The sequence below is a fragment of the Corvus moneduloides genome, chromosome Z, assembly GCF_009650955.1.
Source record: "Corvus moneduloides isolate bCorMon1 chromosome Z, bCorMon1.pri, whole genome shotgun sequence".
Taxonomy (NCBI): Eukaryota; Metazoa; Chordata; class Aves; order Passeriformes; family Corvidae; genus Corvus; species Corvus moneduloides.
Window position 1 is genome coordinate 24,535,368 of NC_045511.1, and position 140,087 is coordinate 24,675,454.

Below are 140,087 nucleotides of genomic sequence, written 5' to 3' on the forward strand. Positions count from 1 at the left end.
CCACATCATTTTTATCTGTTCAGAACACCATCATTTTTAAAGGCTGTGTCAGAGGAAGGAGAGGAGCAATGGGCCTGGTGTTTCCCCATTCCCTCACATGAGGCAGCAGCTGTGGCTAGCCCCAGGGCAGGAACATATCTTTTTTGTCCCCTAATTTTTTCAGACAGGCTGAGGCTGCCTGTATGGTGGCTCCTTGTAAAAAGCAGCTCTTGCCTGCAAAAAGCAATAACTGGGCTTTTTGTCTCTTCAGCTGCATGCTGAATGACAAAATGCTAAAACCATCTGTCCTCAAAGTCTACATTTCAGTCATATCAGAAGTTTCAGTTTTTACTTACGGAGGTTCCCTCAAGTACAATCCTCTCACAAAATTACACATGGTCTCTGATAGACACCATCCTCTGATTCTTTATTTAATCAAAAATGAGTAGTGAGACAAGGTGAGACTATGCTACAGAGTTTGCAGTCTCACAAGTCTATGGACCAAAGAGGAGGTATGAATGGGTTTGCAACCTCCCAGCATTAGTATAATAAAGAGGTCAGGAAGGAGAGCCCAGATGCTGAGGTGGAGAGCAAAATTATATCTTGGAAAGAAGGAAAAAGAACAGTTCAGAAGTACAGAAAAGTACATAGGAATACTTTGTTTCTCACTTTGCTGACTTGTCTGGGAATGAACAGATTAGCTATTGAAATCTGGTAGAAGAATACATACCATGATCCTTGTCACTGGATGTCACAGTCAGAAAAAAATTCAAGATGTTTTTAAACATTTTTAAACAGTGAGGTGAATCAAGCCCTGAAGTAGCTGGAAAACGTGCATGCTGGACTCGGTCACATGAAATCCCTACATGGAGAACATCTGCCTTTATGAGGATTCACTGCAGCTTGTGTGGAAGCTGGCTATAGAAATGGTTGGGTGAAGTGTTCTGGTTTGTGTTACATGGAAGATATGAGTTACCAAACACAGTAAGTAGCTCTTTCTGGCTTATAATTTATTTCTGAGGTGATAGGCTTGTTTGGAAGAATGCCTGGGAGAAAAGAAGTGGAAATGTTTAGAGAGGTCTGAAAGCTTATTGAAATGCTCCTCCAGCCAGGACACTGTGGAGACAATGCACTACTCAAGAAAGCAGTTTTGAAAAAGAAGAGATAACCTTGACCAATGTTGGTATCAACATAGCCTGTCCTATTATAAGAGGAAGAGGAGACAGGAGTTGGAGTGTAATTTTGAGGATCCCTGTTTAGCCAGGGAATCTGATTCTCCTGAAATACACGTTGCTTTTACACCAGGTTGTTCTGTCGACCAAGGTTCCCACTATCATTGGTCATTCATTTTAACAATTTTTGTGAGCCTTTTTTACCCTTTTTGTCATGAAACGTATAAGGGAACAGGTTATTTTGAATCATTTACACACTTAATGGAAGATTGTAGGTCTCACCCAAATTGTCTTGTAGTCCAGATGCAGCATTTGCTTGTACTTGCTCTGGAAAACAACCACAGCAAGTTTCAACTGGAAGGAGGCAAGGAAAGCCATACAGCAACAGAACAAATGACACAGCTGGTTAGGTAACAGTCAGACACTGAGTGCTGTATCATCCAGACTCTTCTGCCCCAAAATTGGCCTTGAGAACAACATTTCTAAGCTTCCAACTGTACATTCTCTAAGGATTTAAGAGATCAAGGCCAAAGAAAATGGGGACCTCTCCTGACTTAACCTTACAAATTACTTCAAGGCGGAATTTGTATGAAAAGGCAGCAAAGGATAAGGCCTAATACCACTGGTCTTCTTGTGGCATTTCAGTAGTTTCACACAGAGAAGGGAGTCAGAATTAGAAAATCATTGTACTTATTGACACAGTATGAATTAACATAGTAATATTTTTTAACCATGGTATGCATAGAAAGGAACTTTTCCCTAGCTAATCTTATAAATCATTATTGCTCATCAATTATAATTTTTGTTTGAACTTATTATGTAAAGTTGAATGACATTTTATTTCAAACTCTGCAGACTGAAATGTGAAAGAAAAAACCTCAATATCTGGTGCTCATGTAACCTGTACTTTGGTGTATTTCTTAACTGGAGGCTGGACTTCACAGTCACACCATATCTTGTATTTTATGACTGAGCCTTTACTCCTTCAGATATTTAGAATTAGTTGACTAATTCCAAGTAAGTTACTTGGAATAAATTAATAAATAATATGCTCAAGGATTTGGCTTTATTCTTTTAACCTGAGCAGGAAGATTTCTCTTGAATAACAGAAAGGGCATGAAACCCAGTGTAGTGGTTTGGTCCAAAATACTCATTACTGTTTATCTTCTGTGAGATAAGAATTAGGAGAAATGCAAAACAGGCACCAAACTTGAAAGAATATAAAGAAGTTTATTAACAGACCTAAGAGAGGAAAAAAAAAAATTATACCACCTTCAGAACTCTCCTCCTCCTCCCACCTTCCTCCCTTCTCCCACTGACAATGTGAAAAGACAACCCTTTAGATGTTCAGTCTGTTTACCACTTCCATAATAACCTTGTTCAGTCCATTTAGAAAGAGAAGTCTCTTCTTGCTCATGCTATGAAAACATTATCACAACGAGACAGCCGCCCACTTCCAAATATTGTTCAGTCCATTTAGGAAGAGGAGTCTCTCTGCCTGCGTGTGAGTCCTTTCCCCCGACTTGCAGCTTTTCCCGTAACTGCTTTCGAGGGTCCACTCTTGAAGTGTTTTGGGGTACAATTTTAAGGTTGAGCCGTTCAGAAACAAAAACAGAGGCCTTTCTCCTTCCCTGGGAGCAAAGGGTCTTCATCATCTTCATCTTTAGGACCATCTCTGGGAGCATCTCTAGGAACTGAGGTTTTCTCCTTTCCCATTTGGAGCAAAAGTCCTCATCTGGTTCATCTCTAGGGACTGAGGTTTTCTCCTTTCCTGTTTGGAGCAAAAGTCCTCATCTGGTTCATCTCTCCCTGTCCAAACTTCTCATGAAATTACAGCTGCGTCAGCATCTGCCTATCTCAGCGCAGGTGCTTTTGCTCACGAGTTGAACACTCCACCCCCCATATCTTCATGAAATTACAACAGGATACTCTGATATATCATAGCTTCACAAGAGAATTTCAGCTTTAAGCATCTCCTCTCTCTCTTCCCTCAGGTTTTCAGCTCTTCACAGCAATAAAAGGGTTACTCTCACCTCGGCCTTGCAGCTTTGCAGCTGGAATGTTGAATTTTTCTTATCGCAGTGGAGAGGGGGGAGAGCCGAGCCGCTCTGGCTGCCCACGGCAAGGCAGTGGGGGGGGTTCCACGGCTGGAACAGGTCCATGGCTTCAGGATGGCCGTGGCCCGGCCCGGCCTGGTCCAAGCAGGGCCTGGCCGGGCCCGCTGGCCCCCACTCGGGGCCCGCAGCCACCTGTGCCAGCGCCGGAAACGAGAGAGAGCTTGGAGGGGGAGTTTGACTGTTCTTAAATGTGGATCACAGAGGTGATCACAACTTTAAGTGGCTTAGAGAATTGTCCATATTCAAACTGGCCAGCTGATAGGTTCTATCAGTTCCCAGAGGAAACTGTAAGCACCCCTTAGCAAGGACGTCCCTTCCGGGACTATGCTTGCTAACCCATGACACCCAGTTATCAGCATGTGGCCCACATAGTGTTCAGGCAGCATTCTTACACACAGAATGCCTTTTAATATTTTGGTGACACAATTCAGGCACTGCACATAGCACATGTGATGGAAATACTTTGCTATATTGGATCTTATAAAACAAATGCTGAAATTTCCCCATCACCACCTTGCTCAGTTCAGAGATAAGAGATAGGTATACGCATCTTTCATATCTATCTAATTGTATGTCCCTGCTCATTACTTAGTGGCCTTCTGCCAGACTGGTGCACGATGACAGGAGCATCAAAGGGATTTTCCAGGATAACCACCACCTCTGTGTGCCATTATGCAGCCCCTTAAGAGCTTCTGTGACCAAAACCTTGCTTTTGATAAAAAACCTTCCCAATTACCAGCCTCCTTCTAGTGTCTCCATGATACACAAGGCAGCGCTGTTGTCCCCTTTTCACCTGTGTTTGGTTGAGCTGAATTTCTGGTGTCACATGATATGATGAGCCTTGGGGTTAAGGTGACTGCTCCACACTCATGCATGGGTGTGACTTAGTGGAGAGCCAGACTTGCAGATGACATGGTGCATCAGGTCTTGCCTAGCATCCTGTATGCTGGTCTCTATAAATATCTGTACTAGAAGTACCTCACCATTGTAGCTGCAGAGATTAGCTGCACATTTGCATCACACTGCCAGTGCACTCATATGGGCAAGAACTGAGTGTCACCCCAAGGGAATTAAAAAATTAACATTCGAGGACATTCAATAACTTCTTCTTTGGCAAGGTAAGAAGTGACCTGTCCTTTCATTGTGATTACTTAATGTGCTGTAGGTATTGAAGGTATTTTGCTGTAGGTGCCAGAGTATTCACTACAGCTGGGACAGTGAGGCTTTTTCCATTTTGGACCTCTTTGCTACATGTATGAAACCTTACTGTGATCAGCTGTCAGGCTATATTTTACCTGTCAAGATGAATTTTCTTTTTTGTAAGGGCAAGGGATTCTCTCAAGCTTTTCTGAATTAGGGAAGAAGAGAATACCTTGTGATAATTTCTGGACTTTCTATGAAGGGGACAGGGTGTTAAAATTTTAAGTCTATCCATAGATTTAAACATATCCTTAACTAAATATCGCTAGAAAACTTAGGATGAAAAAATGTGTTTGACAAATACAAAAACAACTGAACAGAAATGTGTAATGTGCAAGACAGCCCAAAGGGTAACTCATAAACCTTTGTGAACAAATATACATGGCTTTGTTTCAAAATCCATTTAAATTCAAGAAGTTTTTCATTTGTCCAGCCCATCACCGGCAAGAGTCTTGTATAAACCAAGGCTTGGTCCTTATACTGAAAAATATACTGGAACGACTTTTCAGAAAGACCATTGAGAGCTTTAGGGCTGAAACACAACAAAGACAGATGAAGCTTGAATTTCAAACATTCCCTCTGTGCCTTCTGGCTACTCACAGTCTTACAGTGTGGCAGCAATTTGGGTTTTGTTGCTTTAGGAACTGTAATTGATAATACTCTGATTTAGTGACTCCTCCTAAAGTACACTCTTAAAGATATCCAGGGCAGCGTGTAGGTCGATTTTTATTTATGACCTATTACATACTGATATATTTTAGCAGTAATTTAAATTAGCTCCATTTGCTTTATTAAATATGATTACTGTGTGTTTGTGCTCTGTATCCCACTGGAATCCTAAAGAGGGACAAAGATTCCATTTGTCTGAGTGTTGCACAAATACAACTAAAATGGTCTGCCTTTCAAAGAGGTTAAAATCCAAATAAAAGCAGAGGTTGCAAAGAGTTGCAGGTGGGGCAGCCCCTGGTGCGCATGATTAGGTGACAATTTTGGTCAGAGCTGTAAGGACAACTTGCAGCACATCAGCCCAATGGTTTCTAAGGGAGTTGTGGGTTTTGTTGCAGAGAAAACTTGGAAGAAAGGATTTGAGGGGCGAACATGGAGTTTTTTTGTGGGCACTCTTCTCACCAGACAGTACCAGACAGTGTGGAAGAAAGCACTTAGGTATTCACTAGCAAAGTAACATCTGGGTATGAGAGAGCTGAAAGGGAATAAACACTGCAAAAGTGACACTAGACCCCAGCTTTGAACCGTGAAGCTGATGGCGAAAGAAATGCTTCAGCAGGGAGCAACTCAGCTGAGGAGCTACGTGGGGTAGTCTGAGTAAATCTCTGTGGGAGCCATCCCTCCTCTGGTGAATGAGGGACCTGAAGATGAGCCATAAGCACCCTCCGTACATAAACAGAGTGACTATGTTAGGAGGTACAAGTCGTGCTCTTTGCAAAAGCCTACCTGGTACTCCTGGAAGCAAACAGAAATCCAACCAGAATCACACTGGTTTCATGTAGTCATAATATTGAATTCTGCCTGGATTTCATTGTAACCCAGCATCAGTTAATATCCGTATGTTGTAAGGTATTAGCCACAACTGGATTTACGCTTTTCTCATAAATTAGTTGCAAAGTACTTTACTGCAACTGTGATCTTCCAAATTAAAATGGTATCTTTTATTGAATAGCTGTTGCAGGACATCATCCGGTTATGGACTTTAATATCTGGAATATAGTGTAATTTACATCATTCCATCAAACATCTATCAGATTTCAAGCTGGGTTTTAGGCTACTGCATTTGAATCACCAAAACATGTACAAATTGGAAAACTCAAGAAAGAAAAAGGATCAGCTTATGGCTTTAATTTCTTTGTTTAAATCTACCATGAGGGTGAAGAAAATTTCTTTTTAAACAAAAGAATCAGATCCATTCCTTATGAAAACAAGCGATTTAGAAAAACAAGGTTAGAATGCCACCTGGGGGCTTATATTGCCATCACACTCCACTTTAGATCAGAGCAGCATGCAATTTGTACTGTCAGATAAAAAAATTGTTCCCTCCATTTTCTTCACAAAGTACAGTCAGACTTTGAGGAATTCATGCAGGTGTTATTCCATTTTATGGCACTTGTTTCCTTAAACTTTCAGCAAGAACATAATACAAGAAATAGGCAGTGAAGAAGCAAACCAATTTGCTTTGTGAAGAGAAACACAGCATTACACACTGCGTGAGGTACTCTGTTTTTCACAGACAAATATAAACCAAACACAAGAAACACAAAAATAAGCTTATTTATTGACAACACATAGAAAAGACTAGATTACATCAGACAGAGAAGGCCACAGTTTGCAGAAGCAGAAAAGTGATTGTTAAGGCACAGATAAACTGCAACATCAAAGCATTAAAAATGGAAATATACAGCAAATAACTCTAATCCATTAAACTAGTGTTAAAAGTAAGAGTTTCCTCAACTTTATTTTCAGGGCTTGTGAACCCAGTATGACAAAAGTGAGAACTCATATGAGTCTTTCCCAGAAATTACAACTTAATAGAAATGAAGGCTGTTAGTATGTGAGTAGCATCTCCACACTACTAGTATTCATCTGCACTTCTGGTGAACTTTTCTGAATCTGAACAGGCAGGAGAAATTAATATATGTTTTGCACACTTAGATGTTAAATCTAAGGCCAAGGGGAGAGAGGAGATTTTCTTGAGAATTTAATCAAGGCACCATTTAGTTTTCCCTTAGCCAGGAGCAGTGTGATACCCTTCTCCACTTCTCTCCAGTCTGCTGAAATTCTCTGTGAAGGGGTGGATAGGAGCACTGCACTGCTTGGCTCCATCTCAGCTTGTATGATGAGCTGCATCATGGTCCTAAGAGCTGAAGGACTCAAGTACCTACTCATGGGTCCTTCCATCGAGTGAGCTGCTCTGGGGCCAAGGATCTGGGAACTTGGGTGTCCTTGTGGACCATGAAGGATGTCTGTCTCTAGGGGCAGAGCTATTTTGTGTTTTCTCACATCACTGGTCATTTGACTGACACAGAAAAAAGACAGAATGCAAAGGTGACCTCATATAATTGGGCAATGTGAATTTCTACTGTGGCTTCAAGGGTAGCTGAAGCCATTGACTGGTAGGGGTGACAAAGCCTTTTCTTGCAGCCACAAAAATCTAGAAAAAAATACAAATTTATTTATTTTCATACGAATCTGAACCCATACATTTCTTTGGCCTGTGAGCAACTCCAGAATTTCATGATGAAAGCAGCTGAACCTTCCATGAAGGTAGGTGTTATAAGCATATATTATAATATTGGCTTCTCACAAGTATAAAGGTAGATATTATATAATGTTAGAAATGCTTTTTTGCTGTGTGGATGTAGTTTTCTCTCTTTTTAGCAGGAATGTTAGCAAGTGTGAGCAAGTAAGATAACCTCCAAGCGAACAGAGGATGAGGCCCGAGAAGCTGCTAATCAACACTTTGTCCAGAGAACAAAAGGGCCCAAAGGCTGCTCCGGCCGGAGAATGGGGGGGCCAGGGGGGCCCAGAGCCGCTATCACCGCTCTGCCCGGGGGGCAAAGAGGCCCAAAGCTGCAATCAGCCCTGACTGTCTGGAGAATTGAGAGGTCCACTCTACCATCGACTCTTACCTAGTGAGCCCAAGCCCAAGAATCAAAAAATACAATCGCAAGGCAGAAGACTACGCATGCTCTAAAAAGGCGGAACCAAGGAGTGGCCATGCAGAACAGCTCCTGGAAAAGTTTGAATATGCATAAAGAACAGACAGTAAAAATGGTATAAAAAGGACTCACCTCTAGCATCAGGTGTGCTCTTGGCAGAGCGCCAAGGCACCCGGCCGTTATCCCTTTGCTTTATTTTATGTGTCTCTTATTATCTTTATATTAAACTCTTTAAATTCTCACAGGAGAGTGAACCTCGTTTTTCACATAGGGAAACATTTCTCTCAGATACAATGCCACGGCTGGAGCTGCAGAGATCACCTTAGGATATGTAGGGTTGAGTTAATTACCACCCATGGTTGAACTTCCATTCCCTCACAAGTTCCTAGACTTTAGATTCAGGCGCACCTAAATCCAGCCAATATCCCAGGTCTAGTGCAACCAGGATTCAGGCCAAGAAGGGAAACTCAGCGTGCTCAAGTGGTATTGCTGGATGATCTACTCTTTTCCTAAACCTCTAGATGCTGGTGGTTAGTTGGGAGATAGGTGGTCATGTGACAAAATAAATTGAATCCTCTAAGGAATGCCACGAGGGTGCCCTGGTGGCACACTGCAGGTCTACAAGAGCACCCTTGAACTGGCAGGAGACACTGGGTCCATTTTTTCTCAGCACTTATCACCTTCAGTCACAAAGTGAACTGGTTAGACAGCATGGCCTCAAGCACCAGAAAGATGCAAGTGACACTCAGCTATGTTAGCCCCCATCACCCAGACCACCTTGTGTGGGAGCTCAGAGTGTCGCCAAGGAGAATGGCTCTGTCTGGCATAGGGCCTTGGGAGAGACGGGCGGGCCGCATTTGGCAGAGGCGAGACAAGGAGCAGGCGAAAAAAAGAGTAGGATAGTTAATGGGAGATTGGACAAGGAGATTGTAATCTGTGGTCGTTGGAGATGTAAAACATGTGACCTTAGAAACTGAAGTTTTATAGCTGCTGAACTGTTAGTTTGTAACACTATGTAAAGATGTGCCTTGTACAATAAAATTCGGCTTTGCACGCACCCATCGAAGTACGTGTTCAATCACTGACACGTTGCACTTCTAAGAGGGCGTACGGATTGAAAGGGATAATTTCTCTGTAGGAATAATAGATATCTGAGCTTCTGTATCACTCACCTGAACTGGGAATGCAAAGTTAGCCATTTCCTGAGGGGGCGAATTTAACCACCATTGAACACAAGGAAGAGCAGCATGGATTTTTAAGACTTATATGATGGTTGTGGAGGACTGTAGCATATGCTGTCCATTGATATATCATCTGTTGTCTGGACTACTCTGTTTCTAACTCTGTTTCTTTAATATGTAAAGTGTATTTGATCTTGGCAGAGTGTGAAATCCTTGCAGGCACTTTTCAGCTGCTATAAAGGAAAATACTATCTGGGTTAGGCATTTTGAAACTGAATCACAATTATATCTCAAAGGTATATGGTCTGATTTAGAGAAGTCACTTTAAAAAGAATGCTTTCTAGTAGTTCCTTGGTAAAAATCTCTCCAAGTAATTCTTACAATAAGACTGATTGTAAATTGTTCACTTGTTCCTAGGGACTCCATTCAATGAATAAAATCTATAGAAAAATTTGAACTGTGTAACTTGAGGAAACTGTTAATAGGCTTCAGCAACTTATAAGCAACTTATAAGTTATAACTTAACTATATAAGTTATATAAACTTATATATATATATAAGTTTATATAACTTATAAACTTATAACTTATATAACTTATAACTTATATATCTCTTACAACTTATAAGAGATATACAATTAATGTGACATACTGGAAATGTTAGTTAAGAGAGCATGAGGTGACCTAGTGACAGTTTCTATGCCTAGTCCCTACAGAAGAGGCCAGGATCTCACTGGGGCAAGTTGAAGGGGAAGCCATTGTGCTAGAAAGCAGGAAGAAAAAGTATTCCTCCATTCAGATACAAAAGCCTGGGGACAAGAAATGTCACATTTGTGGAAAAGTGTGCATGTGTAATCACAGCATGTGCTGCAAATTTACTGCAGTGAGTGTTATCCTCTAACACTCCATCACTTTCACATAGTTTAAGAGCCTGAACACAATCCTCTGCCAAAGGTTGACAGCAACAAGCCATAAATTGCAGAAGACACTGCATCTTGGCCTATCAAATGCAATGGTGTGATCGACTGCACTCTTTACCCAGGAATCCCGACAAATGCAGCACCTGTACCAACCACACTGGGAAACAGAGAAGTTGCTTCTGCTTCCTGGAAGTGTACAGTACACTAGATGTTTGAAATAGTAACAACAGAACTGTTTTTTTAAGAATGCAAGAAGCATTCAAAGAAGAAATGTACAGAAATTCATACAACCTACAAAGGCAGAGAAATGGAAAATGGAGTAAAAATTCTGGAAGCAGACAGCATTTTTAAAGGAATTAAAAGATGCTCAGAAGCAGAATTCTGAAGTCAGTTCTAATTAAGGAGACAAAAAGCACTCTCCTGAAGTCCATCTGTGGTCTGTTGACCCTGGTTGGATGCCAGGTACCCACTGAGCTGCTTTATCACTCCCCTTCTCAGCTGGACAGGGGAGAGAAAGTACAACAAAAATCTCATGGGTCAAGATAAGGACAGGGAGACACCAGTCACCAATTACCATCAAGGGGAAACACACTACACGTGGGAAAAATTTAATTTAATTTATTGCCAATTAAATCAGAGTAAGTAAGATAATGAGAGATAAAGGAAAAATCATCTTACATCTTCCCTCCACTTCTTCCTTCTTTCTGGGCTCAACTTTACTCACAAATTCTCTTCCTCCTTCAGATGTGCAGGGGGATGGTGGAAGGAGGTTGTGGTTGGTTCAACTCACGTGCTCATACCGGTCATACAGCTGTAAGTAGCATTATGCTGTGCAGTCCTTCCTTCCAATAAATAAAATGTAACAAAATGACTCAACACTTGCCAGTTTGGAGAATATACCAAATTATTTAGGGACACTGCAGAGGACCAGACTGGTGATGACAAAACATTACCATGGAAACCTTTGTGGGTGTATCTGCATGCACCAAGTAATTCACTGGCTGTGCCTTTAGTCTGCAGGAATTGCACCTCTAAGATGGAAATCAGTGTGATTGCACTGAAATGAAAAAGCAGAAGTTTGCTAAAATAGGTAAACAGCTGCTTTAAAACTGGTTTATGACTGTTATCAACCTCAGTTTGTTACAAAGCTGCAAGGAATTCACAGCAGTTAACAAATGGCAAAACTCAGGTGACACATCACAAATATTTGTTGAACGTAGGTTACTACAGTGTCATTTCATCCTAGATCTGAGATGCATCCCATGCTTTATACACAGAGGCTGCTCATTAACCGATGTTCAGGAGGGGTGGAACACCTCTCCTGTGAAGAAAGGCTGAGAATATTGAGATTGTTGAGCCTGGAGAACAGAAGGCTCTTAGTCAACCCTTTTGTGGCCTTGCAGCTCCTGAAGGGACCTAAGAAAGATGGAGAGGGTCCTTTGACAAGGGCATGAAGTGACAGGACAAGAGGGAATGGCTTTGAACTGAAAGAGGGTAGATTTAGATTCGGTATTAGGAAGGAATTCTTTACTGTGAGGGTGGTGAGGCACAGGAACAGGTTGCCCAGAGAAGTTCTGGATGCCCCATCCCTGGCAGTGTTCAAGGCCAGGCTGGATGGGGATTTGAACAATCTGGTCTAGTGGAAGGTGGCCGGGCCCATGGTAGAGGAGTTGGAACTAGATGATCTGTAAGGTCCCTTCCAACCCAAATTCAGTGGTTCTGTGATTTAGAGAAGCACCATAATCTCCTGCCCTGTGAGAAATCTCAGGCACTGTGCAGTGTTATCTGAAAAATGTGGGCAAAAAACCATCAGGGCAAGTGATCTGTGTATATTCAGATGCTCAGAGCAGTGCCTGCTGGATGTGTCTCAACACCTCCTCTGCCAGTTGTGTCTGCTCAAGAACGGGGTTTGTGTGGTCTTTCGGGATAGGTTTTGCGATCTTGCCCCACATTCACCTAAAACTCAAAAGGCTTCCAAGATTAATGCACCGCATCATCAATGTCTATAGTTGTCTAAAGAGTGTGAAGGAGATCCAGGCTCTTCTCTGTGGTGCCAAGCAATGGGACAAGAGGCAATGGGCAGAAACTGATGCACAGGAAATTCCACCTGAACATGAGGAAGAACTTCTTTACTGTGTGGGTGACCGTGCACTGAAACAGACTGACCACAGAGGTTCTGGAGTCTCACTCACTGGAGATATTCAAGAACTTCCCGGGCACAGTGTTGTACCAGGTGCTCTAGGATGATCTTGCTTGAGCAGGGAGGTTGGACCAGATGACCCACTGTGGTCCCACCTAACCTGACCCATCCTGGGGTTCTGTGATTCCGTGAAGGGCAGCAGAGGAGCAGGACAGTGAATCAGGTGAGTTTACTCGTATATGTTGCTCCATCCTGATGGGACCATCAAAGACCCCAGGGAGGATGGAAATAGCCATAGCCAAGGGAAATCTGTTAGTTAGAAAACATTTTGGTGCTCATTCCACTTCACAAAACAGTTGAAGACAGTCACAATAAAATGGCAATAACGTAATTGTGATGTGAGACTATGCAATATGGTAATATGTAAAATAATAGCATCAATCTGGTAATAGCATAAATCTTCTCTGACGTCGGAAGACAGCGAGATAAAACGCCAATAAATATTTCACTTGTCCGCCTTACGAAGCCGTGCAAACACGCTCGGGACGGGCACACCACCCGCCGGCCCTCACGGCACACCCGCTCGGCGATCGACTGCTCCGGCCGCGCCCGGCCCCGCCCACCGGCGGGCGGGTCTCCCGCGAAGCTCGATTGAGCAGCCTGTGCCTCAGCGCTGCCGCTGCGGGGCCCGGAAGCGGTCCGGGGCTCGCTCCCGATGCTGCGGTGGCTGATCGGCGGCGGCCGGGAGCCGCAGGGCTTGGCGGAGGTGAGGCGGCTCCCTGCGGAGCCTTAGGCTTGGGGCGAGTGGTGCCATGAGGTCGGGATGCGCTGGGCCGTGGCCTTTCCCGCTGGGTGGGTCGGGGCCCCGTGATGGGCCGTGCTCCGGGCCGGCTCTCGGCCTTCGAGACGGTCGGACTGATAGAACGGCTTGCGGGCGTCCTCGAAGGGAACCAGGGGAGGTGGGAAGGCACAGAGGCGAACCTCAAGGACTGTGTCCAGGTGTGGGCACTTCAGTTCAAGGCGGACATGGAGCTGGAGCGTGTCGAGAAAAGGGCGGCGGAAGTGGTGCAGGGTTTGGAGCACAAGTCCTGTGCGGAGCGGCTGACGGAGCTTGGGTGTTTTATCCTGGGGAAACGGAGGCTCAGGGGATATCTTGTCACTCTTTCCAACTACCTGAAAGTAGGCTGTAGCCGTGGGAGCTGGTCTCTTCTCCCAGGCAGCCAGCGACAGGACAAGAGGACATAGTCTCAAGCTGCACTAGGGGAGGTCCAGGTTAGACATAAGGAAGAATTTCTTCACAGAAAGGTATTGGAATGGACTGCTCAGGGTGGTAGTGGAATCACATCTCTCGAGGTATTAAGGACTGGACGTGGCACTCAGTGCCGTGGTCTAGTTGACATGGTGGTGTTTGTCATGGGTTGGGCTTGATCTCAGAGGTCCTTTGCAACGTAGCTGATTCTGTGAACAGCAGAACGACCGAGCAGAGCTCGCCCGGGAGCTATCGGGAGCATCCCGGCCCCTCCCGCTCGGTGGGGTTATGGTGTGTAGCTTACGTGCAGTTCTTGCAAGTCCTGCCTTCAGGACTCTGAGGTCGATAATGTAAATTATAGGCAGTGAGTTTTTATTTATGTGTCACAGCAGTTTGTAGTAGCCTTCCAGCATTTCTTCTTGGTTCCTCATCTACGAAATATGCTTTGTTATGTAGTACGCTGACATCCTTCCTGCTACTCAGATTGAGTAATGTTACTGAATTAGAGGGAGAGATTATTGGAATTTTCATGTCCATAAGAGTCTGCTGAAGTTCTCATTGCAGATTTAACAAGAGTTAATTAAAAGTATTGCTGCGCTCCATATACTTAGTGCTTTTATAATCTAGACAAGTATGAGGAAATAATTATTTTCCAGCTGCTGTTCATGAGCAAGTTATGCCAATATCGTGGTTGACTTCAAAGGTCAGTACTTAATTTGGTGGAAATTTGGGTCTGCACCAGTTTGGAAGGACGATGTGTGGGATTACCTGTGACTTTTGTTGTCAGTCGAAATGGCAGTTGGATCGCAGCCATACTTGCAGGTTTGTGTGCAGTTGTTTTTAGAAGGAGGATGGGAAATATGATGCAGTTTTCTAAGATGTGCTAGAAAACCGTGTTGTTGTGTGTCCCTTTCCAAAGTTTAAATTCTGGCTCTGGTTTATATACTGTGATTTAATAAAGCATGAGCATGAATCAAGGTGTGGCCCGGTTCTTCCATTCTGCCGTTCATGCCTTGGTTAAATCCACAGGACTTTTGTTCTCATTGTCATCACATTTTGTGGAATGATAGTAATAATTTTGCTTCTCTGTGGAAAATTTGAAGAACAAGTATTGCTAAGGGTTAGACCCTTAGTACGATGCAATATTGTTTCATCTAATAATCTTCATAACCATTAGTTCTTCAATAGGTAAGAAAGCGCACAGCAGTGTGTGGGCTATGGACTTAACGGTGTTTGTTTCTTGCGCTGTGACTTCAGACAGATGTGTTAAGAGTGGCATTGCACTGGGTGAATAGAGGAAGCCTCTGGCAAAGCTGTCCTAAGTTTGTGAAATGGAAATTTTTCCTTACCCATTTCTTTTTTTATTTTACTGTAGAACTGGAAGTCGTTTAGACTTAAGCTCCTGCATCTCTTCAGTTGATGGCCAGCCATGGTTTAGGCAGGGTGGCTCTGGTAGTTGGAGCGCTTAAGTGCAGGAGCATTATGGTCCATAGGAGCTGTTTTGTCATGCTCCGTGATCCATAAATCAGTATTCCTGTGTAGTCTTGTATACGTGGTTTTCATGAATTGCTTTTGAAACTCCCACTTTTTAAGTGCTTTACATCATGGAGGTTATAGGAAATTTTGAGGTTGAGATGAACATTTTGTTTGTTTGTTTGTTTTTTTCTGATTATTGTTGCTTACAGGTCATGCATAAAAACATGCAAGTTGGGAATAGCTTCCATTAACATCAGCATCCAGCTTTTATCGCCAAAAATCTTGGTGTTGCTGGAAGAGAGACCAGTTAATAGTTTGTATATAGATTTCTTCAGAGAAAGAACGCTCATCTAACCCAACACTTGAATAAATATGAATGAAGATCTGAAGAGAGCATAACTTGTTGTATGAGATTTCTGGGGGAAAAGATGTTATTTTGTTCTCATCTATAGGTACCTCATCAGCACTGTATCTTCCAATATTCACAGGCATTGTTAGAATTAAGATTAGACATATTGTTCAGAAGAAATAGCACCATCTTGTACTGAATAGGAAGCAACAACAGACTGTAGAATTGGAATATTAATGATACAAATTCTGAGTTTCTCTGAATGGTGTTAAAATTGCTTGTTGAATGTTTTCTAAATGCAGTATTGCTAATGTACTGAGATTTACTTAGGATTTTTAGAACTGTCATTTTTTTTTAAGGAATGTTTTGATTAGCTTTGGATGGCTGAATTCTAAGTTTTTATATTTATTATAGCCATGCAGATTCTACTTGTTGTATTATAAATGGGAACTGCTATTCTCATGTGATTGCATAAAATGAGGAACAGTTGCTTCATGAAATGCCCCAGATAGCACAAAACCAAGATAAAATCACAAGAGCTTCATTTAAAAATTGAGAACTCTTCAAATGAAGGTTTCTTTCCATCCGCAGGCCAAATAAAGGTTTCTTTCCATCCATATTTATTAACTATGTCATTCTTAGTTTCTGAAGAATATTACCATAGTACCAATATCAAAGTAATAGAAAATAATTTATTAATCTTACAAGAAAAAGTTCAAGTTTCTGAGGATAACATGTTTCTCTTTCATGTGGTATTTACCTGTCATGTGTGCTGGATGTTGTACAGTGTTCTGTAGTTGCTGTTTTACAATGTACATTGTGTTGAAGTCCTCAAAGAAAGGACAGTCTTGGAAGTAGTGTGATGTTGACTGTTGTGTAAAATAAATCCAGAGGGAAGAGAGTGCTGTCACTGAGTAACTACCGAACTGTTTAGATGGTTTTTTTAAAAAATAGTATCTGACAACAAGTTGTTACAGAATGTTTAAGACCTTAATTACAAAAAAGTTGTCTTGAAATAAAATTATGATTGAGATTGGCAGAACTCCTCTGCCTTGAAAATGCAGTTCTATGCAGTATTTTATTGACCCTGCCTAGTGATCAGCTTTCTCCAAGTGATTGATTGTTCTTTTAATTAATAGTCTAGTTGGGGGTAATTGCAGATGCTGTTCTATAAAATGATTAATCATTCTCTATGGTTTTTTAAGCGGTTTGCTTTGGTATTTTGTGAGTAGAGTACCAATGGGTGATTTATATATTATGGAACAAAACAGCATTTGTTCTCATTTGTTTTAAATATGTTGTCTTAATATAGGATTTTAAAATTGAACAGTAGATGAAAGATATGAGAGGTTCACAGCCATCTCGTAACAGGTGTAATTTAATGAAAATCTGAATATATCGTGAATTGAGTCATGAAACTGGCTCCTCATGACAGCTCATAACTAAGCTGGGGTTTCATCTCACTGTATCAGTGATTAAATCGGTACAAAATGTTTTTGTTAGACAGAAAATGGTATATCATAATTTAAAATACATGCTATAGAAAGCTTTTATTTACTTGAAAAAACAGAAAACTGTATTTTATAATGATTTTCATTAAGTCAGAATGGTATTTCAGAAACTTCACACGTGTCTCTATGTAGATTGTTAGACATTACAAAGACATGATGAAAATAATTATGTTAGTACAAAATAAATTTACTTCCTTTTTTATGAATTTTAGAAATCCTCTGTACAGACAATTGGTGAAGAACAAATACAGAATCCTTACACAGAGCTCCTTGTGTTGAAAGGCCATCAAGATATAGTACGATTTCTAGTGCAAATAGATGATTGCAGGTATGAAATGCCATTTCAAATTGTTTCACAATGTTCTTAGCAATACTTTTGTAAAAATGTGGTAACATTTTTAATTCTTTTTACTTTTGATGGGGGAGGGCAGGAAAAACTGGTGTTAAAAAAGGCAAGGGATGAATACTCCCTTTTCTTGCTATGTTACTATGTCTTTTGGTTTCTCTTTTAAGTTATAGTTTAATGAGAAAATAATGGTGATAATTTTTGTACTGAGAAACATAAACAAAGCAATTGTTTTGTTTATGTTTCTCAGTACAAATTCATTTGTTTGTAAGAATTGCCTTTAGCTGATTCAGCTGTTCTTTTTCAGTCTGTTCCTGGTCTGAGTGTTGCCCTTTGTACATGCATAGATTCTCACAGAACAATATGCAGTACTGTCTGCTGCTGTTCTGACAGGATGCATGTGTTGTGTATTTCTGAATTGAGGATAGCTGTTATTTTACCTTCTGGTTCTATGAGAGAATGTAATAGAGTCCTACAGATATGCTGTAGCAACTGGACATGACATCAACAATACCGAGTGTTGCTTTTTCTCTCTTTCCGATTTTTTGTTGCACTTTCTGTTGGTGCTAGGGTGCTAAATTCACTTGACCTTTGGTTGATGGAATTTTTTTTTAACTTTTCAAGTTTTAAAATTTTCAGCTACTTTATTCAGAATGACTACTTAGCAAAAGTCACCATGTGCCTAACCTCTGCATTACATTTCTCTTCCAGATTGATCTGATTCAACTTGCTATACCTCTTTGAAACCTGACAATTCCTTTGTTTCTCTCCTTCAGGTTTCAGCTGTATGCACCTTTCTTTATATTTCCTGACAGTCTTTATCAGTAACTTCTGAAGACTGGGTTATCTATCTTCTGAGGACAGAGTTATCTAAAAACTGGAAAACTGGTTAAGATGAAGTACTTGTATTTACCTATGTCACTTAGGAAGTGTGACTGAGAGAATGAATTATGATAGTTGTACATTACAACCTAGTTTCTATTCTAGTTTTCTCTAGATTAGCCTTGCATGTTCTTTAATTTAACTTAATTCTACAAGAGAAGAAATAATTTTCTGCCTTAAAAGTAAGGTTGTGAAGTCTTTAGTCAGTCATAAAATGTAGTGACTCTTGGCTGATGCGGAGAATTAAATAGAAAATGTTTAATGACTAAGAACATAAGTAATAGGTGAGAGTAGCTCTGTTAAGGAGCTGTAGTAATTTATATCTTTTATGGATTAGACAGAGAAGGGAAATTCTAATATATTCATCAATTCACTACATGAAGTTAACGTGGGCAAGAGTTTGTTTTATATCCTTGCAGCATACAGCAGGTGTTTTGTGAAGAAAGGTTCTCTCCCTCCCCATGCACATTGACTGGAAGAGACCATGCCAGTGGTCTCTTCCAGTTCAGAAATGCTCACAGAATCTTATTTTCTAATATATTTTATATATATGTGTGTGCATATATATATACACACACACACATACAAATAAAAATTTTACGGAAGACTTCATGGAGGATTTTTGGCTTGCCAGTTTTTATTTTTAATGTCGTAAATATATGTATGTCAGAAAAGTTACATGCATTATCATGAAAGTTATTTTTACATTGTAGTAGTCCACCAGAAGATTCATATTAAAATGGAAGAATCTCGTGTGGTTTCTTCAGTCCTTTTTTTCCCAGACAAGTTATTAAAATAACCCTTTATCAAAGTATGTTTTTCTCAAAATGCATACTGAATCGGTGTAATTCATCTTTGTAGAAACACCACAGTATTCTTAGCTTGCATACACTGTCTGTTACAAAGAAGTCTTTTACCGTTTTGCACTTTGTTATTTGGTAGCAGGTAAATTACTAAAGCTAAAATAATGATAATCATTGTAAAACTGAAGTCTGAGTGGCTACATTTAAGATAGGTTATCAAATAGCATATGAATAAGGAGTAAATTGTATAGCTGGTTAGTATTCTGAGAGTTTGAGGAGTTTAATGGAGTTGTTTTGCTGGACAGTAATTCTAAATTTTTATTTATCAAGAATATGGTATTTTCTATATTGTTAAACACATAATATTTTTCACTTGATTCTTTTCAGTAAGATTAGTATTGTTACTCGGCTTCTGAAATGTTTTTATTTAGTTTCTGCAGCTATTCCGTTGTGTGCTTTTTGTCAGCTATTGTAAGCCAAGTTTCACGCTTCAAGTCTTTAGATAATATCATCTTAGTGAGAATTTTACAGAAGGATTTTCTTGTTTTCTCAGTGGCTCAGCTAAAACCAGTGAGTGGAAAATTTTCTCAGATTGGTTTTTGAAGATACTAAATAAATCCTCTATGAATGTAACAGAAAGCTGGTTGGTTTTTTTGTTTTTTTTTTCTTCTTTGCTCTTGTACTTTTTGAACATGAAGTAAGGCTCATATTGATTGGAAGATCACTAAAGAAGGCTAAGTCTCAGCAAGAGTCTTCCAAAAACTGGACTGAGATAAAATTGCAAGTAATACTCTACATTGACACATTAAATTAAACAGTGTTCATAACACATTTTAAAAATAGGCTTTTTTGTTGATCATTTGACCATTCCTTGCTTCTTCAGGAAACAGACAAGGTTATAGATGGTGATGATCATGACTGGAAAAGACTGAGGTGATCCATGAGAACATTCTTTTTATAATAGTATTGGAATTCTTAAGTCTTGTTCTTATATTAAGTATATGTTGATAACCACCTATTTAAATATACTGACTTCAGATTAGAAACTGTAATTTACAAATACATGCCTATTACTTAGAGTCTGATACATCTTGTAAGTATTTTTTCTTCTGTAAGTATTTACTGTTTTTCCATTACATTATGCTTTAATTGCGTTTTCCGTTTTTTGTGGTTTTTGTTGGTTTTTTTTTTTTTTTTTTGTGCCCCCAGGTTTGCATCTGCAGGAGATGACGGGATCGTATTTCTTTGGAATGCTCAGGTTAGGCATCTTTTATAGGGATGGCTTGTGTGCTGTGGAGAGGGTAGAAGTTGTAAAGAAGAGGTAGAAATGTCTAGGAGCAAAAAAGCAGAATGAATAAGAATTGCTGCAGAGCTGCTGTTTGAAAATGTAAAAGTGGAAGGAGTGTTGAATCTTAGTTTACAAAGGTAAGTTAGGGAAGTAGAAGTTGGGTGAACCCAAGAGAAGTGTAAGTTTTCAAAGTTAGAATGTTTTGGGACAACAGTGATTTTAGAGAAATTTCAGATTAAATCATGTTGTTAAAAGCAGAAGTGTTTATGAAATTGTGGTTTTAATTACTCTTTGAAAGTTTATTCTGTGTTTGTGTAAATGCTGAAATGCTGACTTGTAACTCAACAAATATGTAGCAAGATCCCAAACCTGCCTTACACTTAAGATTTAGATGCATTTCAATGGCTCTATTAATAATACTTCTTTGTAGTATGACTGATTAATAGAGAGCTATCACAAAATTATATTGGAAAGATAACAAAGTCAGTAGAAATTAAACATTGCATGCCTTGCAGGAACAGGCCCTTAATTGCTTGCTGTAATAAAAGTCTTCTCATAACTTTTTAAAACCTTACTAAGACATTAGTTTTATCATACAAATTGTGCTCTGTAAGTGTGACACCTTCCGTTCTGCTCTTCTACTCTGTTTTGTTGACAAAATTGTAGAGAACTGATGAATATTAGACCTTTGTTAAGGAAGTCTAGTATATGTGTTACATCTCTAGTATAACAATGAGTTACATTGTTTAATAAGAAGCTTGAAGGGGAGGCATACTGTACTGTCTACAGTAACATTGAACTGAGGAAGAAAAAATTTCAGACTTTAAATTTTCTTTAAAATCTTCTGAAAATTTTATGTGACATTCATGATGGTGTAATTTTAAAATACAAAAGGAGAGACTTGAAACTTCTCTTTTAAGCAGTTTCCATTAGTGCTTTGCTGGTTTTGATGGCCTTTTATAATTTTATAATTCTATAATTTGGAAAAGTAAAGGGATTTGAATATTAAAACCCATGTATGTGAATATATATGCCCAGTGTTCTGAGCAGTTTGTGAATGTAAAACTCATTTGGATATCGAGCTTATGAACTGAGTTCCATCTTCTACTTTTGTAGGACTTTTGTTGTATTTTTTAAAGCAAATCTTTGTAGTTTTAATTTAAAACATTAATCCACATCTGTAAAGAAGTTTGCAGTTTAAATTACCCTGCATTTTAGCTGCATGTTTAAAATGCCACTATGCTTCTGCATGTTTGTTTGTAGTGTTTTGCCATTTAACTAAAAATGTTAGTAGAAGTTGCTGTAGTTGTCTAAAGCACCAGCTTGAATCTATAGATAATGTGCATACTAAACAAATCTGGCAGGAAGTTTGCCATAAATATAGGTCAGACTTTTCCAATAATTAAAATTGAAAATAAATACATTTTAAAGTGAGGGATTGTCAACAAATCTGAATTGCTGTAGTAGTCATTAAGAGGGGTGAATGGCCAGTATTTGCCTTAAAATTAAATTAGTTTAATACAGAATTTTGTTCTTAAAGGCTTTTAGAGGTTTTTTACTCAGAGAGTAATTTGCATTATGTACCACATCTTTAAACTTACACGTAATATGTTATTTAATTTAAGATCTTGAACAGCACTGAAGGTAGTAACTAGCAAATCCTTAAATTACTTTAGGAAGGGAAATTTTAGACTCTTTAGAAATTCTTGCTTTCAAAAGTCATTTAATACCTCTATTTGATGCTACAGGAGGCATTTTCATATTTTACCCTTAGTTTTCCATGTTTTTTGTTTTTCAGACTGGAGAAAAACTTTATGAACTTCATGGGCACACGCACAAAATTACAGCTATAGCACCATTTTCCTCATCAGGTGGTACTGAAGAAAAAACTGATATGATTATAACAGCATCAGCTGATAGAACAGTTATTGTATCCTTTGGTCTGGGGAGAATTTAAATTTCTATGGGCTTTTTGTGGTTTTTACTTTTAAAGGTAACACTGACACAAGCTGTAGCCCATTTCAAAACTTAATGGCTAATAATATCCACTGGGTGTAATTGGGTTACACAGGGGTTTCACTAGTTATTGCTGACATGTAGATACAATCCTTGCTACAAAAATGAATCTGTAACAGGCCTTTATGAATATGTCATTTAGGCTGAATATTGAAAAGACTGTCAGATTTAGGAGACTGAGTCTCTGCATAGCTCTTTCCTAACCTGTCATTTAGTTACCAACACAGCATTTACATTTATAACACATAGAAACCTTTCAGTTTCCTTAATGAATAAAGACAGATTTGGGACTGCACTAGTGGCAGACAGGTTCAGAAAGTGTCATGTTTCCATTCTACTGTAAAGGTATGCTGAGGAAACCCTATGAATGTCTGTTGTTTTGTTGTATACATTAAGCTATTATGTCTGACTCATGGGTCATGCGGGCAGGTGTGTTAGAATGAATGGCATTTTGTTTAATAATAGGTACATAATGAGTGGCTGAGAAGTGGGCACAATTCTTAATTTGTTTTTGGAAGTCTTAGTACCTCGGTTTTCTTTTTGAAAGGACGTAGAACAAAGGTAATGCTGTGACTCGGTTTTGTTACTGTGTTGGAAAAGGCGACCTGCAACATTTAAAGTTTTTGCATTGTTGATGAAAAATTTAACGTATTAGTATGTAATTAAATATGTATTTCTCAGACCTTGATATTGTATTTCAAAGTACTTAAAGATTTATCTAGCTAAGGCTCATGATCATTTCACTGAGAAATACAGACATTCCCTGTAGAACTTTTGCAGGAGACATATATCTGATTTTTGTTCTGCAGTGTTTGACAGTTCTTCAAAGACTGAATGTATGGTTGTCTGGAGGGAGTGATCTATGTGTTTGGAACCGAAAATTAGATCTCTTGTGTAAGACCAGTCATCTTACTGATGCAGGTAAAAATGAAAATGACTCATTATAGCTGTTAAAGTCCAAGTAAAATGGATCTCTATAGTGATGCAAAACCAACTCGGCAAATTAATTTTAATTCTAAAGATAACATTATGTATTAGAGCAACTCTATTTTTTTAATGTCAGATTTAATAGGATTCCAAACTAAGACTGCTTTTAATGTTCTGTGCTGTGTGAATTTCAGAATATTTCAGATATCAGTAACTGTACATTATCTTGGACTTAGAGGGCTAGAGCTCAGATGCTGATTTATGTGTTTGCCATAACGTGTACCAGATCCTTTGACTGGCTTTTTGTGTGATTGAGTGGGAGTTTTATTATATTCCTAAGTGAAGGTTTGTAATAGTAGAGCAGTAAAGATGACTTTTTACTGTTAAGAATCAGTACTTTTGATGTAGAAAATGCATGTTTTGATAGGAATGTAATAAACCTAATCAGAAATCAATGTTAATCATGCTTTTCTATTAATAAACTTTTATATTATCTGTCCATGTGAAGAAAATTGTTGCATGTTATTGCTGTATTTTACCAAAATGCTTACAAAGCTGTGAATCACATTCAAAGGTGGAACCAATATGGCCTTATTTTTGTCATAGAATAGAGTAGTGGTAGGCAAAGCCTTCTGAATCCTTGAGGATATTAATACTTGTTTTGGTTCAGTATGAAATCTCATGGTAAATACCAGTTGGTCATCATGCTGTGGTGCTTAGCATGGAGTGTTGTTGAAACTTTGGTACAAGGAGTCAATGGAATGTGTGGCATGGGCCTTCTCTTCTGTCCTAATCCCTGACTTCCTTTGTTGGGAAAGAGATTACTTATTCCTTGGGGAATTTTCCTCTAACAGTGCTTTGGCACAGACTGTGGAAATTCTGAACAGCAAGCTGGGTATTTTATCATATGCTTGATTCTTCTTCATCTTGCTCTGCGTAGTATTTTAGAATTGTGTATGCTGAGGTAGCATCAGTATCTAATTTGGTACTGCCTGTATTTAGAGTCACAATAATTTCCATGTTTTTTTAAATACTGTCCAGCATTAGGATGTAAATATCTTAATGGTGTTTAAAATAAAAAGATAATTTACTTTCAGCCTCACCACAAGTTTGATGTTCAGAATTCTGCTGGATTCAGGACCAGGACTCTTGACCGTACCTCTGTTTGAGATAATCTGTTAATTTCTGATGCCATTTAGCTTTCACTTCAGGCAATATACTTCTGTTTTGATAAGCGGAAAGAAGATTGTTAAGAACTTTGTTAATAAGGAATTAACAGTTTGTTGTGTTTTTGTGTGACCAGTTAATATCCTTTTCTTCCTTATCCCCCCCCTTTTTTTTTAAAGGCATCAGTGCTTTGGTTGAATTGCCCAAAAATTGTGTTGCAGCAGCAGTTGGCAAGGAGCTAAGTGAGTATCTTGCATTTTCCAGTGTTCATGTTCCTCCATAATGGCTGTTTATCAGAGATACATATGAAGAGCATGCTGCTGGATTTGCATAGGAAAAGAAAATGGTATTAGGGTGTCGTCAGCAGTATTTTTTCTTTTACCATTATTTGACAAAGAGGAGGCAATACTAATCTTACTCAAGAATGTTTTAGAGAGCTGCATGACATACAAAGACCAAACTTTTCTATATTTAGAATCACAGAATCATTAAGATTGGAAAAGGTCTCCAAGATCTTTGAGTCCAAGCTTTAACCAATCATCACCATGCCGACTAAACCATACCACTGAGTATCATGTCCAGTAATTTCTTGAACACCTTCAGGGATACTGACTCCTTCCACATCCCTGGGCAACCCATTCCAATGCCTGACTACCCCTTCAGTGAAGAAATTCTTCCTGATGTTCAACCTGAACCTCCCCTTGCACAGCTTGAGGCCACTTCCTTTTGTCCTGTCACTTGTGGCCCGGGAGAAGAGGCCAGTGCCCACTTTGCCACAACCTTCTCTCAGGTAGTTTTAAGAAGTGATGAGGTCTCCCTTAGGCTCCTTTTCTCCAGGCTAAACAACCCAAGCTCTCTCCTCATAAGACTTGTGTCCCAGACCCTTTACCATCTCCATTGCTGTTCTTTGGACACACTCCAGCACCTCAGTATATTACCTGTCATGAGGGACCCAGAACAGAACACAGAACCTGAGGTGTGACCTCAAGTGGCGGTTGTGGCTACAGAGCCAAGTAGTGGGGGACAATCACTGCCCTGGTCCTGCTGGCCACACTACTGCTGATGCAGACCAAGATGCCACTGGACTTCCTGGCCACCTGGGCATGCCCTGGCTCGTGTTGGTCAAGCAGGACCTGTGTTTCTTAAACCCCTGCTGTCTGGGCCTGATTCCCTGGTTGTCCGGTATGTGCTGTGTGATCACACTCAAGATAATTTGTTCCATCACTTTACCTGGCACTGGGGTTATGCTGACAGGCCTGTAGTTCCCTGGATCCTTCTTTCAATCAGTTGTGCAGATGGGCATCACATTGGTCAATCGCTAGTTGACTGGGACCTCCCTGGTTAATGAGGACTGATGATAAATGGTGAGCTCCTCTGCCAGCCCCCTCAGCGTTAGTGCCACTCTGTCCAGATCTGATTGTAGCAATTGGCATTTTTTCTTCTGGAGGTCTGGAACTGCTTACTTGAGCTGTCAGATACTTGGCTTCTCTAGAACCTCCTTATCCCAGGATTGGAAGTATGAGGTATTGCTGATTTCTTACTATTCAAAGCTATAGAGACAATATGATGATTTCTCTTGCTTAGTTGGAGACAGAGTTTTCTGTGTATGCCAACTGTAAGTCATTGGCTAGCTGTTGGTGAAGAAGCTTTTTGACAAGTGTTGTGTAAAATAGCTGAGATTTCAAAATAGGGAATAAAATCCAAGAGAAAAAGTAGAGCACTATATCAGCAAAACAATGAGGTGGTCAAACACCTAGTTAAAAAAGAGCAACCTGATACTCTGATTGAAGAAGCAGGAACAAATTGAAAATAGTCCTCTTGTGTTTAGACACTGGTATACAATATAGACTTTCATCTGAACATCCCATACTTCTTTTGTAGTATCCTTAAGATACAAAAGAAATTCCAAGACTCATTAAAATTCTTAATTTCTGACAATATTGATTGCCTTACTAGAGGATATTGCATTGTTTTTGAATATTAATTTTTCAGTGAGATGAGTCCTCAAGAAACATGTTTCAGTTTTAGTTGCTTATCCATAAAGGTGTCTGATACTTTGCACTTCTGGTGTTGACCAGTTCTTTGAATTTCAGAGTTACTAGGCTGACGTGTTTTATCCTGTATTTGCTGTGGTAAGAGGCTTTAGTGGTAATGCTGAAATAATTCCTTCCTGTTTTTTGATGTTATGAATGATCATAAGTGGCTCTTGTGTGGTCTCACTTATAATGTTTTAGTTTGTGTCTCTGAAAATGATGTTTTATTTATGCATAGTTCCATCTTAATCCAAATGAAAAAGCTTATTTAGACAATTTTTCTATCTTTGAAGTAATTTTTAGGTTGAGTGCTTCTAAGAATGGGTCTGAAGGTTGGAATGTCCTTGAAGTAAAGCGCCTTGTTGACCATCAGGATAACATTTCATCATTAGTCAGTGTCAATGGTAAGAGTGATTTTATAATGCTACTGATTTTCTTAGTTACTGGTGGGATATTTCACCTATTGAGTTTTTATTGGAACCAAAGTTTTAACTGGAGTGAAACTTACTAACTAGTGGATGTACCTTTTTGTGTAGCTGCAAAGGTAGTGATATGACAAAATGTAATTCCTGTGTTTATGGATTAACAATGAAATGAAACCAAGCAAGTTGCACTGTAGAAGAGTCAATGTCATTGATGGAAATGGAACTCTTGGTCTTTCTGTTGGGAAACTAAAAATGATACTTTTTTTTTTCTTGTTTCTTCTTACTCTTAAAATGGGATATGCAGTGCCATGTCCCTTGCAGTTGTAGTCCTGAGGTAACTGAAGGTTCTGTGTGTGCAGGTGTGAGCCTGCATATAGATCCATTATAGAGAGGGTCTGGAAGATGATGTGATCTATGCTGCTCATTAGGGTAATACTGAACTAATACTTGAAATTCTGTCTACTCTGCTGCAAGTATCATCTCCTTCTATGCTGTTCTTCCCTATCTTTTTTTTTTAATGGAGCACCCCCAGATCCCAGGAAAAGGTATTACTGGTGGGATAGAGAGTGTATATTTGTCCTTGAGTGTATCTGTGTCTGCCTCGTTGGCACAAAGGGGCTATGTTACAGGGGGAGCAAGTGGCTGGAAAAGAGAAAACTTGGATTCTATGGTACTTGTTTCTCAGCTTAACTGCTGCCATTATTTTCTCCTTTTTGATTATGAGAGGCAAGCAGTGTTTGGCTTACAAACACAGGATGCTACCTGCATTAAATATTGTTGTAGAAGTTCCTTTCCATGTGTGATAAACAAATTCATGAGCAGCTACTTCCATATTGCCATTAACTCAATCATTTAACTTGTGATCAGTATTTCTATTTATGGCAAAGACATACTTTGTTGTGTCTGTACACCTGCTTCTCCAAGGAATAGAAGGGCTTTAGATGCAGAAATGAAGTTCAAATACTTGTACACACTTCTGGTGGTGTTCTTGCCTTTGCAACTCTGTACTGTGCACTGTGGCCAGTGAATGTTCTCCTTCCTAGTTCTCATTTTACAAGAGAGCTCATCTGAGCTATGCTAGGTAATTAGGTGAGTATTTACTCAAAGAGAGAGGTTTTTGTCCGGTCAGTTATGTATTGCACACTCTACATAGCTTTCTGCATAAATGGGCTGTCTTCCCTTTCTAGGGCTGTAACTTTGTGTGAAATTTTTTTTTTTTAATATAATGTGGTTTCTATGTGTGGTTTTTTTCCCCCTCCAGATCTGACTTTTGTGACAGGTTCTCACATAGGTGAGTTAATAGTTTGGGATGCACTTGACTGGACAAAGCAGGCAGCTGAGTGCAGCTTCTGGGACTCCTCTGTCCATCCAGATGTACAGCCAGAAATAAAGTTATCCCAAAGCCCTAATGAAACTTCAGTTCAACACTTAACATCTGACGAGGAGGTAAAAAGCTTCAGAGTGAATTACTTTAAGTAAACTAGGATGATCTTACCACGGAAGACTGAGTGGTTTCTATTTTCAGTTTCTTTGTTTTAGTATGAGAGGCTTCTTTTAAATGTGCACAGCTATTTTATATGGTCCACATTTTTTTATATAAAGTATTGGCTGTTGACCTGTATGAAAGTTAAAATATGTTGATGGTATGGAAACTAACATAACAAACTGTCACAACAGCATTTGTTTTTGACTAACAAAGATTCATTACTTGTTAACAATACCACTAGAGAAATACACATATGAGGGTGTGTGTTTTGATGGCATGCATCTTTCGTGTTCCAGCTTCTGGAAATGCAGTTTTCCCAATAATGCACCTCTTTGAGCAGTTATAGCTGAGGGTACTGTGAGAATACTATGAGGGTACTATTTAAGAGTAGGAATATGTCTATGCTTTATAGTAAATGAGTATTGCTCTTTCTGTTCAGATGGGCTGTATGCAGTTGTATGCTCAAATACGTTTCCAAGATCCAGTCTACTATATTCCTATTTTAGAGATAAGTTCTTGGTCAGAATACTCAGTCAGAATCCAGTTACTGTTCAGCAAACACTAAAAATACTGAGGTTGATATTTAATTTTGTGAAATGTTACCAGCTGTAAGTGGCAAAGTAAAAGATGTTTCATTGTTGAGGTACAGTGGGATTTTGTTTTGGGGTATGTAGGGAGTTACACAGTTATTGGGAATGATTAAGAAAGGGATTCTTGGAAATGAATTCAGATATATAAGCTATAACAAAATAAAAGCTATGGAAAAGCCTGAATATAGGGTAAGGACCAAGTAGTCACCTGATGCATTTGCCTTTTTCTGAATAGAACTTTTGTAAAACCCTGGAGAGAGAATTATTGTGGGATGTGGGGGCTAAAAAAGATGTGGTTGTCTTTAGAGGTGGGATTTCCAGTGATTTTGTTGTCAGTGCTTATTTCTACAATGAGCCAAAAGCGAATTTTGTTTACGATAAGTTCTATAATTTTGGCTTCAAAACACTTTCATTCCATGCTTGAAAGCTACATATGATGTATTTTAGGGAAGTAGAAAAGAATGTGGGGAAGGTCAGAAGTTGTTAAAACATCCAGTGTGGAATCTGAGGGTTTAAAAGAAAGCTGAAGTCTTTCTTCCATTCATGTAACTGAACTAAATAAATTGCTGTGAATTTTTTTTTTATTGTGAGAGTTTTGAATGGTGGGAATAAAGGTGGTTCTAGTGTTACAAATCAAAATAGAAGGTGCTTTTAAGGTAGAGCAGTCTGTATTGTAAAGTTCCTACTTAAAAGGTGGTGCAAAAATGTATTTATATAATGTATTACTTTGTTACCTGCTTCCTCAAAGCAGAACACTGTTCTTCATGTTAAAAAAAATAGTGTAAAATGTATGTTTTCTCTGTTTTCTAGACCTGGTAGTTAGGTAGTTGGAGAAGATACACTTGTCTAGTATGACACTGAGCTTGTAGGCAAAACATGGTTCAGAAACAAATGGGATGGTAAAGGTTTGGCAATACTAGGAAACAGTGCTAAGGAGTGCATCCGCTCTCCTGGTACGTGTGTGTTCAGCTTGCCTGTTAAGAGAGATGTACAGTTTATGCTTTTTGTCTTTTATGTTCTTGGATTTTGAGATGATGAGGATTTTGCCAAGGCTTGTGGAAAAAAAAGAGTGCTCCATGAAGAGCATCTTTTGCAAAACTTTAAGACTAGGGCTCAAAGTGGAAGAGTTATGTGAATTTGAACCTTATGCAAAACTAGGATAATGGGCTCAGTGGTTTGTTTTTGTCTTGATTTGGCAATGGTGCTATCTGTTTAGTTTCCGTTCTCCCACAACAGATACACGTAAGAAAAAAAAGAAAGATTAAAAACCTGGACAAAGAGTTTTGAACAATGTCAAAACATTGTTGAACATATATAGGAAATTTTAGTCAAAGACCCTAGGTTACAAGTTGTACAAAGTGTTGACAGCATGTAGTGTGAATTGCATATGAGATGTTAATGTTTGGGTTCTGTAAATGGAAGCAGGCTGTTCAGGGAAATGTTCTAGCACACTGTCACCTAAACAAGGTGTGTTCAGAGCTGCAAATATGTACTGAATGGAAACACCTTGCACTCCTCTGGTACTGAATATTAATCATGTGTACATACATACAATTATACACTTGTCCTCTTTAAGTTCATCACAAGTCATGAAGCAGTCGAGGTCCAAAGATCTGTAAACTGTTTCTGGCTTCTTAGGGTGTCTTGGTTTGAAAGACAGATGTCTGCTAAGGAAGGCAGGAGCCTCCCTTGGAATGGAAAATGTAAGCCACTTCCCTCCAAATTACTGTAATTTTGAAATTAAGGGGCTTTTGGGCAATTATATGAGAAATAGGAATAACAGTTCTTTACTAGTGTATATAACAAGGCAATAATGCAGAAATACTGACACAACCTGAGAGAGTCAGGATACGACCTGACACCCTGCTGGGCAGAGTGGTGGTAGCAGTCTGATTAAGTGGTGTCTGCAGTCCTCTTTGAAGTGGTTCTGTTGAAGCTGTGGTCCTGTAGAAGGGTCTGGTCCTTCCTCTGAAGGTCCAGTGGTGGCTATGTAGCTCTTGTCCTCTGGGCACCCAGTAGGTAAGGGCTGCTTGTGCTGTTCCAAACCTCAGATTATATCCAGGTAGGAATGCTCGGTTCCTCCCCCTGGGTGGAGCATCTCACAATGGAATGATGTCATTTTATGAGTCATGCAGTGGGTCCTTGATAGCCCATTAAACAGAGATAGTTTCCAGAGGGAGTTACCAGGGATGAGTCATGGTAGGAGATAACGAGCACTGCCCCATCTGCTTTAACAGCTTGTGAAGATGATAATAGAATACATACTTTTGGTTACATCTTACATTGTAACCTAGGACATAGGGTCATGATGGTTATGAGATGGAATGCCTGCACTCTTCTGAAGAAGAGCATTGAATGCAAAATGGATTATTTTGTAATACTTTCTTGTGAGAGTTCCTTTTCTGTATTCAGTAGAGCCCAAATACTTGAGCAAGGCCTCTTTATCTATCTCTATCTTCAGTTAAATTCAAAAAAAGTCAAAAATGCAGAACAGTTTCCTGTATTCTCAGTCTTTCTTGATAAACCAAGAGTTTTTCAAAACATGGAGCATTATTTTACTGGAAAAACATAAGCATTTAATTGCAGAAGTGTGTTAATTTGTTGTTATCCTTAGTTTCTGCTTAGACTGTGAGGTACAGGAGAAAAATACAGACATTAAATTACTGCTTAGAGTAATATAGGATCATATCCCACATTTACTTTTAAAAAATCTATCTCTTTTTATACGTTGCTAATTTCATATGTTTGGGATAAAGCAGTAACATGAGGACAGAAACAAGCTGGGTTATAGTATTGCTGGAAATTCATTACATGCAAGGTGATTTCTCAGTATGTTTCTGTAAGTTGTTCTATTGAATTTTTTTTCCAGTGTGTGTTTGCTGCTGTTGGGAAAGGCATATACGTATATAATCTTCAAATGAAGCGTGTGATTGCCTGCCAGAGAACTGCTCACGACTCCTCTGTGCTGCACATTGAGAAGCTTCCAAACAGGTACAGAACATAGTACATTTTGTTAATGCAATAAAGGAAAGCAAAACTTGGAAGGGTGACTAGAGACAGACTGCAAAGCTACATTGGATTTCTAGGGCACGGACTTGATCATCAGTTTGAACTGCTTTTATTAGGTAGAGCTTGTTGATCTGATTTAGGAAAATTTGTCATTGTAATTCAGTGGGAAAACCTGTATTCCAGTATGACAGGTACACAGGCTGAAAATATCTCAGCTATTTTCAAAATCAGATTTGATGAAGCCCTTATGTCTGTATTGTGAAATATAGCTTAATGGCATTTTACTTCTAGAAAGCAAAGGCATATGGCATATTCAGAATATATTTTTCACTAAATATTTTGTAACACTTGAAATGTTTTAAGAAAAAGCAATAACTTGCAGCTTTTGCTTGTTAGTGCAGAATTTCCAGCTGGAACTTGTTTTGACAGCCAGCTTGGACAAGTTGCTGCATTTATATGTATATGCTAATAGTGGTGGTAGATCCTATGTTCAATAGGGCAGAGTCTGTCAGAAGATAAAAACTGAGGCCTTGGTCTTGTAAATGCATGTGCTAAGGTGTTTTAAATGTGTAATGAAACAGAGTACCTTTCCTTTAGTTATTTTTCCATAAGGGTTTTGCTTAATGACAGTAAAGGGTTTTGCTTAATGACAGTAAACTTATGGAAACCAATTAGTGGAACTGTGTTTGCAGAGTCTAGATTGGTTATGTTTTGGTTTATATAGTGGTATGCTTTTAGTATGGGGTTGAAAAGGTTTATTTTTTTTCACTTATTCTACAAGTCTATTATAGTTTGTTTGCTACTAAGGAATTTTGTTTTCTGTGGAACATCTGCACACCTTGCTACATTTAAGAGTTCTAGTAAACTTGTGTGGAAGCTAAGGCATTTACTGTCTCTTTCATAGAAGCATCACAAGGTGATTTGCAGAGCTATCCATGCTAGTGTTGCTTCTCAACTGTTTTTACAGGCAGCTGATCTCCTGTTCAGAAGATGGCAGTGTACGCATTTGGGAACTCAGAGAAAAGCAGCAGCTGCCAGCTGAACCAGTTCCGACAGGTTTGCTAGTAGTGGGAAGTGAAAAAAACATTAAAAAACCCAGTATTCACCGTATAGGATCAGAGAGGCTTTCAGGCTTTGTAAAGAGAGATGATGTCTTGTGTTTAACCAATTGATTACAGGTGTGGGAGGGAAACTGAAGAGAGCATGGGTGTACAAGTCCTCCAGGATCTGATACAGGATGGTAGAAGGTCCAGCTGAAGCAATTCTGTGCCATAAAGCTTGCTTAGAGTTTACAGTTGTATGAGCCGGTTAAAAAAAAAATGACCTGACAAACCTTGATTTTTTCTTCCTTGTACTGAGTAGTGCTGAATTCTATACCATACAAGAGTAAATAGTTGCAGGACCTTGTGAAGAAGGCTTGCAGATAAGCAGCTGCTACCAAAAAAAAGTGTATTCCACATTTCCTCTTTGAACTGGGAATGATATTGGGACTTACTTTGAAGCTGTATCCAAACTCACTGGGCACACAGAGTCCTCAGAGCTAGGTGGTAGTGTTACAGGAAGTATTTCCCCCAAGTACAGACATTCATAGAATCACAGAATGGATAAAGCTGGAAGGTACCACGGTGGGTCACGTGGTCCAACCTCCCTGCTCAAACAGGATCATCCTGGAGCACATTACGTGGGATTGTGTCCAGGTGGTTCCAGTGCTCAGTCACCCACACAGTAAAGAAGTTCTTCCTCATATTCAGGTGGAATTTCATGTGCATCAGTTTCTGCCCATTGCATATTGTCCTATTGCGTGACATCCCTGAGAAGAGCCTGGTTCATTGTCTTGATACCCCCCCTTCAGATACCTATAGACATTGATGAGGTCCCCTCTCAAGGCCCAGTTCCCTCAGCCTGTCCAGCTGCTCCAGTCCCCTCATTATCTTTGCAGCCCTCTGCTTGACCCGCTTGCTTGTCCTGAGGAGTCCAGAACTGGACACAGCACTCCTGGGGTGACCTCTCTAGGGCTGAGTACAGGAGCAGAATCGCCTTCCATGACCTGCTGGCAATGCCCTTCCTAATGCCCCCCAGGATACCATTGGCCTCCTTGGCCACCAGGACACTCTCTGCTGGCTCATGGACAGCTTGGTGTCCACCAGGACCTGCAGGTCTGCAGAGCTGCCCCCCAGCAGGTCAGCCCCAGCCTGTGCTGGTGCCTGGGCTTGTTCCTCCCCAGGTGCAGGACCTGGCATTTGCCTTTGCTGAATTTCAGATGGTTCTTCTCTGCCCATCTCTCCATCCTGTCAAGGTCCTTCTGAAGGGCTGCAGAGCATGCCTGGGTGTGTTGGCCATTCCTCCCAGCTTTGTGTTGTCAGTGAATTTGCTGAGGAGGCACATTCCCCTTTTTACAAGTCAAGGATGAACAAGTTAAACAGTTCTGGGCCCAGTATTGAACCTTGGAGGACACCACCAGTGACAGGCCTCCAACTGTACCACTGATTTTGACCATCTGGGATCTGTTGTTCAGCCATTTCTTGACCCACCTCACTGTCCACTCATCCAGCCCACATCCCTGAGTTTGTCTATGAGGATGTTGTGAGAGACAGTGTTGAAATCCTTGCTGAAGTCAAGTAGACAATATCCACTGCTTTCCCCTCATCCATCCAAGCAGTTGTTTCATTGTAGAAGGCAATCAGGTTGCTCAAGCATGACTTACCTTTATTGAACCCATGCTGACTATTCCTCATCATCTTGTCACCCGTGTGGATAGAGATGGTCTTCCGAATGAGGTGCACCATCAGTTTCCCAGGGATCGAGGTGAGGCCCACTGGCTGGTAGTTTCCTAGGTCCTCCTTCTTGCCCCTTTTGAAGACCTGGGTGGCATTTGCTTTCTTCCAATCCACAGCACCTCTCCTCATCTCCATGACCTTTTAAAGATGATCTTGAGTGGCCTTGCAGTGGTGTCCACCAGGTCTCTCAGCACTCATGGATGCATCCACTCAGGGTCCATGGACTTGTGGATGTCAGTTTTGCCTAGACGGCTTCTAACCTAAATCCTCGACCAAGAGAAAGCCTTCCTTCAAACATTTCTTTACCCTGGTCTTCTGGGTCAGAGAATACTGAGGGCTGGTCTTGTCGCTGAAGACCAAAGCACAGTTCAGGATCTGACTTGTCTGCATTCTGTTTTACCAGGGTCCCTCCCTCCATTTAGTAACAGGCCCACATTATCCTTAGTTTTCCTTTTGTTATTGATATATTTGAAGAAGCCCTTCTTGCTGTCTTTGACATCCTTGGGCAGTTTTAATTCCAGATTCATCTTGGCCTTCCTTGTCTATTTTTTATTTACTCTTGACAGCCTCTCTATATTCATTCCAAGTGGCCTGACCGTACTTCCATCTCCTGTGTATTTCTTGCTTATGCTTAAGTAATGACAGTTCCTTTGAAGTACTTGCCACTCTTTGACCATGCCCCCCTGCACACTGGCACTTGTGGTCTTCGACTGGTGCTCTGGACAGTATAATTAGTATCAAGGACTGGGAACAGCAATAGACTGTTGCTCTTCTAAAGGAATTTTTTATTCAAGGTGTGAATGATTTTCTTGATGTATCTTGTCTACCTGGCTGTTCATCTCTCGGTAACTTTTGAAAATACATTTTTGCTGCCTCGGTGGATTTAGAGGTACTTTTTCAGGAATGTTCTGTCTTCAGCATTGCTGGTGACAGGCTGATCTACACAGTGACAGGTGGTACTTGGTTTCACATTAGAAATTTTTAACTTCTATGAATCAAGATGTTTGAAAAAACCATAGGGAGATTTTGCTGTTGATTTGCACTATTTTTATTCTAGGGATCCCCTGAGAAGTTGTTCATCTCACCAGTTATCTCCCTTGCACCAGGGCAGTGGTTTAGCACAATTCTAGTTTTATGTGCTGATAGGGCTGAGGGAAGGATTGGGAATAAAGTCTGAACTGCATTGTCAACAGAAGCCAACCTTCTTACTTGTGTCAGTACTATTGCACAGTTCTGGGGGCTGTGGCTGTGTACTTTTGTGCTATCTAAATGGAACATGTGGAGTACTGTCTTTACGCTCCCCACTGGCTGATCTTTTTAAACCTGAAGGAAGGAGGCAATGAGCCAGCACTTAAATGCTGTAGTGCAGAACATACAGGGGAGAGATTGACACCTCATTTTTGTGCTCTTTCCACAAGTAACAGTTCAGAAGGGCAGAGCAAAGATAAACATCCGTTGTCCTGCATCTACCTTTGCTGTTCAGTTTGTTCTTTTAGAAGTCTTTGTGTTTGTTCTAAATCTGTGTATTGTCTTGTCCAGGTACTTCAGCCTGTTTTCTAAATTACCTTAAATAATTTAAGTAGCTGTGTTTCCTTTTCCCTCCAGATGAATAATCCAGATGTTGGAAGTGCTGCACAGTACAATGCTTCTGTCCTTTTGCCATACAGAGTGTCCTGCTTTTAGATTTTATGTGGCTTTTGTAGTTCTCTCTTTAGCTAGAGGAAATAAATTGTATTTGTGATTTTTGCCAAAACAAGAGACTTTTTTTCCCTCTCAGGGTTTTTCAACATGTGGGGATTTGGAAGGTCAAACAAGCAGGCAAACCAAGCTGCTAAGAAGATGCAGGAGAATACACCTATGTATTTCTTGGAGCTGGTTGGTGATTTGATTGGTCATTCATCAGCTGTGCAGGTAAGCCAGCTTTAGTAAGAATGAGAAAAAGTGAATGTTAGTAAGTAACATAAATTTGACAGCATTTCTTAAACAGCTGTAACTTTTGACTGTCTGGCTCTGGAGGCTAGGAGCACATTGTTTGTGGGGTATCTTTAGTGCAGTGTGAAAACAGTAATACATACTGACTTAATATTCTAATGACAGCTCTCTCACTGACGCCTGAGGATTGCATGTGCGAATATATGCTAGAGATAATCTGACAGAGCGTTTGGTTTTGTTCATAGACTGCAGCCAATACAGCTGGGAGCCATGTACATGACCCACATTTCATCTTAAGTTCACAATCTAAGCAAGGGCTCCTACAAAAAACCCCAAAACGAATACACTTTGAGTAATTTCTTACCCCTCTGTGCTGCGAGCATTAAGGAGGTCTTTTAATTTTAGCAGTCCTACTAGTACTATTCTATGCTTCTATCTGCCTAATACAGTATGTTTTTGTTTTAAATGGCATTTTCCCTCCGCACTCTTTTGTGAAGAACATATTGGAGTAGCAAAGCACTTCATTACAGTGGACTTTTACACACATTCTTGGCAGGAGCAGGGGGAAGGGCAGATAGAAGGGGATGGTGTGGTTCTGGAGTAGCTTTACTCACAAGTATTTGTGAGACAGACTGGATTTCAGAACTGCCGCTGCTAAAACTTGAAAGCTTTTCTTATTTGCTAAGGTGAACTCTTTTGCTAGAGGGATTTCTGCAAGGCTCTCTGTTCCTTTCTGCCATCTTTCTCTCGAAAAACTGTTGAAAAGGGTCTTCTTGTCCAATTGGAAAGTTGCTATCTAAGAAAGAGGACACAGTGTGCAATTCAGCAAGAGGTACAAAGAAGGTGAGAGGCATATGTTGGGTCTTGGCTGTGATGCAGAGCAAAGGAGTAATGGAGATGATGGTGGATGTGGTTTCCTGCAATATTCTACATAGGGAAAATTTTGGGTTTTTTTAAACTCTGGGCAGACAGGAGCTGTTGCGGAAGAAAATGTTGAGTAGTGATGAAATGTGATGGCCAAGATGAGGGCTTGGCAGACTGATTCTACTGGAACCTTGTAGCTATAAGTGACCAATTCCAGGGCACGTAGGCTTTGGCCTGAATGCTTCTCCCAGCAGATCCATTTAACAAAATGAAGAGTCAGGGCACTGTGAGTATGTCATAGTGACATCATTGGTTCCATTTGCTGTCATGTCGAACTGCAGTTACTGGTTAATTTGAGGCAGTCTTGTGAAGATCTCAGAAGTCAGGGGTTAACTCATGATTTGTCAGCTCCATTGGGTTTGCAAAATCCTTCCACTGGTGCTGTACTTCCCTCCAGTGTTGTGTTTCTTGCTTGTTTGACTTCTCTGTGTGACTAGGCATGTGCTGATTGCTGATGTCTGTCACAGTTTTTCATTCTTTGATCTTTCCAGGCCTGCTGCTAGTACCCTGTTTTGTTGTAGAGGGGAGAGGGGACAGTGTACCTAGTGAACAGAACAGTGGCTTCTATTCCCAAAAAACCAGATCAGAGTTCATGCAAGTCATTCACTTTTCTACTGCTGACTTGAAACAAGTTTCTTCAGGATTCTCTCCTTCAGCTTCCCTATCTGTAAGGCTTTCCTGCTTTGTTTAGATGGAGATATTTCAGTATGAAGTGCTTAAAGAGTTTGTTTTTGTGTAGCAATTTTAGGGAGTTGTTCTTGTGTAGCAATTTTATGGCATCTGAAACATACAGACAGTATGTAATTTTGTATTCCTATCTATAAGCAGAGCCATTTCAGATCTATGTATGTGTTTAGTCCATCTATGCACTAAATAATGAAGCAAGTTGACTATCTCATGCAAGCATCATGGTAATAATAGTTGTTTCATTGCAGATGTTCCTGTACTTTGGTGAACTGGGATTGGCTACATGCTCTGCTGACCACCTCATTATTTTGTGGAAGGATGGTGAACGAGAATCTAGCCTCCGCAGTTTAGCACTATTTAAAAAATTGGCACAAAATGGTGATTTGCAGCTCAAACTTTAAATTATTTTAATATAGGCTGCATATATATGAACTGGATATGTGTTAAACCTGAGTGTAAAGGTACGTCTGAGCTACTGGGAATTTGACTACCAGTAAGGCTTACAGTTAATGTCATGTGTTGTGTTCGAACTTCTACTAGTTGCTACTCTTCTCAAAGGAGAACTTTGCGTGTTGGTATACTCTGTAAGCAGAAATGGTGTTCTCTTGAAAGACCAAAGGTAATGATGACTCATTAAATAGTTTCTAGTATTATTCCTAACGTTTAAAATTATCGTGGGTGAATGTCAAAATTAAGAACTGTGAAATACCTTAAATGGATCATAATTAAAGCAGTTGAGAGCATCCACAGTGCTATGTGCAGGAAGAAGGCATGGGAAAAAATCTGCAGCTTTCTGCTTTATCTAATTTATTTCTAGAAGCTAAACTTTCCTCAGTGGTGGCTCAGATTTGTGTGTATACAGTAACCCCAAAAGAAAGTGTTCTCAAACAGAATTTTTGCATTTGAAGTTACTATCCTGCACCAGTGGCAAGAAAAAGAAAAAGTGGTAGGCAATGCCAGTTTGTCTGGTTTTAATTTTTGGCAAACTGCGGTACATAGATACTTCTTGCTAGTAGTAGCTGCAGTTTTACTTGGATTAGCCTACATTACTGGAGTTTATACAGCACCATTACCAAATCTAGCGTGCAGTGTGATTAGTTTAGCTTGGTCTTTCCATAGTGCATTCATTAAATTAATTTGTCTTTAATAAAAAGCATTTGCATTACCATGAATTTTCAGAATGTAGAACGCTTTCTTAAGCGGTAGTACTTGATATGTTCAATAGTAGTGAAACTGTGTTTTGCCATACAAATACTAAATTCTCAGCTGAAGTCTGACTTCAGAGAAATGTGCACCAAGTTTGTAAGGGTAAATAGTATTTCAAAGTTAAAAAATAAGCACCTAACTACACATGTACTAACAGTCTGAGATAGCAGCAGCTAAACAGGAGAAGGGAAAGAAATGCAAACTAAAACATAAAGCTCAAACAAAAACACAACAGCAAAAACCTAATCTACAAACAAACAAGGAAGCAACCCCGCACACCACAACAAACCAAAAAATGAAGCCAAGTTAAACCCAGAACTGATACAAAGAAAGTGTGAGGGAGGACAAGATAATGAGTGGTACATTACCATTTGAACAGGGAAGAGCTAGGGAAAAGGGAAAGTTTGGGAACTTAGTGGTCATAAAACTATGTAGAAGAGGATGCTACTGTCCTCAGGTCTATTCAGAAGATACAGCACTTAAATGGTGTAGGAACAAGTCTTGTGCAACTTTTTAGTGCCATCTCTTCCCTTTGAATCAGTGAGAATTGTTTTCAGTACAGGAAATACATGGCTGTAATTCCAGACTTCAGATACAGTGGTTGCAGTAAGTGCAATTAAAAGAAAGGGCTAAGCAGATTATCGCAAGAGCAGAAGCAAAAGGAGAAAGCTCCTAGCTTCCTAGAAGAAACCAAAGAACCTTTTAGACTTGCTTCCCCCAGCAGCAGTGGGCACTTGCCTTTCTCCAACCATCCAGAAACCAACCTTTGCCTCTTGGATCTTATTATGAGACTGTAATCTTCTCTGGAAAGCAGAGCAGAGGGACAGTAAGATTTTGAATTGTATTTTTTCCCTACCTTAGCCAAGTTGTACAGCTAATCTTACTTGAGTATAGAGCTCAAAATAACATATTTCAAAACCACAAAACAGATGGAGGAATTGTTAAATTACCCTCTCCTTTCAATTCAGGAAGGTTAAATCAGTGTTAAAGCTTGAGCTGCATTTTCTTTGCCAAGGCTGGCTATTCTGTTGACCAGTGTAGGAAAGGCATTTGGATTACAGCTGAGGATAACATGCCTTTGGGTATATGGTATTAAACTTGAGAGAGGAAAGCATGTTAAGTCTACGTTGCTTCAGCTTGCCTTCATCAGCAGATGTTGCATTTTTGGCTTACCCAGGAGGAGCTGGGGAGATAAAACCTCTCTTTGGATCTTTTTTTCTTGGTTGTATATAATGCTTGTGTTTACACATTGTTACGAAACCTTTACAGTGAAAGCTTATAAAACTTAGGTTTTTTGGAGAGCCTACTGCTATAATCAGTCATAACTAGAGAGAAGGAAGATCATATTTTTATTATCTCTTCTCTTATAGTGTGAGAACAACTATTTCCTTTTTATGTGACTGCTTTTAAGTGAATACCTGGTAGAGAAACAGACCTATTTAACTGAACAGTTCTAGTCACAAAACTCGCTGTGCATTTTACAGGGATGTAATTCAGCTTTAAATAGTCCTACATGCATGTATAAATATTTCTACTTAACAGAAGTACCACTGTTCTCAGATACACTCCAATCTCCCAAGGGTCTCATCTTTAAAGATGGTTGACTTGAAAATACTGAGTTCTTTGTTTTACAAATGAACTTTGAGTGTAACACAGAACATAGGTATATATCCCACTCCTTTGTTAAATAAGAGTTTGTTACTTGCTGTTGGGAGATGCAGAGAGCAGAATTATGGTAACCAGATGAGACTTTTTACATCTAACTGGTGTCCTTCTAAATTTTTTTCCACCTTACAGCAACACTGAATTTCGTATCTTCACACCGTGGAAGTAAATATCTTTATCAGACTTACTCTTAATACTTTTACAGCTCTGAGGTGGCTATTTTACATCTGCGCACTGACAACAGCATGAAACAAGCAGCTCTTAGTAAACTGGACTGGTCTAGGAGATCTGACACAAGTGGCAGATGATGATTAATCTGTGCTGATTTATTTTGCTGTTAAAGAGGACCTATTCCACACTACTTTTTTTTTTTTTTTCTTTGTCTAACTCTAGGAGGAATCACAAGATCTTGCAACAAATATGTTGATTCTGTATTAATGCCTTGGCCTCAGTTCTGGTTCACAAGTTGAACTTTATTTTTTTGATGCCTTCCACTGTTGACATTTTGTTCTGTGTGACAGAAGTGTGACAGAAATTATGAATTGTTTTACATGGATGTGGTCTTACAATGTTGCTGTATCTAACAAATTAAATTAACAAAGCTTAAATCTTGGGAAATTCTTTTCTCTAATGCAAGCTGCAGTCAGTGTTCAGTTATCAGAATGGTTAAGGTACAACCACCAAGAGCACTAGTTCTAAATAAAGAAATAGTAAAAGCAAACAGTATACAGTATTAAAAAGCAGAGGTTCAAGTTCTCTGAATAAAAATCCACTGAAAAATGTTGCCATAGATAATAGGAAAGAATGAATAACCATGCTTCACCAGAAACACCATTCTTCAAATATACACAATGCGGCATTTTAATACACAGCAACCTGCCTTGGCTATGACAAAAGTAAGGATCTGTTACAATTCTAACAAAAATATAGCTTCTATACATTTTTCTGCACATACATTTTATGAATGTTGCCTTTTGTTTCAGAACTTGGTACAAAACATACAAAAAAGGTTGGCACATATGTAAGCTACCTGCAGTAAACAGCATTGTCACGATTCTTCCGTAGCATCTATGCTGTTTGCTTTATTTTTTTCCCCCTTTTCCTTTACCCAGTTTGATTTTTGATACAGCACAGGGTAGGTGGACTGCTTCTTTAACTGCAGCCACAGCTTTGAGAGTCTTGCTTGCAGCCTAGAGTGCACAGTGTTAAAAATCAGCAGTTCTGCTAGTATTTATTTACTGAATACTCTGAGAATAATCTAAAATTTAAACTCATGTTCTGCATGTGATTAAAATGAGATGTACAAAAATATGCATTTGTACTTTGAAAGCCTTAGCATAAATTTCGTATCTTAGAACTAATGAAGAACTATGTTTGATTTCCAACTGATTTACATATTTTGAAGTACTTTCTACATCACAAAACCAACCAGCATTTTATTAGGAGGATAAAGCAGTACAAATTATAATGCTTTTATAAATTATAGCCTGGAAACTTTTTTTTAAAAAGTGATAGGTTCATCCTAGAAGTTGCACAATAAATGAACTTACCATAAAATTTAGATCAGTGTAATAAAACTGATGACCATGTGTACAAACACCATTTTTATAAAAAAGGGTGGTGATCAAGTGCCACAATAGTTTTTTGTGTAAAATTTGATGAAAATGTGTGTGATAACATCTGGAAGATGGCAGAGAACCATGTGGATGGCACTAACTATACAGAACATGCTTATTTTCTTTTTTTATATGATCAATTTTAGAGAACATTGACTCCTACCAAGATTTTATATGGAAAAGAAAGAGCAGGTGGTGCTCTGAGAGAGTCTCTGTAGTAAGAAGGTTGTTTTAAAAGGTGTCGTGTTTGGGTTTTTTATGTATCCAGTTTGAGGCTTACTTGTTTTGCTGTGCATGTTCTCTTTAGAAGTATGGTTCAGAGAGCTGAAGAACATTGATAGAATTGGAACAAATTTATGATAAATACGTGGGATGTTTCTATGCTTATTTGTCAGGCTATTCTTACTCTACTGGTGACTAGATTACCCCTCTCTCTGAGAAACAGTTGTGTGAAGTGTTAGTGAATACAGTTGTATCAACTACAAGATTCAACAAGTGTATATTCAGTATTAGAAACTAGTTTCAGAAGTACATTTTCTGCCACAAAATATTATTTCCAAAGAGCACTTAGTCATCTGTGGTTTATACAGCCTCTAAAAACATTTTTCTGTAGAATTCATAGAAGTGTAAAAATGAGTAAAATATTTCCTTCTTGTCACGCAGTCTTAATTTCACTGGAAAGGCAACGTTAATCCCCTTTGTAGCCAAGAGTCTCTGTAAATGATTCACAGTGAAACTGGTAGAGCAGGAGGTCTGGTTTTCTTGACTTAGTGTTAGTTGTTGTTTTCTGGTGGGAGCCTGAGACTCTTGCACTTCAAATCATCCAGTGTTTTCCAGTGTTTGTAGTTATTAGCCAAATGTTGCATCAAAACAGGCAGATGTGCAAATGCTGAAAGAACAGGAAAGAGAGTTTTACCATGTATATAGAATGGGCAGAAGAACAGCCCAGCCTAATCTGAAATTGGCATTCTACTCTCTTTTGTCTTCCAACTCCTTAAAGTAATACTAGAAGGGGAAAGATTCTTTTTGGTGTGTTTCTCTTTCAAGAAAATCCCTTTCCAAATGCATGGTGACTTCATTAAATTATGCTAACATGCAGCCACGGTGCTGCTCAGAAGAAATACACTGCTAAAGGAAAAAAAATACATAGATGAAAAAAGCTCTTTGTTTTAAGCCATTACTCCTTCTCTACATAGATTGCCTGGTAAGTGCTCAACTTCATAGCAGGCAGTGAAACAGGCTTCAGTGTCATGATTGCACAGTGTCCTGTGCTGTGCTGCTTATATGTGGATACTGCCTCTGAAAAAAGTGGACACAAGGGCAGCTTGAGATTGGTCATTTTGGTCTGTAGGAATCTCTGTTTCAGAGCAAGGAAGAAAAAAACTGTACTTACCATCCCATGCATCGAACATATCTGTTATAAAATAATCAATGAAGGAAATCTGAGACTTGGGGATGCTGCAGGTGTTTCTGTCAAATACTGGCATTACAACAGGCAGACCCTGTCTCTTCTCTTCATCAGTCTAAGAAGATAAAACTCCAGTTAGCAACTAGAGCTTTGCTGACTTTCATGCTGGAGTAGCAGAGGTCAGGGCATTAGATGAATTGCAATAGGAGATTTGAGACAAGCCTTAGAACCTCTGAGGTGAACTGCCTTAGTTTCATGCATGTTATTTTGTCTGGAACAGGGACTGAAATCAGCATCTCTTCCCTTTCACAAGTACTCTTTTTTACTGCAGTAAAAAGTAAGTACTTGCACTTAGCTCCAACAAGACAGAATGCTATGATCTAGTGATTAGGGTACACCAGCTAAAAAGATGGAAAATGGGGTTGCAGAGTCCTTCAGCAGAGAACAGGTTTGATCTCTCATTTTTCCACATCTGTAGTGGGTGTTTCAAACCATTTCTCTTTTAAGTAAGAAGAGGTTGTTGCTGGTGCTGCTGCCTCTGCTTGTATCAGGTTATAAGATGAATGGAAGTAAAAGTATGCCCTTTAACTCTGTGTCCCCAACTGGAAAAGGCCTGGTTTTGTTGTACTCGGTATGGTGGAGGATCAGATCACCTCAGCAATTTCTTAGAATATAATTCCAAATAACATCCCCTTTTAAGTAGTACAGGCAGTACTTAATACATGAATTGGCAACAGAGCAGTCTCCAAAATTAGCAGAGGTGAATGAACAGCAGAACAGTTCTCTGCACCTCACATTGCTGCAAGTAGGCTAGTGCTTAATTTGGGCAATTTGAAACTAGTTTGTGATACCTTGACTGCTAGGGAGATACGACATAAGCAATTCTTGATCTTTTTTAGGACATGACAGAATTTATTTACTGTGATGAAAATGAAATTCAGACCTGTCTCAGGTAGTAGCTACAATTTTCTTTCAGTAGTAACTATCACATGTGTGATCTGAATTTGAAGGGTAGGCATGCCCACTTCTTTCTCTCCACTCATAGCTTTTGCTTCCGCACCATTACTGGCAAATAAAAGCTATGATTTTGTCAGTTGTTAATTGAAGAGCTAAAAGAGTGTTTCAGGAAGCTGGTTGCACTTCTGTCAGAAAAACTGAATCTGGAGAAAGAAAGCCGAGCTTACAATTCTGTCTGGAGACATCCCATGTGTGATAAGTATTTAAATTGCCCACATGCCTGCACTACTTCTGCCTACAATGATAGTAGTTCACATGCCATCTTAGAAGAGAAAGGGCCATCCTAATAGTTCAGCTGAGGCATGAATCTTCAGGGAAGGTACTGGGACAAGAAGCTAGAGTGCTGACTGTCTTGAATTTCAGCCAGTTAAATTGAGTAGGACTAATGAAATAATTTTGGTCAGATGAAGAAAGTGTAAAACCTCCTTTCCACCATTCTGTACAATGAGCTTCACGGTAAGCAAACTAGCTAACTGCTTGGAGTGAATTTTTCTGCATGAAATTGAGGGGCCAGTTCTGACTGTGAACAAAAAACATACGTCTGGACTCTGTGGTGACACCAGGCAGATCCTGTGTGGAAAAGAAGATCAACCAGTGTGCACTTCTGGATATAATACAATAGTTAAATCATAAAGATACACGTACCTGTGCAAAGTACTCCTCTGAAATCCTGCCTGCCCATTCGATACATAGCTCTAGGGGGCGACATGGATTTGCTACATCTGCACATTTAATCATCATGCGCTTGATCAGTGTCTGGTTGTCTGGAAAATTCTTTATGTTGGCTGTACCTTCACTGTCGCTGCCGTCGCTCTGTAAAGGAGAGTTGGTTACAGGGGCCAGTGGCAGCATCCCCTGCTAGCAGGAGTGAGGGCATCATTATCAGCTCTACTGCACTTAGGCACTAAGCAGGCACCCAGTCTGCTGCCTTACAGTTTCATGCAGAACACCAGGACCTTGGAGAAGAAAGTGATGTCTGAGAGCTGGAGCTTTGCTAAGTAACTAATGATAACCCAAATACATATTATAATTGTGAAGATTCTCAAAATTAATATCAAAGTTAGTGAAATAAAGAGCCACAGGCTCTTCATCAGGTAAGATGTTACCTTCTCTGCATCCCAGCCTTGCCCGCTTGGAAGAGGCCATGACAGGGGATGCATTCACTGACTTCAAGCTCATAAACACTCCTCACTTCTAAATGTTTAAATGCAGGGATGGTGATGGTAGGCGACTACTTCACTTAGGGGAATTTCCGGAGTTAGATTTTTATTCCTAAGTGAAAAAACTGAGACAGGCACAGGGGGCTAAACTGACTTGCACAACAGTTTCTTTTACACACTGAAAAGCCGGTCGCTGACATTCAGTTCCAGCATGGTTTTGAGTAGAACTGCTTTCTTTGTGCCAGATTTTGAACCCTCAGCCTGGAATAATCTTTGACTTTAGTTCCCGGTGAGGGTGAAATTTTACATAATCTATGAGATTAACAGTAGGAAATCACAGGAGCGACAGACCGACTACAGACATTCTTGGCTTCCTAGACAGTAAAAAACCAAACTTCTTACTGACTGCTCTGGAGACCAGGTGGAGGTGACAAGGTAGTTGTTCCGGGCCTGCTGTGGCATCATATTCTGGGTCTTGAACAGTTCAGAAAGGCACAGGTGTATTACGGAGTAATGAAAGGCCTCCACCTCTGCTCACATGGCATTAATGCTATTCTCAAAATAATATATTGTGTGGTTTTGGCCTCCCTTCACTGCTAAATTCAACTCTTGAGTCAAAAACTGAACATAAGTACTTTTCGCCACCACAGCTAAATTAATGTCTTTGTGGTTTATGGGGAAATACTTTGCAGTGACTTTTGCCAATTCAGGCATTAATCTTCTAACTTTATGTTTAGCAGTTAATCCTTTTTCAGCATGGGTAGCCCATCAAAGAGCTTTCTAATTAACCCTGTACCTTAAGTGCTGTTCAAGATCCAAACCAGAAAGAGCCACTGCTAACAGTAAAGAACAGAACAACCTAATACTGAAGGAAAACAAGAAGTCTGTAGTGCAAGTGGTTCTGTCCTCGATTTTTATTGTGACATGAGTTCAGCAGTGTTTGTGATTTCCAGCTCAGACTGTTGGAAGAGTGGAGCTCAGCAGTCCCTAGAAGCAGGTAATTTCAGCTGACAGAATGTTGTCTTTAAAGTTGTAAACGGCACCCATGACAGTCTACAGTACAAAGTCCAGTTATGGATAGGTAACAGAAGCTACTTCTATTTGGGTTTAGTATTGCTGACCTTCAATTTTGTCTGATTTTTTTTTTTTGCATGTTTCCAACAAAGCATTATTTTCACTAAGGTGGGTTAAGATAGTCTTTCCTCAGGTAACACTGCCCTGAAGAACCTGGTCAGGCCCTGAGTGCTCAGCCTCAAGAGGTGGCAAGAGCAGGTAAGAGGGGATGGGAAACTCAGAGGCAGCTTATAAATAAACCTTGGCTGGTGGTGGAACATTAGGGTGTATAACTGTTACACAAAAAGGCTTGGACATCTCTTAATACAGTCAGGAGTGGAAAGCTCTCAGGAAGTTATTCCTCAGGACTTGAAGGCTCCAGATTACACAGACACAAAACTGTCAAGGAGGTTCCTCAATTACAGTCCTAGGCTCAGACAAATCCCACTGTTTGAAGACAGGACCATAGGCACAGGTGCCAACCTGGCTCCGTGCACAGAATTTTCCATGTAAAACAACATCCACCCGTACATTTCCTGAATACAAGATGGTTTTGAACACAAGGCTTATAAAATGAAGTGTTTAAATGAACTAAGAGCAGAAAAGAAAAGAAGAGTATTTTTTCACACTTTGATATGTGAGGCCACAAATCCATTTGTGTAATTGTGGCATTACCACAATGCAAATTTATGCAAGGTGAATGAAAATGATACTTAAGGTTGTCTTGGAAGAACTTCACTGAAATGTGTCAAGGCGTGAAGCAAGCACTTACTTGTGGGCTGGTCTCCTCAGATGCCACCGGCTTGTTGATACTGTTCACAAATTTGTTCACATGCTCAAAGTGCTTCGTCATCTCTGTTGCCAAAACCATGTCAATAATGGCCTGTCGCAATGTCCGGTAGCGATTTCTAGGAAAGAAAAATAGTTCTTGCTCACAAGCTTGCCAGACAGAGCTCTGCCCTTTCCTCATCCCTGCCCAGACAGCGCTGCAAAACACTGCTCCGGGGCTCAGCCACAAGCTGGCACCTTCAGAGTTAGGAACAGTCTGGGGATGGAGGAATGGACAAGATGCCTCTCTGAGTTCCCCCTGCTCTGTTATTTTTAGCTAATGAAAATCAGTCCTGTGAGGTCAACAAAAACAACTCAGTTTCATAATGCTTTAAGACTAAGATAACTTCTCCAGGAATGGCACCAATGCGTCCATTGCACTGTATGTTAGTATGTTAGCTTGGAGTGCACATCTCAGGTTTTTCAAAAACAGCAGTGTTGTGGGAAGTAAACAAATCAGTTACCTCTTTGGGGTCAGGCCCTTTCCCTTTCAGACCTCTTTCTCTCTCACCTTGTCCCTACGAAAGTAAGGGTCATGCAGTGGGAACTTCTGGGCTACTTGCATGCCCAGCCAACCACAGGGAGCTTCCAGCTCTCCCAGAGCTTTATGTCCTCTGCCATCACCCTTTCCATTCCATGTGAATGCAGTAGTGCTGGGGTGCATAGGACCTTGTGCAGACATAACATGCAGCATCTAGCTGCTGGGGTGGAAAACACAACCCAGAAAAGTAATGCCCAGGCTCCTTCAATGAAAAGGCAGTGGGCCTTGGGGCTGTTAATGGGACCAAAACTGGACTCCGTGGTGACAGCAGGCAGACCCTGTGTGGAACAGCAGATCAGCCAGTGTGTGCTTCTGGACGTAATACAATAGTTAAATCATAAAAATATACGTACCTGTGCAAAGTACTCCTGAAATCCTAATGTAATCCATAAAAGATTATTAAACATCTATCTAAGCTTCCAATAATTACAAGTTGGAAGACAGGGAGGGTAAGGGGGAAATGAAAGCCTTTTTATAAATCATGGAACATAGGATTCTGCAAGAGGTTAAATATTAATATGTGTATTTAAACTGTGTATTCTTGTTTAGAAGATAGGCTCTCAATTTGCCCCAAACTAAAACTTCCAAACAAGCAATCCACACAAGCACACTCCCCTTCTCCAGCAGACACACCTATCAATGTTCTTGAAAATGTTGTATTTGCTGTCTTTTGTTGTAAGCTGAAACGCCAGTGCTGTGTGATGGCTCTCTAATACAGCTGTATCATTGTAAAGGACAGCTAGTTCACTGCCTGCATTGCACAGGAAAGAGTTGGTCCGTCCAGGATGGTCTACATCATGAATGGTGGCAGCTATTAATGCAGCTACCTCATCTAAATGGTCCAGACTTCCCTACAGGAAGAGAGAAAAATTAGAATGTGGCACAAAAATTACAGTAAATATTTTCTGATTACTTCCAGGTACCCGCAATTACACAAATGTAAACTTAAGCAGGGATTCTACCTCCCTGCAATCATTTTCCATTCCCTGTGCCCACAGATTACCTACCACAAAACTCCCACTCTTACCCTTACCCAAATATGCTTTCATTAATGAAGCTTTTTACATTGCTGTCACCCAAGCAATATCTTTGCATAGCATTCTTTAATGGATAGATCACCTAATGGTTTCCTTGCACTTTATATGCTTGCCTGAACGCATCTGTATGGACTCTGCTGCTACACACCCTCTATGTTTTATTATGGGCATTGTCCAAATGCTCCTTAAACACTGACAGGCTTGGGGCATCAACCACCTCTCTGGGAATTACTGTTCCAGTATTTAACCACTCAGTAAAGAAATGTTTCCTAATGTTCAGTCTGAACCTCCCCTGGCACAGCTTTGAACCTTTCCCACATGCTCTGTTGCTGAGTACCAGGGAGAATAGCTCACATCTCCCTCTCCAAAGCTTTTGTGAAGCGTTATTAAGAAGTGTTACATACAGCCAGTTATCAAGAGACAGAAAAGAACCAGGTTCCCTCCCCACCCCCATCATTGCTACTTAAAAATGTAAATTTTTATAAACAGACTTTAGAGAAACAGTGTGAGCTTGCTTTCATCACAGGAAGACTTCAAAGACAGAGAGAGTTTATGAAGCCAGGACCATTATTTAAACATCTGACTTCTGAATGACACACATAAAATGGCAAACACGTTGAAATCCTAGCCCAGAGAACTCCTAGGTGATGGTTCTACCTTAACTCTCTCCTTCCCAAGAAAGAAGGCGGTAGCATGCAGGACATCTGCCGCATGTGTGGAGTTGTGGTATGAGTTGGAGGAATGGTAGTTGGCTTCAATGACCTGCAGCCATGCCCGTAGTGTTGCTTCTGAACAGTTTAAAAACTCTGAGACCCCAAACCGGGCAAAAACTTTTAAGCCCAAATACACTAATGGCCTGAAAAACAATAGAAGAAAAAAGCAGTGCTGTAAAATAGGAACTTGAGATGTTCTAAAAGCGATATATTCAACAAAGAAACCAAGACCTTAAAAAGGGGGAATGCTAAACATTTTTAAATTGCATATCTATAATCTCTAAAAAGTCTGGCCAAGGTTACAAATTATTGCATCTACCATCCTTTCAGACATTATTTTAATACGTTTTGTAGAAATGATGCAGTTCCATTAGAGTTTCAACAATTCGTGTGGCTTCAGAAAAAAAATCTTAAAAGCCCAATTTTTTGTGTTTAGTATCTGTCAAATAAACAAAATTTCATTTATCTTTTTCCTGAGGAGAAAAAGCAGACTTTGAACATGACATGGGCACATCCCAAAGGCTAAAAAGCCCTAAGCAAAAAAAAGGTCAAATGTCAATTGTCAAGTGCTGTGTCTGTGTGTTTGCACAATGCTGGGAAGCCCATGTGTGAAACAGTAAACAGAGTAAAGCCTCTAATCTTTTTGATTCTTGTATCCAAATCCACTCTGGGTTGTCTTTTACTCTGTGTTGCCTGTGAGAGGGTCCATCAGTCACATTTTTCACTCCTGCAAGATGACCTACAAAGCCTCTGAGCTGAGAAGGGCATAACCAAACCCCAACATCTGCAGGTTAAAACCGGACAAATGCAAATTTCGAAAGTGGCCATTTTGTGCTAAGAGAGTACAAAAGAACGGGTAGCTTGTTTGATTCTTTGCATCTTGGAATGAAAACCACTTTTCTCTCTGGATGATGTGCTTATTTTTGCGGTCTGCATGACCTCAAGGCTACTGATGTCTGTTTTCATTATAAACTTTAAAATCCCAGTCTTTTGATCCTATCACTGGTTTATCCTCCATCCCATTTTTTTATCCCTATAATCAAAAGCCATAGTTGCTTTAGATCTTCCCAAACTGTAGGATGATTTAGGTGAGGAAGGGGAGAGGTTTGCTTTTGCCAGCATGACCATTTGCACATGAGCAGGAGAAAGGGCCATCTGGAGGGCATCCAGCACATAGCAACATCAGACTATGTTGAACAGTGTCAGCTGGACAGAGTGGATGTGAGTCAAGCAAGACGGCTCTCACAGATTTGCTGTGTCGTGCTTCAGTTTTTCCAGAGCTACAGCTCCTCAACAAACTTTGTCTGGGCACCCAGGGAAAGGAGTCCAGTACCTTTTATTTGTAACAGCCTCCAACTCAAAAATATTGAAGTCCCAGCTTTCCTCATTATCTAGGAGCTGTGCAATACAGGGTGGAACATCACTGATGGTGTTCGGCACTGGAAGGTGAGTATGGCTCAGGTTCATATCTGTTGAAATGGAATTTGGGAATTAACACATTTCCAGGTTATTCCCCCTACACTACCACAGCCCCTCTTCAGAATTCCGTTTAGAAAACAACTCTCTTTGAGAAAAACAACTCTTTTTCCTGACATGAAAAAGTCTGTAAATGCCTATAATATAAAGGTTTATTACAGAACATTCGAACATAAACCAAAAAGATCAGTGAACATTTCTTTGAGTGACAGTTTGGTTTTTTGCTAACATTTTGAAATACATTAATTTAATTATTTGAGCCTGCTTCAACACCAAAATGGAGGCAGTCTAGCACTTGTGCTGCAGTCATTTAGACAACCATTTACAGAGACATATATCCCACTGCAAATAAGCCTGAAGCTGTATGTTAGCAGTATCGACAAAAGAAGTCACACGTGCAAAGGGAAGTTTAAAATGGTGGCTTACTCTTAGAAAACACATACTCATTTCCTGACAGTCTTCTCAAGCCATCCTGAAAAAGAAAGCAAGTTTATCTTACGTTTTTTGTATCACTAGTTGCAAGAACACTACATGCACTTCAGCCACTATTCCCAGGTACTAAAAGCACTGCTCTTATTGCAGCAGTATAGCATAATCCTTGTTTTAGGGTCTTTCAGAATAAATATGTGAGGATCCCGGGAACACTGGTATGGGATCTCCAGAAAAGATATTAAATACACAGTATATTGCCCTCCTTGATCCTCTCATTGGCACCTGCAGGACTTCATCATTCAAATTGGCCACTATAATTTATTTAAAATTTTCTTTATATTATTTGGCAGGGATTAGCTCAGTGTCTATTAAAAAATGAGTAAATTCATGACAAAATTTAGATAGTCTCTATCTTGCTGCTGTTACAGGACCAAAATCAGAACCTGATTAAAGCAACTTCACTGATACAATGGACCACCTATAGAGCAATCCCTCTAATCCCATATAAGCTTCTAGAGTTTCTAAAAAGTATCTCCTTCAGTATCTTCTGAGACAAATCCAGAGACTGGATGTAGTTTCTAATGGCAACCTCATTCACTTGTATGTGAAGAGGAATGCACCCAGTAGACTGAGATGTGGCCATCTACATCCTAGTGCCTACTGCTAGCAAAGAGGCCAAAATACTTAACTGAAATGGTGATGAATTATGAGTCCCCTTCCCATTGCTTGGGAAATTTTAGCACAGCAGAGCACTGAACTGTGATGTAGGACAATGGTAGCAGCAATTTCGTCTTTACTAATTTTACTCACATTCATCAGACCTCCAACAAGATCACTTGTGTGAGGATCTTCATCTTTGGTACCTAGCTGAGGGGAATAAAGTTCTGTTGTCCGCAGGATTTCCAGAACTCTGTCCAAGGCCTCTGCTACTGTGATAGGGCTGTTTTCTTGGGCAGCATTAATTATGTTAATAACCTGAAAGCAGATTAAGGAGGCAGGCAAAGAAAAGTGAATGGCACTTTTTTTCTTATTACAAAATTTTTATTCTTGGCTTGATTATGCTAATTCTCATTTAGGAAATGCAGTGTAGTTCCCTACAACCCTTGAAGTACAACTCTGAAAATGTAGATTTGTGCTCGGATTTCCTGGAATCCATCTGCTATTTTTAACTGGCAAACTCCCGAGAAGTGAAAGCAGAACGGTGTGAAGTATCTGAAATTGTTGCAGGTGGGTGGACCAAAAACTAGCAATGTCCCAGTCCTTCAGCATGTCCAGGTCTGCTCTGAAGCAATTATTCAATCCCTAGAGGAAAACCCAAACAAACAACTCTTGGATGTGACTCAGATATCCTGATATTGGATGTAAAGCCTTAGTTTTCTCCATGTAGAAATGAAGGGCAGAGAGCAGAAAGAGCTGGGCTGTGGGAGAAGAGGATGGCTGTTTGAAACCCACACTGTGCCTCAGTGACGATCTGGGAATGCAGCAGTGACTGCTCCTGGCTCTGCCAAAACTGACAGGGAGAAAGTTCCATTGCTGTCTCCTCCAGGAGCCAGATGAAGCTACACAGCCACTACAAGCCTCCCTTGTGGGTACAGCCGAGGATAAGGAAAAGGAAAAGACCCAGTTGCTCTTAGAGTCACAGAGGTTCTGGGAAGTAAGAGCTTGATGATAGAAGAAAAAATGGGGAGAAAGGAAAAAATGGTTTGAAAGTGGAAGATACCAGACACCCTCATGTGTTACAAGTGGCTGTGCAGCTGGTTTGTGACAGCAGAGTTTGTATAAAACAGATAGTGAAGAAAAGACTGCAGAAAGTGGGAAAGACAGAAGATGGTGCAGGTGCTCCCTCCTCTGTCCGGTATCTTATAAATATCAATAGTGAGAGCAAAGGTGAGACTGGAAGAACATTCTCCTACTCATACATGACCCAACAGAGCAGTGTCCCCTTCCTGCCAGAAGCCATGCATCTAGCAAGGGCACCCTTCTCCCCTCCTTAATATTCTTTGTTATGACTAGCATTTGGAATGCCATGATGAGATATAGAAAGTGGTATTAAAAAAAAAATTACTTATATTATTCTGTTAAATACAAAGTACAGGAAACCTCTTCTTCTCTGTTCAGAAATGACATATGAGTGCAACTCCAGACTGGAGTTTGTGGAAAAGTCTGCTCAGGACTCACCTTTGTGATAGGAGCTTCTATTGTCATAGAGTGAATCCGTGCCATTGAAGAGTACCGTCGGGTCTGTAAACTTGGAGCTGCCATTAAAGAGAGCCACAGAGTGTAAATCAGATGACAGCATTTGGAGAGTGTGGAAGGCCGGGGAACAGCACAATGAAATAAGAGTCTTGTATCCCATTTCTCCTGTATCTCTCCTCCTGCAAGTTCTTACTTCATTGTTTCATTTCTTGCACTGTTGTCTGCCTCTTTGGCAGCCACCCTTCACTTTTGATGTCAGATTATCCATCCATCCATCCTTCACTTCAGAATGGAGCTGTACTTACACTTCATGCCCTTTGATTGCAATAGATCTGTGTCAGACATGGCTCCTCCTGTAAGTCTGTGTGTGTCCCTCATCTTGAGGGTACAGCTGCTCTAATGAAAACCATTTTGCTCCCCCTAAGCAGTGCTTCTCTCACAACATATAGGGGCAGAAAGAAATCTCTGCCACCACTGTCTCACTAGTAAGCAGTCACAAGTGGGATTAGTAGAAGTACTGCTCTCCAGTAGCTAGCAGCAATATATTCCTTCGTGTTAAACATTAAAAAACCAAAAGTTCGTGTTCAGGAGCATAAGCTGCAGCTTTCTAAGAGAGGTGGCACTAACACTTCACCACACACTTCTAGCAAGCTGCTCCCATCCCTTGGCACAGTCACTGCTCCTCCCTATGGAGGCAGTCAGCATTGCCATGCATTGTATAGCAATGCTGCTACTCATGCTGGGGCACTGCTTTTCAAATCAAAACGAAGAAATTTTACAGCAGTTATAAAAAAATGAAGTAATCTCTGTTTAATCAGCTGTGAATCTGTCTGGTTATTCTTTTGGTCTGCAGTTTCATTGCCCAAGCAAAGTTTGTTCTTTATTTATTTATAAATATATATTAATATATAGTATTGCACATACATATAATACAATATTTCTTGGCAGCTTGCTTTCTTACCATCACTACTTTGAGATGTTATTGACTTAACATCAACTGAGTTTTTCCTTCTGTTCTTGCACTTGTAAGAACCGGATTCTGTAAGTACAAAACAAAAGCTTTAAAAATGCATCAAGAAAAACCTCTACAAAATCTCCATCTAAAATGATGAAAATTTAATTAAGTGCTCTTAACAATATCACATACATGGGGGAAATACTGTAATTTCTGCACACTAGCACAAGGAACTCAGTGCCTATCATTTTAAAGCAACTTGTCTGAAGTCACCTGGAAAGGTGTTTTGCAAGTCAAGATGCCTTATGTAACAGAGACTTGCTTCACCTAACTTTAGCTCCCTAAAAGCAGCAGTCTTGCAGGCTGTCATCGTCTAAGGTTATCAGATATCCTGCTTCAGGAGAGATGTCTCAGGCAGGTGGGCTGAACTCCTTGTGTGAGTTCTTTTTGCTCTCCTTTGACCACTGAACAAGGCTGAGTTTAACTGCCTAAAACCTCAGCCAAATGAGAAAAATCTCATCTCAGTCTACACATTTCAAGCCAAAGCATAATTCAGACTCAGACAGCTTTTGCTTTTATTTGCAATAATTATTTGTACCCTGTGTTTAAGGAAAATCCAACCTGCTGAGAATGATAAAAAAATAAATTTATTTCTTGTGAAAGTTAGCCATGCAACAAGCTGTTATTCTTGAAACTGCTGTTTGCTAAAGCAAGGGAAATTAATCACATGCAGTCCAATTCAAAAGCTGGATGAAATGCCAGGAAAGAGCCTAAAAAAAAAAAAAATCAGGTAAAATTTCATTTTTCTCCAGTATATTAAATTCTGTACTCTCCCTTATGTTTAAAAACAGCAACCATGCATCTGTTTACCTCTTTTCAAGAGTCTCTATCGTACCTATTCCCAGAGTATCTAAAATGCCACCCAAGGATCAGAGACCCTAGCAAGGATCAAAAGCAGATAAAACCATTTGAAGAATCAGAAGTATCATAACTGCGATATTCTTAACATAAAGACCAATTTTCATGATTATACCACAAGACAGGATGTATGCAGCCTGTCTTTAGCAAAATAAAATGTTGTCCTGGGGTGACTTTATGATGTGTATCCCCTGCCGCTGCTCTATGCCCAGAAATTAACTTTGTGCCTTTATATATACAATTCTCTAGAATTAAAAGTTCATCCATCTTAAAAGTTACTGAAATAGTTTCTGTAGTTTCTGTCTTAATTCCCTTTTTCTACCACAGATTTATAGGACAGCTTGGGTCTTCTGTGTTGTAGTCTGAACTGGAAAAACTGGAAGCATTTTCCTCTGTTGACGCCTAAGAGCAAGGCGTAACTAATGCATGTTAAATAATTTTATTTATTTATTTATTTTATAGTACTCCTCTTACAAACCCCATTCTTGCATTTGGATGAGTTTATCGTAAGGCACTTGAGTGGGACCAAGCATTTATACATAGACAGAGCTGTGAGTGGCTGTAGCTGACAAACAACTCTCCTTGTGTTAAATACCACCTAGCAAGTCAGAAACTTTGCCTATGCCCCCCAGAGAGTCACAGGTGCATAAAAGCTACTCTCTGCCATACTACAATTTCATTTGTAAATATTTAAATGCCTAGGTAAAAATTTTTTCTTTGCCTGGTGAGCATCAAATCTAATCATCCAGATTTGTTACAAATCACACCACCTCAAACAGCATGTTACACATGGATTACTTTTCTGTGCTCATCACATTGGTATATGCCCATGGCTCTGGAAATTTATTCTTGGATCACAGCCATGGACTGCAGGGAAGGGTAACCTACATGACATGCTCTGAGGTTGCCTACTTTACTGCACTGTACTCATCAATGTGGTGCCTAGTATGAGGCTTCCCAGTGTTGCTGAAATCTGTCACAACAATGAACAAATGTAAAACATTAGTAAACTAATGTCAATGTGTTAAGTAGTAACAAGTGTCCTGCTTAATTTATGGGCTTCTTCACCTTCCTGTTTTCAGGAAATAAACAGTGAGAAGAAAGTCTGGTTTTATTACAGGGTTACAGGAGCAAATGGTTCTGTGATGTTCTGCTCTACAGGAGCAAACTGTGGATCAGTTCTGGTGGCAGCAAAGGGAATGAGGGCAGCCAATTGCATATGGTCTCTTCTTCCCCCTGCCCACTGTTATTTGGCATCACAAAGCTCTCAGATGTTTGTAGGTATTCTTAGGCTACTTGAAACAGCAGGGGATGTCAAGCAGTCACATTGCATGCTCTTAGTATGTTATATCTTCCTCCCATGTGAAAACCAGAAGCTGCTTGAAGTTGCACAGCAACATTGTCTCACCTTTCATAGCAGGAGAGGCCTCAGGTGCCAGAAGGCAACAAGGCATGAGAACCTTTTCACTCATAATAAGACATCAGTCTGGCTGAGACCAGTAGATTCAGAAGCTTAAAATTGGCCTTAAGTGCCTCCTTCCTTAGGGAAAAGTGTTATTCCAAACACTACACAGCACTGGAGGAAAGGATTATTCCTTTATGCGCCACACTTCTAGTCAAAAGCTCTCTGCAGAACTCAAAGAGGGCTGGAGTGTGCTGTCTGTGGGTAAGCAAACCCACCTGAGACACAAGACAAGGGTTGCAGACATGCTGCAGCAACTCAGCGCTGACTGGAACTGAGTTGCTCGGGCCTGGACACCTCAGACAACTGTCTTAGCCTGTGCTGGGGCCAAACCAACGGCCTGCTGACAGGTCCTAAACTTGGAAACACTGTGGCAGGTGTGCTGGCACAAATCAGCACATTCCACATTTCAAACACAAAGAGGTGCCAAGGTACACCAGCCATGGGATCAAACACAGTGTTTTAATACAACAAAGAACAATGCCTCTTAACTTCAAATGCACAGCAAGAGGTCTGCACAGGAGACTCAGTTATTGATGATTTTAAGTCCAATTCATGGTGTTACATCAGAAGCAGCTGGCATCTGTCATTGGCCATCAGCTCTGACCACTAGCTGGACAGAAGGAAGAGACAATTCATACCAGCAGAGAACCCCCAGCACAACTTCCAGCACGGCAGAATGTAGAGGTAAATTATAGTATTCTAACCTGACTGGGAATTGTCTCCTGTGTACTTATCCTCACGGTGACTCTTGTAGAGCTGGAGATAAGAGTAAAATATATATGTAAGGAAAAAGAATACAAAAAATCTTTAAACAGGCTGCATTCAACACCGTCCATATCCAGCATTTTCCATTCAGCTATTTTAAAAAAAGTGTTTGGCAAAGACTTCTTCAGGTGTAATTAGATGTAGAGAAATAATACGAAAGCAAACAGATGTGTCATGCAGAAGATCACAGATACAAGTGCTTTTATGTACTAAATTCCTGTTTAATGCCTGTGTTTACAAGAGAACTGATACTCGGTTTAGGTAGTGTTTTAAGTGCAACTTGCATATCAACCTAAAAGAATAAAATGAAAAAAAAAAATTTTTTTCTTAGAACTATTGAAGCAAATTTTGAATGCATCCTTTCATGGGTCACTGATAAACTGGACTTAAAAAAACTCAGTTATAAAAATAACTCTCCAGGAAATAAGGGGTAGAGGTAGGTGTTGTTCATCAGACCTTAATTTCTATGTAGTTTTTAATCATTCTCAAGAATGAAAAATTAAACACAGCATCTTAATTCTTTGTCCTTCTGAAACATCTTGGGTAGCTCCAACAGTAGGTATTTCAAGCTTTCTTAGAATTTAGATAAGATATTTCCATATCTTAATATTTACATCTGTTGCTTGATCTGCAATAACACAGATTAAATGTTCCTCTGCTTTTTCATTCTTCTCAGAAACAAAAGTACTGGCCAGTTCACAACAGTGTAATACCTGCTAATCACCTCACCCCTTTCCTTTGTTATGTGGTTAGAAGAAAGTATTTTGCTGTTTGTAGGAAAACTGACCAGAAATGGCAGTTTCTCAAGTCTTCCCTTGAAAATTGGCACATGATGTATTTAAGCATAGCTAACAGAGACACAGAGAAAGATTAGAAATAACACATTACTTTTTTTACTGCAGTCACTAGAGATGATGCACGTACCCTCTTACTTCAGATGAATAATTGTCAGTGCTTGACACTGTAATTACACATTATTCAGTACACATAATATTTAGGAGTCCATTACTGTCATATGGTGACTGGTTCCTCTGACCAAATCAATCACCTGCCTGTAGCGAAGCACTAGATTGCATGGAAGCATGAAATCCATGGTTGCAACCTGTCAGGTTAAAGGACAGTACGACAGGGTTGCACTTGTATGCTCTTAGTGTCTGTGTCAGTTTGTGACAGTGCATGCTGCAGGGTCCTCATGAGGATTATTCAGGAAAGAAAGTAAAGGAATGATAAAAATTCTCTTTCTGTCATTCTTGCACATCTTTTTTTTTTTCCTGTCTGCTGTGGGGGGAGGTAGGTAAAGAGGGTGAAAGGAAAAGAGAAGAAAATGGGAAGGAATAAAACCCCAAAAAATTCAGGCATGGCTTTTTGTAATGAAAAAAAAAAGAAGAAAGGGAAACCCTGGGCTCATGTTCCATATAAATCTTGTTCAGGGGAGTGTAAGAAGTGACTCTTCATCCAAAAAAATTTTAAAAGCTTGAACACCTTTCTTGTATCCAAGAAACTCTCAGAGAAATAATCTCATCCAAACAGAGTAAGGTTAAGGAAATCTCGTCAAGTATTGTACAGAGACACAAGGCATCTGAACTGCTTGTTCTGGCCCCAGCCTGGAGCTTCTCTCAAAGCCAATGGATATATCTCTGTCTACTGCACAACTGGCAGAAACCTTGGTGCAGTTCTCCAAGTGCTCTACTAAAAAAATAAACCACATTTCTGTTCTGAATACTCCTCTTCCCCTTCTGCAGGCATGTCCTGAAAGAGCCATGTAAGGTAAGTTATGAGGGCAGTTATACAGTTAATCTTGGGTCAATATGTTCTTGAAAGAAACAACACCTCTCTTGTAAATTTATGAATGTGAAAACACTGGACTCTATCCTGCCAGGTCTCAAGTTGACAATGGCAGCATTAATAATTACCTAGGCTCAGCACACAGGAATAGTCACATGAAAGTCAATCCCCATTCATAAATCTTCACTGTAAGAATGCTTAATGCTCTTTTAGATATTTTTTTTTCCATGCATAAATTTAACATGCTAGGTTTTTCTGTGTGATAAATCTGGCATGGAAATACATGAAGGTTCCAGTAGTCTCTGATATCCCTTACAGAGGCTGTCACAAATGGCAAAAAACAGATACATTTTTTAAGGTGAAACAATGCATAATAATGTAAGGATGTTTTGACGTCAGCACACACTGTCTGAATGCTGAAATCAAGCTGTTTAAAATTATGTTGATGCAGTGAAATATTACATTTGCATGAATATTTGAATTATGACAGCTTTTACTGCTCTGTAACTTAAGTAAATGTTTCATTTGATTTCCTTTTGTCCTTCCATAAAGATTTATCTGTGGCTTGAAAGGGAACCTAATTTTTTTAGTGTAAGGAAAAGTTCTACTGCTGCAAGTATTCAGGAATGGACATAAGGAAAACTGCATTGTCCAGGATCTCCTACAGGTACGAGGTATTTCCATGACAGAAGTGAAACGGAACAATTACATTCTCTGTCAGATACACCTTGTTTTTTAAGGGACCTTAAATCTCCACAGAGCATATTTTCTCTTAGGCTGTGGTCCTTAACCTTTGTGGCAGACCTCTGTACCTGTGGAGAACCTTTTCAAGGCCATATTCCCTGGGATCACCAAATGTGTAAAGCTCCCCAGGCCTATAGATCATCAAATAAGTGCTGAATTTACCAGTAGCTTCTCATGAAACTACTAAAAAGACAAGAGTGGATTGTACTTTCCAGCAGTACAGGAGGATATGAATGTCACCTTGGACACAAGTCCTTAAATAAAATTTGTTTCTTAACTTCCCTTGTTCTCACCAACAAGGAGAGGCTGATGGGGCACATGAAGTTCAAGGGCAGCCTGGGCTGCAGTAATCATGAAATGAGGAGTACAAGATCCTCAGGCCAGTGAGGAAGGCACACAGCAAGCTCACTACCCTGGACCTCAGGAGAGTAGACTTGGGCCTCTTCAGGAACCTGCTTGGTAGAGTGCCATGGAATAAAGCCCTGGAGAGAAGAGGGGCCCAAGAGAACTGGCTAATATTCAAAGATCACGTCTTCCAAGCTTAGGAGTGATGCATCCCAACAAAGAGAAGTCAGGCAGAAATGCCAGGAGGCCTGTGTGGATGAGCAAAGAACTTGTTGACAAACAAAAGAAGGAAGACTACAGAGAGTGGAAACAAGAGCTGGTGGCCTGGGAGTAATACAGAGAGAATGTCTGAAGAGCCAGGGATCATGTTAGGAAAGCTAAAGCCCTGATCGAATTAAATCTGGCCAGCAGCATAAAGGACAAGAAGAAAAGTTTCTATAGGTACTGTGGTGAATTAAAGAAAGATTAGGGAAAATGTTGTCCCTCTCTGGAAGGAAACGGGAGGTGTGGTTACCCAGGACACATAGAAGGCTGAAGTACTCTATGAATATTTTGCCTTGGTCTTCACCAGCAAGTGCTCCAGCTACATACACTGTCCGAGTCACAGGAGGTAAAGGCAGGGACTGGGAAAATGAAAACCCACCCACTGCAGGAGAAGATCAGGTTTGGGAACATCCAAGGAACCTGAAGGTGCACAGGATCACAGGACCTGATCATCATTTGTGAGTCCTGAGGGAGTTGGTGGAGGAAATGGCTAAGCTGCTATCTATCATATTTCAGAAGTCATGGCAGTCCAGTGAAGTTTCCAGTGACTGGAAATGGGGAAACTTAGAACTGTCATTTCTAAAGATTAAAAAAGAAAAAGGAAAACCCAGGGAACGACAGGCCAGTCAGTCTCATCTCTGTGCTCTGCAATTCATGGAGCAGATCCTCCTGGAAGCTACGCTAAGACACATGGAAAATAAGGAGATAACTGGAGACAACAAGCACAGCTTTACTAAGGGCAAATCATACTTGACATATTTGGTGGCCTCCTACGATGGGTGGATAAGGGAATGTCATCTAACTGGACTTGTGCAAAGCATTTGATGCTTCCAGGCACACCCTTGACTACAGTGGAGAGACCTGGATTTGACAGGTCGACCACTCAGTAGATAAGGAGTTGACTGAATGGTCCTGCTTAAAGAGTTGTGGCCAATGACCAGGAGTCCGGGTGGAGAGGAGTGATGAGTGGTGCTCCTCGGGGGTCTGCACTAGGGCCAGTATCTTTGTCAGGGACACAGACAGTGGGATCAGGTGCACCAGCAGCAGGTTGGCTAATGACACCAAGCTTTGTGGTGTCACGACTGCTTGAGGGACCATAACATGCTGGAGGCCTCCAGCATAAGACATGAACCTCCTGGGGCAGGTCCAGAGAAGGGCCACGGAACTGACCAGAGAGCTGTAACATCTCTCTTATGTGGAAAGGATGTGAGAGTTGGGGTTGTTCAGTTTGGAGAAGAAAAGTCTGGGATGTTTTGTAGCACCTTCCAGTATGTAAAGGCCCCACAAGAAAATGAGAGGAAGTTTTACAAGGGTGTGTAGTGATAGGACAAGGGGGAATGGTTTTAAGCTGAAAGAGGATAGGTTTAAATTAGGTATCAGGAAGAAATTCTTTACTGTGAGGGTGGTCAGACACTGGAACAGGTTCCCCAGGGGAGTGGTGGATGCCCTATCCCTGGAAGTTCAGGTTGGATGGGGCTTTGAGCAACCTGGTATAGTGGGAGGTGATCCTGCCTGTGACAAGGAGGTTGAAACTAGGTGATCTTTAAGGTCCCTTTCCATATCAATCTATGATTCTATGATTCTATGATTCTATGATTCTTACTGGTTTAAGCAGTCCAATCTACAGGGCAAAGAAAAACAAAAGAAAAGGACGTTTTTCCTATATTCCTACTGCTGTTTTTACATATGGATACAAGTTTGTAATTATTTTGAACCCATTATCTTGCATTAAGAATATCATACATACACCTCCCTGTACCAGTCTTTCAGTTGTGTGTATAATATAGAAAAAGCCATCAGATTATGTCTTACTTTCAAATCAACATCGAAGCACCTATAAATGAAACAACATTTATGAGGTTTAAGCAATGAATTAAAAAGAAATACATGTAACTTTATCACTGCTTTTATTATAAAACTCTGTTGCACTCTAGTCTGAGCATTTTAAAACATCCTGTGACTGTAAATGACACTTTGCTAATACTAAAATACACGTTTTAGTTCAAAGAGCCTCATAAGTTTAAAATACTATGAGTCTTATTTTTCAGTGATAGACATGCAAAGTTCTTCCGGGAATTATGCAGATTTCTCCTTGATTTTTTACTACCTACTTCCACAAAAACTTGTTAAACAAGGATGGTTTCAGTGGTCAAATGTTACCACCAATGAAATTCCTCTAGCAGTAGTGGTTTTCCAATAATGTGTTAATATTCAGTATTGTTCTACTCAAGAAAGGGCAACTAGACATACTAGAGATTTTCTAAATACTTTTCCTGTGTGTCTTTTCCCACATCATGGATAAAAGCACATAAAATTCTAAATAAAACAAGATACAGAACCCCTTCCCTAAACAACATGGAAACATATCCTATTTCCCAAGCACATGCTTGGTCTAAAGTGTTTCCAGCCACTTCTTATGCTTCCCACTTTCTATCTCACCCCCTACAGACCATATGCCAAAGACAGGCTTCACTCCTTTGCTCACAAAAGTCCAGACTTTACGCTACAAGGCACTTAGTATTTTTGGGGCAAAGTATGTGATGTGGTCATCTGCCTCAGACACTGTCAGAGGGAGGAAACCAGGAGAAGATGACAGCAAACAGCTCTCCGCACCACCAAGTTTGTTGCAGGAGCAGCTGGTGTGGATTTGTGTCTGGACTGCAGAGACCCAGCTCAGCCACTACTGCCACGTTACTCGGGTTATGGCTTGAGTTACACCCTTTCACAGCACCTGTTCTGGCAGATGTGTGAAGTCTCAGGGCCTGCATGAAGGCTGCACTTCATATAAGTACCACACATTGCCAAATCTTGGGACCACTGAGCATAGGTCATTAGTTGGCATAAGTACACCAGATCAGGCTGGCAAGAACAGCTCTACAAAAAAAGCCCTGAACTCCCTTTGAACTGTGGTCTGTGTTGCTCCACAGCATCATGGACTCAACTGTCATATCCATGCTCCAGAAAATTAAGTATGTTGTTCCTCTACTCAGGAGTCTTGCAAAAGGAGAATAGTGCAGGCAAATGTTGAAGTTTTCTTGCTTGACCCAACAATCAATGAGAATCTCATTGACAATATAGATCACATCTTCTTGAAAAAATTTTAAGCCAAAAAATATCAGTTTACTAAAAGCTATGAAAATTATCACATGAAAGAAATACAATACCTGTTTGTTGTTTTCATTGGTACAATGCAGCCTTTTGAGGGACACAAAGTGTCTTATTTGCCTACCAACAGAAATAATCACTTGTTACTGTATCAAATTGTAAAGAGAGAAGTGAAGTGATACACTGATATTTTCTAAAGGAGAGATCTCCAAGCCGTCCTGACACCAGATACCAAGCCCAAAACCAGCAAGACAACTGAGTGACTAGCACTCACTCCTTCATGAAGCATAACATTGAGGTTTTTATCCCAGGACACCTGATCCTTCTGTTGCTCCAGGAATTCTCCTGCAGATCTGGGAGCTGAATTTGGCAATGTGTCCATTCTAAACTGCGAAGGTGGGAACATGTACAAGCACGCACACGAACATGGGGTTGTCCAGTTGCTAAATACATGGAGGTTCATGTCAAACTTACAGATGCAGAAAGCAGAGAGAAGGCCCTAAAACCCAGAAATCAATTATGTTCCGGACAAGTTAGTTACCCTCCTTGACCGACCACAGGTGTTATCTTCACGTGCTGCTGGATACTGTCTCCTGATTTTTTTCTTGCGTAGTAAACTCCTTGCCATTCCTAAGGAAACACACACAACAGTGACAGCATCTGAGCACACATAGCTTACAGTCAAATATTCATTTATTATTGCATAGTCCTTATGTACTAAATTATTATTTTTATTTCATGGTTGTCTTCTTAAAAATAGTATAAAATTAATATACTATTAAGTATAACAGAGAGAGAGCAGCAACTACTCACCCAGTGGAGAGCAGCACCTTTAACTGATGTAAGGACAGTATAATTATGTTTCTCTTGGGAGAAAGTATTTTTTACAAGGAACTTTACAATTTTTACAAGGAACTTTAGGTATCATCTACTTAAAGAGGTGACAAACATTCTTGCTAGGTGCCACCATAAGAAGCAGTGGCTGCAACAAAAGGATATCCCTTGGGACCAGCAGAAGCGAACCCTGTGCCAAGCACCATTCAGCTTTGAAGTTGTTGGTTGTCATGCAATATATATGCTAAATTTCAGAAGTCTTTGATCTAAAGATGTCCTTCAACTAATCTCAAAGAGGAATAATTTTAAGGAGGGAACTACCTGGCAGCAGAGTAGGATGAAGTCGGAAAATGGGTAAAAGACACCTTTGAGCAGGCAGTACTAGCTCCTGGGCAGCCCATATAAATGAGGAGGAGCACAGCAGGAGTGGCCTGTGGGTACTGCTAATGAACCAAGGTGAACCTGCAAACAACTCCAGACAGTGACTCACAAAGCTCAGATCATTGCTGGATGTGACTCAAAGGTTCAAGAACTCCCCAAAGTTCTTGAAGCAGAACATGAGAGAGGGAAGGGCAACAGGTATTTCTGCAGCCCTGGGGAGATGGGATAGGAGACTGTTGCATGTGTTAGGAGAATGTATTGCCAGGCTCATCACCCCAACGACAGGAGTTCACAGTGCACTGCAGATATTCTAACTACAGTTATTAGGAAAGCAAACCCCACTGGTTGCCAATACATTTTGGTGCTTTAAGTATGCAGTTAGTGAAGGCTCTGCTGTTTGACAGAACAGTTACACATTTTGTTTGGATGATTCAGCCACCTGAGAGACTGACTGAGGGACAAACTGTTACATTCCAACTAACAAAAGCTCCATGGGCTCTAAGCAAAACAGAAACACAGAAAACATTCTGATACTGATCTTAAGCCAACAAATCAGCAGGAGTTCAGTCAGATCCTAAAAGCAAAGCTAATGAGATCTGTAGTCACTTGTCTGTGATATGAGCTGTTGTGCTTAGACATCTGAGAAGCAGAATTCTGGTCTTACATGTATATTCATGAAAAACACATCTTGTGTTCTTAAACCTACAGCAATAAAAACCAAAGCAGAATAGAACTCTGTAGCAGTTTCAAAGGAGTTTGTTTTATTTGCTTACCTTTCCTTTTTTAATAAATGTGTTTATGTTGTCCAAAAGGTCTGTAGAGTTTTTATCACTTTTAGGTAGTTCAGTGAGCTCCTTGCCAATAAGCTCTCCCTTGCAGTACCCCATCATCCGTTCAAAGGCTGGATTAACATACTGCCAAACAAAGGTACATTAGGACAATATCAAAAAGAATTTATTTCAAGGATAATAACTTATATAAGTATCGAAGTGTGACAAGTTATATAGCTAAAGGCACAACCACTCATCCCTACAACTCAGTGTTTCTCATATAAAATACTACGTAATGGTGAAACATTTTATTCAAGTAAGAGGCTGAACGGAGAAGGTGATATGTAATCTATCAGAAAGCACAGAAAGACAGTGAATGCAGAGAAAAAACATTACTGAAAACTACCATCTAAATGAAGTTACAGAAGAAAAATCTGTAAAAATTCAGCAGGCATCAGTGTGCAGCAACCAGAAATTAGGCAGTTCATTTTACAAGGCTTTCTAATGAGCAACAAAGCTAAAATACTGAAATAGAACAGGGACTACTTTGGGTTTCCTCTTTTCAAATTCTGTAAGATAGTTAACATTTTCCCCCCTACCTGAATGACATGATCTTCACTGGTTATTTCTACAGCTTCCTGACAATGGTCTAATGCTGTAAACACTGCATTACAAGCCCTGAAATTAGCAAATGATTAGCACATTAGTTTTTTTGTTAGAACATTTTGTTCACTATAAATACATGATTAAATTGTACTTATCAGTAGATGAACCACAAAGTAGCAGTTGTTTTGACTAGACCATGTCACTATCTTTATTATGACTTTTTCAAAACATCCAGCCTCAGACATCCCTGTTGTTAACGTGCTTTTACTGCAGATTACATTATAAAAGTGCTCATAGATACTGCAGCATCTTAATAGTATACTTGTACCTACATACATGCTTTGGACAGCAGGAACTAACAGTGAGCAGTAAAAATAACACATACTATTACATCAAAATGTTTTGTGATCATTAAAAACTTGGAACACAAAAATCACGACAGCAGGTATATACAAAGTTTTCAATACAGCAAGTAGATTGGCACTGTAAAAGAAACTGTAATACAACACAGTTAAAGGAAGCAATAGAACCATGTCAAAGTTCTAGTTCAAAAAATACCAATTTTCTTGCTTCCAAGTAATAATGCAGTGACTGGACTTCCATACATCCTGATCTTTAAGAACCCAGATGATCTTTGATCCCCATTTTTTTTCCAGGGCTATCCTTGAACTAATGCCAGAAAACAGAAGCCTTATCTTCTTGCTAAAGAATTCAAATTGCTTAAATTATGATTTATACAGGACGACATTAACATTAATATAGGCTCCTAATACTAGGGAAAAATGTATATCTCATAGAATCATAGGATGATTTGGGTTGGAAGGGACATGAAGACCATGTAGTTCCAACACCCTACCATGGCCAGGAAGAGTACATACTAGAAGAAACAACCCAGGCATACTTCTTTTGATAGGTATCAGTACTTCATCTTTGATTTGCACTAAAGACAAACTAATTATATTCTAAATAAGTCTCATTGCGGGAGCAAAACCGCACTGTGCATAAACATTCCTGTATACAGTATTTACCTAAAAGGAACATCTTGCTTCCAGGCTGCATAGCAGAGTTTGAATTAATACCAGTGACTAGAGAATTAAGAAATACAGAACATTGCTACTTCTCCTTATTACAGAAGTAACTCAAAACCAAATAGGATACATGAAGAGATATACACAGAAACACAGACACACAGTTATGTGGATGAAGATTTGTAGGAAGTAAGTGTTTTATACGGAAGATGACAGAAGTGTTTCTGCTCATAGAGTAAAAGGAGCTCGGAGTATAATTTTATATGTGATTTTCTAGCAGTTCAAGCTGGTTCCCGAGTGTGATTTTGTGCTGTGTGAAGAAACTAATTTGTCTCAGTGATAGATGCCTGTCTGGTACATCAGCTGCTAACAAATGTAATTACACAGAATTTCTGTAAGAAAACACACATATATTTGCACTATTCAAGCCTTAGTATTTTCTTTTGATCTGGCAAGCAAGCCAGCAAAATTACAAGTTAAAATGGCCCATATCCCCTTTAATTAGCACACAGATGTCCAACCAAGTTTCAAACCAGAACCAGCTATGTGGAAAAGTGGAGTCCATGCTAGGAACAGAAAGACACTTCTGACCGCTGATGTGACCTCATATACTGCTCTCTGGGGCTGGTGCTAGTTTTTCATCACATTTCTCTTGTGTCTGAACATGTGACATATCCTGGGTTTAATTCTATCAACAAACTTCCTGCATTCTCTTCCCTTTCACTTTTACAAAGCTGTGTAGAAGACTTGTAGATCACTGGCAAGTGGCACTGACATGAAGTGCAGCACCTTTTTCCCCACTTAATTAAACCACACAAATGAAAAAAAGAATTGTACCTGAATGCTATAACCAGTATCGGTTCTGATTAGTTTTTAATGGCATCTGCCTAATAAGACAGAGGTAGGGGGAATTCCTGCTGAGTTATGGAAAACAACTTTTAAAATTGTGTAAACCAAAATTCAATTTTTTTTCCCCTGAAATTTTACTGTAATTGCAGTTTGCATGCATGAACATGCAATCATGTGAAATGTGAAGTCACTTTGGTATCGGTTTGCAAAGAAAATCTTAGAAAAATCACCTTCTTAAATAGACACACTGAAACTTGTAGAAAAGTGATAGTATTTTCTGTAGATGGAACTGGAATTAATTTATGCCACAGAGAGAACAGCCCTTTCTCTGCATTTCTTTCCTATCATTTCATATGGTTACATTGCACAAATATCTACATGCATGCAAAAGCACCTATATTAAATATAGAATTAGTCACATTAAGGAAAAAGTGCATGTGGGAATTTAACTTCTCACTATCATATACAACTGTGCTCCTGGCCTGCCAAGTCTCGGCCAAGCAAGAAAATAAAAACTCAGAGCTGAATCAAGATCGTATTCAGATCAAGCCTTTGAATATGAAATCTCAGACACGCAAGATCAAGAATGACTCTGTGAAATTTTACCATCATGTAAATTCGCAGTCCATACCTACATTGACCGAGCTTTCTCTGGGTACCAGTTACTAAGGTACTTCAGTTCGTCCTTTACAAAATAACAGGAGGAGAAAATATAAAATGTAGTGTATTACATACATACATACACATACATACAGATGCAAGACACACATATGCAGAGCTGGGAAGAAGCAGAAAGCAACATGATACAATTATTTAGACCAGGAGGTTGATGTTTGCAGTTTCTCACACTTCTACATACCGTAATTTGAACTGAGATCGCACTTCCCCGTATTCTATTTGAACCAGTTCATTGTAACAAGCAGTGACACTGCTGTTCTCCATGAATTGCTGGAAGACAAATCAAGAGTGTATTAAATAGGCTGTTATTTCTGTTCCTGCATCTAAAACTTAAACTTTTTAAAGAGAGCTGGCACGAGGCCAGTGACGGTCACAAGGGTGATTAAGCACCTCTACCATGAGACAGGCCAAGAGAGCTGTCTCAGCCCGAAAAGGAGAAGGCTGAAGTGGAGAACTTATCAAAGTATATAAATATCTGAAGGAAGACTATAAGAAGACATAGCCAGCTTCTTTCTAGTGGTACCCAGTGACAGGACCAGAGGCAATGGGCACAAACAGAAGCACAGGAGGTTCAGGGAACCTGAACATCAGGCAACAGGGTGGGGTTTTTTTGGTGTTTTTTTTTTTTTTTTTACTGTGAGGGTGACCTAGGCACAGGTTGCCCAGAGATGTTACAGAGTCTCCATGCCTGGAAATGTTCAAAAGCTGTGTGGCATGGTCCTGGACAACTTGTTTTAGGTGGCTGTACTTGAGCAGGGAGGTTGGGCAAGATGACCCCTAGAGGTCCCTCCCAACCTCAACCATACTTTCCTTTTCTGTAGAAATAAGCTCTGGTTGTACCTTTTGTGTTGTGAATAATCATCTTTTCCTCAGGAATGAGTTTCTGTTTTTTAAGACAACACAAGTATCTAAATACAAAGCAAGCATAAAAATATGCTAAATCCTTAACTCAATTTTCCCATTTGGTTTTAGCAATCCAACGCATACTCTTAAAAGAACCCCAAACACAGTCACACACAAAACCAGTATTGCCTTGATGTTTTATTTTGAACACCTATCCTTCATTCACAAGGGAAATGGAAAACCTTAGAGACATAAAAACATTCATGCAAAAAAGAAGAAGATAAAGAATTATATTTGGCATTTGTTTCCAAGCAAATATTGCGGCTGAAGCTCAGAAAAGGAAGTAAGTTTGCTTCACAAGTAATCTCACTGAGCTGTCACTGTGAATTCAGAAGTGCAGAAAAGTATATAAAGTAGAAGCATGCTGGCCACAGTGAAAAAACTTTTACTCTAGACAGGAGAGAATGTTCTCTCTGTTAGGTTTGAAAGTGCTTGTGCTTGGTCCTGCTGAAATCAGAAATTTTATGTTGCTACAAAAGAAGTAGATTCTCTGACTTCAGTTAAAGTTTACTGATCAATCACGTGCATTGACTTTAGTTATCACAGGAAATGCCCTGTGTTGTCACTAGTTCTCACAGCACAGCTGCACACACAGTCCAGAGCAGCATGCAAATATCCAAAGCAGAGCCTTCAAGAAATCTATGCTTCTGTCCTGGATGAAAAACTCTGTTTTGGAGACCAGTGGCTTAATTCCAAGTTGTGAGCAAAACATAAAAAAGTAAAATTAAAAACAACTGTTGGCATGGGTCTGTTTCACTCCTTAATGTTAAGATCTTAAAATATTGCTGTAACTTTCACTTCATACACTACAGAATGCATGGGAAAACAAAAGGTACAATATCAAGCTGGCAGAAGCAAAGGAGCAAACAAAGTTTTGTTTTTGTATATCAAACTGCCTGCAAACAAACTTCTCTTCTACAGCAGTGTAGATTTAGATTTTCAGTTTTAGGGTGCTCTTTTAAATAATCAAATACATTTGTGCTAAATTTAAAACAATAAGAACAAATCTATCAATAATATAAAATTTATCAATGATGGCGACCTATTTTATGAAATAGACTTACTAGAATATACTAAGGCTCTTTATAAACTAAATTTTACAGTAGTGTGTTTTACTGAAAAAATTTAACCACTGCTGTTCACCTACAAAACTCTTGGCACAAATCTTTTGCTAAGAATCAAGAATTGCAGCTTATCAAAGTTCTAACTGTGCTCTTAACTGTTGTATAATCTTCTGCAGATGTACAGAATCACTTTCCCTAAGTTCACAGTTTTGATGCTGGTCATTTGCTGGCTGACTCAAAGCTGAGAAATTGACTGGGACATGAAAATAGCAGGAGACATTTCCTTTTGTAATCTATGCTTCTAATGTGACACAAGAATAAGATCTCTGAACTCTCAGATATTAGAAGGCAGACAAAACACTTTCTTTACAGAAAGTTTCGTATGTATATAGTAGATTGTGATTTAAGTAATACGTACTCTTAAATTATTTTTTACTTCATTATAATGGGATTCTGCTGTTGCTCTTTATGGAACTTAGTACAAGCCACAAGAGTTATAAGCCAACAGGGATGCATAATTCTTCTTGCTTAGCAATAAAAATTAGGTTTAATATTAAGACTTCTTTTATTCCAATCCAGAAAGTTTTAATAGTATCTGGTCAATGAGAATCAACATTTGTTTAGGAAAAAAGTTCAAAATACAATACAAGTTTGTAATTCAGTAACTGCAAATGTTAAGATCCCCTGTTTGCTGATTTAAATCATAGCTAAAAATCAGTCAGGAAGCTAAATTGCTTATTCAAATTAGCCCACCCTAAGTAGGCCACCACTATCAGATTTATGAGGCTGAGAGGAAAAAAAAATCAGCATAATTAATGTACTGGATTAGCAACAGCATTAATACACAAACACAAAAGCTGTTAATGATATAGGGGGAAAATCAGAAGATGTAATAAAATATGTTCTTGAGAAGAAGGAAGAAAAAACAGAAATAAGTCAGCATAAAGAAAAACTTATGATTTCAGCAGGTATGATTTTCCAAAAATAAATTTCATTTTTGCTGCTGAGGAAGAGACTCCCCACAAATACACCTTTCTGTTTGAAGAAGGGTCTTTTTAAATCTTTGTGTGGTAATGGATTTAGTCCCTACTGATCCCCATCCAAGCAAAAATGATTCCTATGTGCACCCCACAGCAAAAGTAGAAATCTTGACATCAGATGCATTTTAAAGTCTTGAAAATAATTCCAATAGGGAATTATTACATTATGCAAGCTCTCTGATAAATTTGGGACAGCAAGAGAGAGTAGTTACTGCAGCTGTCAGGTGCAAAAAGATTTTTCTTTCCAAGGCAGAGAGCACCACTGAGCCGTGTCTCACAGCTGCACAGTCTCCTCTGACTTTACCCAGTGCTACACCTAGAGTTACAATCTAGCTCACAAAACATATTGCCCTGCATCGTGTTCGAATGAAACCCTAGACCTGAGAAGTAATAAAGTTTTCTTTGAAAAATATTAAAGCCAGAGAGAGAGAGAGAGAGGGAGAGAGAGAAACTACACTAATAGAGCACTGGACTTCTTGGGTTGACCTTTCTCTTAGATTCACCTTTTCCAATTTTTAGAGCATCTAAGTGCTTTAGAAATGCTTTGGCCCCACAATACCCTTGCAGTAGAGGCAAGATCTTATACCTCTTTTTTTGGGAGATGATCTGAAAATGGTAATTCTGGTTCATGTTCTGCTGTGTAAACAAACTTGGGCTGAATGTGAGTTAGCTCAGACACTGGACTCAGTATGAGCATAGGAACATGAGATTTTGCCTGGGTTGATTCCATCTCTTCCCTGATTTTACCTACTATAGTTAATTTTCCTAACTATAAATATATTTAAGAAAGTAAATACAGTTAATTCTAACTCCAGATGTGCTTCTTTTGCTTAAGTACACATCCTTCCCTATGAATGGCTAACTTAAAAAATGCAGCTGGTTTATTTTAGAGTAATGTAACAGTAATATCCATCCAAAGCCACTCACATAAAGATTAGGAGAGGGTAAGCAACCTAGATTTTCAGAGCTGAGAACTCCTGCCTTTTGGCTCTCTCCTTCAAAACCCTTTGAGAAACAGTGTCAACAGTTATCTTCCCTTCTGCTGCTTGTACAGGAGTGTCTCTAACTCTGTACTAAGAAGAACTGTGCAAACCAACATAACAGACATAATGGGAAAAAAAATTCTTCTTCACACCGCGAGCTGGACAGGTTTGTAGTCCCTTTAGAAGAGAAATCCCAGCAGCCTCAGACACACAGGGGGGTCTGGGTGATGAGCCAGCATGTTGCAATATTTTAATCAGAGTCTCCCAACATTGTTTTTTAGTGCAGTCATCAACAAAACCCACCCACTACCCAGCCAGACCACATGGAAGTAATCTCAGTACTCCTGCCATTCTGAAAGGACTAGCTACGTCACAGAGCTTCTCATTTCATATGCTTCTGGAACACACTGTTGAAAAGAAAAGTAAATTAACTGCCACTGCTTTCTTAACAATAAATTTCTGACAGAAAAGGATGTATAATTTTCAATTTGAGGAAGTGGAAGTGTCTGTAATTGATGAAGTTACTATGTTTTCTATATTACATAGGCAATTTATACATACCCTATCAAAGCCTGCATCAAGAAGGGGAAGAACAGAAGTCTCTTCTTGGTCAGCAGATCTACAAAACAAAATCACAGAACCACAGAATTATTCAGGTTGGAAAAGACTGTTAAGATCATCTAGTCAAACCTTTAACCCAGAACTGCTAAGCCCACCAGAACCATTTCCAAAGTGCCACATCCACACATCTTTTAAATACTTCCAGGGATGATGATTCCACGCTCCTGAGCAGCCTGTTCCAACGCTTGCAATCCTTTCAGGGAAGAAATTTTTCCTAATGCCCTGTCTAAACCTCTCTTAGCACAAATTAAGGCCATTTCATCTTGTCAGGTCCCTTGCTACTTGGGAGAAAAGACTGATCCCCACCTGGGTATAGCCTCCTTTCAGGTAGTTGTAGAGCGAAACAAGGTCATCCCTGAGCCTCCTTTCCTCCCGGCTAAACACCCTCAGCTTCCTCAGCCACTCCTCATAGGACTTGTGCTCCAGACCCTTCACCAGCTCTGTTGCCCTTCTCTGGACATCATCTCAATGTCCTTTTTGTATTGAGGGCCCAGAGCTGGACACAAGATTTGAAGTGTGGCTTCACCAGTGCCGAGTATGAGGGGACAATCCCTACCCTGGTCCTGCTGGCCATACTGTTGCTGATCCAGGCCAGGATACCATTGGCCTTCTTGGCCACCTGGGCACACCCTGGCTCACGTTCAGTCGCTGTCACCAGCACCCCCAGGCCCTTTTCCTGTGGGCCCTTTCCAGCCACTCTGCCCCAGCCTGTGGCACTGCCTGGGGTTGTTGTGACCCAAGAGCAGGACCTGGCACTGGCCCTTGTTGAACCTCACACCATCGGCCTCAGCCCATGATCCAGCCTGTCCAGATCCCTCTGCAGAGCCTTCCTGCCCTCCAGCAGATCAGCACTCCCACCCAGCTTGGTGTCACCTGCAAACTGACCGAGGGTGCACTCAATCCCATTGTCCAGGACATTGAAACAGATATTAAGCAGGGCTGGTATATTGTATGGGCACAGAACACTTGAGGATTAGATGGTATGAATTTGACATAGTTCTCTGACTATAATGAACTCAGTGAGAAGAGTTTTTCCTAAAATACATATGTAAAATCATACTGTTACAGAAGTTGGTGCTATAGCCTTCTATTATAGGTATTTGCAGCTTTTATACAGCTTGATAGTTATTCCTACAGCAAACCTGACAGGTCGTCCAGAGAAGTCCTGTATCTCTTTACATACACAGAAGGCAATTGCAAAAAGAAAGTATGAAAAAGATAAAAGATGTTCTGTGATATCCTATGAGAAACAATCTTAAAAAAATGTTATTAAGATAAAGTTAAGTTGCAAAATCTTGTTCAGCAGCAAATCTAGTTGATTTTCAAATCTTGCCAGTAATAGTTCTCCTGCCACTCTATTTCCTAATATTTTAATTGATCTAGGAAATTAATAAAATGACAATGGATTCAGTAGTGTGTAGGAGTTATAACAAGGGTATTTGAAGGTATTTGATAAATATATATTTAAATCAGTAAGAATTCTTCTTAAATGCATGGGGTATGAATTAGTGAATAAGGGTTTCAGGACAACATTCTGGTGAATTTAGCATCAACAGGATTGAAGTTTTCCCCAGAACCCAGTTCAATAAACAACGTGTTACTTATCTAGTAATTTCCTTTAGAAAGTAATACACAGCTTTCTGGTTTTGGTTTGGATTTTCTTTTTCTCTTAGAAAAAACACATACCTGTTTGATTTTCTTACTATACAACCCGTTCTGAAGGTGACAGTGATAATACTAATCTGCACTAAAGGAAAGTTATAAAACACTCAAATAAAACATAAAACATCACTAGCGCATTTTGGGTGAAAAATACTGCATTTACTCTGTAAGACTTGCTAGTAAGATATAACTGTTCTATGTTAAATTACTGTTCTTACAAAGTAAAATAAAAACCTTTCACAAACCAGTAATACTTACGTGCGTGGAACCACAGCAAGTATTACAGTATGCTCTGATGGCTCTGTGGCACGAATAGACCTGAGGAAACAAAAATTTTTCAGTTACACTGAATGCTTTCTCAATATTGTTCTGAGTACCTTCACTGAAAATATAAATGAAAGTCAGGACTGAAAGACACCATTGAGGCTAGAAAATACGATAGTGCACTGCCAAACCTGCCTATCCCCACTTAGACAAACCATTTTCATTTTGCCACCAGATTTCTCATTTTGCTCTAAGCAGGTAAGAAGGCAAAAGCTCCAAAACCACAGAGTACAAACATCAGCTTTTCAAACCCACTCTCATGACCTAGTGAAGGTTTCCCCTGTGTACTCAGCTTATCTGGGGCAGACTGCCCCGAATTCAAGAGTTGAGAAAGGTCAGTCCATGCAAAGCATTTTCAATGCCCTTGACTAATTTAAACAAGAATCTCTGCCCCCTCTAATATTTACCACTGTCCTTCTAGACATCACAAAATTTTGTTTACAGGGTGGGAAGTGCTTTCAAGGCATGCAAGTAAGAAAAGTGGGGATAACAAATTACGAAAGACTATAGTTTATTATATACAGAATAAGCAAAATTTCACCACCCTGCATATTATTGAGAAACTGAAAAAGATATTACCAGCTATCAGAAGAACACCCCATTTGTGTTTTACTGTCTAATCATAGGTTTTTGGACTCATATCACACTGTCCCGAATAAACAATCTTTATGTTCATCTGTTGGTCTTTAGAAGTATGGTAGAAGAACATACATCAGCACAAGTATTTGAGCACTAAATGCCCCTTGTCATAAACGCGGCGAATTTCAGCTCATGGCAGACTAGAAGCACAGTATGGTGCAAAATACATGCTGCAGCTGAAACAGTGTATTTTAGCAAAGAATTCCAATACTATGCACTCATAATCTTAATGCACCTTAGACACAACCATGTGGATTGGAAGAGTGATGAAAACCTTTGCGAAGAACTGGCAGTGCCTGACCTTGTGGACAAACACATTCCTTTGAAGTCTGCAGCTTCAGATTTTGCTGCAGCAGTAAGGCAGGAAAGATGCAGCACAGACAGCAAGGAATAATTTCACAACAGCTTTGGCTTATGGTCTGATAGAAGCCCCTATGACCTAGAGACAATTCTACAATTCAACTTTGGCATAGTGTAGTTTTCATATCGTTATTCTCTTACAGATGTATGCAAACCTCCTGGCCTCAGTCCCCAAACTTCCATTTTACTACAATTTTAGGTGTTCATTTTTTGTTTGTTGTTTTTATCTTCTTTTCCCCCCTATTTTTTCTTTTAAAATTAGGAGGTTTGGTTTTGTACAATGTATTCTGCAGCTTAAGAGAAGCGTAAGGTCCTTTAGGTTACCTGCAGATATCTTCTGCATCAAAATATTTGGAGTTCCTGTGATCTATAACAATTATTTCCTGATGCTTATCCAGGAAACATTCAAGCGCTGACTCTGGAGTCCAGGCAACGTGGCACCTGTATCCCGCTCTGTCACAAGCCCACCAGAAGCCATTGCTTTGGTTGTCTTCTTTTGCAAAGACCAGCAAAACCTGCAGGGGATGGAAAACAGCAGCACCACATTAAACACATAAAGTAGTCCTCTGCATGGTGCAAGTCTTAACAAACACTTCTGCCCTGTAGAAGATTGAGTCTGCTTTGAAGTGGGAAGCTTGAACCACAGGTTGTAAAACAGCCAATGCGGTAGTACCTCTTTCTTAATGGATAAACTGGTCATCAATAGATAATCAATAGTTACCTGTTTTAAACAAGGACTGGTATTTAGGACAAAACCAACTTGCCACATGATGATTTTTTCCTCCCTCCTGTTCCAATTCAATCAGCAACCAGCTGGAGTGTTCAAATATCATTGCCACTCTCAAACATCATTGCCACTCTCATCAGGCCATCCGAGCCGCACACACTTTTGATTGTAATGAACTGTCTGAAATGCAACTGCCTTAGTTATCCCTTATCATCCCTGAAGACATGGGCAAGCAATTAACACAGTTTTATTTGTTCTTTCTCCTTTAATGCAAAAAATATGGCATTAACCAATATTACTTCAAAGCCAAAAAGAGCAACACACAAGCAGGTATGTACAGGATGGAGTATGGAGGAAAAATATTCAAATACGAGAATTTTTTACCCAATAAATTGTCCCAAATTGTCCCTAAGCATATGAAGTAGTTTAGACAATTTCAACTGAACACTTAAGGAACTGCTCACACAAGGTAGGAAGTGTACTGAGGCACTAATCTAAAGATCAAGGAGATGCTGTAGGAAGCCTGTTTGCAAGCTGGCATAGAGAAGAGAGGCTGAAAACAGCTGTATTTCTGTGCTTCTCATGTAAAACAAAGTGTTTTTCAGAGAGAATAAATTTTTCTTCCTAGCCCTACAGTGCACACATTATCAGCGTCCAATTTATTCATACCAGTCGTGCAGACATTTCCCATTACAACTGCACATATTTACCATGGCTACTGATAACTAACCATGCTACCCTATGTGTCAGATATAGAAAAGGGCTCATTTATTGCCAATATGCTGTGAAAAAGAAGGCATCAAAAAGTCAAAAGTTTATCCACAGCTATTAAAATTGCACAAAAAGTCAGCACCCAGAGACTAGTTATGTATAAAGAAAAATCCTGTTCATTTCACAAATAAAAGTCATCCCCTGACTTTACTGAAGCAATCTGTTTAAGAAAAATATGCAAAATTTGCTCCAAATGCCTGTAGGAAAGGTCAATAACCTTTATCTGTCTTGCTTTATGCAGCTGGAGTGTCAGCACATGAATTTCAACACCATCAGTCTAGAAGCTAGAAAAGGTGACAGTAGCCTTCCTCTTGTCTTTAGTTGTCTGTATTGTTGACTTCTAAGCAATAAAAAAATCAATCATTGTTACTGTGACAGGACAACCAGAGTTTTATTAAACAATGGAAGAAAATGATACACTCAGAATTTCTGTAAATATTAAGAATGTAAAAGTTTCAATTTATTGGAAGGTTTTTGATTGCCATTATCAATAAGGAGATTTGGTTTACTGGCACTTAACACCCAAGATAACTGTTGTCACTCCTCCTAATCGCTGATTTTTTTCCCAGCCATCAGTGTGTTGGAAAGCAGTGATGTGGCCAAGCTGCAGATTTTGCTGATTCCTGATTCAAGTCCCTGCTCTGATACAATTTTCTGTTTGGTTCCAACTGCCATTAGTTTTATGTTGTTCTTAGTCTGCAACATTGTGGGGAAAGAAAATTTGAGGAGGTTGGGGGCGGCTCATTTTTTGATCTCTTCCTTCTCTAGCACTCCCAGTTTGGAAATAAAGGATGGCAAAATGCAATCCTTTACCAGCTGTGAAATAACAGAGATTAATTAAACCATCCAATCTCTCACTAGTAGCTAATTATCAGTGTGCAAATCCTTCTGAGAATATTAACTTTGAAAGTTGTTTTAAAGTATTAATACTATGCTTTCTCATTAACATTTGTATGAAGCTTACTATAAATCATCAAAACATAATGTAACTACAAGTACATTTGAAGAATGCTGTCGAAGTCAAGATAAAAATATAACAATCCGTATAAACAACATGATCAAGGAAATGCTTAAATTCAATATGTGTTCCTTGGCAAAAAACTGCCAAATGTAGTTGTTCTTTTGCTGCATAGTATACCGATGTTACTGTAAAAAGATAATTTTACTCAATGTTGCCCTAGTCTGGGAACACCATGGACTTTCTCTGTAGAAGCCTTTACAATTTTGGTGATGTACTGAAATTTTTACCCTCTTTCTAAGTATTTGCTTCACACAACCATTGCACATCTTGTTCCCAGTTCATTATACAAATACAGAAAATGGACAGAAATTTGCTTTAAAGAGTTTGAAAAACAAGAAGAAATACCAGCTGAGGACACACAGGCTACCAAATGGAAAAAGAAAATTACAGCAGCTTAAGAAGTTACTTATTATTTTCAAATCATCATATCCCAGCAAGAGACTTTCAAGGTGGAAAATACATAGTATCTCTGAATAAATTTACAGAGGGGCTGCTGTTATATTGGTATGAAGGAACAGTGAAATGCTGTGCATCATCGTGCTTCATTTGCAGCTCATCGGGGAAAATCACAGTGTCAACACTGTGGAAGAGATGATGGCAGATAAATGTCCTAAAAGGTGAGAAAATGCAGCATTTGAATAGGAACACACTCAAACATTTATGAGCAAACATTTCTGCAAGAGGATCCAACACCTTTTTTATGTGCACTAATTGTTTATAAAAACCACCGATCTCCTGTGTCCCCTGGAGGAACCACATTTTCACGTACTTTCAGCACGGTCATTTCTGAGGTCTTGAAATCAAACCATTCCTATTTGCAAGACTTGGTACAAAATTTAGGCAACTGTGCAAGCTGTATATGGGATGTTTGGAGAGTTGGAGTAGGCTGGTTTGCTTTGGACTCTTCCCTTTGTCTCTTAAGGCCAGGAGCACCTGGGTCACAATTCTGTACAAAATAAACCAGATTTTTCCTCTGACATATATGGTCATAAAGTCCAATGGGGAATCTATTAAATGGTTTATGGCAGGTCACAGGCACAAGTAAGGTCACTTCTCAGACAAAAAATGTGTGCCATTTTGAGGTTGGCACAGGTGTCCCATAACAGCCTAAAACACACCAGCAATAAAATGGACTTCACTAAGAAAAGCCCCAGTAGCAATTGTTTTAACAAACTGAACTTTCTCTCAGACAATTGTAAACATGATTAATCATCCACAAATAGACATTTAAAATGTGATATTCAGTAGCTGTTTGCACTGCACAGAGAAACACATAATTGTATTGTCAAGATGGAATAAAAGATTAGCACACCATTTTTTAAATGCGTGGATGTGTGCAATACTTGCCAAATTATCTGAGGTAATGTGGCTTGTTCCACAAACAAATGAGGTGGGTTTACATAAAGTGTTTTACTTTACTGTAAGTAAGTTAATTTATGGCAACATCTTGAAGGAAAATTCTTCAGTTAATGATTTTCCTTAATAATTTCTGCTTAAGACAGATTCTTTTCGTACACAGATTCTCATTTGTGCAATGTAAGGACAAAATAACATCCCCATCTGAAAAGATACCAAGAAGAATGTCAGTTTTTAAAAACAACAAAAATCCAACTTTCCCTTGGGCAAATCCAATTTCTAGAAAGTAATATCCTGACCAAATGTCTCAAGCACTGAGAGTATTTGTAGTTGTTAAATATCTGCTTGATAATCTTTCTGAAGATGAATATGACTTAAAATCATTTTTCCGTGAAGAGTTCCACAATTATGTGTTGAAATTCCCTGCAAAACCAAAGACTGTTCTACTGCTGAAGCCACTGCCCCACAGTCTTATTGCAGTATCAACAAGTAATTTCATCAGATTGAGTCATCATTAAGACTGAATGTAATGACATAAAAATGTAAAGCCTTATGATGCATTTCTTCCACACATAGGTTTTTCACACAGAGGGTGACTGGTGACTAAATGTCTCTGTAATTTACAGAATTAAGTGACCCATAAATTAATTCAGATTAATTACGTATCACTAAAACAATGTTAAAGGCTAAATTTATTTCATTTCCTATAATCTGAGAGTTTCAACATCCATTATAAGCTAAAAAAAACCCCACTTGGTATCTGATACTGTCACAGGAGCAAAATCTACAGAAAAAGAAGCAGGTATGGATAAGAGCTGTTGCTCCTTAAGCTGAAGTTCAACCTATCTTGCTGGAGGTCGTGTGATTTCTTGGACTGGTGGTCTGTAGAACATAGTTCTCTGTCCTGTTACAGTTCTCTGTCCTGTTGTGCAAAATCCAGCAAAACTGAACACGTACGTAAGCTTCATGAAGCTCTCTGCTTTGGTATATCAAAACAGAACAGTTTTTAATATCCATAGGGGCAGCTCTTTCCCCAGTTAATGCACATACACACACTCCTACTGGCAGGACAGATAAAAGGAATTAGGGGATGTTAATGGAAATCTAAATGTCTTGTTTACCGAGTCAATTTACTTGTAGATCTCTTCTCAAGCAATCAGATACACAAAATGCACATTATCCATCTCACAGTCCTTGTACAAGTGAAATTAAAATATTATACTTAACTATAGAGGTTGAACCTTAATTTCTTCACCTGTTAACACTGAATTGGCTCTATCAGAAACTGAAGGAGCATCTTACCTGAATTGGGTGTTGTGTCAGTCTCATGGGCCCAACTTGTACTTCTGTAGTTGAAGCCTGCTAAAGAAGAGTAATACAGATTTTTTTTTTAGTCTGGTTCTTAATGAGATAGCATTTTACACACAAGAATTAAAGATCAAACAGAACCACAAAGGATGCTAAAAGGCACAGTGGCATATGACTAGCAGCCTAACTTGGTTGTTTTGAAGTGTATCTTACATGGTCATATTTACCAAATTTGTATATTTGTTTTACTTGCCTGTAAGTTAAAAATTGTAGGGTTTTAAATAAGGAAGCAAGAAACACACATTTCCTTTTCCCTCCTTCCCCAGCCTTGGTTACATAGAAGGATTGTTTTTGCTGAAGGCTACAGAAAGCTATTTATCTCTGGCCAAAAGTTATTCATTTGAATGTAATACAGAATTTTTATTAAGGTCTTGTGACATATCCTAAATTATAATGTTTTAATGGGATTGATTAGGAAAGAAGTGACTTTTCAGAAAAGGGAACTTGTTTGGGTTGCAGATTTAAAGTTGTTTCCCAGAACCAGAGTCTTTAATTTTCAGGTAAAAATATCACTACCATGTGAGCTGTGACATTTTCAGAAGACATGAGAGCACATCATAATTTAAACCTACTGCAAGAAAGCCAGTAGACGTGGGCTGTGGCTGCTTTGTTTGTTTTACTTCTTAGGAGCTGGACTACACTAATACTTTTTGTATTTTTGTGTCTTGATACATTTCAGTACACTTCTCCTGTACACTACTGGTTTGTTTCACTTCAGATCATTAGCTACAGAAGGTTGTTAAGCAACTCAACAATACATATGTCCTCACACAGGTGCACACACTTAACGAGAAGAGTCTTTAAACCCTTAAAATGTTCATGTATATGGAGAATTAGTTGCAAGTCACCAATCTCCAAAAAGTCAGATTCTTTGGTTTCCTGGTTACCAGTTAGCCCAGGTGCCCCAGGTGTAGGTGAGTTAAAGCAATTACCCTGCAAGACATAATCTGACCAAACCCCTAATTGCAGGCAGATTCCCAAGGCCATTCCCTGACACACAGGAATCCTGGAGCCTTATTTCTGTGGTATTTTGCTCTGTGGTACTCATAAGTTTGAGCCTTTGATACAGGCAACACTTAATCCTTAAAAAATGTATTTTTCAAAGGAATGTGTATAAACATTTAGAGCAGATGAAGTTCCCAGTATTCCATTCTTTTCTTTAGAGAATACAATACCATGTTAAGCATTAACAGCCTCGCCTGCATGTGAGACAGTGGAATTATGTATAGCTACAACTGACACGCTGGACTTTCATGCACCACTGCACATCGATTCTTCTCAGCCCAACAACGTACGTCAGAAGGTGGTAACGGGCAGCACTCCAAAAGATTAAACTACAAAGCCTGCCACTGTTTTCCAAAGCAAAAACTGCCCCCAATATAAGTGTAGTTAACCTCTCCTTTTCTCACAGAAAAGCTTCACTTCCCACTTGAGCTCCTGCTGTAGCAGAACATAGCTTAGTGCCAGTAAGACTATCTGAACAGAAATGGAAGTTAGCACCCATCATCAGCCATGAGTTAAGAGTAAGTTAAAGAAACAGTCCTCTGAAAGCTCAAAACCCCTCTTCCCCCAACCAAAAAACCCCAAACCCTGCACATTCACACTCCAATGGAACTAAGTACAAAGCTCTTAAATAAATCTTTTATCATTATATGCTTTGATTTAAAAAATGTTTTGAAGTAATCTTATTAGACAAATCTGTAAGATTACACAACAGACTTCAGTCAGTCTCAGAGCAAAAGCTTATTTTTTGACAATACATAGCTCAAACTATGAATCTGTGAATCAGAATCTGTGGATCAGGAGCCTGAGATTCTTCAACAAAGGAATACAGACACATCCATGTATGTTCAGACACAGATATTTATTTTATTATCCATTTATTAATGCCAGAGAAATATTAGGGAACTCACATTGTATATGAATGCTTTCCACTTTCTACCACTTCAGAGGACATCCAGTGTTAGTCATTCTGTATTGTCAAAACCGGAATAACTATGTCCAAGACACAGATCAATGCAGGCAAGTCTATCAAATCCTTTACAGAGATTACTTTATAGATTAGCCACTTTTCTTATCCTGTTTATTTTAAAACAGCAACAAAATAATCCACTCACTCAGACTCTGACTCAGAGTTTTTCTCCTGGCTCTTTCTGTGTCAGCCTCATGAATAGAAAGCACTTGAATAGAAGGACAAAAAAATCAGGGTCTTTCTCTCTCTATCTCTCTTCCTTCCAGTTTCAGGGTGCTCCTGTCTTTGCTAACAGCAGGAAAGCTAGGTAAAAATTAGAAAATCTGAGAGCCTTGATGTAGGTGAACTTGTCCCTGTCCTGCTTAGTGCAGACATGATGGGGTCAGAACCACACAGGGATGCAGAATAGGTGCTCTTATGTCTGAAAGATTGCTATGTATAGCCTTTAAGTCCCTAAAATGCTCAACTTCATTACTTATACAATGGATGGAAACAGATGGGACTGTCAAATCAAGACAGGTAATGGACCTGAGTTTGGGAAGGATAAATAAACCTTCTCATTAGATACAGCAAAAACTATGTCTGACATCCTCCTTTCTGGTCTTTAAGTTCTGAGTCTTGTTTTACAACCTGAATCAGACCCTCGGATTTATATGCCCAAATTGCTGCAGGTATAAGTGACTGACTCACTTTTCTCTTTCAAGACTCAGCTAAAGGAGGCAGCAAAAATAATGACATGTGTTCCTGGCCTTCACAAATCTCCTATGGATCTCCCACTGGCCTGGAGGGAATAATTCCACATCTTCTGAACTCCCAGAAGAATTTGATCATGTGGACATTCCGTATTAGTGATACCATGACCATACCTCTGTTCATTTCCTCACTTAAGTGGATATCACATTGCTGATGATTTCCAATTTAAATAAAGCTCTCATTATTTGACTGGCTGCCAGGAAGGACTGCTAATAGATCTGCAACCTAAATCAATTAGTGTAGTAGCTCATAACAGACTTTTCTGGTAAAACATGCAGAGACAAGCCTGATTCCAAAGAGGCCAGTGAGAAAATCCCCAATTTCAGTGAGCAGAGGAACAGACACTCTGTTGAAAGCAAAGAAATAACCACCTAGAAATAATAAAAGCTTAAAAACAGTAAAAAAAAAAAGGTTTAACAGCTTTAACTTTTGAATACTATTTTACTATTTTTTATATTTTATAATCTCCTAAGCAACCTCCAAAGGAATCAGCTATGAAACAAATAATTAGACAAAGTCAATGGCGCTTTCTTAGCTCTTATGCTTTTGTGTAAATCGGTGATCATCAATTATCTTACTATCATAGCAGGGCCATTAAGCAAAATGCACTTACTACTTCATCGAATTTTCACCTTTCTAAATCCCCAGAACAAAAGTCTTCACCTCATTATGGCTGCAGACTTACAGCCCTTGCAGTTTATGAATCATCAATAATTACCAACACGCCATTGTAATTAGTGTTGACTAATTAGTACAGCAACATCTTCTTGCATAATTCTGTGCTGCTTCGGAGCAACAAAAGCAGCTATAGCCAACCAAGCAGTGAAGCAAAGGTGTTGGTGAGCTCAGTCTCTTAAAAAGGCTCAGGATGGATGTGCCAGTTGAGAAGCAACACACAGATGCCAAGGTCCCTTTGGATGCCCTTTTGCCCTGAGGGCTCCTTGCCCTATTCCCTTTCCCTGGTGCATCCCTTCATTCAGCTCTGTAGTGTTTTCAGATGCCTTCCCCTTCGGTTTTTCAAGCAGGTTAACAGGAATCTCTTTTTGACCCAGCTTTCACCACAGCCTTGTGTTTGCCTGGCCACATCTCCCTATCTTTGCCAGGGCTCTTTTGTTCTTTCCCTCCAGCTCAGTTTCCTCTATCCACACTGATGGTGAAGATTGGCACCTCAGCCTCTCTCTTGGCTATTACCATTTCTAGATTTGATTTTGAACCTCAAGGCCCTTTGCTTTTTTTTTTGCCTGGTCAAACAGCAGTCCACAAACGTGTGACTTCAACACTGGCCTTAGTCTTGCATGAATTCCCTTATGAGACACAGGGCCAAGAGCTCTTCTCCAACACCCTTGGCCTGGAGCTGGTGTCCTGTTCCTCCACCTGCTAGAGTACACGACAGCAAATCTACACTTCTCTGTTCTTCCCCTTTTTTTCTTTGTCTTGTCTTCCTTAGTAGAACTATATCACAATCTTTCTCCTCTTTTTTATCACTGCTGGTCCATTCAACTCCAATCCACTGGCATTTTGGTATAGTTTTTAACACTTGGCCACTCTTTCTCTGTTTGGAGTCTCCTTATATTTCTTTGCCAGCTTCAACTGTTACACAGAATATCACTTGACCTGTTTAGCAATTTGTGTTTATAAAGAAAGGGCAGATTTACAGGAGAAAACCGAAGAGCTCTTTTCAACTCTGAGTCAAAAAGCCCCTAAATGATAAGCTGGAAAAGGGGGAGACTAGGTAGGATGAATCACTCCTACAGTACATACTCATACTGCTGGAGACTTGGTCCTGAGCTAGATGGATTTTGGCCTGACCTTCCTCCCTGGCCTTTTCAGAAACCATCTTTCCCTACCTCACTCATTTGACTGACTGCCTCTTTATCCTCTCCACCCACCAGTACAGCTACTGTCACAACTCTCTTTCAGGAAGCACTGCTCTCTGCCACCTCTGTTGTCAAATTCTGTTGGGTTTTGTAGTTGTTATTTTTTTCCCCGTCAAATTCTCCTTGCTATGCTTCCCGGATGACTTTTACATCTGCTTCCTGAGATGCTCACGCCCTTCATTTTCCTCGCCCCCACTAGAGGGCTGCCAACTCACTCTGCTCCACAAGCTGCTCCCCTCTTGCTAGCTGGCTGACACTTATCCAAGGAGTCCAGAGGAGCATCAGACGGTTGGATAGCTCAACTCTGAAGTTAATGCAAGGTCATACTATTTTTTTTCTGAAAACAATCATCAAACACACATACCACTTAGAAAAAATAAGTTTCATTGCTGCAGTCTCTGCAAGCACCCTTAACAGAAGCCCAACCCATCAGGTACACAGGTAAAAAATACGCATTTGGAAGTGGTGGCCTGCTAACAACATGTGTGACAACACACACTGAGGTGCGCAGCATGAAAATACTACAGGCACAGGCAACACACTGGACCCCAAACCCACAAGACACGTATGTTTGGCAGGCTCTGCCGTACTTTGTACCTACATGTAGCTCAAGGGTAGAGTTCACAAACCTACATCTGGTTCTTGTGCCTCTGAAAAGCAAGAATTGGGACAAGGCCATATTGACACCCCCAATTGTGTCTGCACACAAAAGAATTAGAAATTTACAAGGGAGCGGAAAAAGTCAAGAGGAAAAAGAGCCCTTCCTTCCATTACTACTTTTACTCCTGGCTGATGAAATCCAGCTCCTGTTGCATACTCTCACCCATGACCCTTGAGCTCCTTTTTTTGCAGTGATCTGTGTCTGAAAAGGAGCCTTAAGCCCTAACTTTCTTTCACATCTCCTTCTTCCCCACCAACCTTGTCTTCACCTGGTGGGAGAGCACCCATTTGGGAGTGAAGCATTTCAAACCAAGCATGGCTAGGCATAGAACACCATATATCAGATCCACCAGCCCACTGCAGTCCCTGCATTTCTCCCATGCTCTGAATAGCAGCCTGACTGGGTTCCTCAGAGGACCTGCCACAGAGATGCCTCTGACTGTGAACTCCACACGTTCTTCACTGGGAGCCATGTGCCAAGACTTCATATCCTAGTAGAGATAAGATGGTCAGGAGTTCTGGAGAGAAGAATAAGTCTTCATAAAAACTTCAAAGTAAGGATAAAATGCCTAAAGTTGAATTTGTGGGAATTACACAGTTGTTAACATATTAAATGTTTAATTTGTTTGGGGTTTTTTGTGTTTGGTTCTCAGAGTCCGCTTCTACAACTGTTTTTGTGCAAAGCTGAAAAGATCTGTCTCAGAGTCAGCTTCAGCAACAGATGTTAAGATTTCTTTCTTCATTCATTCCCATTCCTCTCTATATGGTTTCCTGACTTGTGTTTCAAACAAGAAATTAGAGAAATGAGTAGTCAAAACCACAGATCTGTTTCTTCTCTATTTCTCACTCCTTTTCTCCAGCCCAGGACATAAGTAATCTGTTTTTAAGCAACTAAAGTCAGTAATGATCATATAATCTTGCTGTTTCAATTTAAAATCAGTGGTAAGGGAAGAAAAGCAAACAGGGGAATGCAGGTAAACCTCTGAAAGACATGGGGAAGAGAGAGGGAAACAAGAAGCAGTTAGCACCAACAGGTCATAATTAATGGATCATCCTAAGGAGAACAAAAATTGAGAAAGAAATACCCGTGTCAAGTTGATAGAGATTTTAGATGACTTTTTGAACAAGGAAGCTGACACTTGTAAAATAATCCTATGAGCTCTAGTATAATAAACATGTAACTGACGAAAGAATATTATTTTAGGACTTTTTATATTCTGCTCACAGTTTGGTAGCAGCTTCCTTATGAATACATTATCATAATAGGACAATAGAACAAACAAGCAGAAAAGACACTGGTTCAGCCATTATGGTGCTACACTTGGCATACAAACTACCATTTTTGAGCAGTCCTCAATTCTGTGCACAGCAGCAGCTACTTTGAGACCTTTCAAGGCTACAAAAGGCTCAGAAACCCTCAATCCCTAGAAGGTAGTCCACATCCCTTTTATTCCTATAATTTGCACATTAGGGCTTTCAACAGCATCTAGAAGCTGTCCTGCAATTTGTACACACAGTTTCTCACCACACAGATTTTTCTTACGTGGATTCAAGCATCACAATCTACCACTAGGACCACTACCAAAATTCTGCTTCTTGATGTCAGCACAGAGCAAATTTGGTGTCCAAGATACAGTTGCCTGAACACATTTGATTAAGATGCTCCTTAAAAAAAACACCAAAAAATCTCTAGGGACATTTCTAAACACATTCACATTTTTAAAAATCCTGTGAGGAACAATCAAAAAATCGGCCAGACCAACCAGTCTTGGCCCAATATCCTGTCTTCAGAAGTGGCCAAAAGCAGATGGAAAACTGGAAAAGGCAAAACCAGGGCAAGCACAGAGTGACATGGTCCCTTACACCCCCTAACTTTGACATTTATAGCTCATCTCAGCTTATGCTTTTCTGCTCGCAAAGCAGTAGGGCATTTAAATGAAGATCATCCATTTCTTCACTGACCACGTACAGTGTCTCAAAACTCACAGCACTGGGAAACTTCCTCCCCTTCCCCCAGATATTAAGAACCTGAATAAGAGGAGGGGCCAGGCTAATGGCTTGAGATGTTCAATGAAACACCAATGAATAAAAAATCACAAAATTTTTGGCTTGAAGGGACCCCTGAAGGCCATCTAGTCCCTCCAAGTGGTGCTATTGCAATGCTTGATCAGGTCAGCCACAGCTTTCCCTATCCCTTGTCAGCATGGCTGCTGCTCAGCAACCACATTCCAGCCTGTACTGACAAGAGAGGAATTAAAATCCATTTACTGGACAAGTGCTTTAATTTCCAAACTACTGTGTTCTTAGATTTTTGGAAGGAAAATCAATGACAGAATGCATCAAGTTTATTTTGAATACTTTTGACTTTATCAACAGCAGTTTCTCTGAAAGTATATTTATTTTGTTAGCACACAAATTTCAGTTCACTAAATATGCATGGCAGGTAAGTTATGTTAATGTCCTTGCAGTGTGAAGAGGTGAGGGGAAAACAAACTTTTCCTAACATCTGTCAGACTGAACAGAATATGTCCAGACTTATGGATCGTCATGGTGAGACTTCTTTCTGTAAATCCATCTGTCATTACTGTCCATTCTCAACTTTGCAGGAGCATGAGTCACATACATTACTGTGGAACCCAATCAAATCTCTTTACATCAACCTTAGGGAAAAACACACCAACTGAGACTGAGCTGTTTCAAAAATGCACTGTGCACTGTGTCTGGGAGAGAGCAAGACCCAAGACAATAGATAAAGAAAGATATAAAAATTAATCTTGTTTTCATGTTTGTATGTTGAGGTAGTCAAAAAAGCAACCAACGTGGGATAGGAACAAAGATTCAAACAAAACAACTTTATACTACCACGTAAATTTATAGTGAACAAACACTTTCAGTGTTGTACACAATCTTTTGTTTTCCTTGAGATGAATTAATGAAAACTAGAAAAATTAAGGAGAAAGCAAAAAGAATAATCGGGAAATTTCAAGATATCTTTGGATAACAAAAAAGACTAGGCTGCTTCTTCCAGGAAGAGAGCTACCTAAGGAACTGAATAGGCATCTCTAAAATCAGGAGTAGTGTAGAGCAGAATGAAGAATGACGCACCAAGAGTATTCCCAATACAAGAAATACAATGCTTGCACTTAGAGCAGGCCACTGGAAGTTGCACTGTTAAAAAAGCAGTTGAACAAAACTTACCAAAGGTAGGCCCCTGTGTTGCTGCAGAACACATCAGTAGGAACATAACCTCAACTCACAAGCCCTTCAGTTATAAGATAAAAGAAGCCTGGGAAGTGATCCCTCTCCATCTGCCCTCTTTTCTCTCTGTTGTCTAAGGCTCCTTACACTTGCCCAAGACAAGATAACAGGCAGACAGATTTACAATGCAGTAGATCAATTCTTGGGCATGGCTATTAAAATTGATTCAAAAACCCCAGTAAGTGAGTTTCAATACTGGAAATTTCGGGTAAGATGATCATAGAAATATGAACAGAAACAGCTAGAACATAATATTACAGGAATATATTAGCTAAATAGTCATGATAGTCTTCCATCACCTCTTGGCCTAGGTAAATACCCATAACTTGTGAAGCATACTGCTAGTCTGCAATCAAACAATCATTTTAAAATGCAAAATTTACTTTGCCTTCCAAACACTGATTAAGAAAAAGCATCCAGAAGTTACCTGCACCCACCTGAGTTATCTGCATACTCAATTAATTTAACGTTACTCTTCCAGTAGTAGATAACCTGAAAAATGTAGTTGTCTTGGCTTCCACTGTTTAGCATAAACTACATAGCGTTTTACTGAAAGTACACAAAAGCACTAAGATTATGCCCCTCAACAGCCTGAGAGCAGTCAGAATCAGGACCTGAAATCCTGGTGTGCAAGTGCACATGTAGGTAACTATGGACTCTACTACAAAGGTTAAAAGGGAAAAAAAAATTTGACCCAAGGTACGTGCTGTGGCACCATGGTTTGACACTGGCCAAACGCCAGGCACCCACAAAAGCCATTCACTCACCCTCCCCTGCCACAGCTGGACAGAGGAGAGAAAAAGGGTTCATGAGTCAAGATAAGGACAGGGAGAAAACACTCCAAGGGCAAAACAGACTCATCTTAGAAATGCAAAGTGAGTTTATGACCAAGAAAATCAGAGGAGAATTATGAGAAGTAAAAATAAGCCCTTAAAGAACACCTTTTTTCCCCAACCCCTCCCCCTCCTTTTGACCAACAGCACAAGGAGACAGGATAGGGTTTTGGTCAGTTCATCACCTGAGGTTTTCTTCCACTGCTCAGGGAGAGGAGTCCTTCCCCTGCTACCCCATGGGGTCCCTCCCACAGGAGACAGTTCTCTGTGAACCTCTCCACGTGGTTCCAATCTCACGAGCAGCAGTCCTGCCAGAACTACTGCAACGGGAGTTCCTCCCATGGGCAAACAGTCCTCCCAAAACTGCTGTGGCATGGGTCACTCTTCCATGGGGTGCAGTTCTCCAAGGACAGGCTGCTCTGGCCTGGAAGCAAGGGCCCCCTCTCTCCACTGGGTCTCCCACTGGATCACAGCCTCCTCCAGACATCCACCCACTCTGGCAGGGGCACCTCGCCCATGGGCTGCAGGTGGATCTCTGCATCCCCTGTGGATCCCCACGGGCTGCAGGGGCACAGCTGCTGCACCATGGTCTGCACCACGGCCTGCAGAGGCACCTCGGCTCTGCTGCCTGGAGCACCTCCCCCCCTCCTTCTCCACTGACCTTGGTGGCTCCATGTTGTTTCCCTCACATGTTCTCAACTCCTCCTCTTCTCTGGCTAGGAAAAACTGTGTCCCACTTTGGTTTTTATTTCTTCTTAAATATGTTATCACAGAGGTGTTACCAATATCTCTAATTGGCCCAGCCTTGGCCAGCACCATGTCCATCTTCAGAGCCATCAGGGATTGGCTCTGCTGGACACAGTGGAAACTTCAGCAGCTTCTCACAGAAGCCACCTCGGTGGCCCCCTGCTACCAAAAACCAGGCCATACAAAACCAACACCTGTGGCTTTGTTCTACCACTTCTCCATCACTACCCACTGTAGATACTGCTAGCTTTCAACATCAACCCCAGGCTGCAGTGGTTACCAGGCTGCTTTTCCAGAGATGCATGATGGACGTCACCATTAGAGCTTTGGCTTTGTATTACCTCCTCTTACTTCTTCTCTTGGTGGGCATTGCTGGAAGGATTTTTTTCCTGGTTCAAAGAGGTCTGTTCCTATCTTCTTTTGCCAGCTCCTGAAAGCCACCTACATACTATCTCAGACTATAACCTCTATAAAACAATATATTCCTCTTGCTGTAACAAAGAAAAAAAAAGACAAAAAACCCCCAACAAAACCCAGAACCAGCATGTTCTGATGAGAGTGAGTCATTTACTGAAGTTTTCTGAATTGTCTTGCAGTTAGAAAAAAACCTCAGCATTGAACTTTGATCTACGTTTTACAAAAATACCAAAATAAACTCCAGTAAAGAACATGATATTTTACATAAAGGACAGGTATACATCCTTTGAAAACATGATGTTCTCTCCTCCCTGCTCCTTCACTTTGTCAAACAGTGTTTGTTTTGCAGCACTTCTGTCTTGACTGTTGAGTTTGGGAAAAGGCAACTGAAAACAGCCAGTTTGTCTTTTCATTAAAACTTTAGCATCCACAAGATATGTCTTAGAATTATGCCTAGGAACTCTATTGAAAAAATCCCCAAACCCCAAAATACAAAACCCAACAACAGTCCAAACTGCAAATACACAGTACAAACACCAATAAAACAAAAATTAAATCTTCCCAAGTTTTCAGGATAACAGACACTTATGGACACTTTTCCCATTACAGTCTAACATTGATCTTAAAATCCAAAAATAGCATTTAAATATGTGTCAAAATTAACTATTTTGCCATTGATCCTTTAGGTAGAAACGCACAAATAGAATTATTCCCAGACCAGACCCTACCATCTCAAGTATCACAAGTGATGCTGTCTCCTGTAACAAAGTCTCCAGCTTAACAGTCTGTTATTGTGAAACTACAAATTATCAACATGAAAGTCTGTGCCATGTCTCACACTAAAAATTGTCCAGACAATGAAAATCAAAGCCAAATTCTCATCAAAATAAACAGTTTCAAGGCTCTCATGCTGACTGAATAATTCATGATTACATTTAATTCAGCTCAAGTTTCTATTTTAGTTTAGACAAAGCCATTGCAGCTAATCCAGAGAGCAGCGGTCATATCTCAAATACTCCAAGACTGATATCCACATATCACCTTCTGGGATATGCACAGTGCCTTGCCCACTTGTGACTCATCAAACTAAGCCACATAGACATTACCCAAACCCAGCATTTCCACCCTCTGTGTTCTGTCATTCAAGACTAAAGTGTTTACAAAGCTTGTCTGACTTACTTTACAGTTCTCAAAGACAAAGATCACCTCTCACTTTTATAATAGGGCACATGGGCTGACTGATCCTATAAGCTCTACCCAAATAGACATGAAGAGTGAGGAAGAGTAGAAGGAGTATTTATACAAGGTAGGTATAAATTACATACATGAAGTGGGGAGAAAGGGGAAGCGCTGACTCAGAGGAACAGAGCAGCAGGTGTTAGATGTACCTGAGGAATCCATACCTTGCAGGAGCAAGAAATGCTCTGATGAAACTTAGTTACTCAGTCTTACAAACTTGAATGCAATCATGAAAATTTCACTGCCATTATTCCATTCATGTAAATGCAGGTAGGATCAGCATCTGATTTTAGGATTTAACTTTTGCATACAGTTGCAATCCAAATAAGCTCTGCGAAAGCATGGAGAGAAGGCATACCATAGACCTTCACCTGGTCTGCTGCATCAGTGTGAATTATTACTTATGCAATAAGCAATAACAGTTTTGGTATTACTCATCTACTTACACAGTGTGTGTGTTTGAAATTAAAAGCTTTCTGGAAAAAGGTTTTTTTTGGACATTTTGTTCCAGCCTTACCAAGGAGAAGCACCATCAAATTAAGTGCCACAGTTCAGACCCAGCATTACAAAAGTCACGCAAATGTTCTACAGAGACCTCTTACTGCTACTCCAGTTTTTATGTACTGACATCTCTTTGAACACAATATAGTAATTTTTGTCCACCATTGGAATTGCCCATCATTAGGCTGTAATTATGCAACTTCCTACCAACACATTAGTGAGAAGATAAAAAAATTGCACTGTTATATTCTCCACAGACAGTGAAGCACAACCCTCTTGCAAATGTCTTGGCAATCAATCTTCTCCCATGGCTTCTGCACATGCACAGCATGAACTTCCACCCTTAAGAATTAAAAGCAGAAGTTTTGCCTGCTGTGTGCAGTGTTAACTGCCAAACTTTCTCTCCCCAAAGAAGAGTTGCAATTGACTAGTTTCAATGCACCTTATATTGCAGAAGGTGAACTCCGCTCAGCAATTGTTTTATTCTATTTTATGAGCAATATTTCTGGAGACAAAAAGGGCTTTTTCTACAGTTAAAGGCAGCATAGCCCAAATGTTCAGGATTTCACTGAATTAAGCCCTTATTAAGCAACAGGAACTGTATACATATCATGAATTGTGGAAGAGTATTAAATTCCTCTCCAAGAGATCACATGGGCACTAAAAGCCTGACACTTCCCAACCACCCTTATTAAGAAATCCAATCTCTGAAAGCCATAAAATATTTTAGTTTCATTTCATAGACAAACATTTTCACCAACACAGATTTTATAAGACATGATGTCTTCAGTGGATTAGACCCTGTATCATGTACAACTCTAATGAATAACTGCTTATGTGTAAATTATTCACACTGTTAGACTACAGTCCATGAGATTACAACAGTAAAGTATATTGCTGAGTTTTCTGTTATATATCTCTCTCACATATCTCTTTATTTTACAGCCGTTTTTGGATGGAGTCTGCAGGGAAATACGTTGTATTTCCTGTTAATATTGTACTTATTACAAGTGCATGTCACAAGACAGGAAACAGTAACTTCTGTAAGTTTCTTATTGGGTACCATTCAGTTTTCAAAGAAGTTAAGAATATTTGATTGGCATAAACTGGGTGAAATGAGTTGCCAAGAGAGCAGGTAAAGTGATCTGGGCATTCAGGCTGCTCATGCGGTGCTCATGTGTCACTCCGTGACAGAGTTCTATGGAAGAACAAAAACATTGAGTTACATTGAACAGAAAATGCAATTCAATATCATTTCATAAAATGTATGGGGTCACTCTAAAATGAGCGCAGATAAAACCATATTTATAAAAGTATATCAAAATACAAAAACATATAAAATCATAAATGTGATTTTCGAGAGAAAGGAAATTTAATAAACCTGCCCTGTTCAAGACTGCTGAAAAGGGCCTGCTGGAATGCCACAGGCAAAGCTATTAAAAAAACTGGAGGAAAAAGAACAACTGCAATGTAGGTAGGGTAGCAGAGAACCTTGACTGCAGGAGTCATAGTAATGAGGTGAAATTCAAACAATACAAAGAGTTATGTTGCTATTGGTTAGAAGCTTTTTAGCTGAATGCAACAGAAAAAGCAGAGATGGCAGCTTAGGAGTCCCATCAGAAAATCAGAGAAGATCAGAAGTAAATTTTTTGAAGGCTTTGATGAAACCAAAGGAGATACAGGAGGTGGCTTCCGACAATTGCAAGGGCCAGCTCTCTGACCCTAGAGTCCAGAAATTACATTTTACTTCACACAGCAAGTTACTGTTGAAGATAAAATGCTTTCCCAAAAGCAAATAAGAAATGTTGGGCTGGGAGGCCTCCTCCTCTGTAATAAAATGTCTGTAATTGTTATAGTCAAGAAACATAAAGAGTTCATTTCTGGGCACACATAGAACACTCTGATTTGCTCACTGGTCCCAACTGCAGAAATCCTGCGATGAAGTGGTAATGCAGATTGCTGGATCCTCACAATGACTAACACAAGAGCACCCCATAGCCCTTCAGTTATGGCACTGCAAATATATTACTACTACTCCTTACAGATTTTATACCTCAAGTCTTCAGATCCACGTAAAATTAATAAAACAATGAATTTTCACATATGCACTTCTTCGAGAAATCCCACTTTTCCGTTTTAGACCTTGATAGCATGGAACAAACCAACTGCTCCATATTTTGCCGCCAGACACAGGTCATAACCACCCCAAGGCTGTTTTAGACTTCTTCTGAGTGCGATGACCCTGCAAAAATATTAAGTCAAACCGGTGCTCTGGTTTTTCCAGTCAAGCTGGATGGTTCTACTCGTGCCCTTAAATATTTTGCTAAGTCAGGCTTCAATGAAGGTCAGGATTGCAAAGACATAACAGCTGCACAGGGTCATATCAAGCCACCAAACTAACATCGTATCTCTGAGAAGGGTCGACACAAGATTACCAGACCAAGTGTAAGCACATGTGACACCTGCCACATCCATTCCCTACTGAAGGCCTTAGACATTTCCAAAATACACAGAAGTAATTTTTAACTTATTAATCCTCCCAAAATCACTCTTTTACTTATTTTTGTACTCTTGCTGGGAGCTCATGCTATGTGCACCACGGAACACTACCTCCTTTTTTATATATAGCTGAGAAGCATGGCACAGTCTGACACATTCTGTAATTTGCAGTCATTTTGTTTTTCATAGAGACTGCCATGTAAAAGATACAGATTATTCAGAAATCTTTCATTAAAAATAAAGCAAAGCCATTTTTAAGTTCTCTAGGTAGATACAGTCATATTTTCAAAGCTGGTATGAATCAACATACCCTGAATCCACAGTAGGTCTGAGACAACAGCTCTGATAGTCTTAAAGGCAATTTTACAGTCAGCATGGTGGACTTACCATGGAGAGAGATCTGTTCTGAAATGGGAATTTGCCTTGTGTACTCTGAAAAACAAGCGGCATTGACACACCACTGCAGTAGGTATGAATCTGCAGTAGGTCAAAGACAACAGCTCTGATAGACTTAAAGGCAATTTTACAGTCAGCATGGTGGACTTACCAGGCAGAGAGATCTGTTCTGAGATTGGGATTTGCCTTGTGTACTCTAAAAGACAAGTGGAGGTCTCAGGAAAAAAGCCTCCATGAAAGTCAGCAGTAAGATGAGAAAGAAGGTGAGAAGTCATTTTGCTAGTGATGACAATTATTGGGATTTTATAGAAGCAAGCACTGCTGACCCATTTCAGCATCAATTTTTTAAAAAAAATATACTGAATACAAACAAAATGCTGAGAAAATGCCGTTTCCCCATAAAAGTCTGAAGTGCTGGCTTATGCTTAATATTTCATGTTTTAGAAGTTTCTTGAGTTTCAATTCCTCTTGCAGCTTACAGTAGAGTCACACATATATTTGCAGACACAGTTTGTCCCATAAAAGCTTCAATGAAATACATGTGCATTAACTGTTTGGTTTTTTACATTTCACTTCATTAAAACAGCCCCCAAAAATACACTTTGCCATTAAAAATAAAAAACTAAAAGAAGTCACTCTCTAATTTTGTATTTTAATTTCAATCACGATGTATGCAGAGGTATTTTTAAATTATTCAGTCACTCTTATCGCACTCACAATATGACTGCCTCAAAACATTTACCGTGAGTAAGCTAAGAAATACATAATTGGAAGTTTACAAAGGCAAACTAAAAGCAAGCATAGGCACAGTTCCCATTTTTCTTGGGAGTGTGTTGGAAACTACCCTTCCAGCCAAGGGAGTTTGCTCCCATTTGGTCACACTGAGACAACCTCTGCAGTGTTGCAGGAATCCTCATCCCAAAGCAGAAACTGTCTCTGCAGCCAGTGTTTTCTGGGGAGGCCTCAGAATCAGTCTGTAAAGTAGTAGTAAAGCACTTTACACAGGTTTGGACACAGGTTTGCACAGTGTTTACACAGGTTCAAGTAACTAGATTATACTATGAACACAGTAATTTCACTGGTACCCACCACAAATTACTCTATTATCCTTGGAAGATTAGTGAAGAATATGTACACTCTACTTTGAAAGGATTTATAAGCATGCTTTACTACTACTTTACAGACATTCTGAGAAAATTAAACAGCTTCAAGAGTGCCCATCTTATTTAAGGTGGCTTGGTTTAATGATTGTCTATGTTGCTCCTGACAGGTAGACTTGCAGGTGTTTCTGCCTGAGATTATTACTTCTCACTGAAATGTGTACAGCATGAAGCAGCACAGTAGTCTTCATGAATTTGTATGCACAGCAGAACATACATGACCCACTGTCATACATTTGACCTTTCTATTGCTGCCAGCAGTATCAGGAAAGCATTTCATTTCATTCATGTGCTTCCTCATATGACTAGGTTCTCCACAAAAAGAAACATAATGACAACAGAACCAGCAACAGCCTACTCATCCACCTTGCCTAATTTCTGTTGACTGATTTGGGATCAGAAGGAAACCAGATCAGAAACCATATTTATTTAAAGATTTTTTGCTAAGTTCTTCACCTTAGTGCTCCACTTCATCTTTTTCTTCAAAAGGGATTAAACTTCCATTTCCATACGTGCTCACTGAACACATCTGAAAGCATTAAACACAGTGGAGCAAATCTGTAACTACATGGAAGATATTATGGCTGATGGTGAGATGAGTAAATAATCACTCATTTTATTTTTCACCCTGAATATTGATCTAACAGTGCAACCTCTGCCCAAAATGTGAAATACATCATCACAAAAAGTAAAAAAACATGTCAGTTACCAAATGAGGAAAAGCAGCAAGCACTGCAATTCCACCTGGGGAGACACTGGGCCTCTGTAGATCTGATCTAGTCGTTAAAGGCCACCTACTTCTCCCTAAGAATAGTGGCACAACTGAGGTGCTTATGCACCTGGTCAGGTCCCCTAGTATGAGAGTGGCTGTGTCTCAGAAGAGCTGTAAGGTCTCAGTCCTATGCTTCCAACTTCAGAAAGGAGTACTGTTGGGCTGTAGTTACGGCTAGTCAATGCAATCAGCTGCTGAAGCATATATCCAGCCTGACAGCGTGCATTCCACAGCTGATGTTGCAGTAATCATTAGCACTCAAGCTTCAGTAACCTAAAGTTGGTTTAAAACTACTGTGGGTATCTCTATGGTAACATGCCTTTGGACCTCTGCACTGCAGCATGAAGTGAAGTTAGCAATACCAGACAGTGAAAAATTTTTCAGCTGGATTCTCCCAGCTAATAGAAGATACTAATGTATTAGAAATAAAGCCTTTTGAAGAAGCAGTAAATCAGGTGATGATTTTTATCAAAAGATAACCACAATCTCAAATTGACTATATTGACTTCTGATTTATGTGAAACATTTTTCCAGAATTTTGTCCTTGAAATATTTCCCTTGTTGAAGTGAAATTTTCAAATAAACAGAGAATCCAGTTCTCACTGACTTCCCATTAGCATACAACTCAGTTGCCAAGTGAATTTTTGAGCGGGCAAGCAGGAGAAGTTTGGAAGGAGGTTAGAGAAGATGCGCAGAAGGCTCTTCCCTGTTTTACGCTTAATCCTGTGATAGGCAGCATGAAGGTACTTTTTGTGTCCCACATTTATGCCATTATTTTTCCTGTCCATGGCATGCATGCTGGTAGTAGAAAAGAGGATATATGTACATTGTCAGATACTAATCAGTTTAGATAATACTTGGAATAGACAAAGAACAGCTCTACTTCAGAGTGAGGAAGAATGATTGAAGATACTTAGCAGCTGGTAGAAGCAGGCTGTGAACTGTGACCCAAAAGTACCAAGAAATCCACACATTCAAATATATCCTGTTTTTATTCCATTTTCAGTAAAGGAAATACCTCTGCAACTGTTCAAAAGGGCAAGGAGAGGGGGAATAAAATAAATAAAATTTATTTTGGCAATAAAACCAACCAAAACTGGAGGAAAGATGCCAGCAGATGGCTCGCCCAACCTGCAGATAAGAATACAGCAAGTACATGTACAAACATACAAAAGAATCTCCCATTTTTCACAGAAGGCAGACTATCCTCTTCCTATGTGATCACTTCCTCAGTGATCCTATGCTGAAAGAACAGGTGAAAAATAAAAATCCTGGGACAGGATGGGTGGCAGATGAACCAAAGGGTGTGGTGGCAAGAAGCACTGCTGACATCTCCAAGTGATGCAAATCTTGTATGTTGCACTGATGCCCTGCCACTACCTCCTTCAGCAATCGAGAAATGTTGAACAGTTATCAGGGACAGTTAGGAACAAGCCATTTGGAAGAGCAGCACTGCCCAGCCCAAGTACAGCTAAAATAGTCAAGGGCTGTGCAGGGGTTGTTTTGATCCCTTTTAGCCCCCTAATGACAAGAGAATGTATCAAGGCCCAGTCACTTATTTCTGTTGAATTAAAAATAAAACATGGGAAAATTTTCAGAAAATTTGAATAGCCTTTTGCCCATTTCCTATCTAAAAAAAGTCAGGTCTTCATCTCACTGATGTCAGTGGAGTCCTTCCAGATGCAAGATTTTCATTCTAACGTATGGAGTGGTGACTGCTGAATTTGGACTACTGGGCTACATGTATGCATTTCCCATTTCTGCACTGGGGCCAGAAGTGCAAAATCATACCAAGTTTTTATTGTTGTATCATTAAACACTGTTTTGCATTTTAAGATCGTTCATTAGATTTTGAAATAAAATGCTTCTATTTCTTCAATGATAGGAACTGATACACAGAAAATTCAGGTGATTAAGGGTCATCCTTTGATGGGCAACCATCCGCATCAACCATACAGGAAAACAGTATTCTCTGACAAGACTTTACATGTGAGCTAAAAAAATACAGAGTCCTTTTCAGTTTTAAACTGTCTACAGATCTGGAAATATTTGCAACCAAATGAAAAATAACAATAAAGCAAACATGAAAGGATGGCCTTAAAGGAGTTACTTCCAGCACAGCAGATTTAAAGGTGAGGTCACAGATGTCTTATAGCTGCAAAGGGGCAAAAAAAACCTTCATCTAAAAATAGCCCCTTGTATAAATGCAGTGGAACCCATGAAAAAGATTCCCTTCTTTGAAGATAGTTCATTACTGAACTCTTTGAACTGTATGGTTATAGTCTCTAAGCCACTAAAATGCCAGAGGGGCAGAAGAGATCTGTATGTGCATCAGCTGTTCTATTTAATGTGTATCTGCAAACAGTCATTCTGGTTGAGTGTAATACTCATCAGTCCCACTAGTTTTCCTGTTATTGATAATTTTATATTCCACTTTCCTAAACCTGAAAGAAAAAGACTGATATCTCTAACACCAGGAAGCACAGAATCTAACTTAAAATTATGACATTTTAAATATATTATCTTTAAGACTTGCACAACTCTCGTCTTGAATGTGAGCCTTAAATAATATCTATCAAACACATAGTTTTTAACCGACTAATGGTGTAAGAAAAAAAACCCCAGTTCTGTTGCTCAGTCCAAGTTCACCTGAAGGACTAGAGTAGTAAAAGCTCTGTCACACTGAAATGAAAAAAATGCCAGAATGTATCAAAGAAACTGTTGCACCAAATAAAATGACAACATTTATATGAAGTTGCATTTGAAAGAAAAAACTACCATTAACATTAAACGATGCCCATGCACCAGACTCACAGAGCTAACATACCATATGGGTCCTCTCCTGGCAATATTCTAATTGGGATGGCAATGCAGGAGTGCATGCTGCCATTCAACAAAGTTATCACAGAAGTTGTACCAAAACCAGTTATACTAGTAATATCTCCATATTAGAACAATTTGGATTCTTAGTGGTTACTTGTTTTGCTTTGGTGTTATTTTGTTGTAATTTTGGTTTTGGGGAGAATACCTCTGCCTCTCTTTTGTCAAAGCTTTCTCCAGAAAACAGGTGGTTAGTGATCTTCTGTTGGGGCCCTCCCCCTGCCATGTAGCCCTGGGAGAGGGGCCCTGGAGGGGAGGCACGGGGTTTCCCTGCCCCTGCTCAGCCTCGTTCCCCATTGGTTGTTTTGTGTTCCCCTGCGCGGGCAAGGACCCTCGGGTCCCGTGACTGGAACAGTTCCTCGGCAGAGCCCCGGCCATGCGGCTGGAGAAATAAACATCTCTGAAACATCTGTCAAAAATCGGTCCATACATATTTCTTTTCCACAGGCCTCGTTACCTGATATATCATGTTGCAGTTTCCCCACTGTAAAAAATGGTGGAGAATTGCGAGCCGAACGATCCCCAATCCCTACAGCGACTGATTTGTGAGTAAACTCTGGATTTCTCTTCTTGTTCTTGTTTTGCTGTTCCATCTCTAAACTATGGAGGAACCGTGGAAGGACTCTTGGCTCTCCGAGCCGCATATGGACATTTATCTTAAACTTGAGAAGATTCTTGAACAATGATTTGTAAATTTTAGCTTAATTCAAGCTCAAAAGGAACTGAAACATTTTCTTTCATGGTTGTTTAAGAACTTTTTCTACGTTTCTTGGGATTTAAGTCTTATTGAAGACTTTTGGAAGACTGGACACAGTTAATTTCTGAGTCAAAATATATGCCAATGGAAGAATACTTTCGTGAATATTATTTAATTACCGAGACTGTTGAGCAATGTCAGCTGTGTCTTGGTGGAGGGAAGCGTGCCTCAGGGACCGTGAGACCCAGGCCACATGCACCGAGCACTCTCCAAGCAGCAGCGAGGCAGTTCCCTCGCGCGGGCAGAGCAATGCGAGCTGCAGTGTCGGTAGCAGAGCAGGGCACGGCGGGAGCGGCGCGACCCAGTGGTGCCCGCCCGGCCCCGCGCAGCGCGTGGTGGAGCGAGCCCCGTGAGAGGAGCAGCGCTTGGGTGGCGGTGGCGGTGGAGCGGAGCTGCACCTAGCCAAAATGCATGCTGGAACAGGGCACAGGGGGGTCGTTGCTCTGGGGCCTGGCTGAGACATGGGTGCAGTGCCAGGCAGCGGCAGCGCAGCTGAGAGCAGAGGCAGTGGCACACGGGGAGCTGAGCGGTGCAGCCTGGCCCAGCCCGCGTGGCCCCGAATGCGACCCCGGGAAGAGCGCGCAGGCACGAGCAACCCCCATGGCCCCAGCAGCACTGACAACCCTGGCAGTTCCAACACGGGAGCGAGCAAAAGCGAAAGAGAAAGCAAAAACGCAGTGAGACAGAAAACATCAGCCAGTTGGAAAAAGGAAAAAATCATCATAGCTAAGGTTTTAGGAATAGTAAAATGGTATAATGTTAAACAAAATTATGGTTTTATAACAAGATGTGACAACCAAGAAGACATATTCGTTCCTAGAACTGCAATTAAAAAGAATAACCTTGAAAAATACATCCCAAGTTTAGGAGATAGAGAAATAGTAGAGTTCAAAATTGTGCAAGGTAGAAAAGGGTTACAAGGGGCAGAGGTCACTGGGACTGATGGAGTTTCTGTGAAAGGCAGTATATATGCTAAAAATTGTAGTCATGTTAGACAATATATCCATTATGCCCCCCCTACAGTCTCCCATTCCTAATCCCACCTTTCCCTTTCATCCTATGTCCTATTACCCCCAGTGTATTCCCAATCCGTTTTTTCACCCATGGTTTCCCTCACAAAACCATGCCTTTGCCAATTGTTTCCCCCAAAATCCCTTTCCAATGCTGAGTGGGGGATGAAGAGGGGGAAGGAAGAAATTAACTATTGTTGTTTAGAGTTCCAACAGGTACGAATGGAATAAACCCTCTCCTGCCTCAGTTTCCCCACAAAGCATGCCCAGAGAATCCTGTCTCCCTTCTGTCAGCCTTAAGATGTTCCGAAGAATCTGTTTGGACATTTAAAGACTCAGGAGGGTGGCTTGTTTTGTTTTGAAACTGTTCTTGTTCTCTCATGTTTATCCAGTTGTTTTCAATGTTAAGTCTTAAATCTCTTTTTGTTAAAAATAAACGGGTGAAATGTCGGGGTCCCTTTCCCCCCACCATGTGGTCCTGGGAGAGGGGCTGTGGAGGGGAGACACTGGGTTTCCCGAGCCCCTGGTCAGCCTCGTTCCTCACTGGTTGTTTTGTGTTCCCCTGCGTGGGCAAGGACCCTCGGGTCCTGTGATTGAGCAGTTCCTCAGCAGAGCCCCGGCCATGCGGCTGGAGAAATAAACATCTCTGAAACATCTATCAAGAATTGGTCCATACATATTTCTTTTCCACGGGCCTCGTTATCTGATACACGTATTACAGTTTCCCCACTGTAACAATCTTCAATTTGTCTAGACAAATATTAGATACTTTTCTCTTGCTTTCAAATGTTCAATTATAAGATGTAGAAGGAGTCCTCTGCTATTGTGATGGGCGCGTTAATAAAACAGAGACAAGCACAGACTATCAAGTGACTTTAGGCAGTAGTGGATACATTACTAAAACTTTGTACACAGAACACCATCGAGGCAATTCCTGTTGCAGCAGTACTGAGCAGTAAGACACTTTTTTGATGTACAGCTCTAAGACTTGGACAGAAATCACTAGACTGGGAATCGCATCTCCTCAAGACTCCCAAGTGTCAAAGACATCTTGTGCCACCAAGACAAGACCTTTTATTTCCTGCCAAAACATCTCTCCACCCATATGCCCCTTAAGCCCCACTCCCTTTGGCATGTCTCTGCCCTGACCTCCCCCAGCCCATAACAGATGACCCATCCACAACCACCCCAGCTTAGGCTAGATTGATCACTTTTTTTCCCACTTGAACAATGATGCCTCACCTGCTTAGCCCATCTCAGATCTTCACTTCATCCATCTCTTCTCTAACCAGCCACCACACTGTCATAGTACTCCAGCTGACCTTTTTGATGTCTGCACAAACCTTTAGAATAAAGGTAGCCAAAGATTTCCCAGGTTTCCACCAGCACACTGTGGCTGCCATCCAGAGCTCCATGTGGAGGGAGTGCTGTCCAGCAGTTGCAGACCAGCACACCATGTCCATGAGAATGAAAGAAATCTTAACTTTTTTGTCTTGCTATCCTGGTCTCCCTCACATTGCAATTTGAGGTAAAATGAAGCAGCCTGGAACAAGGCCATGGCAAGATGTTTGACATGGCAGTTACTGACTTCTTCCATGAGTCACAGTGCTGCTTTGAACATTAACACAGCACTAACCATTTAACACATGTGAATGGCTTTATTCTGAAATGTAATATAACCACCTTTTCTGAAAGCTTGTGTTTTTTCACAATATAATTAAACAGCTGTTTAAGAAAGATTTGTCTTTGCAACAAAGAGGAAGTAGCAATTCAGGCAGGAACTCTTCAGAATGCATGATTTCAGGGAAGCAGTCTTAGAAGCAAGAGAAAAAGAAACCCACAATAGCCAACAGTCCAGGAAGAAGGGTACTCACATGGGAGAACTTCTTTAGACTCTTCCAAAACAGAGACTTGAGCTTGGGTATCTCTCCAAAAAACACCCTAACCATCACATTAATGCCTGTCCTGGGGGCTCAGAAGAAATTTGATAAACTTTGGAAAAGAACACACACAAAAAGCTAAAGCCTCATTTTCTCTCTCGTTTTCTAAAAGAGATTTCTTGGTTTTCTGGCTAGCACAATGGCTTCATAAATTGCATTTCATAATGGACACGATAACTGCAGGAGAACAATGACCACGGACAACATTCAAGTTCACAGTGCCCTCAGACATCCTTCCAAATCTGTGACAGGGGAAGAGGAAAGCCTCTCTCACTGTCCCTGTGGCAAGATGCTGACCTAAGAGCAAAGGTAACACCAGAGACCAAGCTAACACCAGAGACCTCATATCTAATTCCACATTCAATTACACTGATTTTTTTTTTACAGCACTGACAAGTATACCACCTGTAACTATATCACTATCTGATGAAAACAAGCATATAACAAGATAGGAATCAGACCTCACTCCTCCAAATATAAACATACGGATTTGAATTAAATCTAACAGGCTATAGTTCTATATGCAAACTGGCTGTGAGCAGTTTCTCCTAGGCTTACAAACAGACGTTGAATAGCTTGATTTTTAATACCTATATTGCTTCAAAACTCCATTTTGCCCATTTCAGCAGTGGACATTACTGACCCTACTGATGCAGAGTCTCTCAATTAGCCGTTGTTCCATCGGAATTCTTATTTAAATGTGGTTTAATAATATCTATATGCATGTTCACACTTGGCTGCATTGTCTGTGAATTCTGCGTGCTGAAGTCCAGGTGGCCCAGATCTTTGCAATTCCTGCTCCACTCTTTCATGCTATGAAACCAACTGTGTTGGTCCAGTTTTCCCATACTTTTCGAACTAAAGCTGCCTCTTCGGATGCAGTCTGAATCCAGGGCAAAAGGTCAATGAATTGTAAATCTACATCAAAATTAGATCTGCATTTTCAAAGGGAATAACTCACATTATTAAGAGTTTAATATTGAGACAGTTTCTGAAGTATCACCATTTAGCTGAGGGGTTTCTCAGCATAAATCTACACTCTACCCTTTCTATATCCAAGATGCGAAATATTTGGCACTGGATAGCCAAGTCAGTGGGCAGAGATATACAGGGATTTTTTTAAACTATTCTCCAGAGTACCTCTCTATTCAAAGAGTCAGAGGTAATACAAAGGAACAGCATGTCCCTAATGCATTTTGTTCTTTTATAGCTGACAACATGGGTGAGAAAGACATTTATAAATAATTGGATGCTGAAGGATGGGGCTGTGGTTGACACAAATGGCTGAAGTGAAAGGGAAAAATAAAGTTCACCAGCAAATGGACTAATGGTCCTCTAAAGTGAAGAAAGTTACCTGCAGTAGACACCACCTCCAAAAAGCTGTACAGAATGTCACCGTAACTCAAAATTAATAATGTATCCTTAGACAGCACTTCTTCCTCACATAGAAGCAAAGGTGACTCAAGCTTCACAAGCCAAAAGCACCGGTGTTTTGGGGGAGTTGTGGAAGCTCCTGCAGAATGAGCTCATTCTACTTTATGGCCTATGAGATTGCCCCAGAGAAGATGCCCTCAGAGAAGCAAGGGGACAGCCAGGTGTTGTGTTGCTGCCCTGCAAGGCTGGTGACTTACTGGGCCAGAAATGCACCTACTGATCTGTGCCAGAGGGAGACAGTACTACACAAGAGATCATCGGGTGGAAGTTGTTATGGTAAGCTCGTGCCCTCAATCACTTCAAACACACAGGCCGCTTTTCACAATGCTCTGTACTTTTGTCTTTACATGAGTAAATGTGATTGTTGATTGCCTTAAGCTATGATCCTGGGTTTGACAAGACTCACCAAAAAGAGGTAAACTCTGCTACATCATAAAGCACTTCACATGTTATTTTCTAGCAGCCACACAGGTATATAGTGAACACACAGTGTTCACTAAAGGCACTTTTAGAAAAGTTACACATGTACACTAAAGACAGTGTTGAGAGATTCACTCCAAGCTCCTCAGAAGATAAAACCTCAGTCTCATTTTGTGCATAGCAAAAGTAAGGGGTGGAAAACAGATGCTACTGGTGGTCAGTTTACTTAAAACTGCTTGGTATTTTGGGTACTGAAAACCAATGTTCCAAAATAAATTTTTACTTAAGGACTTAGAAGGCTCCTGGACCTGTTGACTTCTAATGATGAAACAACTGAGGCTCATGGTTCTCTTACAATCTTTCAGCAATTCACTTTTCCTATATATGTGTGTGTGAACACACATGTGCTCATTTTATATTTAACGATTTAAATGCATATCATCCAGAGCAGTTTTTGCAGTCCAGAACGTTGTGTGACTCAATGCAAAGTCATTCACTAGGCTTCTCTTTGCCAGGTGGTTTAGTATTTTCTGAAGAAATGGTTTTATCTGTTCTATAACAGTTCTTCTGTGTAGCATTGCTTAAGAGCATAACTACAGTGCTTGCTGAAGTTTACCTACATCATTTGAAGGAGGAATGGTAAGGTCAGATAAAGAGCAGCAAAAGTCCTTTTAGTGTATTCATTTAAGATGTCTGGGCTTAGTCAGAGAAGAACACTTCTATAGTAGCAATTTTCTTTACGGTAAGAGCTATTCAGGCCAGCATCTCTCAGAGAACAGCTAGCCTAAATTAACAAGGTCCTGCACAGTAACATATTTCAAAACTTTTTGGCCTGCTCAATTTTTTTATGGCAACTCTGCAGACCTCAGCTATGTTCAAGAGGTGTCTTATGTCTCAGGTGTCCTACTGAGTTGTGAAATGCACCTTCATCACACCAAGTTGCAGAGTTGGGAGGTTTATTTTCCAAGTTTACACTACATCTGGTATATTCCACATGCCAGAGAACTTACTAGCAGCCAGTTAAACCATAGTACACTTCAAACAAAACAAGAAGTGCAAGAAGTACATGGAGTTTTCTTACACATGGTACTGATTGAAAGGCAACTGCATTGGAAATCAAGGCAATACTTATGACTGCATTTCTCCAGGACCTGTGGACCAGATGCAACTCTCTCATGACTGGATTTCTCAGTGTTCTCCACTTTGTATTTGGCAGCTGCATTCTTTTCACATATTCCCCCAGATTAAAAAAAAAACCAAACCAAAAAAAAACAAAAAACAAAAAACAAACAAAAAAAAAACCCAAAAAACAAACAAAAAAACCCCCCAAACCTAACAAACCAAACCCCACCCAAACAACCCCCCTCTCCCCACCCCCCCCCCAGAAATTCTAAAAGCTAGGTCCTTGACATTTTGGAGGATCTGTCCCAATACTTCTACCTTGGAACATAACACAGACCAATGCTGGTAAGACATACTGTCCCACCATATTTTTTCTTATTTCTGAGCTTTGCTTCTAATAATTATTTTGCTACATAAAAGCCTGAAAACTGTCAAAACCTATTCCTATCGTGACTGTTCAAGAGAGGTTCATAAACAGGTCTTTCTCTTCCACAAAGAACACAGCGTAAGAAGAACCAAATGATTACACCTGCTGTTCTTGTAATTTCAAGAAGAAAAATATAATAAAGCAATCAATGGAAGACTGCAAATTGTTTGGAGGCTTTTTTCCATCTAGCTAATATTTTAGCAACATGAGCTTTGAAACTTGTCTGTTGTTGTAAGGTTTCGTTAATGCTAAAGTCTCAAGATATTCAAGAAAAGCAGAACTATTCACAACTTCTGCTTAAGATTTGGCCATAATTAAAAGATGTAAAAGTAGATAAGGTAAGCATTTTATTGCCTTTTCAAATCCCCAAGGAAGTGTCCAAAAAACTGTTTACTTCTTGCTAAACAGCTGGTACTGTTGCACTTCAGAACCAGCAATAACCGAGCAATGGGTCAAGCAGCCATTATACAATCAGCACCTTCTCATCTCATTGTTATGCTTCAGTGATGGAAGCTAAATGCCTTGTATCTTTATATAAAGCTGATGGAGGGTTTGAGATATTACTACTCTTTCTTTTCATGATACTGCTTGGCTTTGTTAAGGAGGGTACAAGGGAAGGAGTGTCTGTTTTTTCAATTGAGTGCTTCTGCCCAAGTACCTTAATAGCACAGTGTATGGCTGGGCACCAGGAATTGTGGGTCCTTTTCCAAATCAGGGTGCAGAGGCATCTTCTAACACTTAACAAGTCCACTTGAGATCTTTGTCAGGCAACCTGCCAGTACTTGTTACCAAGCTTTCAAGATTGAAATAAACACACATACACCCACCAAAACTGCTGAATGGTTACTCATAAACAGTGTGAGTGGGATGGGACCAACACATCTCAATGCTCTGGACAGTTCAGAACTTTTCATTAAGGAAAGGAGAAGAAAAGAGAACAAAAAAAAAAATTGCAACACTGACCTCAAGCCAAATGAATACAGATCAAATTGATTTTGAAAGTAAGGTTTAGATGAGCCATATGTTTTAAGTGACATGGGATAATTTTTTGTTTGGTTGGTTTTTATTTTATTATTTATTTGAACTGAATAGGGTTGAAATTATTACAGGTTGATTACTTTTAGTGCTAGTTTCATACCATGGTGTGGATGAGTTTTAAAACATTGTAAAAAGGCAGGGTCAAATGTAAATAGTGCAATATTTGATTGTGTAAACAGCTAAAGAACAGTTTAGAACACAAAATGAAGACACATCAAGAAACATGGTTTAAGCAGGTTGAGCAGTTACACAACTGGAAGATTATTTTAATATATAATAGTGCTAACAGCCATTTGACCAGTATATTGGTTTTGTCCCCTAATACACTTAGATGAGATTTTTGTGGTGGTTTAACCCCAGATGGCAACTAAGCCCCAGGCAGCTGCTCACTCACTCCATCACCCGCAGGATGGGGAGAGAATCTGAAGAGTAGAAGTGAAACAACTCATTAATTTTGTCACTTCAGTAGCTAAAGTAAAAGGTGCACACATGAGCAAAGCAAAACAAGGAATTAAGTCACCACTTCCCATGGGCAGGCAGGTGTAAAGCCATCCCCAGGAGAGCAGGGCCCCATCATGTGCAGTGGCTACTTGGGAAGACAAACACCATCACTTCAAATGTCCCCCCTTCTCCTTCTTTCCCCGAGTGTGATGGCATATGGTACGGAATATCCAATACAGCTAATACATGCAACTAAGCACTACAGCAGCTAAAACCATGTGGAATTGCTAGACACTCCTTCTGTATCAAAATAAATAATGCTTTTCCTCACTTTTGTAGAAATAAATATTGTTATCATGTACTACTGGAAAAGCATGTTTCCACACTTTACCACTTCTTATACTCTGTCAAGTGTAGTATACTCTTTTGCCTTTATGATAGTTCTGTAATAATCTAACCCTGTTTTAGTCAATACTTTAGGGTGATGTACAAAATTATGACAGGACTGGCAGTAAGAATGGCAGCTCTACCTCAACTTAAAAAAAAATTCTAAAAAATTTTACAGATCTTAATTCTTATAAGAATGGAAATATTTCTCTACATAATTGAAATAGTTGATAAATAACTTTAAAAATCCCAGACTCTCATAATTTGTGAAAAGAAGTGAAGCTATCAAAAATAATCACTGAACCACAGAATCATTTAGGTTGGACAAGACTGGATGTGGCACTTAGTGCCATGGTCTAATTGACAAGGTGATGTTAGGTCATAGGCTGGACTTGATGATCTCAAAAGTCTTTTCCAAGCTAGTTAACTCTGTGATTCTGTGAAAAGATGTCCAAGATTGAATCCAATCTTTGATCAATCACCTCTGTATCAATGAGACCATGGCACAAAGTGCCACATCCAGTCATTTCTTGAACAACTCCAGGGATAGTGACTTTATCACTTTCTTGAGCAGTACCTTCCAATGCTTGACAATTCTTTATGTGAAGAAATTCTTCCTGATGTCCCACCTGAACCTCCCATGGAGCAGTTTGAGGCCGTTTCCTCTCATCCTGCCACTTGTTGCCTGGGAGAAGAGGCCGACCCCCACCTGGCTATAGCCTCCTTTCAGGCAGTTGTAGAGTGTGAGGCCATCCCTGAGCCTCCTCTTCTCCAGGCTAACACCCCCAGCTCCCTCAGCTGCTCCTCACTTGTGCTCCAGACCCTTCACCAGCTCTCTTGCCCTTCTCTGGACATGCTCCAGCACCTCAGTGTCCTTCTTGTAGTGAGGGGTCCAGAACTGGACACAGGATTCAAGGTGTGACCTCATCAGTGCCAAACAAGGAGAACAATCCCTGGTCCTCCTGGCCACACCATTGCTGATCCAGGCCAGGATGCCATTGGCCTTCTTGGCCACCTGGGCACACCCTGGCTCACGTTCAGTCGCTGTCACCAGCACCCCCAGGTCCTTTTCCGGTGGGCAGCTTTGCAGCCACTCTGCCCCAGCCTGTGGTTGTTGTAACCCAAGGGCAGGACCCAGCACTTGGCCTTGTTGAACCAGTGATATTACAATACAAATCAGAAAGTTCAAAAACATCTGAAATACATTCAGTTTTAATAACTAGGAAGTTGGGAAATGTATTTGTTTGTAACAGCACATAATGTAATAATGTATAATAAACAACTATTGAGAACTGAGTTACCACTCTAAAATTTTTTTCAATTCTTTTGATTTTTTTCTACTCTCAAAACAACTGTGAAAATGTTTTCATTTTGCTCTCCTCTACATTAAAAAAGAAATCATATTTTGTCTTAAATATTGCACTCTGAAATGTAAAAAAAAAAAAAAAAAAAAAAAAAAATCCACAAACCCAAAAAATATAAGAAATGTTTTACTCCAGTCATGCTTGAATTTTGTCCCAGTCATTGATGATGCAGGTTCTTCATCTGAATGAGTAAAACAGTCAATGTGACTGCAGACAAGTCTACAAGTTTCTCAGCATTTGAACTAACAAACTGACAATGGCTTGTGGCGGCTTTTGGGGTTTTTTCTGTGATTTCTTCCACTTATGTTTTCCTTAAGATGACTTCTGAATTTTTAAATTATTAGGGAATAATTTATAACTTTGGAATTTCTTACTGATATTCTAACAAAATACTAGGATTACTTTGTGACATGATATCCTGCTTTATGAGTACAACAGAAAAGTAACCTAAGTTGCAGCTAGGATCATGACACCTTTTTTTCTTTTTATATTAATAAATTTTGGAAGAGGGCAACAAAGCATAATTTAATTCCTAAAAGGCTTTCAGGGAAGTTAATGAAAAACCTACTCTGATATTAAAAAAAAAACCCAACAAACATCATGGAAAAAAAATTCAGCGCAATCATCTCTTTTCAAGTGCTAAACTTAAGTGAAGAGGTTGACAGACGGGTTGCGGCAGTGCCTGCCTTAAGCACTGAGAGGGGGACCCAAGCCTTCAAGATACCCTACAGACACAGCCCCCGCCCGCCCCTCCAGGAACATCTCCACAGCCCTACACCAGCGAGGTGCATCTGCATACGTGTGCTGGTCACAGTGGTTCGGTTCTCAGCCGAACACCAACGCCTAGTAGCAACAGTTCATTTTAACCAGATACGGCGGGAAGAAAAAGGGATGAAGTAAAGCCAGCACTAAGTACGGGGCTTGTTGCAGTTGAGAATTACTCGGGGGGAAGATCGTATTCCGCCTCTCCCAGAGGCGCCCACTCTCTGCCATCAGTCACAGAGCTCGAAACAAACCCCTTCGCCGCTCGCTGGGCGTGCGTGATCGATCCCAGCACAGGGCGCCCCGGAGCAGCACCAAGGCTGTGGGCTCCGGGCGGAGAGAGGCGGAGAGAGCCCGAGGGGCCCGGCGGCTTCTGCTCCCCCCGCGGTGAGCTCCAGGCGAGGCGGCCCCCCCGCAGCAGTGCCAGCCCGGCCCGGCCCGGCCGCCGCAGCTGCGGTGAGTCAGTGGGCACTAGGGCACCGCTCCTGCCAGCTGCATCCCGCCCGCCGAGCATCCTCCGGCGGGGGAGGCGCTGGCTCCGTGCACCGTCCTCCTTCTGCCGCGGCCGGCAGGGACCAGCATCAGCACCGCCGGAGACCCCTCCGGAGCGGCGACGCTTACCTTGGGGCTGGAGCTGCTGGTCTGGGTCTCCGCCTCAACGCTGCAGCAGTGGGGCGTCCTGGACCGGGCGGAGGCGCCGCCGGACTCCCTGCGCTCCTTGCGGCGGGGGCCGGCGGAGGGCGGCGGCTGCCGGCTCTGGTAGGCGAGGACGGAGGGGATGGAGTCGGCCGCGTCTGTCTTAACGAAGAGGCCGTGCAGGGTGGTGGTGCCCTGCGAGATCGTGGTGGTCTGGTGGGGGGAGTTGGACTCCTCCGAGTCCCGGCAGTATATCACACCGCTATGAGAGACGTGGATGCTGGGTGCGCAGCCCATCCCTTCCCTTCCCAGCCACCCCGCCCCGCTGCACCGCCGCTCGGCTCGGCTCGGCTCGGCTCCGCTCCCACCTGCCGCCCGCCCGCCCGGGCTGCGGGGCCGCCGCCCCTGCGCCGCGCACCCCGCGCCGCCGGCACCGGCGCCTCCCCCCGCCGCTGGCACTGCCCCGGCCACTCCCGCCCCTGCGGCGCCTCCCCGTCACCCGCGCCCGCTCCCCGCGCTGCCTCCGGGGTCCCCAGACCCGCCAAGCCCCTTCCCCTCCTCGGCAGCGTCTTACGAAGCGCCTGCGACCACCGGGCTGTGTCCACCTGGGGTGGGGGGAGGAGAATGAGGACAAGGATGAGAAGAAGGTTGAGAAGGATCATCACCGGTGGTGCAGCCCCCTCGCGACCTAGGCAGAGGGTCTGCTTTCAAGCCTCCCGTATGGATAACATTACACACACACACACCTCCCCTGCAACCTCAGTTATGCTAAATACTTTAAAAGAAAGAAGTTACAAACACTTATTTTGACAGTCAAAATGTGCCCTAGCCATGGGTGAGCAAATCTCAGCTGTTTGGAGGTACTGAAGGGAGCAGTTTAGAGCCACATAGCACTCACTGCAAGTTAAGGAAAAAAGGCCAGAATTGTTTCACAATTCTTAATGCTGTTTTTCAATTAAGCCAGCATTCAATGACACAAGTTGCCATTTTACCCTAGGTGTCTGATAGCTGCCAATCCATGCTTCCAGTCCCTGGGGAGATAATCAAGAAAAATGTTTAATGCTACAGAGATTTACACACCTTCTGAGCTTTCCACAGTGAATAGTTTCATTGACCTCAGTGAAACTATGTAGGAGGTGTAAAGCTAAACATGGAGGTTTTAAGTCTTTGCAAGATTTTAGTTTAAATCTCTCTGTTTTCAATGGCACATAATAAATCCTTCAAGAATTGGTAATGTCATCCAAGCAGTATGCTTCCTGCCTAATAAAACATTTATCTGATACCCACTCACCAAGGAACGCTTGTGTATACACCTTTTCTTCCTCTTGGAATATTACCTGATGTTTGACCGCTATTTCTCCACCTAGTTTTAGTGAGTGGTATAAAAATACCAGAAATGTGAAGCGTGGTTGGTGCAAGGATTATGATGTTGAATGACAAAATGGTCTGAATATGTTATTTTGGTTCTTAATGCTTTTGAAGCACTTTCATGAATTAGATATCAGTTTATTCATAAGTGATGAGTTCACAGCTAAAATGCCTCAGTTTAGAGAGACTTCGAGCCTTTAGCCTCTGTCTCTCTTGATCCAGTTCATGGGTCATTGCAATTATGGCAATATAGACAGGCACTAATCCATCAGGAAACTGGACTGAGATCATCAATCTGTTTGACCAAGTATTTTCAGATTTCCAGTTGCCACAGTGAACTCGTGTTGGCCCTGGTGATCACATTTTTCTAGTTAATTGTTTTCCCCACTAGTTGTCAATGTTCACAAATAAACTTGTGGCTTACATCCTGCATATGCTACATATTTGCATGTTTGCCCATTGCCAAAGTGCTCTGCTGGTGGCTATCTTTGAGGACAACCTTGAAGATAGGCTCAGTATAACTAAAATGAAGCAGACTGTGTTTCATCACTCAACCATGTAGCCTTTCTTGCTGCTTAGACTGCAGTTCTGGATGAGACCTCGCTGCCTCCCAGAGCATAATGCACTTAGTTGCAGATGAACGTGTCCTAAAACCTCAGCTAATAAGAGGAGCAGTCAGTTTTATGCATTCCTTGCAATACTCTCAAGTCTCTCTTCCTTTCTATTAATGGTTGGGAAATTTAAGTTGGGGATTTGAGCTGCATGCCCTACATCACAACTGAGATTTGGAAGAGAGCCAGGAGCACAGGAATGCCATTCAGAACCCATACACTTGTGGGGTACACCCAAAACCCATCGCTTTTGGGTAAGCAATGTTACCCAAAAGACCTCTAAGATTTGCTGAGTATCTAGTTTGATACTTTTTTTCATGGAATTTTATCCATCCCAGGTATCAACAGCACTTAGAATTTTAATAAAGGATATGAACATAAACCATATCTTGACTTTGCAGCATGAGCTTGGCGAAAATACTATGTCATACCCTAAACTGTGTTGCTAGCTATTCACAGTCCCTTTTTCTGAATTGATATCAATTATCAGATAAGTTATTTTGTTAGTCAGTCAATACTCAAGTTTCCTTAACATCCTAGTATTCCGGTTTCTGCCCTGTTCCTATTGAATCCTGTGACAACTTTGCTATTGATTTCAGACAGCATTTCAGGAATCTGCCCATTCTCACATGGACTTCCCTTGCTTAGGTATACATTTGAGTTGATGCCAGAAATTAAGTTGTAGTAATAAGAAGTCACAATTCTGGAGAAGGGTTGCTAAATGCAGCCCTCAAGCAGCAACCCCCATGCTGTTTACTTTAGGTTAATGGTGAAAGAGCACAATTAAAGAGAATGAGCCTCTCTGTGCAAAGTGCCAGAGTGCTTGAGAGGAGTGAAGGCTGCAGGATGGGGAACTATGTGACTGCTGAAAAGCAACAGAAAAGTGGGAAGAGTAACAATGCTTTGCCTGACAGCAGCATCACAAAATCATAGAACCAAAGGATGGTTGAGTTCGAAAGCAGCATCTGGTCAAATCCCCCACACACCCAAGAACGGCCACCTACAGTTGGCTGCTTGGGATGGGCATATCTGGATGTATTTTTTTGTATCTCCAAGTATGAAGACCACACCTCTAGACTTCCTATTCATTCCAGTGCTCAGCCACCCTTACAGTTCCCTGCTGATGTTCAGAGAGAATTCCCCATTCTACAGTTTGTTCCACATCCATTGCCTCTGGACCTGTCACTGGGCACCACTGAAAAGGAGTCTGTCCTCCTTGCATCCTCCCTCCAGTTACACATTGATGAGATACGCCCTGAGCCTGCTCTTCTCCAGGCTCAACAGTCTCAACTCTCAGCCTCTCCTCAGAAGCATGGTGCTCAGGAGGAACTTAGAGGGACAGAACAAGAAAGTGATGATCAATGTGAGCAGAAGTTGGAGTGGAGCTGTGTGAATGGCTGCAGAGGGGAAGTATGTCTGTCACTGAAGTAGGAACTGAAGGAAAGTTAAAGACTCCTTTTCCTACCATCAGTGCTCTTCCTGCATCTTGCCTGGGAGAAGACAACCATGGATTTACTGAACAAGGAGAAAGAAGGACTATTTAAAACACACGCATGTACACTTGCACCACCTCTTATAGCACACTCCAGTCATGCCTCTGAAGTCATCTTGCTGCAGTATGCCCTGACTGATGAGCACTAAAGCAGAAGGCTTTACTGCAAGTAGCATGTGCCAGCCAAGACCTACAGAAGGGACAGATATACTGAACTAGAATCTGCCCTCAGAAATGCATATTTAGTATGGCCCCAGAATGAAGTCAGTGCATCCAGCTACAGGAAAATATTCACATGTATCAGTTTTTCCACTACTAAAGAGCCTTTGCTGGCTTTAACTGCAACTTTATAAATCTTAACTAATTTTATGCTCACAGGAAACCAATTTTTTACACCAGACTAATTTCAGCATGATGAATTTAAACATATGAGTGATTCTGGAAGCCAGCAGTGGGACCCTGAAGCATCTTGTATTTTTGGGGTTTTTTTCGAGTAGAAAGTAGTGGATATACATTCTCTATGGTGTTTACACCTGCAAATCCCTCCAGAACGAAGAAAATATACTCCTCAAAACTTGATATCCCTTCCAAAGCCACTCATAGGCTTCCCTTTGACCTCAATATTAAGGCGTTATGCTACGAGTAGATTGCTAAGATAATGTCGGCACTATTGGAAGTATCATCTGTAAATCCCAGTTCATTGCAGTAAGAATATACTACTTCAGAGGTCGTATTTTACAGAGACTTGAAAATCTGGTACTTGACAACCCACTATTGAAGACAGTTACCTCTATTCATGGTTCATTTACTGTAAAACCAGTTTAAGAATGTATAAATAAGCCTGTACAAAAAAAAATTTACTAGGCTCTTAGGAGGCTCAACAGTTTCTCACTCCTTTCATATTGGTCCAACAAATTTCTTAACTACAGTAAAATCTAACATCCTGTACACCCAGATTACAGCAAAGTCAATACCTAAAAATTATTTAAATTATCCAGACTATGTGCACTGTTTCTAACTTAAACTAGATACGAGAAAAATAATCATGAGAGCTAGAATAGAACTTTTCTTTGTACACTTCTGTTGAATGTTAAAACCCCCCATCTTTATGGTACTTTGATTATGAATAATATATTATAAAATGCTAACTTCATGCTTTTACTCATCAACAATACAAGAAGTTATGGCACTTGGAAATCAAAAAGATTATTTAATACAAGAGGTGAAGGTTACTTTTGCTTGAGAAAGAGCAAAGTGTGGTTTTCAGTCCACAAATCCAATTACTCACTCGACAAAAAAATAAAGAGGAACATCACTAGCACCAATGACGTCTCTCAAATTCAACCTAAACGCAAAATATTCTTTTTTAAATTCTTGCACCAAATTCCTTTAATTTCATAACTTTGAAAAATCATTCATTGCAGCAAAACTGTGTTTTAATTTACCATACTGTGAATAACAGTCTCCCAGTTAATCCTACAAAATTGATAGTTGTTGCAAAATCCTACAAAAAAGATAGCCTCCAGTAGGTATCATTCAATAGAATGAGGTTGCTGGAATTGCTTGCTAATCTCACCATAGAACTTGACTTCGATCTTCCTTTAACAGTCAGATTTTGACTGGCTTGGACACCACTTAGTTCAGTTTTGCCCAGAAGTTCATAAAATACTTTACATTATGGATGTTTTGCAAGTGGGGAAAGAAGCCTGTTTCAAGGCAGCAAAGATGAAGAGGAAACTCAGTCTGGTTTCTTTTCCACTAGCAGCCCTTGCCACTGTATAAGTGTACCAGGCACAAATTGTTCTGAGAGCGCAGAGAGGGGCAGGGGGCCTTCCTTCACTCTCTACGTTCTCCACCGCTTTGTGAGCGAGCAAGGAAGTGCATTGGTTCCTGCCCTACTCTGTCGCGCAGTTGTTTCTCCCTCCCTAGGGGTAGGAGAAGATGCAGTTCTGGGATTTTGCTCCTCACTGGTGAGAGATGATGAGCTGCCCCAGGGATGCAGATTCCCTCCTGGGGATGGACTTCTGCAGCCATTTTCCCTAGAATGGGCCAAATTGGTACTGTCCTTACTATCAGCTTTATTTTGAGAGACACAGCAAACCTTTACTACACTGCTTTGAAGACGAAGAGTAACATATAGAAACACATAGCAACAACAGTCTTCAGCCACTAGCAGTAGCAATAGGTGGTAGCATTTACCCGAGGAGCTTAACTTTTGGCAGGACGGTGGCCAAATACTCCTAGTTATGAGCAAATTATCTAGAACAACAGTGATCACACCACATGTAAAAGGTTTAGGCTGGTGCTCTCGAGCAAACTCTTTGGTTTACCTTTTGGGTTGGCTGGAATCAAATACTCCACCGCACTCAAAAGTTAAGAAATGCAACAGCAGCTCTCCTGTCAGCACTGAACAGTCGCCCCAGAAGCACTTAAGTGGTCGTTTCGTCACAAGCAGCTTGTTCGTTGCTCGTTATTACTTCAACAACAGAACTATTCTCCCTTGATTTATTCCTCTCCGGGAATATCTGCACAGCAAATCCCTCTCGGGTGGTCACGGCACCACCGGTAAGATTGACTCCTTGGCTTTGGGGCTCCGGGCACTGCTGAGTACAACTCCCGGCGAAGCCGAGCCGCCCTGAGCGGGGCCGGGCAGACGCCGCGGCGGCACCGGCTGTGGGACACTTCTCCTCCAGCCCCGCCGGCCGGAGCAGGAGAACGCCCGGAAAGTGTCAGCACCCGACGCCGTCGTGTCCCGGCTTCGGGCACCTCTGGGGTTGCCCCGCCACCCCCTGACCCGCCCGGCTTTCCCTTACCATCCTCCCCGGCCCGTTCATCCTCCAAGGAGCGGAAGGGAGCGGCGCCGGAGCGCTGGCGCCTCTGTTCAGGTGAGCAGGGCGGGCACGGCGGCCACCACCACCTTCCCCAGGGCTGGCCCGCCCCCGGAGCTCCCGCCACCGCCCCGCGCCCGGCCCCGCTCTGCTGGAAGCGCTCCAGAAAGATGAGTTTCGCCTCTGAGCCTCCCGTAGGGAAGGAGCGCAAAACGGCTTCCCCGAGTTAACCTGCCCACACGGGCCACCCTCTTGCCCCTGCGCTGTACTGACCATTGTTTGCCCCGACGGGAACATCTGGTAATGGGGTAAAGCACCCGGGGGAAGTACAGCAAACCAGATGCTCTGAGCCTGGCATGATTCACATAGCTAAAAGTTATGCCTTTGAGAGAGAGTGGTAAATCCACACACAGAGCTGATAGCTGGTGCTGGTGCTTTTCAGGATCCTCCAGAAAAACCCAGGAGGAGAAGGGACACAAATTGCCTGGAGTTGAGAGCAGCATAACCATGATCTGGAGCAAATCTCAACTGCCAGGATTGGAAACATACTTCAAACAGCTTATTTTCATCTTTGAGGTATTCTAGTATACAGCAAGTACGAGGCAGGTGGAAAGCATCATCTTGGGTATGACATCTTTGGGCTTGACTTGACTCTCTCATTTTCTTACTCTTCCCCTCTCACCTTAAAAACAGTTAATGTCTGTTTTTCCTTTTGGATTTTTGCTATTTCTGCAAAGTTCATTAATATTGTCAATGCTTTGTAGAGGTACACAAGGCCTCAATGAGGGAACTCTGTAAGATACTCAGACAACACCATGGAAAACAATCCCTACCCAAAAAAGTCAAGGGGTTGCACACAAGGCAGTGGAAAGCATGTGAATGTCACAAAAGCAGAGCAATATTAAAGATGATTGGGAGCTTTGGGACAAGTAGTGGTCAAGTTACAGCAACTGTCTAGCCAAAACCACCAAAAACCCCACCAACCACTACACAAAATAAATCCAGCACACTGAACCTGTGCAGAAAATTTGTTCTAGACAGGAGAAGCAGAACAAGCACGGATCAGCAAGTTATGTCAGATTGAGGCTAGGGACTGTGAAGATCTGCCCTATTTCTAGGGGAAAAAGACACACAGTCAGCAAATACAATCCCTGAGCTCCCCAGAAACCCTAGACAGTGCGCATATTGAAATACCCTCAAAAGCAGGTCAGAACATCCCCCTTTTTGTGGCCATACATCTGCAAGAGCTGTTGTCTGGGAGCTAATGTCCTTGACACTCTCTCAAAGGTCCTGGTCCTGCATGGATGAGGTGGGTGGGAGGTTTCCTACAGCCTCAGCTGCATGCAGTCATATTCTTGGATACCTGGGACTGCAGCCCTGATACAGTCTCAGAGGAGGTATAACCATTCTTGTTCTTCTGCAAAAGTGCCAGGTATCAACCAGTCAACCAGAAATTTCAGAATCAGCTTTGCCCAGTTATTTCCAATAATTGTCAGAGAAGAAAGCATCACAGTCTGCCCTGGGAGCCTGCTTCCCTAGGTGGACAAATTAGGGTCTAATTAATTACTCTTGCCATTCTATGCAGCCATGTTCTGTTTGCAACAAAAACCCAAAAGAAGTATCTTACCTAGACACTGCATCACAATCAGGGCAGGGTGCTCATCTGGACACACAGGCTCAAAAGTGCCCCCAGCACTAAGTCTTGGATACAGCAACATAGACTTTTTGCAGTTTCCTCACAGTCCTTTCCCTGCATTTCTCCTTCACTATTTTTTAATGCAGTTCTTATATACCAGCTTGAATTTAATCTCTCCTCAAGTTTTCAGATCACTGCAAGAACAAACAGAAAAAAAATCATTAAGGTTTGATGTTAGAAGCTGAGGTAAACAGATACCTAACAAAACTCTCTAGTAGAGCACAGCTGGATGAACAGGACACTGCCTGACAGAGATTTATCATGTGATGCGTACTCAGAAAAGTATTGCTTGTGGCTAAGAAGGAACCATTTTCAGAGAGGAAGTGTCAATCAGTAACAGTACTACTACTACTACTACTACTACTACTACTAACAATAGTAACAATAGCTATAGATTTACGTTCCTGGACAATTCGCTGCCATTTTATATAAAAGATAAAGGTGACAAAGCTGTGGGCTTTATGCTGCTTTTTAGGTGCCTGGTTCTTGGGCACTCTCAGTCCCACTTCTTGAGCCTGGTTTTCAGAACCACGGGGGATGAAATGGAGTCACTGGATAGGGAGTGAGGGGTGTCAGTTCAAAGAGTTTCCAGCAGGCTTCAGACAGTCCTGACACCATTTGACTTTGATGGGACTGCTAATATGAGTGAAAAGCTGCAGAATACTTCACTAATCCTCTTATCTATAGGTTTCAGAATGTATCAATCATTTAATTTGCCACAGTTAATCTTTCACAGTGTAATCTTTATATGCAACCAATGCCATAATGTTTTAAGTACATATCAGCTGATGTTATAAATTGTATTAGTTGATATATACAGTAGCGTCTTGTCTTGCCTTGGAGTGGTTCATTGGTTGGCAGACAATCCATTTATTGTTACAGATGTGGTCTGATGGAATTATTTTATGTTCTTATGAGGTAAAAAAAGTAATTAAATATAAAAATAGTATAAAAATAGCACAGCAAAACTTGTAAAATATAAACTAGAAAGCCACAAACATCACACAAGGCAAATACTCATGAGGGATATTATTTCTCTCTAGATTTATTGCAAACCAGAAGAGAACACTACACAACACTGAAGAAGAACTACAGATACTGAAATGACCAATTCAAGGAGCCAGACTAGCAGAATTAAGCACTGTAAGACATTTTTGTCTAGAATAGGGAACATACATTTCACCACATATTTCAGATGAGATTTTCTCACTCTCAAGTATATTTAGGACACCTAAGGACAGGTCCTTTTGTCAGCATGAAGACTTTGTTTTGTTCGATCATTATGCATCATTGGTGGATCATATGGTCCACTCCTGTTTCTGTAGTAAGCCATGCCACTTACAGAATCAGAGGAAGGAGACATTTTCTAATTGAAAAACAGTTTAAAAGAACTCAGCAATTCCTCATTTGTACTGTGTTCTTCAAAAAATAAGGAATTGCAGACCAAACTCATATTAAAAGTAGTGTAAAATAAAAATCTTCTCTAGCTCAAGCAAAGCTCTCTGCACTTTTTGCTGTCTCCCACAAACAAACAGTAACTAATAGCTTTGGGAATTTGTTGTTGAGTATTCACTGACATAAATTTTGCTATAAAATAGTACTAGGAATATTCATCTAAGCCATTGTAGGGGAATTCTTCTTCTCATTTTGGCAGGCTGTGTACTTACTGAGGATATCTTCCATCCTGGAAAGACATGAACACAGCTTTCAAGAGCTACAAATACTTGGCAGAATCCTGTTACTTGGCTGGGGCACAAAAGAAGGAAGCGGCATGAATCATTCTGTGCCTGTAATCTCTCAGGGTAACGCTTCAAACACACAAACATGAATTCACTATTTTAGAGCACTCCACAGCAGGACCCTGTTGTAAGCAATCCTTTGTCACAGATGATTATTACATCACAGACTGTGTACTTGTGTGACACCCATGCATGGATAGGCAGGCACAGGGCTCATGCCAAGGTAACTATGATGAATACAAACTTCACGTGAGTCATTTTAAAAACGACTTCACGTGACATTTTAAAAACTCATCAGTTCTGGGGCAAAAGATAATGTACCTGTGCAAAACGTGTGATAATATGATGTTTACAAAGGAACGCTTCTGCACCTGCTAGAATACAAATATTTTAACAGGTGCATTTGAAAACTCTCCAATGTTATTGCTTAAGAAAATACTACCCAGCTCATTGTACAGAAATAATCTAATTTTTTCATCTCTTTGCAATAATGCAGCGAACTTGCACAAACACAATCAGTCCTGAACAACTAATGAGACAGACACAGCAGAAAGAATCCTTTCTGTTCCATATTATAATGTTTAACGCAGAGCCATTGCACCAAAAAATGGTGTACACAGATGTGCAAGTCATGGCTTTCTACAAACAGACTCAGTTTAGAAAGTTTAACCCTCTTTTTGGAATTTTTGCTTTCTATTGTACATATGGATGAATTAGTGTAGCACATACAAGAATGAGTTACTCTAGGAATGACTAAAATAATGTAATTTTAGAAATACAGTGAAGGTTCGCTAGGTCCAGCAGCTGGCAGAAAAGAAGTCACCAAACCATTCTACTTCATGAAACATTAAAACTGTATATCCTTTGCATACATTAGTCTCAGCGTATCTACAAATTAGTTGTAGTTATGTCAGGCTTGGAGAAAAACGATTTCCAGAGCAGGAATTTAAAAACAGCAACATTAAAAAAACCCAAACAAACAAACCGTAAAGACCATAATAAACCGTACCAATTTGCAAAGGATCTGGTGGCAGAACTATACATTTCTCTCTGAGCTGCACAGTCCTGTCTTTAGTACAACTGCTGCAATCTGCTTATTTCCACAAGCAATGAAGATGACTTGTGTTGCCCCCCAAGAAGCATCCAAGCAGCGTCTTCACTACTTTCTTCCCAGCTGTGGTAGTAGGTGTGTTAAAAACATATCTGCACAAAAGGCACAGAAGTCCTTTGCACATGGCAAATCAGAGTACAAAAAGCTGTGGTGTGTTCAAGGCATAATGCTCTAAGAGCAGCAACAAATAGGTGCAGTTACCCCTTGGTGCCTCAGTCCTGAAGGCAGCCTGAAATTTCATAAACTTGGGGGTAGAGTCACTGAATTGCCTGCTGCATACCAGTACTTTTACTCACAAAGTGGCAACATGATATCTGCCAAGCCAAGAACTCCCAGTCTGGTCGCTGTCTGCAGTTCGTCCCTGTAGACTCCACAGGGGTATGGATGGCTTGCTGGAGGGGTGGTAACCACGTCCTACTGTCTTGCCACCTTCTTTGCCATTGTGCTGGGTTGCTGTATGTGCTCTGCATGGCTGTGTAGTGACTTTTGTGATTACAGCAGCTGAATGTGCTCCCCTTTAGGAGACTGGCTGATTTCTCACAGGCCCCTTAGGCTGGAAAATCCCACCACTTAGACTGTGAGATCTCCAGAAGAAAAGCACTCCTCACAGAACTCACAGACAAAGGCAAAGGTACTACTCAGTTGAGTGACAACTTCTTGCGCAAGGACAAAAGTTATCAAAGCTACCATTCTTCCCCAACTTATTTCTAGTAACAGAATAAACACATGAGATCTCAGGTCAGGGGGCAGTCCTACCTACTTCTGGAAAACGCCTCCTAGAAAAACCTAGGGAAGTAAGACGATTGGCAACAATATACAACCCTTTGCAACTTGTTTGCTGACCCAGACCATTTTTGTCCACAAGTCAGGTAGGTAAAATATTCTTTATTTGCAGTTGCAAATCACCATGTGCAATGTTTACAGGCTCATATCTACAAAACAAGTTCAAATCCATTTTAAAATCTGACCTTTAAAATGACATAATGGGTTTCTCAGTGCATTGTATGAGCGGGGTTGTTTTTCCATAGTGGATTATACCAGATACTAACAAATACCACAACTTCAGCTAAAGAAGGAAACAAACCCCAGTAAAAAAACCATGCTGCCTTAGACTTATGACAGTACCCATTAATTTTTATTAAAATGTGCCTTTGTGGAGACTACCCTGCCTCAGTTTCCCTTCAGACTTCCAAATCCATCCCATCGCTTCCCCCTTCCCTGTGTCTTCTTCCACCTCTGTGAGCATTTTCTCCCTTACAGTTTTTGCCCTTTTGCCCCACCTGTCTACAGGGCCACACCTTGGGTCTCTATTCCAAAAAACCTTTTACTCAGCAATAATAGTTTGTAAAGCTACTGCCTTCTCACACCATTTTTCTCTCATCTCCAATATTTTGGATTATGCTGTTTGCTTTCTCTACCTAATTTTCCTGTAATTAAACAGTGACCCCTTAAATCAGCTTTCTGCTTTCTCTATTCCATCAAACAGTTCTTTTAAAGGCTGATGATATTCCCATCTATCTGAGCCCTCCACATTGCTGGAAGATCTAGTAGTAATAGTGACCATTCACTCACAGGGCAATCACAATTTCTAGTTGATTGACCATAACCAGAAGTACAATTCTAATACAAAAAAGATTGGAAAAAAGATATGATCAAATAACACCAAGAGAAAAAATTATCCCAATGCAGTTCTGCCTTCTCCTATCTGTGACCATCATCACATGTTCATCCTCTTATGACCAAGAGTAGCTGGATGATCAAAATTTAACTAATCCAACTGCACACACATGATACTTCTGCCCATTTCAAGTTCATCATCTATAGCTACTGCTGCTCTTTCACTCACGACTCTGAAATAATACTGATCAATAATACTGAAGGCAAATGGATGACTTTCTCATCTTCCTTTGTACAAGGAGTAGTTTAGCATCAGCTAGTACTTAATAGGACCACAATTACCCAGATATATTTGCTTCAGCAAAAACGTCAACAAAACCTCCCAGAAGAAATGGTGATACTCAGTTCTGCACAGGACAGTGAAGAAAAGAATCACAGGTACTATCTATTCTCAAAGGGAGTTAATTAATTGAAACTCTAAGAAAACTCCTTGTCTTTGTCCCTGAAAAATTACGTTCTAACCCAACTAACTAAAAGCTCTGGCTTACTCTGGAACAATTTCATACACAATATGCCTGCAGAACTGTATTCAGCAAAGGCACTCAATTCTGTATCCACAGGTGGTCAGGCACTTTTCCAGAACTCTTTCTTTATAGAGACTTTATCTCCTTTCCCTCACCCATCTTTGAAAATTGCAATAGCCTACAGTCACACACACTTTTCTTCTTGTCCTTTGGGTGCTCTCTTTCCTTCCAATCCATTCATTCCTGGAATCCCCTAAAAGGTGGGCTTCATTTTGGTTTGGGTTTTTTTGACCTATAATCTCTCAAACCTATCTTTAATTAAATAATGGTTCTTTACAGTTTCTTGGCCTATGTTGTAGACTGAAGCAGAAATGGGGGATAACAATAATGTTGTTTGGGTTTTGTCGGCACTGTCTAGGTATGTGGTGTTCCACAGATTATTCAATTACTGCTAAAGCCTAGTTAATCTGAGGCTGGTTGCTAGCTGTTCAGACATCCTGATTATGTAAAATTTCCTATCTTTGTCCCTGGAGAATATAGAAGAGTTTACACACAAAGTTTTTGAAGTCACCACAAAGGCTCCCACGTGGCTGAGATTTTTAACACAGGGTGACACTACACAGCGCAGTGAAATATACTTACAGAAGAGTGGCAACACTCATCATACATGAAGCTTATGCAAGACCTGTGCATTTGCTTAGGCTTTTAATACCAGTGACAGAGTGAATAGTTTTACGACATGGAATGTCTCCTTGCATGGGAAATGGAAGTTGGTATGTTTGGAGAAGACACAGATGTGAATTTCTCAGAAGGAGAGAGAGAAGGGAGTGAGCCATGTACCATTGCTTACCCTGCAGTGGTCCTGAATTCCTGGATTCTATCACATCTATTTTAATCACTTGGAAGCTGTTTTTTAACGCTGATTTCACATTTGCAGAGTAGTAAGGCATGTTTGGCCATATGAGGAGCGACACGGTAAGGCTATTTGTGCTGTGCTGATCATTAGAATAACACCAAGATGACGAAGAACTAACTCATTCAGCAAGAACCCCTCACCTTGCAGAAGCTCTAAATAAAGAGACAGACTGAAAATAAACAAGCAAATAAATAAACCAGCCAAAACAAGTAGGAACGTGAGAATTAAATGCATGGCTAGCTGCATAAAAGCCCCAAATCCCTGAAACGATTTATAAACTCCCAGTAATACTGCTATCTGAGCACCCTCTAGTGGCCGAGAATAAACAGGTCCAGAGACGAAAACGTGATCCCACAAGTGGACGAACACAGAAGAATGCAGTGTCTCATTGACTTTGGTCGGACAACTGACGACTGTATGTACGTTTTCATTTGGAAGACAGGGTAACAACTCAACGTTCAAAAGAAATTTAATTATTTATCTTTCTGCTTTGTGTTCTCAGCTTTTCCTTAATTTTCATGTCATCTGACTGGTTAAAGACTTCTGTTCATTTAAAACTATTCTCCCAATTTGTTTTAAACTAATTTTCTTTGAAATGTGAGATTAGAAAAAAATGAAAAATCCTATTGTATAACAATACAGAGGGAGACATGGAGGGAACAGAAATCAATTTTGAACTGATTTCCAATATATCTGTGGCATCAAAGTGTATTTTAACTTAATTGCAGAACATACTGAATTTGTTTGGTTTGAATGCAAGGCTATTCACTATTTTGCGCTTGTATTTAACCTGGAAAAAGACTGGAGAGTGATCTAATCTGTTGTGTTCATACATCACAGCTTTATAGTTCCATATTTTTCCGGAAAAATTAGAACTTAATTTTATATATGTAGATGTTTTTACATATGTACAGAATATGTTTCGTGTTTGCTCTTTTCCACAATTGTTTGACTTACAGTCTGTTATCAGTTGGGTTCAACGTTCAAGAAGTGTAAAAACAGTTTACTGTTTGTCCTGGTTTCAGCTAGGGTAGAGTTAATTTCTTCTCAGTAGCTGTGACAGTGCTGTGTTTTGCATTCTGAATGAGAACGGTGTTGATAACACACTGATGTTTTGGCTTTTTACTAAGTCCTGTTTATTCTAAACCAAAGATTCTTTTTTTCCCTTGTCTCGTGCTTTGCCAGTGAAGAGGTAAAAAAAAAAAAAAACAACTGTGAGGGAGCTTATCTGGGACAGGCAACCCAAACTGACCAAAGGGTTACTCCACATCACAGAACATCATGCCCAGTATACAAACTGGGGGGAGTTATTTGGAAGGGGGGCCAGTCTGGGTTTGGGAAGGGTGGTCTGGCATTGCTCATTGGGTGTTGAGCAATTGCAGAGTGCAGCACTTTTCCATTTTTATTATTATCTTTATTTCATATTTTTTTCCTTTTTATTACCATTATTATTATTATTTACCATTATTATTGTATTTTACTTTATTTTCAATTAATAAACTATTCTTATCTCAACATACAAGTTTTATTTCAATTCTCTCCTCATTCCACCAGGGTGGGAGAGGAAGAGAGGGGGCCTTGAGGGAGGAGCTGCACTTAAAAACACTATTAAAAGAAAAATAAAATTCACCCAACATAGCATGAGACATCTTTTTCCTATGGAAATCTCACATATTTACAACACTTCTAGATCCACCAGACATAATTTCTGGAGACTTTGCATAGTAAAAGCACATGCAGTTAGAAAGAGTTGAACTAGTGCTGTCAGACAGAAGTCCAGCTCTTATATTCTCTTACCTCTACTACAGCTTACCTAAGTTTCCCACACCAGGAAAAAATTTTTTCATGTGTGTACTTCTTGGGTTCCTATGGAAAATTACTATGTTCTTGGGCTTATGGATGGAGAAGAGAAAATGGAAAATATGTGCTGGATGAAAAGCATGGAAGACAATAACCATCCCAAGTAATTTAAAAATCCAAGGCAAAATATCACTCCAAAATGGTCAACAGCCTGGAAGGCGGAGATCTAAATGCTGGAGTATTTCAGATGACTCACAAAATCTTTTGACCTGTCCTTGCTCAGAGTCCTGAACACAGCCACGATGGTCCACTAAAAAAGCATATTCCTTCTTAACCAGTCATCTACTGAGAGAAAAATCAAAGTGAGAACCCCAGATAATGTGCCTAGTTACCAATTATCTCTTAGTTTTTCATCTTCTCCTTAAATACGTGACAGAAATAATTTATACCTTGATTAGAAGATATGTAGCAGAGGGATAATGTAAAATCTTTGGTGGAGCATGTATTTCAGAAATACAAGCAGAGAAAAAAAATCTTCATTACAGTTAATTACAGTTAAAATGGATTTGGAAGAGAAACGACTCATATTTTAAAGGCAGCCATGAAAAATGTAATGAGAGCCAGACCCTGATCTGCACCTACCCCAGTTTGCATTGGTGTAAGTCTGCTCCTTTGAAAGACTTTCTCTCCTTTTATAACCTCCCAGTGAGATGAGAATCAGGTCCGCAGCCTACCTGCCCATCCTTGCCATGATGATGATGAGAACGATAATGAAAAAATTAATGGACCTGGAGTCAGTATTAAAAATTGCTTGTCCCTAATACTAATTTTCCTCATGGCTGTGAAGCCCTCTTTTTGATGAGAAGAAAAACAGAACAGTTACCAGCTGTTCACATAATGACGAACACTAATAAGGGAAGACATGCATGTTAATGAGCTGGGGGAGGGGAATCAGAAGGGGCACTCATCAGTGTGCAGCTGTAAGTGCAAATCCTTCCTCTGAGTATTTTGGAAATCTGATGGCATGTTGGCATGTTACACTGGCAAATAGACTTGAAACTGAAATCAGTCCCAGGTAAGGAAAATAGCACTTCTAGAGTCTACTTTCAGCCCTGGACAGGTGCTCAGCCTGCCTTTCACCATGCCATTAACAGTATTAGGACAGGTATTCTCACCACATGCGTCATCTTCTAAAAAATTATTATTGCAGTCACAAATGAACACTCAAACTGAGATGATCTCATGGGTCCAGCAGAGAACAACAAGTGAAGAGAGAGATGTGTGGATCAGAGCTGGTGGGAGAATAAGGATGGCCTTTGTATTCTCTGGTCTGTATATCACACAAACAAATTGAAGCTAAAAAGGCTTGTCTGCATGCAGAGTTGTGGTGTCTTCTTTCAAAGAAGTGATTTAAACCTTGATGTAGTTTTTTCAGTGCAAAAGCCAGCAAAAATCAGTCCTCCCTTAGTTTAAACCCAGCATTTCATCAGGTTTGGGTCAGAGAAGCACAGGCTTATGCTGAAATAAACCATTCGGCCAAAGCAAAGTCTGCATCTAGGCTTACAGTACTCTAATTACCCCACCTCAATTATGCGAAGATAGGACATGCTCCCAGGACTTGTAAGTGTAACACACATCAGGCTACCATAGCTGCAAATCCCCTGCTTGGAATTCACTTCCTCCAAATTTTCTGAAAGCAGCTGAAGAGGCATTAGGTTCTTGGAGGACCTCAGCAACATAAGTCCTGCCAGCTTTATTAGAAGCTATATTTGTTCAATTTGTTCACACTGAATGATCTTGGGAGGCTAGATCATCCAAACTGAAAAATACAGATCTGGAGAACGAGGCCAACCTTAAAGAAAACCATGCTCCAGAGCTTTTGACCTGCTGAGGATTGCTTAGCCATGTTCACATGTGCCAATCCACAGATCCACAAATTATAGTCCTAAATAGCTGGAGGCAAGATTGCCAATATGAAGGACAGTGTTTGGTGCAAAACACAATAGGTAGTGCAAAACTGCATAGCTGGGTCAAAGCTGATTTACATCTAAATCTACATCTACACACTAAAAATGCCTTTGAGTTTTTAGATGTGTAAATAGGTCCTGACAAAAGCTCACTCACCAGGTTTTTATTTCTCAGTAGCAGACGTGGCACTTCAATCAGTACTGCAAGTTGTTATATCAGCCTCCATGTTGGGCTCAGATTGAACAGAAACTGCTAGGGACACGTTCTTTCCTGATTAATATGAAGACAGTCTTTTTCTTTTTTCTTTTTTTTTTACTATTATAGCTGTGCTTCTACAAGAAAAACGTATGCCACACAGCAGTCAGCACTTCTCAGCAGGAAAAACTGAGACCAAGAACACAGAGATCTATGAAATCAGAGATGAAATGGAAAACATGACCAAGAGACATAAATTAAAAAAATAATTTAGAAAAAAATCAATTTCCTTGTAAGTACCACTTAGTCTCACAGAACACACTGAAATGAAATGCAAAACACGGAGTCCAACTCCATCAAGATGTAAAGGTTGCACAGTATGCAGGTTAGTGGCATCGTGTGAATTCATTTAACTCTGAAAAGGAGCTCAGAAAAATGAGTTCAGAAAAACATATTCAGAAAAGTAAAGATTTCTGTTGCTTTTGCAAATGCCTGAATTTGAGAGATGTACTAATAATAGCATGAGGTGCATTTAGATGAAGCTGTAGATAATGAGAAAACCCACTGCCATTCTCTTGGTGAAATCAGTCTTTCCAAAATTTCTAGCACTCCTCCTACATGCAGAAGAAGGGCTTTCATTCTGCAGAAGCATGAAGGCAGAGATGTGTAAGTCACTCTTCCAATCTGAGAAAACCCAGGTCTCACGTCCCTCTGACCATCAGCCAAACAGGCAACTGAATTTTCAATTGTGCCTGCAATTATAAAGTGTTGAAACAACCAGATTGGTAATAACAGACTCTCTGCATACTTTCAGTCTGCCTCTACCTCAGCAACCTGTAATAGGCCATGTCAGGCCAGTGCAGAAATATTTTCTGCTCCTGGGAGACGTTGCGTGGGTGTGCTCCTCTGTGACATCACTCTGATCATAATCTCTACTTATGTGGCCATGTTAGAAATAAAGTGGTCTCCACCTTTTGCACTCCTGGTGATAATGTCAGTACCCTGCAGGAACAAGGCAATTGTATGCCAGTGCATAGCTACAGCATGATCACTTTTGACATGAAACAACAAGGAACAGCATAGAGAAAATTCAGCACAGGAAATTTATCCAATGGGAGTTGCAGTTCTCAAGGCTGAAATTTGGTCAAATTCTTCCATATGTGCTGAAAACCTTATGGAGACTTTAACAGCCCAAAGAAGATCTTTGCACACGCTGGTGGGGCCTCCAGCATAAGACATGAACCTGCTGGAGCAGGTCCAGAGAAGGGCCACAGAACTGACCAGAGAGCTGTAGCACTTCTCATATGTGGAAAGGATGAGAGAGGTGGGGTTGTTCAGTTTGGAGAAGAGAAGGTCATGGGGAAACCTCCCGCTACCTAAGTAGTAACCTCCAGGAAAGACGGGAGGGAGTGTAATTATCAGGGAGTTTAATTATAGGACAAGGGGGAATGACTTTGAACTGAAAGAGGGTAGGTTTATAACAGGTATCAGGAAGAATTCTTTACTGTGAGGGCATTGAGGCACTGGAAGACGGTACTCAGGAAAGCTGTGGATGCCCCATCCCTGGAAGTGTTCAAGGCCAGGTTGGATGGGGCTTTGAGCAACCTGGTCTAGTGGAAGGTTTCCTTGTCCATGGCAGGGTGTGAAACTAGGTGATCTTTAAGGTCCTTTTCAACTCAAACTATTTATGAACCTATGATTCTATTACATGAAAACAGTAGGTAGCTGATCTGCTTCTATTTAAAATCATAAAAGAGTCATTAATTCAATTGTTGCCACCACTTACTGCAGCTTCTTCAGCCTCATGTTCATGCACTGGTTGTAGCTGTATTGATGTAGAGTGCAGAGCAGATAGCATGGGAATCCCAGTGATGAAACATGTTCATCCAAGGAACAGCATGAGATTTTTGCTGTAGGCCAGAAGATGAGAATAGGAGACATGACTGGGGAGAGGGAAACTGAAGGCAAAAAATCTGATCCAGTTGCTTGCTTGCTAAATACATTGGTCCTGCACAGTAAAAGCTAGGGACTCTGGGAGTAAAGAGAGCATGAGAATATAACTATACATTAAATCATGAAGCAAAAAAACCTTCATTGAGATGACAGTGTTAGCACCATGCAGTTAAAGCAGTCAACAACTGGAAACTATGGTTCTTGCATTTCTGCAACACTTGAAGGCCTTACTGCAAGGATAACAATGTACTCTTTATGTTGATTTTCATTGTGATGTATCAATGTGCTCAGCCATGTTTTGGTTTTGGTTACTACCTCACATTCTGAGGATCTAGGGCTAGGAACGTATTTCTCTTCTTATTAATGCTAGCATAAATTCCAAGTAACTGTGTTGAACTCAAAGAGGCGTCATCATAAAAAAATCCCAATAAACAAACAGATGCAACCATCAATGAAAAAATATCCTATTCTTACATAATCAACAGAAACTTACAAGTGGCAAGTAGCTGGCAAAAAATACCATTCTGAAAGCCTAAAGTGAAGACTGTTATCCTTTTGCATAAAAGGATTTTTTACTCTAAATGAGTCTTATGGATTCCAAAATACACTTTCTAAAAACATTGCTAATTGTCAATTGAGTGACTCCAACTGAAGCCAGTAGAAAAATAATGCCACTGCAGCTGTCAAGAGTTAGGTATTTCAAGGCTCTAGGCTGTTTTTAACAGTATGTAGAAGAATATAAAACATGTAGTTATTCAAAAGAAAGATACACAATCTGAAAAGTGCAGTGTTTTGAAAATAAGCAAGTATCCTGACACATGTAACACTCTGCAATTTGGCCAGCACTATGATAACACCAAGTATTAGTGCATCTGTCACCCAAAATGCTGAATACAAACAGCTAGTAAATGCTTTGTTTAGGTGAGCAAACATGGGGGATCTAAATCAATGACAATAGAAAGACCTTCCTTGGCTAATTGCAGTAGTGCAACATACATAGTTTGGCAGGAGGATGGTGCTGCAAAAGTAGAACTCAGTTTGGGATCATGCTGTTCCTGCAAAGCCTGACGTAACTATTTTAAGTCACAAAATGAGATTAGCTCAGTTTGTTAGAGCATGGTGCTAATAATGCCGGAGTTGTGGGTTTGATCCCCATATGGACCATCCACTTAAGAGCTGGTCTTGATAATCCTTCCAACTTGATAGTTGGGTCTTGATAGTCCCTTCCAACTCAGAGTATTCTGCGATTCTGTGAAATTTCTCCTCCAGCTTGAAGAGTTAGGGCATGTTTATGTGTGTGTAGACTGTATTGAGTTTGCATGGACAGATTTCGGTAGTAGGGGGGCTACAGGGGTGGCTTCTGTTAGAAACTGCCACAAGCTTCCCCCATGTCTGACAAAGCTAAAGCCAGCCGGCTCAGAGATGGACCTACTGCTGGCCAAGTTTGGGCCAATCAGAACTGGCAGTAAGGTGTCTCTGATAACAGATTTAAAAAGGAAAAAAGTTATTGCGCAGATGTAGCAGAGTGAGAATATGGGAGAGGAACAGCTGTGCACACATCAAGGTCAGTGGAGAAGGATGGGGACAAGATGATCCAGGCACAAGTCTCAGGATTCCCCTGCAGCCCGTGGTGCAGAAGAGGTGAAGCAGGTGCGCCCATGGAGATCCACGGTGGGGCAGAGATCCAGCTGCAGCTCCTGGAGGAGTCCCACATCAGAGCAAGTGGATGCCTGAAAGGAGGCTGCGAACCTGTGGGAGGCCTTTGCTGGAGCAGGGTCCTGGCAGGGACCTGTGAGCTCATGAATAGAGGAGCCCACACTGGAGCAGGTTTCCCGGTAGGACTTGTGACCCTGAGGGGGACCCACACTGGAGCAGGCTGTGCCTGAAGGACTGCACCCAGTGCAAAGGGACCCATGCTGGAGCAGTTAATGGAGAACTGCTGCCCGTAGGATGGACTCACACTGGAGAAGTTTGTGGAGGACTGTCTCCTGTGGGAGGGACATCACACTGGAGCAGGGGATGGACTCCCCTCCCTGAGCAGGGGCAGGAGCAACTTATGATGAACTGAACCTAAGCCCTATTCCCTGTCTCCATGCACAGGTAGGAAGTAGAGCTTGGAAAAGAGGCAGGGGTGTGGGGAAGGAGTTTTTAAGATTTTATCTTACTTTTCATTATCCTGCTCTGATTTTGTTAGTAATAAATTCAGTTAATATCCCCAAGTTCAGTCTGTCATGCCTGTGATGGTATTTGGTGAGCAACTTGTCCAGTTCCTTATCTCAGTCCATGACCCTTTGTTATATTTTCTCTCTCCCATCCACTGTGGGTGCCTGGCATCCAGCCAGCATCAAATCACTACTTTGTTCCTGCAAAATCTGACACAACCATTTTGATTTCTCCTCCAGCTTGAAGAACTAGGGCACGTGTATACGTGTGTAGAGTTCTGTACCAACACCCAAGCCATTATCTATTTAATAACACTGGCCTATGAGCTTCAGCAGCCAGGCCATTAGATTGATGGCAGTCAGTGTGCACTCACTGAAGTCATGGTGAAATCCCAGTTGAGGCTCCTACCCTTACATTCCAGAATTTGTAGGTTGCTCTTTTGAGCTGTCAAACCCAGGCACACTGTCTATATCCATGTCTGGAGAACAGAAACTTGTTTCTTTCAAAGCAAAACAAATAAAAACTATGGTGAAGAAAATGACATGACTCATTAGTTAAAATCCCCCAAGAAAACACACTCTTTACCTAAATCAGTAGTGGCAGTTATTAATAATCCTGCCAGCTGTTACAGGAGGCCTTTGAAGTATCCTGAGATCTCAACTTAAAGATCTCCTGATAATGCATCTACTGAAGCACTTTAAAAATGAGCCTTACACTCAGTTAAGCCTTCTTAATATTTATTTGTAATGACTAAAATGATTTATCTAGGCTTCAACAGTTCATTAGTTTTAATGGTGGATACTGGGAATTGGCATATTACCATAGCCAGGTGTGAGCAGTGTCTAGGGGAATGAAAATACTTCACTGAATGCAAGTCACAGGACAGTGAGGAAAGAGGTGAGGATCATGCCACATGTCGTAGACAGTTGTTTAAACATTTTTGCAATGTTCCACCATCATTCAAATAACTACAAATAAACAGACTTGGAAGAATCAGCTAACCTTGGTTTTTGCAAAAGGCCTGAGGAAGAAGGAATGTAGCAGCTTGTTCATACTTCCAAAGTGTGGAAGGTTACAAGCTTAAAAACCACATTCAGTTTTCACTAAACTCTGGCTGCGGGAAAATTCAATGTAAATGGGCATTTCAGCAAGCAAGGTGCAGATTTCAACTGTCATCTTAAAGGCACGGTGTCTGTAGGGTGCCACACATACAGACATGGGAAAACAGATAAAGTAGAAGGTCACAGTCATCCTTCCCATGTATTTCTCCATCAAGTCAGTGCATACAAAGAGTACCTCAGTTTGTAGAAAAGCCCCACATATTGCAAATTCATCAGAAAATACATCCTTCTTTAAATACACCTAAGACATATAGTGGATAAAGCTATTTTAAGGAACTTGTGTATTGTGAACAATTTCCAAGTTGAGTCTTTATTGTAAAAAGATAAAAGTCTCAAACAAAGCATTTATATGGCAAAACGAAAAATGGAACTACTGCATTAAAAAAAATCATTCCTTACAAGAACATCCCAGTTATACTCTCCTTCTCATCAAGTGCTTTAAACAGCTCTAAACTGATGGATAATTGTCCACCCAATTATCTTGTGGTCAACCTGAACAAACAGAAGAAGCCAACTTTCTAGTGCCCCTGGTTATCATGTTCCCATCACACTGACTTTGTGGTAGATAACAACTGCTCATGGTCAAATAACACACCCAGACAGAAGCTCTGCTCTCCCACATCGATCGCAACCAAAAAACCCAAACCTCTTGCTCAACACAGGTCAGAAAGTCTCTCAGAAAGACCTCCAAACAGAAAACACACCCCAGATATGGCTCAGTGGGGTTTTTCCTGCCACTGTCTTTGTGGAGGATGAGTGGAGCTACATTACACTGAGCAACCATTCATTAATAGATAGTCTAATAGATAGTTGCATGCAGACATGCCTCTGAGCAAAAGTTTGGGAACACCAGGACTTTGCACAACATTACACAACAGAAAATGCCTCTTTAAAAAGCATGTGACAACATTTTAAAAAGCCAAAATGGTCCACTGCTGCGGAGATTGAAGAGGCACGGACTCTGTTGGGTGTTAGCAAGCAAAGACAACTTATTGTACAAGTTACCAGCGTTTTATAGTTTACTAGTCCTGGGCAAATCCATAGACTCAAACCCCCCTGCCCCTACTCCCATAGCAACACTATCGAGTCCTTGCAGATTCCCTCTTGTGGTGTCCTGGCTAACCATCCTTTTGTGCCAGAGGCTCAGGTCATGTCATCCTGTTCGTCCCATGTTTGCCTCTTGTTCTTGGTTTGGGCTTTGTTTTGTCTGTGCTTCTTGTTCTTGCCTTGAGTTTTTATCTGTCCCACAGCTTTCGTGGCACCAAGGCTAGAAGACCTGAGCAGCTATCAGCTTTTCTCGCTCTCTGGCTCCTGTCACACTTACTGACTGTACCACTTTTTTTTTTAACCTATTGTTTCTTTGTTATGCTCAGTAGAGGAATGCTGGACTTGCCAGCTTGCCAAGCAGTTTTCAAAACTGGTTCAATATTTACCATTCAGACTCATCACATGCTTATTGTTCTTGCAACTTAACCTCTGTTGGATCATGAATCCCAGCTTCAAGGATAGCTGGTGAAAGGTAAAGTGGACAGCAGATTTTTCCTTGCTGGCAAATCTTCTATTGCCCACTCTCCTTGGGCTTTTTGTCGGTTTTCTTGCTATTGTGAGTTCAAGACTTCTTTCTGTCTGCCTAATATGTCTGGGCCTCCAACCCTGCAATATCTAAATACCAATCAGTTCTTCACTGTGGTAATCACAGAGTTGCAAAGCAGCTGAGGTTGGAATGAACTGGTGGTCATCTTGTCCAACTTTCCTGCTCAAGAAGGGCTACATAGAAGTGGTTGCTTTTTGAATACCTCTAAAGGGGGGGAAAAATAGTATTATTTCCAGTGTGTAGCTAAACAATCAAACCAAAAGATTAAGGATTTGCCAAGGAAGTTATGGAACTGAAACTATAATTCTGATTCACAATAAACCTTACTCAACATCACTGGGCACTTTAAACTATTCCTGCCTGGAGGTGGTACAGGCTGAGTAAAGAGGATAAAAGGACAAATAAACAAGTCCAGTGAGGAATCTGATGGTGGTAACTTAAGTATCACAGTTTTACTTAATCAGCACACTGTTTTTTGATGTGTAGAAAGTAGCTAAATGAAGAAATCTGATGATCTAAAAGAAAAAAAATTAGCCAGGGGAAACAACAAAGGAAGAAACAAAGAAAGCACTGAAGGAGGAAAATGTTGGAGGTAAGCAGGTTTTTGTGCAAGACTCAGGGTGCTACAAATTCTAGCTTGACAAACTGTGAACTTTTTAGTCCCACGAAGTCCGGCAGTTGAGGTTTGACCAAAGCACACCATCTGCAGTAGCAACCAGGCTTGACTGAAGGCTACCAAGACAACACCAATCTA

The 140,087-nt window shown here is 40.5% G+C and overlaps 2 protein-coding genes across 3 annotated transcripts; one reads left to right on the top strand and one right to left on the bottom strand.

The window, feature by feature from the left end:
* The first annotated feature begins 13,002 nt into the window (after positions 1-13,002).
* On the top strand, positions 13,003-39,881 carry WDR41 (WD repeat domain 41). Its single transcript, XM_032097504.1, has 13 exons — positions 13,003-13,145; positions 17,177-17,292; positions 20,205-20,253; positions 22,082-22,213; positions 22,582-22,644; positions 23,109-23,220; positions 24,573-24,635; positions 26,720-26,830; positions 28,113-28,297; positions 31,797-31,918; positions 32,904-32,992; positions 36,491-36,624; positions 38,505-39,881. Exons 1-13 carry the CDS (start codon positions 13,095-13,097, stop codon positions 38,655-38,657), a joined length of 1,380 nt encoding a protein of 459 aa, XP_031953395.1. The 5' UTR covers positions 13,003-13,094; the 3' UTR covers positions 38,658-39,881.
* A 1,608-nt stretch (positions 39,882-41,489) lies between these two features.
* On the bottom strand, positions 41,490-114,993 carry PDE8B (phosphodiesterase 8B). 2 transcript variants are annotated; one of them, XM_032097503.1, is made up of 22 exons: positions 114,623-114,993; positions 82,870-82,926; positions 78,017-78,207; positions 76,628-76,687; positions 74,648-74,705; positions 70,278-70,366; positions 67,535-67,613; positions 66,939-67,079; positions 65,492-65,580; positions 65,010-65,070; positions 58,647-58,698; positions 55,566-55,643; positions 54,587-54,663; positions 53,219-53,383; positions 52,403-52,448; positions 51,834-51,969; positions 50,445-50,643; positions 49,384-49,601; positions 48,154-48,289; positions 45,814-45,981; positions 44,137-44,266; positions 41,490-43,632 (listed from the first exon to the last, which is right to left on the bottom strand). In XM_032097503.1, exons 1-22 carry the CDS (start codon positions 114,932-114,934, stop codon positions 43,517-43,519), a joined length of 2,658 nt encoding a protein of 885 aa, XP_031953394.1. In that variant the 5' UTR covers positions 114,935-114,993; the 3' UTR covers positions 41,490-43,516. The 2 variants fall into 2 exon arrangements, with proteins under 2 accessions (XP_031953394.1, XP_031953393.1); XM_032097502.1 differs by having other exon boundaries at positions 82,870-82,929.
* Positions 114,994-140,087: the final 25,094 nt, after the last annotated feature.

Excerpts from the sequence above, each read along its gene's own strand:
- WDR41 (XM_032097504.1), top strand. The coding sequence starts at position 13,095 with ATGCTGCGGTGGCTGATCGGCGGCGGCCGGGAGCCGCAGGGCTTGGCG. Across the intron at positions 13,146-17,176 it reads AGCCGCAGGGCTTGGCGGAG|AAATCCTCTGTACAGACAAT; the intron begins GTGAGGCGGCTC and ends TATGAATTTTAG. Across the intron at positions 22,645-23,108 it reads GTTTCCATTCTACTGTAAAG|TGTTTGACAGTTCTTCAAAG; the intron begins GTATGCTGAGGA and ends TTTGTTCTGCAG.
- PDE8B (XM_032097502.1), bottom strand. The coding sequence starts at position 114,934 with ATGGGCTGCGCACCCAGCATCCACGTCTCTCATAGCGGTGTGATATAC. Across the intron at positions 67,080-67,534 it reads GTGAAGATCATGTCATTCAG|TATGTTAATCCAGCCTTTGA; the intron begins GTAGGGGGGAAA and ends TTTGTTTGGCAG. Across the intron at positions 53,384-54,586 it reads TAGAAGCTCCTATCACAAAG|GTTATTAACATAATTAATGC; the intron begins GTGAGTCCTGAG and ends ATCTGCTTTCAG.